The 144179-nt window shown below is 37.9% G+C and overlaps 1 protein-coding gene across 6 annotated transcripts; it reads right to left on the reverse strand.

Annotated features, from left to right (window-relative positions):
* Positions 1-12396: 12396 nt before the first annotated feature.
* Positions 12397-118761, reverse strand: LOC131675208 (uncharacterized). 6 transcript variants are annotated; one of them, XM_058954112.1, is made up of 8 exons: positions 118656-118761; positions 117750-117903; positions 117282-117540; positions 116934-117191; positions 116666-116858; positions 116340-116556; positions 15703-15830; positions 12397-15633 (listed from the first exon to the last, which is right to left on the reverse strand). In XM_058954112.1, the coding sequence occupies exons 2-8, from the start codon at positions 117763-117765 to the stop codon at positions 13069-13071; spliced, it is 3636 nt and encodes a 1211-aa protein (XP_058810095.1). In that variant the 5' UTR covers positions 117766-117903; positions 118656-118761; the 3' UTR covers positions 12397-13068. The 6 variants fall into 6 exon arrangements, with proteins under 6 accessions (XP_058810095.1, XP_058810093.1, XP_058810094.1 ...); XM_058954110.1 differs by lacking the exon at positions 118656-118761 and adding an exon at positions 118470-118637; XM_058954111.1 differs by lacking the exon at positions 118656-118761 and adding an exon at positions 118411-118461.
* Between the last annotated feature and the right edge of the window lie 25418 nt (positions 118762-144179).

Below are 144179 nucleotides of genomic sequence, written 5' to 3' on the forward strand. Positions count from 1 at the left end.
TTAACAAATAATAAAGAATTAGATTTGTCCGCTGTTTACAAATCTCACGATATGCATAAAACTGAAATAAAAAAGAAAATATGACAACATACAAATAACATTAAAATAAATTTCCAAAAATTAAGCAGCATAGCCATAACTATAAACTAGGGTGAAATAGTAATACAAACAGGTCCAAAAACAAGTTACCTCAACTCTTATAAACAACTGTCACGTTGATACTAAGAAAACGTACGTGACGAACCATGATAAGTGAATAAATGTCACACACGACGGGTTATGGTAACTAATCGGATATCGGTAATTTAACTCCCTATCATATCAACTCTCCCGGGAATATTTGTAAATCTATCTATCGAGATAGATTAATCTAAGCACGTTCTCCATAATATTTCCGCGAATATTACTCACCGCATATTAATTTGGCATAAACAAGGGAAGGGGCGCATCAGCCTATGGTATAAAAAGGCTGGATCAGGATCCGCGGTAACTCATATTCAAACTCATATTCAAACTCTTATTCAAGCTCATATTCAAGCTAGTACTCATACTTATACTGATTTAGTTATTTCTACGTTTCGCTGCCCGGTTACTCAGAACCGGAATTATACTATTGTGGGCAAAAAGTAAGGTGAATTTGTTTGTAAAATGAAAAATCTTTATTTATTCTTCTACATCAATGTCATCCCCTTCGAAGTAATCCCCTCCCGATAAAATACACTTATGCCAATGTTTTTTCCAATCCTCGAAACATGCCAAATAGTCCCTTTCCGGTATAGCCACCAGCGCCTTCTTCGATTCAGCTCTTATCTCCTCAATCGACTCGAAACGCGTTCCCCGGAGTGGTCTCTTGAGTTTTGGGAATAGCCAGAAGTCACACGGAGCCAAATCAGGCGAATACGGTGGTTGCGGAACGATATGCGTCGAATTTTTGGCGAAATGGTCACGAAGAACGAGTGCAGTGTGAGATGGTGCATTATCGTGATGCAAAAACCAAGAGTTGTTGGCCCATAATTCTGGTCTTTTTAGACGAATTGCTTCACGCAAACGACGCATAACGCTCAAATAATATTCCTTATTAACAGTTTGGCCGGGTGGAAGGAATTCATAGTGCACCACACCACGAAAATCGAAGAAAACTGTCATCATGACCTTGATTTTTGAACGACTTTGACGTGCTCTTTTCGGTCTGGCCTCGCCTTTAGCACGATATTCGCTTGATTGGTCGGTTGTTTCAGGGTCGTAAGCATAAATCCAAGTCTCATCTCCCATAATCATGCATTTGAGCTTGTCCTGATAGTCAGAAAGCATTGTTTCACACACATCAACGCGGCGACTTTTTTGCAAGAAATTGAGCGTTTTCGGTACCAAACGAGATTTGACTTTTCGTAGGCCCAAATGGTCTTTCAAAATTGTTTTCACAGATCCTTCTGATATTCCGATCATATCAGTAAGGTCTCTAACAGTCAACCGACGATTTTCGAGCACTAATTCCTTCACTTTATTGACGTGTTGGTCATCTGTTGACGTCGATGGTCGTCCGGAGCGCTCCAAGTCATCAACACGTTCTCGACCCTCTTTGAAGTCTTTGTACCACTTATAAACATTTTTCTGCGACATGGTAGAATCACCAAAGGCCTTCCGCAACATCCTCAACGTTTCCGAAACATGCACTCTTGGTCGTTTGGTAAACACAAGCGTAAATATATTACTGATGATGACATTGACATGAAATTCGTCCCAGATGTCATTCGCAGTCCTACCAACTCAAGAAAAAAAGAACTAGCCCGAAATGTTAAGCCCGCGAAGTTTAAATTGAAAATTCACCTTACTTTTTGCCCACAGTAGTACTCTGCTAAGCATTATAAACTTGTCTTTAAACAATAAATCTTAATCAAGTGCAAACACCTGAGACTGTTTAGTAAACTCTCTTTTGAAACCCAGTCCTAACAAGGTAAGAAACTAAGTTATCTACCTAAACACACTACATATAATAAAGACGCTATGCCTTTCACCAACCTCCGCTTAACTCCTGACTAAGATTCAACCTTTACCAACGCGAGAGTTATTTTAAACATTATTACGTCTAGCCATAATATCTCCTCGCCTAGACATAACATAACAAACAATGCATTTTGTTACAAGAAACAAACGTTAAATAATGCATACAAAAAGCTAAAATGGTTAACAACAAAAGTAAGAACAACATTAAAATGGAACCTAGAAAAACACGAATAGCTAAAGCAATACTAATATCATATAAAACAAAAGAAAAACTTTATAACATCTGGAAAACCAACAAAATTAATACAATGTAACGAAAGTTCGTTCGTTATCAGTTTTTAAGGTGGGCAAGTAAGGCGCATTCGCTCATAGCAATCGAGGCGGGAAGGGGGGAAAAGGCAAAGAAATGAAAGTGGTTAGGGAATTATACACACATTAAAAATTCGCATTTAAACAAATCTAATTCAAATCAAATCAAAGTCACATTACACTTGAACTTCAAAACTGTACATGAACAACCGCATAATAATAAACCGCATTATAATATGAACTCTTATAATCAGTTTTTACAAACTCTTAACCTAATAATCAGAACGATGTTGCGAACATGTCTTAACACTATAGAACAATAGAGAACAAAGAACAAGTTAACTAACTAATCGCGCTTACAAATCTAAACTATATATAGCTCGCGTCGCCCGGCAGATGATCGCCTTGACGACGAACCGTCTTAACCTACTTAACTGAAAGAGAAAGTCGCCCGGCGAGGGATCGCCTGGACGATTTTCTATTTGAATAATTTATGACGCGCACCGTAATTAAGGCAGGTAGCCGGCGTGTGCACGCTTTGCTACCTACCTGACGCTTACAATTGCGCGCTGTGCCATACTGCTGAAGAGAGAGAGAGAGAGAGAGAGAGAGAGAGAGAGAAAAATTAGTTTGCGAGACTTGACTTGAATACCGGAACGGGAGGCCTGACTGCACCCTGCGCACGATGTCGCTGGCCGTCGCTGGCAACTCCTGCCGGCTTCTCCGAGTAGCGTCCCGAGCAAATGCTGGAACAAGGCAGTCGTCCTCTTTCCTCTCGGTCATTCTCGGCTCCTCGGTGGCGTGGGTGTTTGGCTGACCCTTTATCCTCAGCTGCACTTCGACTTTGTACCGCTGGCCGTCTACCGTCTTAATGGAAACCTTCTGACTCTCTGACTGCTCGATTCACTACCGTCTGTTCTCCGATCGGCTGGAAAACCTTCTGACTGTGCTTTCGACTCACTATCGTCTGTGTCGTTCGTTTTTTCTTTCGCGATCGACAGCTTCTTCCTCGTTCTTTTTCTCTCCCCACTTGACCTACTTATTAGGCGGTGCGCGGCCAATGCGCTAATTGGTTCGCAACGCGCGCCTGCCTAATCTTGCGTAGGGCACACACGCCCCTAACTCTCTCTCTCTCTTTCTAGCACCTCTATACTCTGTCGCCAGCGTAACAGCTTCAGGCCGGCTCAGCCTCGCTCGACAATCTCCGTCGGCTGAAACAAAGACCATGCATTAGGCGCATTTAAGAATGCGCCTAACACTGATCACCGTGCTTTGTCGACAGAGAGGGGGAATTGGGGAAAATTCCGACGAGAACAAGCACATTACTTGCTCTTGTCACAACAATAAAAAAAGAAAATTACAAAAATTATATCAAATCACTTCACATAGTTATTAGCAAAGCACATTTTTTGTTGTTGATAAAAACCTTATCCAAGCCATAACTGACGATCCTAGAAGCCTATGGTCAATAATTAATAAGAAATTAAAAAGAAAAACAAAGATGAATAATTACATTGACTACATCATTGATAATAATGCCAAAATTACAGAACCAACAACAATAGCAGACAAAATGAATGAATTTTTTTGCAATGTTGGAATAGAACTTATTAGCAAAATAAACGCACCACTAAACCATAACGTAAAAATAACATAAATGAATTCAAAAAGCATATTTTTGAAACCTACATACACACATAAAATAAAGGAGATCATTGCGAATGAAAAATAAAAACGCTGAAGTCGATGGCATTAATACAAAAGTAATAAAATAACATAACTGAATTCATTACATATCCCATAGTAAACATAATAAACTTAGACATTGAAAAAAAATGTTGCCAGGTGCACTAAAAGAAGCAGAAATAATACCTATACACAAAACCAAAGAAAAATCTTTACTTAATAATTATAGGCCAATATCGCTCATCTCTAACTTAGCAAAAATTTTCGAAAAAATTATCCACAAAAGATTTTTAAGCTTTATATAAGATTGCAACTTAATATCAATTAAACAGTTTGGCTTCCAAAAGAACAAAATCACCAAAGATGCATTAAATTATGTAATAATATTATATAGAAACAACTCGATCAAAGTGATCCGATTGCTATAACTTTTCTCGACCTTGTCAAAGTTTTTGACACAGTAGACCATAAAATTTTACTTGACAAATCATTTAATTATGGTATTAGAAGCAAAGCTTATAATTTTATAAAAAATTATTCAACAGACAGAAAACAAAGAGTTAAAATAAACAATACACAGAATCAAATAAAAACAGTAAAAATGGGAGTACCACAAGGAACTATCCTTGGACCACTGCTTTTCATATTATATATAAATGATATTTTGCTAACAATGCTAGAAAACACAATTCTTTTTTTCGCAGATGATATAGCTATAATAAATACTGGTAAAACTTGGCAAGAAGTAGAAACAAATATGAAGAAATAGTTGAATCAAATTGGTGATTGGCTTACAATAAATAAACTATCACTAATATAGACAAAACAGCTTACATAGAATTCGGTAAAACCTGTAATAGCACTCTTGAAAACCTAAAAATATCAATTTATGGTAAGACAATAAACAGAGTATATAGTACAAAGTATCTTGGAGTAGCTTTCGATAGTAATATGAAATGGGACCTTCATTTGAAAAAATCTATACAAAAAACCCAAACACTTCACCTTCATATTTTATAAGTTATCAAGAATTATGAAAATAGATATCAATAGCATGCTCTATTTTGCACTATTCCACAGTGTAATTACCTATGGAATAGTTGCATGGAGCGGAGCATATTCTATTAAAATAAAAGGACTTCAAAACCTTGAGACTAGATTGATAAAAATAATCAACAAAAATCATATTATGTTAGACAAAAATCCTTTAAATATTGATCAAACATTTTTCTTTAAATCTCTAGTATATCACTATAAAAACCTATCACAAATATACAAATACAAAAGCAAGAAAACTAGGTATAACTGCTTCAACCTACCAAAAAGATCTAACCAAATAAGTATCAAAAATAGTTATATAGTGGCCATAAGACTATTTAACAAATTACCAAATGAGCTTAAAACAATTAACAACACGAATACAATAAAAAATAAAATAAAAAATGGATAAAAAAATCCATAACAATGTTGAACGCAAGCCAAAAATGAAGAAGACGAAAGATAAACTAAATTATAATCAATTGAAACAACTACTTACATGGTACAAAGGAAAAACGTATCCGGCATCGATAGTCCATAAGGATACAAATTTCCAAAAAACAAGACACTACTAAACGTTAGGACCTATACATGTTCACAACGCAAATGTAACTTATATTACAATAGATCCCACACTAGATTAATAAACTTTAATTATAATAAAGTACAATGTACATCCACTGAAAACTTCAAAAAAATCATTAAAAGGGCAAATGAATTTCAAAACTGCTATAAACAACATTCAGACTCACATAAACAAGAAAAAGACGACTTTATTACGGCCTTTCACAAGGATTTCATACCAATAAAATTTGTAAAAGCTCCTCACTCCAAATCTGATACTACAATAGCAAATGACAAAATAAAATACAAACCAATTGAAACTGTCTGCTGGATTGCAAATTTTTAAAAAATTTTTGTAATGTATATATACGATTATTCTTTGTAATTATGTATATGTACTCTGGTCAATAATAAGTGAAGAAACATTTCCTAGGGTCAACAAATAAAAAATATAATAGGGTAAACAAATAAAAGATAAGAGTTTAGAATCGACTGTTGATAACATGAAATTTCTGACATGCACTTTGAAATGTACTTAAAAATTGATTAAAATATTAAGTTATGAAAATTATTGTTTGTTATAATTAGAATTGATCCTTTATTTTTTATTTTTCTTTTAACTGAAAATGTGATTATATTGCAATTATAAATTTTTTTAAATGTATGATAGTATTCCCTCATGTAAGCGTGTATGTTATAGTATGAGAAGCATTCCTCACTAAGACGATATAAATAATATTCTACTAGCAGAGAAAGTAAATATACGAGGTCTTGTAAAGTATCGGGCCTACCTTTATATTTTCGTGCTAGCGTTATTCTTTATCATCTAGTGGGTGACATCCTTCAAAGTAATCATCACTTGATTGAGTAACACGGTCCCATCGATGTTTCCACTTTTCAAAACAGTCCTGGAACTCACTTTTAGGGATAGCCTTAAGTACACTCGTCGCATTGCTTTCAACCGTTGTTTTGTTATCGAATCGGTGTCCTTTGAGTGGTTTTTTTAGTTTTGGATAAAGCCAAATGTCACAAGGGGCTATGTCGGGACTGTATGGAGCTTGTCGAAGCAATGCGATATTGTGTTTGCTCAAAAACTGCTGCACAAGATTGGATGAATGCGCTGGCGCATTATCGTGATGGAGAAGCCAGTCACCACTTTCCCAAAAGTGCGGCCGTTTTCTTCTTACTGCATCACGCAAACGTTTCAAAATTTGAACGTAGTATTCTTTATTGATTGTCTGATCTGTTGGTGCATATTCGTGATGTACAACACCTTCGCACATTGATGTAACATTGCTCCGACTTTGACGTGCTTTTTTTGGTCTTGGCGATTCAGAATGCTTCCACAGCGAAGATTGTTGTTTTGTTTCAGGATCATAACCATAAACCCATGATTCATCACCAGTAGTAACTTTTCTAAGCACATTATCATCATTATTGACCATTTCCAGATTGTCCAGAGCGATTTCTAAGCGAATGTTCTTCTGCTCTGCTGTGAGCAATTTTGGGATGAATTTCGCACACACGCGTTTCATTCCTAAATTTTTGGTTAAAATTTCTGAAATGATAGTTTTTGGTATCCCAAGGTCTTCTTCTAGTTCTCGCACAGTCATACGACGATCTTGTTCGATTGCAAGTCGCACCCGCTCAATATTATCTGCGGTTTTTGTCGTCCAAGGTCGGCCGGAACGAGAATCACTGTCGACAGAAGTGCGACCATCCTTAAACCGTTTATACCATTCTTTTATTCGTGTTTTGCTCATACACTCGCTTCCGAAGGCCTTTTGCATCATTTCAATAGTTTCCGAACTCGTTTTCCGAGTTGAAAGCAAAATTTGTTGCAAATTCGTTGATCTTGTTTTTCAGTCATTTTTGACAATATCAAAATCCGACGAACGCGAAAAAGGCACTGTAAACAGAGACACGCTGCGCATGAACTATACGTCAGGCAGATGTTAGTAAGTAACCAATAGATTCGTGAGGCTTTACCGTTGACGTTTCTATCCGGCAGAGGTCACTCGAACACTATGGCGCGAAGATATAAACGTAGGACCGATACTTTCCAGACAGACCTCGTATGAGCGATTAAAAATAAAAGGGCATCGTGCGAATAAATTTTCACATAGACTATTTTATGTTTCTTTTAACGCTTTAGAAATAAGAGAAGATTGTTATCGAAGCGAAAATATCGCGTTAAATAAATTAGAATTAATAGTTAATCTTTTTAGTGATATTTTAATGATCTAATAATACTCTATCTATGACAAAATTTAGAGAAAAAGTATGGCTTTTTTGAAAAAATCAATTTTGAATTTTCTTTTAAAATGCATTTTTCCTGCTATTTATTAATATTTTTAGTTCTGTCGAATCATTTATAAGAGTGTTACAAATACTACAAAATAAGAAAATAGATCTTCTAAGGTTAACAAATAAAAAATATAGAGTAAAATAAAAAAAATTAAGAATCGACTTTCGATCAATAAAATTTCTGAAATGCACCTTCAAATGCACTTAAAAACTGCAATTTAAGTGTAATAAAGAAAAAAACAAAAAAATACAAGTTGGCTTGTTTGTAATACTTAATAATATATTACTATTCTGGCTTAATCTGAAGCAAGGCTGCCGTCGGTCTGCCTGATTTAAAATAAATTCGTTCACGTATAAACTTGAATTCAGCTACGATAGCAATATACATTCCTATCATAATACGTTTATATTTGAATTCGAGTTAACTCTTTTTATGTCATTTGAGTTTTACATTACATAAGCTGCTCGTGCGCAGTTCAATACTTTACAACTCTCCAACGAGCTTTGAGAACTAGGCGTGGTGCTGCCTTATCAAGTACATAAAACACAATAAATCTAAAAAGCCCTACTGTTTAGGTGAGGTGGAGTAAGAATTATACGCACAATGAGTAAAATGACAATTATCTTATGTATATTTATTTTTAAGTAAAAAACACATATATCGCACTTCTTAATCAACTAATTTGAAAACACAGACTCTATGGCTACAACTTATTCTTAATTTTACCGCATTATTATTACATTCACGAGTAATACAAATTCAAATGCTAATACAATGAAATTGAAAAAAATTGCTGCAACTAATTCACTATTGTTAACCGATGTAGTAAGTGGTCTGCAGAGAGACAAGGTCTTACCCACTGAACTCCCGCCAGACAAGTGCCCGTGCTCCCTCCCAGCATTCCTAATCGTTATCTTTATTCTTTGCAAATCTCAGCATCATCGTTCTTTCTTCTTTTTCATTCTTCCTTCTTTTTACTTCCCCTTATTGGCCCTGCAAGATCGTGGTCGCTACCCAATGCTGACTCAGCTTAAGGTGATAAAGTCCCACCAGTTTTATCTTAGAGAGATTCTTAGAGTCTTTTGGATCTGCCTCTTTTTGTAAGTACCACCCGAGCGTGTGAGGTAAACAATAGGGCAAGACAGAACTAATGTTTACTATGGGCCCGTGCTACATGTCTTACTTGCCTTCCTTACTTACCTCCATACATATCACTACGCTTGAACGTTCGGGATTGACGACGAGTACACGCACATATACACACACGTGCGCGCGACTCTCGATTAATTTTGATCATCGATAGATGGTGTATTTCTTCTCTCTTTCTATCTTCGTTTATATGACATTTCGCAATTGCGCACACGAATTCTTATACTATTTACAATACTTTCATACATCGGTACAATTCATTCTGAATAATTTTAATCATATTTAACATAGACAAATAACATTACTTCAAAGTTTATTTAAACTTAACATCGATGTCATTCACAACTATACATTTCTCTCAGTTTTTTCACTCACTTTTTAATCATGTATCCATGCTTTCTTCTTTTAGATTTCGTCTTCCATTCACATTTCACTCTCTTTCGCATTTAAAGTGTTTGATCGGGGCGCTTGCTACACAGTTCACGTGGAGCCGAAAAGACGACGTCGTCAATAATGGTGACTTGTCTAAATTACGCAAACGTGCTTAAACCTTTTTTTCCTTTTCTTGGAAATATTAAGTAACGGCACGTCTGTCACGATTTTATGGCCTTCCATTGAGTAAGACTATATTCAGATTTCGACAGTGTATGTACTTTATTCGAGGAATAATCTTGGTGTATCGACAACAACGAGTTTACGCGCGTGCAAACTATCACTTTTATTTTTACATATTGATTTGTATCGTGTCCCGAGAATATTTGAGATCGAACCACCGCCACGCCTACGACCATTCTATACCACAGGTACAAGGTTCAATAATTGCGCACAAACTTTTCAAGTTGCTCTTGCATATTCCAGACATTATGATCACCCATCTCGGTATACCCAATGTTACGTTACAAAACAACTAGCATTATTAGTGCGCATCGTACTTATTACGTTATTTTTGACCAACGGAATTTTTGTGAACATAAATCTTACCATTCTATTTCTCGTTACAGAATAATTATGGGAAGAGGCTTACAGTTAAAAACGCGACAGAGAGAACATTTTTCTTTCTTTTCCGCTACTAAAACCTGCGATAACCTCGCGGCTAGAATTTATATACTGGACCTTAGAATCGATCCACGTGAATGTGTTTGAGAACAAATTAAGAATTTTTTATTTAAATACATACCCACCATAATCCTATTAATATCCCCTGCATTTTACTCGCACAACAACAAACAAATCAACCAGGAAACTAACCATGCGACGAATTGATTCGCCCATGCAAGGATACAAACAACAGACAAGCAGATTGAGACAGTGGTGAACATTACATCGCATGATATATCAATATATTTGCTACCAGAAGGTATTATATATTTTCTATAGTATGTACGAGTAATGTTACCAAAGCGTGTATACTACTCGAAAATATATAAAATTGTGTATATTAGCGCTCATCTATATTGCTCGATGAGTAGACCAACTAGCTCGAGTTTGAAAGTCCAAACGTGTACATCGAAACTTTTATTTTTGGTAGATCAAAGTTCTACACCTATGACGGTATCGTTTACCATAGCGGTTCACCAATAGACTGCTGTAAAATCACGTTGAATTACGTGAACTGACTGCATATAAATTTAAATAGCATAAGAGGATTTATCGAACGTATCTTTGTTATCACAAAGACGATGTCGATGTCAATATTTTTAATGTGAACAATATTCTTTAATGAAACTTTTGGATCGTCATTCATCTATCATAGCACTCGGTTGCACCTGACTGTTGCTCTTAACCGCTTATATGATTTTACACTAGTATTCTATGCTACAAACTTGATCAACTGGTACAAGAGTGCAGGAGCCAAGGAAATTCACGACTCAATCGCCAAAAAGTCCTGCTTGAATGGACTTGGTGATTGTTGCAGTTTATCTCAATAATACTAGACAACAGTTATTATATCAATATTTTCTCTTATTGGGTTTAACAAATTAAGTTACGAAATGTTCAAATACCCTTTGCAACTGAAGCATCGTACAATCAGTTTTCAATTATTTACAACTACATTGTTAGGATGACATTATTTTGGTCTAATTAACCTACCTTTTTCTACTATATAAAGAGAACAAACCATCCAGTTTTCAAATAGCTTTATCAGTACAAAGAATTATCTTTTAAGCTTTTAGTCAAGTAATTATTTTGGAACTGAAATCAAATTATTTCCATGGTTTTAAAAATCATCGGTTGGTATTAGCAACTAATGAAAATGCAGAATTTATTTTTATTTTTGTACTTGTCAACTCACCAGTTAACGATTGTATGGCCATGAATATTTAAAATAATTATACACAATAAGAGAGTTTCTCATTGCATTTTCTTTTAGTTTTATCTCATATCATAAGAGGTTCTCGTAATCTATGTCTAACCCTAATAACAGTCCATGCAAAGGTCCATCAAACAGGGGACTATATTGCAGTACATAGAATATTGCTATACCGTAAGAATTTGATATTCTACACTTACGTCAAATAATTTGTATAGTTTCTAATACCATAAATCCTATACTTCTCGAGCTTAAACTAAAACCTTATAGTTTGCAAGTTTCAAGCTTAAAGTTTATTGTGCATCAATGCTATACCACAAACATGTTATACTTTTCGATCTTTATTATTCATGAATATTAAATTCATAAAATCTTTTATTCTGCACGCTTACATCTACAATAGTCTGACATCTAATTTCGAATCATCGAATCCTTATGTTTTGCGACCCTTAAACGTATCACACGTAATCTTTGAATGCTTTCAAGAGCACTATTCTTCGAGAATATGTGAGTAACAAAATAGCTTTGCATTTTAAAAAACAAAAATCCTGTTATCTGAGAGCTTATACTAATGGTAGTTTGCTGTCAAATTTTTAATACTAAAAACCTTGTGCAATGTGCGGGCTAATCCCAAAACTAATTAACTACGAATATTATATCTCAGGAAACCAATATTCTGTGAATTTAAAGTCTACAACATTTAAATTCTAAATGCTTAAATCCTAAACGCTTTATTCTCCAAGCTTACCACAACGACAATTTACAAATGAATATAAATATAAAAGTTCTGTAGCTGGCGAATTGCAAGCCTACGGTTTAATAACTACAAATACTGTACCTCAAATATTTTGTACTTTGTCAACTTCAAATTAAGATAGATCGGTCGTAGTTTTGTGCGATTTAAGCGACGGGTGTAGGTAAATAAGGTTTTATACTGTATATTATCTGTTTTATTATCGAGTTTTCATAACATTGACTCAAAAATAAGTCGTTTTCATTCATTGTTATTTATTAGGAAAATTTAACTTATAACGTTGAAGCATAGCAAGATTTCTTGTTAGATAACAAAATTTTATAAAAATAAATCGATTTAATTATAAAACGAATAAATAAAACTTTAAAGGTAAATATTATACAGTTCCAAATTATCATAATATTTGACACATAAAACATTCATAAGTTTTATTCATCTTATACATAAAAAACTATTTTCATTATTGGATCTTATACTTTCTCCGGTGTATCGTTTACATAAAAATGATAGGAAATAATACTTTGTGTTATATGTTTCCTATAACTCTTTATAAGAAAATAACAGAGGTTTTATATGCGTACAGCAGTAATTTTTTAATTTGTAAGAAAATATGACATCAGTATATTATAAAACAACATAAATTACAACCTATTCATATTGAGGCAATCATTATGTACAATGATTTTGATCTGATTATTGAAACTTTTTTAAAAAGAAGATAACACCGAATGATTATAACACAAAATTTATCAGTTTAAAAAATGATCAACACTTTAAATAACTAGATAATAAACAAAAGTCAAAAATATAAGTAATGAGATATTTATATATGGTTCATCCGTTTTTTTATAATCGTTGACAACCGTTAAAAATCAAAATTCTCACTGTACGAATTTGTGGAATGGTCTATATTTTTTGGTATAACGAAAGTGAATACCGAAAAAATCAATGATTTGATTCGACAACGTCACTGAACAACGGTGTCAATGTATCGACATCTTGTAATTGACCAAAGTTTGTTAGAGAGTCCAAGTCATCAGTCTCGTTATTAGGTAGATCTGGCTCTAAAAAATCGGTCACATTACACTCCTTATTGGTCGGGCAAGCACTACCTATGTGACAAGTAGTATTATCTTGAATAGATAATGGACCGAGAGTAGGGCTACAGAGCATAGGTTCATTTATTCCCAAATAAAAACATGATGAAGAGTTTAATGATTGCAAAGAATGCATAGGTGTACTTGGTTGAGACTTGGAAACATTATTATCGTCGAAACAGTTTTTATTTAAAGATGAATTCGTCAATGGTAACGGCGTGTTTGGATATGATCTAGAAGAGATACTTTTAACAGAATGATTTGAGACGCAAGTACCATCATCACCAAACCATCTTGGTGTTAAATCAGAACTAAGGACCGTCTCATTAAGAATCTCAACCGAGTCGATAATCGCATGTTTAGATTCTTCTTGTTCTGCGTATTCAATTGCATCGTGAGAATGTGATATATCAATCTTTTCATTACTTGTATTTAATAGTCCGAACATATTCAAATTGCTAGGAATAATATATTTGTCGTCAAGAGATAATTTGGTCTGCATGGTACTTGAATTAAAGTCGCTCGAATCACCAAGAACTGGAGTTATAACTTGGGGTATATTAAGTTTATGTGGTAGGCTAAGACATGGAATGGGAGTTGGCGTTGAAGTTGGGGTCGGAGTAGGCGTAGGAGTTAAAGTTGGCGTTGGGGTTGGAGTAGGAGTCGGAGTTAATTGATGAGTAAGTATAGGCGAAAGTAGAGCTGGATTGACCATTCGATGTAAGGGCACTGATTGAGAACGGTAAAATAATGACTGATCCTTAGAAAATGATAGTTGTTTTTCGTTCAACAAAAGATCACTGATTTCTTTGTCGGTTGGCTGGAACTGCTTATTTGAGACATTTTTTATTTCTTGAAGATTTTCTTGACTTGGATAGTTAATAAGCAACTGTGGTTCTTGAGAAGTAAGGTCTGAAAGAAATGGATGAGTTATACAAGAATTAGTGAACGTTAACGACTCATTATTAAGCACTCCTATCGCTGAGACTGCTGTCATTTCTGGTATTATTAATGGATTTTGTTCAATAAAATCATCTACGTTGCAGGACGAGTTCGACCGTGGAATATTCTGCTGTTGGGAAGAACGTGCTCGCCAGCTTGAACTTCTTTGAAGATTACTGCGTGAGCGAGGTATCGGCGTGTTTCGTGGTGATACAAAGGGACTGCCGTCAGCAGAATTACATTTTGAAACACTGAAATTTATGGGAGAATGACTTGGAGTTGGTGAGATGGGGGTAAAGTCGAATATTCGACGACGTGTGTTTGGGCTACAAGGTATAGTGATGCTGGCAAGAGTATCAGCAATTATATTGCTGCTGCTGATATTACCTGTAGTTTGAGTGCATTGCTCGGTTAATTTAACATCGAAACTGACGTGTCTCCGATTGGCATTTTGATGTACGAATGAAGCAGGAATCTCTTGAAGGCTTTTTATATTTTTTTTTTTTAACTGCTTGTTCGGGATTTCATCTTTATTAGATTTACATGACGTTGGTGTCAAGTCTTTCAGATTATTTTGTAAAATTATTCTTAACTGCGATACCTTATCTTGTCTTGAGCTCTTCGAACTAATATCAACGACTTCACTTACTTTGCTTAGTTCCGCGTCTGAGCTAGACGAACTGTTTTGCTGAAAATACTGTAGCAACTCTTCTTCTTGTTCCTGAGAATTGTGAATGTTTAGATAATCTTCAATAATATTATCACATTTTAAGCGAAGTTGCTTTTGCGAAAAGCAGAAATTTTCATTATTGAATAATTGGTTCGACTTATTTAGTAAATTGGATCCTTCGGATCGACTGGTCGATTTAAAGTAATTTTTAGAAGATAGTGATTGATTTTTATCACAGCTTGTCAAGGGCTGATCGTTACTACTTTTAGTGTTCTTGGACACTTTTGGATTTATAGCTAATATCATTGGGGTCTTCCTAGTTTGCATTTCGATAGGAGTTGAAGAATTAATAGATTTTAAAGAGACTGAGGATGCGAAGCTATGGATATTACTCTCCTTATCGATAAATTTTAACGCCTTTTCCGGTATTCGCTCACCAATCTCAGATAGATTAGGTGCACAACTGTTAGCACGTTTTCGAGTTTTGTTTGAAGATTCTTGTTTCATTAAAATCTTTTCACGCCATGGTACCATATCATCTGACAAATTAGGTTCTTTATATTTGACTGCTTGAACTTTTCGCATATCACAAATAGACAACGGAGAGCTACAATATCGTTTATTTATTTGACGAATTTTCCTTTTTTGATTATATGAAGGTATGTTTATCTTACTTATTTTCATTAACATATTTCTAAAATTTTTAGTCTCGAGTTGATTTGAATTAGAATCTTTATTTCTATTACTGTTCTTTGTTTCTTTTTCCATATTACTAACTTGACGGTTGTATCTATTTTCATACTGAAATTACATAGAGTGATGTGAAAATTAACTCATGTATTACTACATAATATCGTTCATAATATTTACCTCTGAACTACAAGATATTTGATATTTGTGATCACGTTGCTGAATTTTACGTTGTAACAGCAATTGAGTATCTCTGAATTGTGCAATTTTTCCAGAGGCAGTTGTTTCAGGCGATCCGAGATCAATATCTGTAATGATATAGGTTACATTATTTATTCATGACAAAAATAAAATAAAAATCAATAAATCATAACACACGCATACTCGGATACACGCACACGCACGCGCATACAGATATATCATAAAAAAGATTCCACTTTTCCTTTCTACAATGATATTCTTGTGTTTATATAGTTTCTAAATTAAACGATATAATTAGCATTGGAAACTATACTATTTATAGTAAATTTTATGTTTATAGTAAAATAAACAATTTATAAATTTTCAATGAATACTAATTAACTCATAAATGTTGCTACGTGAAAAATCTATAAACCAAAAGTCTTATAAAGTTATTATCAAAATTGTTCAGACAAAAGTTATTCAGGACAATGGAGGTTAGCCGTTCGTACAATTGGTTTTGACCTTAAAATTAAATTTCACGGTCATTTCAAGATCAAAGTGAGTTTTTAAATTAAAAGTTTTATTTTAGTATCCCAATTCAATAAGAGTGGGAAATTATACGTCCAAAATGATATTTACAAATTTCTTTTCATGACCATGTGAAAGTCATTTTAATTTGGGATTCTACGAGGGTGGTCCGATAAGTACTTAGCCTACAAAAGAAAAACGAAAATTTTGGAAAAGTGGCGTTTTATTTTTCAACATAGTCTCCTTTTAGTTCCATACACTTGGCCCAGCGATGCTCCAACTTCTTCAACCCGTCTGAAAAATACGTTTCCTCGAGGTTTGAAAAATAGGCTTCCGTGGCAGCGATTACCTCCTCATTCGACTCAAATTTCCGTCCGGCGCGTGACTTTTTCAAATTTGGAAAGAAAAAGAAGTCGCACCGGGCTGAATCTGGAGAATACGGTGGATGGGGCATCAGTTCGTAGCCTAATTCAACCAATTTGGCCATGGCGACGGCGGAGGTGTGAGTCGGTGCGTTGTCATGGTGGAAGAGTACTTTTTTCTTCACCAAATGGGGCCGTGTTTTCTGCAATTCGACGTCGAATCGGACAATAATTCGGCATAGTACAGCCCTGTGACCGTTTTGCCCCTCTCCAGGTAGTCGATGTAGATCACACCATGTGAATCCCAGAAAACGGTGGCCATCACCTTTCCGGCCGATGGAGCAGCCTTCGCACTTCTTCGGAGCACTTTCGCCGGGTAAAGTCCACTGTTTCGACTGTTCCTTGGTCTCTGGTGTATACCAGTGGATTCATGTTTCGACGACTGTCACGAAACGACGCAGAAACTCCTTCGGATTGCGCTTAAACAGCGTCAGACATTGCTCTGAAGTCGTCTCACGATTGCGCTTGTTGTCCGCAGTGAGCAAACGCGGTACCCATCGCGCCGACAGCTTATTCATGCCCAAAATTTCATGCAGGACATGACCCACGCGATCTTTTGAGATGCCTACGATCTTAGCTATCTCGCGCACCTTCAATCGTCGATCTGCCAATACGAGATTGTGAATTTTTGTCACGTTATCCTCCGTGGTAGCCGTTTTCGGCGCACCTGGACGTGGCTCTTCAAAAATCGACACGCGACCACGTTGAAACTCGTTAAACCAATTTTTGACGATCTCCATCGAAGGAGAAGTCACCGTATACAGCATCCAAGCGCTTTTTGATTTCGCTGCGCCATTTCCCTTCCATAAACAAGAATCGAATCACCGACCGATACTGCTCTTTTTCCGTTTTTCAAAAATCAACGGATACACTTGCTTTCACACGCTCTCAAAAATAAACTACAACTCCGATCCGGCTGAAATCTTGACAGTAACCATCGAGAAGGTTGTACTACGTGATAGAATATTTCTTTTGCGAGAGTGGCGCCATCGGGCGATGAGGCTAAGTACTTATCCGACCACCCTCGTAAATATACTATGTAAAAACTAGTTACTTTCTAATTTTCTGATGGAACAATTTTTTTGTTTCTTGATTTTCACAGCAATCTGTACGTTAAAGATGCATTTGTTACATACTAAGTAAGTTTTGACAACTTAAACTAACTTGACCTTTAAGGCAATTTTCAAAGGTAACAAAAATCTACGCTGTTTTTGTTGATAAAAAAGATGCAAGAAATAGAAACATATTCATCTTATTTCTAGCGTTAACGAGAAACAACCATGAGAACAACCAGAAGTGTTCGATCACTCTCAATTTTTGAGATATCCTAACTTAAAAACGCCAAAAACACGTTTTTCTACTACTTCTCAACTCCTGTAATTTTGTAAAGAATTTTTTTTTGCAAATTTGACAGAGATATGACACATTGAAGCGTGATAATTTCGCAGCTTCTGAACTGTCGTTCAAACAGGAAGGTTTGAAGAATAGAATGAAAGATAACACAGGTCGACAAAAATAAAAAAATTTCTGAACCAGAAACGAGACTTTACGTACCCGCAGGATTTTGATGCACTAAATCCCAATCTGGTATCCTTAGATGATCCAAGAGTTGAGGGAATACGATATACCTTCATGTATAAAGATATTTTCTTGTTCATCTTCTTTTCAGGATCAATAATAGGGCTATTTTGCATTTTGAGGTTAGGAACTTTGAGGTTCTGAAGTAATTTTAACATTCTACATAGATTCTACGTCTAATAGAACATAAATATACTATAACGGTTCATATATCAATTTGCCTAGTTTTCAAGGTCCTAGTGAAATTTCGAAAATACTTAAATTTTAATCTTTGATATCTCAGTGAAAAAAATGAAGTATACAATTTGGAGACAGAGTTTTGTACGATAATAGTTCTGTTTTACTAATACAGAGGGAGAAAAACAGGATTTCAATCACTACGAATGGTTGAAAAATCTTTAATGTTAAGGTAAGAAAGAACATAATAAGAATAAGAATAACTTATAATGTATAAGAAAGAATATATCCGTTCTCTTTGTCGAGAACAGGGAAATTAGATCAAATCAAACTTTCGGGAGCGAGTTTTCTTGATAATAGTAAAGCTCCTGTTAATAGTAATATTGGGTCTAATGTTTCCACTATACGTGCATATAGGGTTCGGGTTCTTCGAAATTATGAAACTTCTAAATTTCATGGCAGTGTTAATGGAAAATCTTGGATTTTTAAAATTGATTCAGATTCAGATTTATCGATTATCAATCCTCGATTTCTCGGTCCTCATGATTCTTGATTTGCTCTTTATAGTAAACCTTTGAAGTATCCTACTGTTGAAGATGTTCCTGTTAAATTTAAAACTTTTTTCAAGATTAATTTATGTCATTTTTTAAATGGAATACTCGTTTTTGTAGCAGATATCGCTATACTTATACTGTATTCTTGAATGTGACTATTTGAATAAATCTGGTATATTCAATTCGATAAATAAAATTTTAAATAAATTCGATAAATAAAATAAGAGAATAACTAAAAAAATTTAGATTCTTCACGAAAAGGTAAATTTGCTCAATTTCTAGTAGATTATTAAGATATTTTTTATCAGGATGTTGCAGGAAAATGTACTCTTATGGAACATAAGATTGAATTAAGCGATTCTCATCCCATTAAACAACAAGTTTGTTCCGTTCCATTTCATATTCGAACAGAAATTAATCAGATAATGAACGATGTGCAAAAACAGAGTATTACGTAGGAATTTTCTAGTTCTTGGTGCCCCCTCTCCCTGTTGTTTAAAAAAAGAAAAAGGTATGGAACTTGGAGATTTTGTACTAATTTTCGTAAATTAAATGATAGGACTATCAAAGACTCTTATTCATTACCTTGAATTAATCGTACTTTAAATAAGTTAGCTGATAGATCTTGGGTTTCTACGTTAGATTTAAAAATTGTATATTGACAGGTTAAAATCCGCCCGGAAGGTCGAGAAAAAACAGCATTTTCCATTGGTAATAGTTTATATCAATTTATTTTAATGGCTTTTGAACTTTGTAATGCTCCGGCTACTTTTGAACGATTGATGGTATTTCGAGATTTTCTGAATGATATTTATTTAATTTATATAGATGACGTTATGGTTATGGTAAAATATTTTGATGAAATATTTGTTAATTTGTGAAAGGACTAATAGCGATGTTCGCTAGCCCTGTGTGCGGCACTCTCCTCGCACGGATGTAGCGGCCGAGCGTGACTATGGTTGACATAGCATTCATGCGCTCGTGTTATTGCAGGGCCTGGAGAGGGGAGAGCGCGGCCAGCGGAGAAGACGGCGCGAGAAAGAGCGAGAGCGCGAAGAGCGTGAGAGAAAGCGAGAGGAGGAGGAATAAGTGAGAACGCGGAAAGCGCGGCTCTCGCCGCGAGAATTATGAGAGCGGAGAGAAGTATTGAGGGCAGTTGAGGAGGACCGTACGCTAACGAGGTCACGGCGCGAAGTGAGTTTGGACGGCGCGCCGACGGAGAGCGAGCCCAAGACGAGTGAGAGAGGCTTTGTGTGGCGAATCTCCGGCTGCTGTTTGAACAGCCCCACAGCGATCACGATTAGGCGATCGAGGAGCCGATCCCGACCGCCAACCAGCCACCGCCGGTGGTCCAGCGATCACCACTGCCAGCGGGACTGCGGTGTCATCGATGTCGCCTCTCCACCAGCGAGCCGCGGGAGGAGCTACCTGGTGGGTTTCTTTCTGCTATTGTTCCGCGACCTCACTCTCACGTGCCAGCTCTCGCCCGGCGTAACGCCGCGAATTGAATTATCGCGCTTGATAGTTGAGCGAATCCGCTTCTAAAATATTATAGACTCGTCGCGTATGATAGTTGAGCGACTACGCTCCTATTCGTAACCTACTGTCGCGTTTCGTGGATTGAGCCAGCGCGCTCAACATCGTGATTTTGTAAGAATCCGTAGATGTAATTTTCTATGGCGTAAAGAAAGGGATCGCCTTTCTGTATTTCTTTCGATTTCTTCCGTGCACCTTCCCTGTCATCACGGCAGATTAACACCCGTGAAAGTCAGCGCCGGCTACCTTCACTGGAATAGGACCCTTCAATATATCGCAAGGGGTACAGCAGTGGCGCACTTGGCTATGTCTTTGAGAACATTTCTTCCCCCCTTTGCAAATTTATAAATTATTTTCACTAGAATCCAAAAGGCTAATTTGAAATTAAATCGAAAAAAGTGTGTTTTCTTCCAACGTGGGGTTAAGTATTTAGGTCATTTTGTTTCAGTATAGGGTAAAAAAACAGATCACAAAATGATAGAAGCTATAATTACTTGGCCGATTCCTTCTACTCGGAAACAAGTAAAAATTTTCTTGAGTTTTTGTTCTTATTATAGGCAATTTATTAGAGGTTTTTCTTTTATTGCTAAACTTTACTGCTAAACTATCATGTGTCCCCACTTTCAGCAGCCAAGAGCAGGTAAGTGGAACAGAGAGCTTGAGCTAAGGAGCCCGCGAGGAAGAAAGGAAGAGAGAGAGAGAGTAACGCACCCCCACGTGTCATTGGCCAATCACGCATCGCGACATCCCGCGGCACGCGCGAGGGCGCGAGAGAGCGGCGGTCGTCCGAAAAGCCGGCAGAATAGAGCGCGACCTTCGGAATGCGTGCACGTGCCTGCTGCGACTAATAGAGGATCTCGCCGACGCGCTACCGATCGCCCCGCGACCACGCCGTTACGATCTCCCTGCGGGAGGAAACCGGGCTTGTGCCGATACGTGTGCGTGAGTGGACGGCGACCGTGATTGTTAGCGCGGGCCAGCTTTTGCTGCCCGCTTCCCGCCGGCGTCGCGCGCCTTAGAGCGAACGCCTCCTGAGGCTGCCAAGCCGCCGCATCTGCCGCCGATCGAGCCAAGGCCACCGAGCAACGCCTCTACCTGTAAGTGCTAGCTCGTACCTCTCTCTCTTGTGCTCGCTGAACGCTTCTCTCTCTCTCGCCTGCGCTGCGCTGTGTCTTTGTATTCCGCTGCTATTCGTTTATTCAAGCTCTTATTGTTCAACGCGACGACTTTCTTTCCAGCTAAAACCTAGCCCTCAGCCTTTCCCACGTATTCCCTCTGTACGCCATAGGGAGCTTTCGCGCTTTCAGCCCGGTCGTATCCACGACGCCACCGCGGGCCCATCGGCCTTGACGCCAAGTAAGCGGCAGAAACTGCGCTATCGGGCCGGGCTTCGCGCAGCCCTCAAGGAGCCTGCAACTTGCTCCTCGTTGCCGAGAAGTCATTCGCACGCCCTCTTCCTTGTTCAACGGGGAAATTGCGAAGGCGCATGCAAATCCCCGTTATAAACTTCTGTATCGTTTTGTTAAGAAAATATAAATTTCATTTAACAAAAAATTGTCAAGAATTTTTTATAATTTTCAAACAGGCTCTTTCTATATCGCCTATTTTAGATTTTCCACAAATAAATTCATCTTTTATATTGGATACAAATATATCCGATCATGGTTTTACTATGTATGGTATGAATACCATATACAGGGTGACCCATTTTAATCGCTATACCTGGATTTTTCGAATTCCAAGACAGATAGGAAAAAATGGTTCAGACAAAAGTTGTAGGGGACGAAAGGGGCCAAACAATGGTTCTATCAAATTTGACCTTGAACTTGACCTTCAAGGTTATTTCAAGGTCAAATGGTTTTTTTGAATAGGAACACCTATTTTTGACCCCGGATTCGGAAAGAGCGGAAAATTTCACGTTCAAAACCATATTGAGACATTTTATTCACGGTCATTTCAAGGTCAAATCAATGTCAAACTCCGAAAAATCCATTTTAAGTCGTTTTTCGACGAGTCACAGGCTTAAGTGGTTCAAATTGATCGTTGATTTAAAACGGAAACCCATACACCCAAAACTTTCACATCCTAGTAAACAAAAATCGAACTTGCACATCCGAACCCCATTCTCTTCATAGCCTCACATGCTAAACTGTTACACCAGACATCCCCCAGTCCCACACATCTCTATCCCATGTATGATGTTTGTTTAACGGAAACTTCATGATCATTGAAGCTTCTGTTGTAAATGTGTCAACCTTACGTTTAGCGCTACCCAGAAACAACGACGTGGACGTAGTAAGGACTGTTTCCTTTGGGGTGCTTGAGTGAGTCCCCGTGCCTCTCACTGTTCAGGGTGCTTAATTAAAGTGAGTCCCTTCGCCTCTCACTGTTCGGGGTGCTTGATTTAAGTGAGTCCCCGTGCCTCTCACTGTTCGGGGTGCTTGATTTAAGTGAGTCCCTTCGCCTCTCACTTATGTGTTTATCTAGCCTCGAAGCAAATGTTCGAAATTACGACCATTTGCTTCCAGGCACATAGTCAAACGCCTTTGTAAGTGTCGAACGGTGTTTAGCAAAGTTTGCCTTGGAATGGCATCGCAAGCTCGACGAATTCTGTCCATCATGTCTAATCTTGTGGTGGGCCTTTCCGCAAAAACGGCATTTTTTAAGTACCCCCATAAGTAAAAATCTGGTAATGTAAGCTCGGGTGAGCAAGCAAGCCATTCAACCGGACCACCTCGACCAATCCATCTGTTACCGTACTGATTATTCAAAAAAGTCCTGACAATTCGAGCGAAATGTGGTGATGCGCCGTCCTGCTGGAGCCACATTCTCCGTCGCGTTTCTAAGTCAACATCTTCCATCAATACAGGTATTGATCGAATATAATATCTTATATATAATAGTTAATATCTCTTATTAGCGTTAAATACGTGTGTTGATTAACATTTTCTTCGAATAAGTAAGGGCCAATCAAATATCCATTAATAATCCCACACCATACCATAATACTCCAACGTCTTTGATGGTTTACAGTTCTGACCCAATGAGGATTAACATCAGACCAGTAATAACAATTATGTCTATTCAATTCCCCATTACTTTGAAATTTTGCCTCATCAGAAAAAAGAACAAAATTAAAAAAGTCTGGATCATTTTCTATCATTTGTAAAGCCCATTGGCAAAACACAATACGCTGTTGAAAATGAGCAAACTGTAGCTCTTGGACCAGAGTAAAATGATATGCATGATATCTAAGCACCTTCATAATTCTTAAAAATGTACTTTTTGGAATACCGATTTCCCTTTCGACTCGACGAGCGCTTATCTGTGGGTCAAGATGAATTATTGCCAGAATAGTCACAACCCGATTATCATTTTCATCATATTGATGGCGCCCACGTTGACGAACCATGTGTCCACCACGAGCTCTTTGAGTTAAACGTCTGATAGCCATAGCTTCGGGGTGTCGTCTGTCTTGATAGCGTTCAGCATAAATTCTTGCCGCAGCACGATAATTATTTCGGCTTTCTCCTAAAGCCAACGTCATGTCAACGATCTCGTTGGGCGCGTAGTCAGCCATTTCAGAGGCAGCTATTAATTATTACTAAATTTGAATAGTGAAATGGTATAAAAAATAATAATTATTATAATATTCACCCGTATACGGTCGCGACCAAAAAAGAAAAATGTTCCTAGATTACGGTAACTTTATCTGACTAAGTGTATTTGCCACAAGTGTTCCGATTGTCACACTTTTGTAATTGTAAGTTTTATAATAAAGTAATAATCATTAAATTATTTCTAATTTGAATTGCACATAATACTAAAACTTGCTTTTATTTTAAATATTGTGAATTATTTCCGTTCAAACTTAAAAAATACTAATATTGATAATGTAATCATTAAAAGCATATTTACAAATAAATTCTGTTCAGTCAAAGATTCTTGTAATAATATCTGAACTGCTGACCGATTTTAATATTTTTCGCACATTTTTAATATTAAACTTTATTTTTGATAGTTTGATTCTAGAAAAAATAGCTTTGATGCTTTTTGTACAAAAAAGAAATGTTGCATATTTATTGTTTCGAAAGTTATGACTATTCTTTTTAAACAATCACATTATTTACAGCTCATATCTTCAACTTTCTCATAACTTTCGAAAAAATAAATAAAGATACAACATTTCTGTTTGTTACAAAAAGCATCAAATTAGTTTTTTATAAAATTTACAATTAATAAAGTGTGACAAACGTTTTTCTTTTTTAGTCGCAACCATATACAGGCGAATATTATAATTATTAATATTTTTGATACCATTTTACTATTTAAATTTAATAGTAATTAATGGCTGGCTCTTAAATGGTTAACTATCAGCCTAAAAAGATTATTGACACGACGTTACTTTTAGGAGAAAGCTGAAGTAATTATCGTGGTGCGACAATCGGAAATCAGTATTTCAAGGTAGGGGCGAAGGGACTCACTTAAATCAAGCACGCCATACAGTGTGAGACGAAGGGACTTACTTTAATTAAGTGATGTAACTAAATCTACGATCAGTTTGAACCACTTAAGCCTGTGACTCGTGGAAAAACGACTTAAAATGGATTTTTCGGAGTTTGACCTTGATTTGACCTTGAAATGACCGTGAAAAAAATGTCTCAATATGGTTTTGAACATGAAATTTTCCGCTCTTTCCGAATCCGGGGTCAAAAATAGGTGTTCCTATTCAAAAAAACCACTTGACCTTGAAATAACCTTGAATGTCAAGTTCAAGGTCAAATTTGTTAGGACCATTGTTTGGCTCCCTTCGTCCCCTACAACTTTTATCTGAACCATTTTTTCCTATCTGTCTTGGAATTCGAAAAATCCAGGTGTAGCGATTAAAATGGGTCACCCTGTATATTATGCAACGGTAGTCGATTCGACTAATCGATCCGTTCCCGATTCGGTACACTCGATGCTAGAGCGAACGACTAAGAGATAGAGAGAGAGAGAGCGCGTGAAAGTTTAAAAGTTTCAGTTAAGCCTCAGCTGTTACTTGGATAGCACCGCCAAATTGTTTTCCACTGTTTCGCCGTTTTACCAAAAATAGTTAATTGGGATTTTTTGATACGTGCGTGTGTGAGCATAGAGTCAATCACAGCAGCAGCAAATGGACAATAGCATTTTGTACAGCAACAACAATTTGGAAGCGAGTGTAGTAGCGCAGCTGATACCTGAGGAGCATCAACAGTCGATTTGCTTCAACAATTACGGCTGATTACCGTAATTGCACCGCAGAGTAGGTGCACCTCCCTTATTCTACGTAACAAAATATTCACGAGAATATTTTGTCTATCGCGACTGTTAAATTTATATTCGTGCCGAGCGTTAGTTTTCGCGGCAGAGTTTTGAATTCTTTCTCTCTCTCTCTCCCCTGTATTATTGTTAATAATTGTAAATCCTATTTGCGTGCGTTAGTCTTTCGGCCCGTTAAAGACTGTAGTTTATTAGAATTAAACTTTGTTAATTTTATTCGTCGCATTACGTTATTTTCGTTTCCTATTAGTTTAACGGGTCTATTACCGATTAAATTTTAAACCGATTTCATCTAGGGGATTAGGTGGAATAAGCATTAGATCACTCACACTTAAGATAGATCAAGTGTCACAAGTCAGGTGACTCAAGGTGAGTTCAATTCTGTTAGAAAGAAGCCACTGAAACGAAAGTATCAAACGTAAAGGCGAACATACGTATACTCATACGTGTTTAACGGAGTGGCGGTTAGCTCTGCATCGTGGAAGTTTGTGCTTTAATAAATTCCCTTTGTACTAGCTAACCCACCTCGTTACAATTAATACCATGGTATTATATAGTACATTTCGACATGTTGATTTTCAAGATGAGCATAAAGTTGGTTCTATAATCCTAAACCCATCAAAGGTAAACTTCGAAATTACAGAGCAATTGGGAAGAACTATATAAAGTTGTAAAAATTCAACGATGTAGTATTTTGCATCCAAATAACTCCCCAACATGAATAGAAGATTGTTTATATTGATCGACTAGTAATGTAGCATGTCGTCTCTCTTACTCCCAGTTATTTTGAGCCGTCGCTTATTCCGTAAGATGAAAGGCAAATGCCAGAGTAGAAATGTACGTGTGGTGCCATGGTACATCAACTACCTACTATTCTCTAATTATCAATATGATAAAATGTTTACGTTGCCTGAATGTTTAGCTGATAATTGAATGATTGAATGATTCAAGATTCAAGATTCAAGATTAAAAATTCAAGATCTATGATTCAAATTAAAAATGAGGCAAGTCAAGAGATAGGTTTTAAATTTGTGATAAAAGATTTACCTACTTGATGAAACTCTGGCTTCAATTTGAAGATATTTTTTTTTTCAAGAAACGGGTCTGCTGATTACAGACAAATGGTTTACCCGCTTGGAGAACATTATTGATTTTTAAATTGTCAGGACGACAATCTAACAGAAGAGGGGATAATATAGTATATTGATTTATTTTACTTCTTATTATTACGACATTCAGTTTATGACTTAATTTTGTTACATTGATGAGTAAAATGTTAACCTAATTAAAATAAACCAACATTTTTCATATTGTGCGTTCTTATTTATTAAAAATATAATAATATAATAATGGTTTCAGGGGTGAGTAATAATAATAGTATTGCTGCAGCAAGGCTGAATGTTTTTCAGATATAAGACATTTATCAATAGGAATTTTAACTGACAGAGCTTGGCAACGCGCAAACGCTCGAAACGCTGAGTAAGGGAAGAAAGTAAACAGCTAATTTAATAATTTGAGCTTCCTATCTCAAACTGTTACTTTGACTCCATCACTAAATCGATAATAAAAAATAGAGTAGCCTCTTGAGAAAAACCAAGTTTATATCCAAATGACCTTGAGCATGACCTTTGAGGTCAAATCCAAGATCATTATCGTGTTGCCCTTTTGAAAATTTATGAAATATACTTTGAAAGTTTATAAAATAATGCATTTCAAAAAAGTTATACAGCTATATCTTTTAAAATGGCCTACCCTGTATATGCTGTTGAGTGATAAGCATTTTTATGTAAAGAAGCATTTAAGTAGGTTTATAATGTGATGTTTATATCACCTGTTATTTATTATTTTGTTCGTACTCTCATGGTCTATCGCGTTAATGAGTGAGTATTCGTTTAACTTTGAAAAATATATATGAATATTGTATTTTAAGTAAAATTATAAATGAAATATCTATAATTGTTAGGATTGGACTTAAGAAAAGATAGACTTTACCCTAGTTTCTTCTGGTGCGAAGTGTCCCATAAGCAGAGATTACGTCTCTCTTGAAAAAAGGATGTAATTCAGCCCAAGTTTCTCATAGTGCGAAATGTTCTATAAGTAGAGCGTAAATCACAATAGGAAAGGAAAGAATTGCTTAGTTAATCACTAGAGAGAAATAACGTAGGTATAAGCCAAGTTTATTCAATCTCGAACGCTCACTTTGCAAGGTTAGGAGAGAATATCAGCCTGTGCAAAAATCAGCGTATTTATACAGATTTTCCCGGCTATTTTCGCAGGACAGCCCTCTTCATGCTGTTTACGCAAGTGTGCAAAATCATTTTCCCTGGTTTACAATAGAATAGACAACGCTAATGAAAATCTAAATCATGTAAAAAATACAGAAGTTGATATAGATAAATTAAGTATAATTTACACTTATCGCAAAAAGTGGAGTTAAAAGTTATTAATAAATCAAGTTAGTTAATACAAGAGGGCAATATTTACAATAAAACAATAAGAAAATTTTACATATAAAAATAGTTTATCGCTTGTAGAGGTAATTACAAAAAAGAACTACTTAAATTAGTTAATAACATTTAAATAATAATCAATTTTCGTATTTTTGCAAAATCTTAATGAATTATAACAATGTTTTCATTACGTACAGGATTAACGTTTTCGATTCATATACTATTATTTTTTTCAATAAATTATTAATTGTTTATTTATTGATAACAGTAATAACTAAGTTGTTATCAATGAAACGAATTCTTACTCATGTTTCTCAGATAGTCATCTTGAGTTCAGAGTATCCGCTTTATTATAATAATTAACATTTACAAAATTATAAACAAATTAAGTTTGTACATTAAAATTCAATACGATTTAACAGTTAAAAGTAATTAAAAATATTCTAATCTTAATCTATGCCCTAAAATCTATATAAAAACTACTTTGTTTCATTGAAATTACTCTTAATACCGCATTTTAATTGAACAATGTAAATTATCATATCTATATCTATTAGTAGAGTGACGTCAGACTCCTTATATAGTCTGTAACGGAAAATATGCGACCGTTCCCGTCTGGGTAGCTCGAGATTCAAAGTCGGGATGAGGAGTGATATAGCGGCGAATAAACATAACAGCGGATTAACACACTAATCCTTTAATCGTCAACAATCAACTACAAGACGGCGATCTTACGCCTATACACTACGAGTGGCACAATAACAAACGCGAAGGCGAAGGTGAATCGGTGGCTGGTCAGTCTGCCAATTCCCTTTTTAAAATTAAATATTAGAATCAATGCCCGACAAACACTTTCCTTCGTTATTTCATTAACGGAGTAGCGAGCAGATCAGCTGGCGCCCAAACATGCAAGAGAAAGAAACAAGAGAAAACACGACATCGATCTCGACCGTCAACCTCTCTGACGGCTAGAACGCTTTGCAGTGTGACGTCACTGGTGCGCTCCTTCTCGCTGACCACCTCGCTGGTGTTTATTGAAAACGTTGACGAGGTCGCGGGGCCAACTCCGGAAAACCGTTAGCTTCGGTTTAATCGGCGCGCGCGACTTTCTCTGCCCAAAGCCTAACAGATACTCCCTCGAATTTTCCGCGATGATACGCAACTCGAGCGCTCTCTCTCTCTCTCTCTCTCTTCTGCGTCATCTCGATCGCTCCAGCCGTCAGCTCAACCCGTAAACAGCACCTAAGAAAACAAAAATCCGAGCATGAGTGTGCGTGCCACATGCACACACTCTTAGCTTGGCGTGGCGCACGGATATTTGCGAGAGCCAAACGGACGAAATCGGCCTAGCCGAGATTCTCCGTTACAGGTCATTAAATTTGACTATAGTACTAATACAATCATATAATATGTGAGGTGGCACCGTTTATATACTAATTGATATATGTAGATTCATCAGTTTAGCGGGTTGCAGTAATCTAGTGATAATAAGAGAGGAGCTCATAGATAGGACCGTTACATTATCGAGTTCTCGTCTTCGTTTCTCGTATAATTTGCATTGCCGTAATATTTATTTAGTTATTATTTTTATTTACTTTGCAAGTTCTATTATACACCAATTTTAGAATTAAATTGATGTATGATTAGTAACAGATTGAGGTTAATGTTAGTATTGGTATCATCATGATTGGGGTTTGCGTTATAAGGTTGGAGGTTGGTGTTGGGGTTTATGTTGGTATTGGCATTTGTATTGGTACTGACATTGGTGTTGGAGTTGGTGTTAGTGTGGATTTGGTGTTAACGAACCGTGAAATGAGTTTTTGTATAACACTTACAGAAACATTTTTTACTTGATAAGTATAAAAACAATTCATATAATTAAATATTATACATTGTAATCGGATGAATTTTCCTGCGTTCAGGTACGGGTATATGCTCGTGACTACTACAGAATTATTCCCCGCTATTGCCTGTTAAGTACAAACGCCAATTTGCTCGCTTGGTTATCCACTGCCAAAGATTAAGTACAACGATCGCGAAAACCGTCGTCCGCAATAGCGATCTGTTGATTTCAAGAAGGTCATTTTCTTAACTAAATAAATGACACATTAATATGAACAGGCGATTGGGAATATCCATCGCTTATATCGGTTATTGCATGCTAATTAATGTTGCGCAAAGTTACAGAGATAGATAGATAGATAAGCTTTATTGTGCCATGGGGTGTAACCCTGTAGAATTTGAGCAAAATAAAAAGCAGATAAAATAAATTAGAACGCAGTAATAGGCAGTAGGATTACACAAATAATATTAATTTAAGGTGAACTTAGGTTAAGCGTAATATGTAAAGAAAATGAGAGTAAAGTTATGATGTATACATAAAAATAGAAATAATACAATACTCGCATGGGGTAGAAAGAATAGGGATAAATTAATTGAGAAAAGGTTAGGTGACGAGATGAGGTGAGGTAGCAAATCGTGGCGTACAAAAATGAAATAAGGTAAATTTAAGTAACTAGATGAGAACAGGCGGACTTAATACAATACAATATACTCAAGAGACCAGACCGAGCACAAAGTTAGATCACCGGCCAAAGAGGGTAAATGAAGCTGACCAACAAGTTATTATACGTGGTGGTCAGGTAAATTCGATTTAGGAATGAATTCGTTCAGTCTGGTGAGAGGCAAAGGTGACAGTGAATGTAGACTGTGGATCGAAGAGTGGATGTAAGGATGAGTATTACACCGAAAAGTTTAATGGAGGAAAATTACAGACCAGGTAACGACCAGGTGATAGGAGGTACTATGATGATGAGATGAAGGCGGAAACGTTAAAAGGAAGAGGGATAGATGGTAGTTTCAGGAGCAACGGAAGATTTGTGAGGTGTTCTGCGTCAGCCCTGTGGCGAAAAAGGAGCTGTTCCATCACCATGATGTAACCATACAACCAGCGCTTGAGCTCGACATAGCGAGTAATATCAAACTCGGTGATGGCTAACTGGTTGAGGAGGTACATACCATAAGTCGCTGCCGAAAATCTCCAAACCTCGGTTCTCGGAGCAGGATAGGAGAAAACCATAGGTGGATTATGGGAAAAGTGCTTCAGGTTGGGAGGATTTGGAGTTTTGACGTATGTTGTAAGTTACCTCGGGTATTGATAGCATACAGTTTTGTATGTGCGAAGGGTGAGAGAGATATTGCGCTGACTCTCAAAAGATAGCAAGCTCAGACGTAATCTATGAAAGGTGACATGGGAGTCAATGCTTGATGTGGGAATGGTTATAATTTCAAATTAATGAATGGTATGAAGCCTGTGGTGAATCTGACACAAACATTGAAAGTTGTTTGAAGGGCCAGGGTTCTGGACTTGTCAATTTTCATGAAGGCTATGGAGGCATATGTAAAATGGGGATAGATTGCTTTCTGTTTGCACCAGGTATTTTCAATGGTCTCAATGGTGAGTGACCTATAGAATTTCAGGAAATTTAGGCCAAGGTGAACTCTCTTAACAATGTCGGAGATGTGAGGTTTCCATTGAACAGTTCAGGTGATAGTAAGTCCTAGATTTTTGATTGATGATGAGAATGGTATCTCAACATCATCAACTTTAACCCTGGACAATGAGTTAAGGTCTATAGAGAGAACATGAAGTTCGCTTCCAACAATCATAACCTTTGTTTTGGTAACGTTGAGTTGGAGACCATTTGCTCACGTCCAATTCGCAACCGCCTGAACATCTAATTAGACCTTCGCAAGCCCCTCAACAATCTGAAAAGGGATGCAGTGATGGAAAACTGGGCGTCATCAGCATAAATTAGGTGCTTGCAGAAAAAAGCACTCGTGGGAGATCATTAATGAAAATAGCGAACAATAGCGGACCAAGAACATTTCCTGGCGGGACACCTGTCTGTGCACGTAACCACTGAGAAATGGAATCCTCAAGGTCAATAACAGCCTGCACCTTGTCGGTTAGGTAGCTAAAGAACCAACGAAGGACGAAATCACCAACATGACAAGCTCTGATCTTAGTAACAAGCAGGTCATGAGGTGTATTATTGAAGGCCTTTGAGAAATCAAAGAGAACAAGGATGGTAATTTGTCTCTTATCAATGGCAAACCTTATGTCATCGAGGATACCCACCAAGGCGATCTCAGCAGAATGTCCCTTCCAGAAACTAGCCTATTTAGGGTCTAGAAGATTGTTTGCTTCTAAATAGTTAGAGAGTTGTCGGTGTAATAGTCGTTCGAAGATTTAAGATGGTTCAGACAACTGCGCGATGAGCCTAGTACCAGAAGGGGACTGAGGTGATCTGTATTTGGAGATAGCACGAATGAGGGTGCGCTTCCACGTGGAGGGGAAAGTGGATATTCCAATAGACTTATTAAAACTTTCGGTAAGGTTGCAGGCTAAAGTGTCCAGTCCAAGAAGAAGCGTCCCTCCCGTGAGTTCATCACAGCCTTTGCCTCTAGAATGCATAGCCTTGATCTCGGTCTCGATGTTAGATTGTGTGATTTTTGAGAAAACAAAAGGAGGAAAAGAAAAGGTGATGTGCAGAGGAGAACTACAGATATTGTCAAATTAAGTAAGGCTCAGGGCTGAAGATATGTTGACAACTGTGGCAAAGTGTTTGTTGAGTTCGTCAGCTGAGAAAAAGAGCAGTGGTGATGGTAAATGCTTATTGGCTAAGCCGATATCATGAAGAGTCCTCCACTTAGATTTTGAACTATTAGCATGCTCAATGTTATTGCGGATGTGGGTATTTTTCTCTGTATCAAGCTCGTTTGAAATGGCAGTTCTTAGGGAACGATATTGTTGAAGGGCCAAGGATGAGCCGGAGGCTCGTAAGCGTTTGTAGGCTGCATCGCGGATTCGCATTTGGACGCGTAGCTTATTAGTTACCCAGGGCTGTTCGCGGAGATGGTGACCAGACGAGAAGGAATAAGCTCGTCAAAAACACCACAAACCGCCAGGGTGAAAAATTGCTCACCCGAGTAGCTTGAGGAGATAGAGAGCTTGCTGGTGATAAAGGAATTCAAGACCGCTTTATTAACACGATGGAGAGAGCGAGAGGTAAAGGTTTTTGGTTGTTCTTGAGGCGAGGAAAAGAGTATGGAAAGCTCGATTAGGTTGTGATAAGGTACCGATGGCGAAAGAGATTGGGTAAAACTAAGAATACGAGTTGAAGGATTTATTATAAAAAGGTCAAGCGCTGTATGTGTAGTGACACCACTTTCAGTAATAGGATGGTGTGTAGGCTCAGTGGAAAAGACCCTAAGTGCGCGTGTATCAATCACGTCACGCAATGCCAGGACGTGAGGAAGATCTGAAGTAAGATCAGAGTCGAAGTCATCAGTGATTGTAACGTCATTGCCGAGAGAAAGAAAGGATGAGATAGTGTTAAAGAAGAAGGGTGGAATTTTAGTGGATGGACGGCGGTAACCAACTGCAAATAAAAGTTTTAAGTGGCTTTTATTGTGGATTTCGGCTATCATAAATTCTGGTGAGTTGTCATATGTTGGATCGGAAATAGCAAGTAATTTTACTGTGAGACTATTGCGAGAATAGAAGCCAACTCCACTATTCTCCTTGCCCTCGTGATCCAGTCGATAAAAATTATAATCGTCTAAAGCGAGGTGATCATCAGAGATGATGTTACAGAGTTTAGTTTCGGATATAACAATAATATCATATGCACTTGTATGTGCTTGTGCTTCAAGGAGAGAGAAGAGCCACAGCACGTTCAGGCCGTTTATACTGATGTGCACCACGGTTAGGGATGATCGACAGGGGGTGGAGGTGGTAACAGGACTATTCACCGGGACAACTTTGAACTGGGTTAAGGGTTGGCGATTGAGAGGAGGATTAATATTAATATTAATTAATTCATCAGATGAAGCTAGAGTGAGGCTCGGTGGATTTGCGAGAGGTCGGGAATGAAGATCAGAGTGAGGAGGTCGAGATCGTGGTGGGTACCACCAAGAGATGCGAATGGTGCGGCCGTAGGGTAAAGGGGATCATAAACTCCCGTCAAGCGTGAGACAGATTGGCAAGGTGCCAGCCTCGGCAGATCACGCAGATCAGCTTCAGAGACGATGGGAATGAGCTCCGAATGCGGCGTGGCACAACAGAAGACCCGCAAGTTTCGATCCATAGGCCATGCATATCCGAGATTCTCATACACTCTTCTGGCCTTGGACATGAGCTTAAAAACAGGCTTAGGGTAAATTGGTCACAGTAAGACTCGGGAGCTACCTCCACAGCCAAAGATCGGCTGCGCAGTATGCTCCTTGAGCCTGGGCAAATACTTAATGATTCTGTCTTGAGAGGATGGTGAATCCAGCAGGAAAGTAAACGACTTCCGTCGAGCACCTTGACTCAAGTGAGAGGATGGTTGCGGCAGATTTGTGGGTGCAGCAGAGCGAGCGTGATTGAGGGATTCTACTCCCTCGTCGCAATAATCGCAGGCAGGTTGTGCTCTCCACCGAAACCCAGTGCAATGAGGACAGAAGTTGCGGCCTGGACGAGAGAACCTCGAAATTTAGCAGGCAATTTAGTCTTAAATTAAAGATGACCGATTACAAATTCGCAACAGTAATGACATACAATAAATAAAATGAACTATACAGAGTGGTGACAAGATGAAAACAAGGCAAAATCTGCCTCACTTAATGAAGGGGAAAAAATAGATACTCTAGCGATGACGTTCGTCGTTGGTAAAGCGAAGACGTCCAGATTGGTGATAAGGTGTCCTGGTGCAGTTGTGGTACGGCAATTGATCCAGTTAAGAGATTGACGGATAAGGTATTGATTATGCTTCAAGTAGAAGAGGTTATGTGATACTGGTTGCAAAAGTAAAGCAAATTCCAGGGCAAGATGCAAATAATTATGTATAAAACAGCGTACACTTGTTAGCCCCATGGAAGATGCATTACCTGGAATAGTTTGCTGGAAAGTGTGATGCAGAATGGCTAAAAAACAGTAATTATTGAAGAGCCGTTGAAAAGATGCTGTGATGCCTACCAGAGAGAGAGAGCTAACTTAGCAGACTCGAGACATATTATTGTACCATCGGACATTGTTCAATGAAATGATTGTTACGGAGAAAACTGCTTAGTAGCGATTTCCCGAGAGAGAGAGAGAGAGAGAGAGAGAGAGAGAGAGAGAGGGAGAGAGATGAATTGATTGATAGTAATCTTTATTTTAACACTGGTTTTTTCATATTTTTCGTAATATTCGCTTTCTTTCTTTAATACGAGGGGGGGTCAATAAGTCTTTACAAAATCAAAGAGATGGCGCTGGTTGCGCTTAAATTATAATGTTTTTGGCAAGCAATACTACTAACTAGATATCGTACAAAGTTTCAGCTCGATTCATTAGTCGTTTTTTCTGAGTTTTGGTTGAACAAAAAGTTATTGGTTTATTTGAAAAATGGAAAAAACAGAGTTTCGAACAGTGATAAAACATTTTCATCTGAAAAGCCTTACACCAAAAGAAATCACAGTTGAGTTGAACGCCGTTCATGGCAAGTCTACCTCTGTGTTTAAGACTGTTTATAATTGGGTAAATGAATTTAAACGCGGCCGTACAACAACAAAAGATGAACCTCGTTAAGGACGCCCCGTAGAAGTGAGTACGCCCGAAATGGTCAACAAAATTCATGATATGGTGTTGAGTGATAGAAGATTAAGACTGCGAGGATTAGTTGAGGCCACAGGGGTATCAGAGGGTACAATCATTTCAATTTTGCATGAAAAATTGGGGATGAAAAAAATATTAGCAAGATGGGTGCCGCGTTTGCTCACTGTTGAAAACAAACGAACCCGCGTGGTTTTGGTTTTCTGAGGATCTTTTGGCACGTATACGTCGTAATCCGGAAGACTTTTGCAGTCGACTCGTAAATGTAGACGAAACATGAGTACACCACTACACTCCTGAAACCAAAGAACAGTCCAAACAATGGATTACCGCAGGAGAACCAGCCCCAAAGAAGGCAAAGACAGTAAAGTCAACTGGCAAGATTATGGCCACTGTTCTCTGGGATGCGTATGGAATCATCTACATCGACTACTTGGAAAAGGGCCAGATGATCACTGGACAATATTATGGGTCATTATTAGGTTAGCTGAAAGAAAAAATCAGAGAAAAAGATTCCACTTGAATAAAAAAAATGCCTTTTTCTTTAAGACAATGCTCGAGTTTACACTATGCAGTTTCGATGGCAAAAATTAACGATTTTAAAGTTCGAATTAATTGATCATATTCGCCTGATTTGGCTCCCAGTGAGTTTTTCTTATTTCCTAACCTCAAAAAATGGCTTACCGAACAATGATTCACGTCGAATGAAGAAGTCATCGTCGAAACAAATGCCTATTTTGAGGGTTTTCAGAAATCATATTTTTCTGATGGCTTACAAAACTGGAAGGCTATTTAATAAAATATATCGACCTTCAAGGAGATTATGTTGAAAAATAAAAAAAAATTACATACGCAAAACTTTTTTTCCTTCATTTTGTAAAGACTTATTGACCCCCTCTTGAACCTCATTCCTTTCATTGTTGCTCACGATCTCTATCCAATATTTACCATTTTTTACGATTTTCACTTGTCTTACCTGGCTCTCTATTTATTTCTCAATTTACTCTTTTAGTGCCAGTCTTTCCTTCCGTTTCACGCCCCTGTTCAAAACTAGCACTGTGTCCTTTCATCCTCTAACTTCTTAATTTATTTCACCTTTTTCCTCCGACTCTTCTCTTTTCCTTTTCTTCTACACTACATTAATTTTCTCCCTCACATCTTAATCTTTTTCCTTCTTCTTTCTCCATTCCTCGACTTCTATTTTGCTTTTCTCTAATTCTTAACCTTACTTCTCTCGTTTTCAATTCTTTTTCTTCCTGCTCCTCGATTGTTTTTGTTTTATTTATCTTTTTTTCTCGTACTTCTAACTTTCTTTCTAATACCCTCCTTTTTTTTTATTCTTCATTTTGCCATTCTTCCATCACTGCTCTATCTTCTCCTCTTTCTCTCTTCATCCTTTTTATTTTTCTGTACGAACCTTTTATCTCTATTTTTTCATTTATTTTTCCATTTCCTTTTCTCATTTTTTACGCTTCTTTCTTCCGTTCTTCTTCGTTCTCCCCCTTTCTTTCTGTTTCCTCTTCCTCTTCTTCCCTTAATTGTTTTTTAAAGTATTCTGTCCATTTTCCTATAACTATACTATCGTCGATTCCTTTTATTTACTTATTTCCAAAATTTTTGTCTCATCTTATTCTCTTTCTATGTCTTTTATAATTTTCTCCTCTTCTTTTTCTTTCGCTTTTTCAATTATCTTCCTGTATTACGTCTTTGATTTCAAGTACTTTCTTCTTTCCTCTCTAACTTCTCTCACTTCTTTTATCAACTGTATTACTCTTCTTTTTTCTCTGCATTCGTCATCTCACCATCCATTCCTCATCCCTTTTTTCTTTCTTACTTTTTTCTTACTAGCGCGTTTGCGATCCTAATTTTTATTCCTTTCCGCTCATCTGTACCTTCCATTTCTCTCACCTATTGTATATATATTCTTTCTCTTTTTCTTCTTTCCGAGTCTAAAACTATGCGGTTTTGTTGTTTTTTAAGTAAGAAATTGTTTCCATTTTGTTTCATAAAAAAAGATTCATTACAACCAAAGTTACGGCTGTTTAACTATTTTTAGGGGTGACTTTTAAGGGTGGTTGTCACCCCTATACAGTTTTTTCCGCCGATAATAAAAATACGTGTCTCTTATTTTTTTATAAAGTATAACATATCTCAATTGCAACAAAATTGAAGGCGGACAGTTCGGAATGTTCTCTTGTTAGTAAATAAATCATGTAATTGATGATCAGTTGAGTCAAGAATTGAGTGATGATTGTTCACAATTGTTGATTGCCTAGTTACTGGATGTTCATTTGACTGATCCAATTGCAAGCCATCCAAATATGAAAAGCTATGCAATGACAGATGATGAAGAGTGTTCAATGATGTTTGGCCTTATTAAACTGCCATAGAGGTCAGCTCCGAGAAGAAAATCAACTGGTCTGGATACAAAGAATTGCGAATCAGCTAAGTTGAGTTGAGAGAGATGATCCCAAGATTGATCTTGAGCTAGGGTGAAGAATGGCAAAGACATGGTGCGTTTTGTGAGAATATGTGCAGATACTTGGAGTGACAAAGGTCTGAACTTTAAGTATAAAGTTATTGTTACAATTCCTTTGGTTTGAGATATTATTGAACTACCAACACCATGAATATAAATAACTAAATGATGCCGCTTGAATTTAAGCTGATTAATAAGTCGATCTAAAATAAATGAGATTTCTGATCTAAGATCCAAGATCCACGAGTGCTGTTACTTCATAAGTTGAGATTTATGAGTGATCTATCGCAATTGCTGCTGCCAATAATGTAGATTGATTTCTTGGAGTTAAATTTTGAGTATTCTGAATGTGCTATAGGCATGATGAGTTTTCTTTTCTATGAGTGGAACTAGGTTGAGTGGACTTGATAATTGCATCAACACTTCAATTTTAAGATGAAGTTTGAGTTATTTCTTGAGTGGGTTTCGTTCATGTTGTGGTAGGAGTACGAGGGTGGTGTCCGATAAGTACTTAGCCTCACCGCCCGATGGCACCACTCTCACAAAGGAAATATTCTATCACATAGTACAACCTTCTCGATGGTTACTGTTAAGATTTCAGCCGGATCGGAGTTGTAGTTTATTTTTGAGAGCGTGTGAAAACAAATGTGTCCGTTGATTTTTGAAAAATGGAAAAAGTGCAGTATCGGTTGGTGATTCGATTCTTGTTTTTGGAAGGGAAATAGCACAGCGAAATCAAAAAGCGCTTGGATGCTGTGTATGGTGACTCTTCTCCTTCGATGGCGACCGTTAAAAATTGGTTTAACGACTTTTAACGTGGTCGCACATCGATTTTTGAAGAGCCACATCCAGATGCTCCGAATACGGCTACCACGGAGGATAACGTGACAAAAATTCAAGATCTCGTATTGGCAGATCGACGATTGAAGGTGCGCGAGATAGCTATGATCGTAGGCATCTCAAAAGACCGCGTGGGTCATGTCCTGCATGAAATTTTCGGCATGAGAAAGCTGTCGGCGCGATGGGTGCCGCGTATGCTCACTCCGGACAACAAGCGCAACCGTGAGACAACTTCAGAGCAATGTCTGACGCTGTTTAAGAGCAATCCGAAGGAGTTTCTGCGTCGTTTCGTGACAGTCGACGAAACATGGATCCACTGGTATACACCAGAGACCAAGCAACAGTCGAAACAGTGGACTTTACCCGGCGAAAGTGCTCCGACGAAGGCGAAGATTGCACCATCGGCCGGAAAGGTGATGGCCACCGATTTCTGGGATTCACAAGGTATGTTCTACATAGACTACTTGGAGAGGGACAAAACGGTCACAGGGCTGTACTATGCCGAATTATTGGGCCGATTCGACGTCGAATTGCAGAAAAAACGGCCCCATTTGATGAAGAAAAAAGTACTCTTCCACCATGACAACGCACTGACTCACACCTCCGCCGTCGCCATGGCCAAATTGGTCGAATTAGGCTACGAACTGCTGCCCCATCCACCGTATTCTCCAGATTCAGCCCGGTGCGACTTCTTTTTCTTTCCAAACTTTAAAAAGTCACTCGCCGGGCAGAAATTTGAATCGAATGAGGAGGTAATCGCTGCCACGGAAGCCTACTTTTCAGACCTCGAGGAAACGTATTTTTCAGACGGGTTAAAGAAGTTGGAGCATCGCTGGGCCAAGTGTATGGAACTAAAAGGAGACTATGTTGAAAAATAAAACGCCACTTTTTCAAAATTTTCGTTTTTCTTTTATAGGCTAAGTACTTATCGGACCATCCTCGTAGGCTGACTAAAAATCAATGACAGATCACTGCCATGGAGTAGGGTGTGATGGTTGTCATTGTATTGCTTGTATGCTTAAGAAAATAAAATCTAATTCCACAAAATTTCATAAGTAAATGCTAGACTGAAATTCTCAGACGCATAGTGAACTTAAAAAATTAATAACTTTTGTTTCAAAAGATAAAACAAATTACGAGCAATTTTAAAATTTATGTAGCGATACAAATAAAAATTAAAATAACTCACTTTTATCGTGTTGTAACAAAATTCATCAGCGTTGCCGCGTTTTGTTACCGATTTTTAACAACGGGGAATAAGAGAGGTACTTTCGCTCTCAGTGATCGAAGGGAAAAAAGGGAAGATTAATAAAAACAAGGTTATACAAATTATTCTATAATTATATTTTATAAATCAAACAAACAGACTCGTAAAGAACAAGAAAGGACAAACTCATAAAGAACAAACTCGCAACGGACGCACAAATTACGAAGAAATGCGCTTTGCCCGGCGATGCGATCGCCTTGGCAACCTTTCTTTTACGCGAGCCGCTGCTCGAACAATAACGCAGGTAGCCAGCGGATGAAAGCCTTGCTACCCGAACTACCTAACATAACCAGTACGACCTTGTAGTTGTCGCAAAGAGAGAATTGATAGGGAGAGAGAGAGTACTTGCACGAGAGAGATCTAACAAAACCTTGACCTCGTTTGTTGGGTGACCGCTCGGCGACCAGGTGGAGATGCGCAGCCGCTGGCGATATTGATTCCATTGATGCGTTACCATTGGTGATATAGATCATGGCGATGCGTTGTCATTGGCGATGTAGACCTTGGACGATGTCACCTCCTCCCAGTAACCCTCTCGGCCTTCTCCCCTCTTCCGGCAACTTTCTTGTCTAACTGGCTATATCCGAACGACTTTATGCGTCGATTCATAACTGTAGACGAAACATGGATACACCACTACACTTCAGAGATGAAGAAACAGTCAAAGCAGTGGATTGTGAAAGGTCAACTAGCTCCAAAGAAGGCGAAGACAGTGAAATCGGCCGGTAAAGTTATGGTCACTGTTTTTTGGGGATGCACGTGGAATTATCTTCGTCGACTATTTAGAAAAAGGACAAACAATCACCGAAGAGTGTTATGTGTCCTTTTTGGATCAGTTAAGCTAGAAAATAAAGGAAAACGTCATTTGAACAAAAAAAAATTCGGTTTCATCAAGACAATGAACGAGTGCACACTTGCTTAGTTTCTATCATTAAAATTAAGAAATTGAAGTTCGAATTAGTAGGTCATCCATCGTATATACCATATTTGGCCCCTATTGATTTTTTTATTCTCACACCTAAAAAGTGGCTTGCTGGACAACGATTTATCTCGAACGAGGAGGTCATAACACAAACAAATGGCTGTTTTGAGGAACTTCCAAAATTACTTTTTTCTGATGGCTTAAAAAAACTTGAAGGATGGCTGCAAAAGTGTATCGAGCTAAAAGGAGATTACGAGGGTCGTTTGAAAAGTCCGTGCAAAAATAAAAACTGCTTGATTTTTTTAATAAATCTTTTTTATTTTTCAACATAGTCTTCTTTTAGGCTTATACACTTCATCCAACGCTGCTCTAGTTTGTTAATCCCTTCCAAATAATAGGATTTGTCCAAGTCTGTAAAATAGGCATTCGTTTCTGCAATCACCTCCTCGTTTGAATAAAATCTTTTCCCCGCCAGCCATTTTTTCATATTAGGGAACAAATAGTAGTTTGACGGAGCCAAGTCTGGAGAATAGGGGGGATGTGAAACGAGTTAGAACCCTATCTCCATCAGTTTTGCGGCGAAAACTGCAGACGCGTGAACTGGCGCATTGTCGTGGTGGAAAAGGACTTTTTTGTGGGCCAATCGTGGACTTTTCTCTAGCAACTCGGTTTTCAAACGATCCAATAACGATGAATAATATTCGCCTGTAATGGTTTTACCCTTTTCCAGATAGTCGATGAAGATTATTCCTTGCGAATCCCAAAAGACAGTCGCCATAACCTTCCCGACCGAAGGAATTGTCTTCGCCTTTTTCGAAGCAGATCCCCCCTTGGTAACCCATTGTTTAGACTATTATTTCGTCTCAGGAGTGTAGTGATGTATCCATGTTTCATCTACAGTGATGAAACGATGCTTAAAGTTTTGCGGATTTTGCTGGAACAGCTGCAAACCATTCTTGCAACACTTCACACGATCTCGTTTTTGGTCAATCGTGAGTAATCGCGGCACCCATCTAGCGGATAGCTTTTTCATGTCCAAATGTTGGTGAAAAATATTATGTACCCGTTCGCTCGAGATGCCTACAGTACTAGCAATCTCACGCACCTTCACTCTTCTGTCAGTCATCACCATATCATGGATTTTATCAATGATTTCTGAAGTGGTAACCTCAACAGGGCGTCCAGAACATTCAGCATCTTTTGTGCTCATATGGCCAATCCGAAAATTTTGAAACCACTTATAAACCATTCTAATCGAAGGTGCACAATCACCATAATGTTTATCAAGCTTCTGTTTAATCTCCTGAGGCGTTTTGCCTTTGAAAAAGTAATGTTTAATCAATACACGAAATTCTTTTTCTTCCATTTTTTTACAACCACTCGATTTCTTTGATTGAAACGAATGTAAAACGCAAAGCAATTGTCGGATCTGGCTGAAACTTGGTGTATGCTCTTCCAAGATATGCCACTAGCGCCATCTCTCTGACTTTGCACGGACTTTTCAAACGACCCTCGTATGTTGAAAAATAAAAAAATCGACCAAAAAAAATTGTTTTTCTATCTTTTTCTAAGGACTTATTGACCTACTCTCGTACAATAAATAAATAATTTTTTTCTTATTAACATTTTCGCGTCCGGGATTTTTCCTTTAAATTAATCTTACATTTTAGCTGAATGTCATGACTTAAGTGAATGAACTTCTTCTGATAAGTCACCAGACAGAGTGCTGGTCCTTATACGGATCACTCCCGAAGAGAAAGTTAAGGCTAATGTGAAAAATTATAAGTCAAGGTTTGAGAGCACTTTTCAATGTTTTATGATATGCTGATTACAATAAATTTAGTGTAAAAAATGTCAGATTCATATTTGACGTTGAATTTTGAAGGTCAAAGCATGAAATTGAGTATTAGCGTTTAAAAAATGGCACTTCATAGTCTTTCTGTTAGTAAGAAGGCATTTTAGATAGTCCGTAGTGCAGAAATACTGAGTTCTACCCTCGGATTGAACGCGTTCTACCGTCCAATGGGACTTTACAGTCCTTTAGTTAGTGAGAGTGGATATAAGTTCCTTCACTAGTTCCATACACCTTGGAATCTTATAATTCTACAAAAGGCTTTCGCTGTTAGCGTTATCTAGAATCAATGATGTGGACGTTGCGAAAATATGATTCCTTTGGGGTGTTTGTTTATTGTGAGTCTCTTTATCGCTCACTTGAGGAGGTTGTATATTGTGAGTCCCCTTGCCTCTCACGTTTCACTATTAGACATTATGTTAGTGTCTGTTATGTGTGGTACTCTTCAAAGAGGAGTATCATATGTGGAACAAATGTACGAGGTTCTTCGCGTTATCTTTCCCAAATTGCATAAGTGGCATCTTCGTCACGTACTGTCCTTTGGAAAATGATGTCCAATCAATTGATTAGGATGACTAACGTTTCGAGGGATGCTCTCAGAAACACTTCAACAAAGCCCTGACAACCTCTAATCGAAACTTTGAAAATGGAGCAGGTCCTGTATTTCTCATTTTATAAATGGCGTGAGTGTTTGATAGGTACAAATCCACTAGGTGAAAAAATAGTTTGCGGTAACATTTCATTGTTTTTCGTTCAGTTTCAGTGATGGATAGTTGTCTGTCTACGTTGTCTACACCTCCTATATTTTACTTATAGTCGTGGATACACGTTGGTTTCATGATATCCTCATCTGTACTACGACATTTCTTGCCAGTTGATAAAAGTCAACCTCGTGCACAGTTGACAACATATGCACACTTTTGTCCTCCCATTTCATTGCCATCCAGATGTCTGAGTGAGCAACTTGTATATGTCCTCGTGATAACTTATTTGACACTTTTGGCATTCTCTTTCTATTTTCTTTTACTGCCCCACACAGACTAGTATCTCGGTCATGCAAAAATTCTGTCAAGGCAGGAGATGTGTACCAATTGTCAACATACACAATGCGACCCTGACGATGGTACGATTCTAACAAGGAAGGTACCCCAACCCGAACTCACTGATTTTAATAATTCTTGTATATGTTGTAGTTCATTAAAAAAAGCAAGAGATTGGTTTTTTTTATCGTCGGAAAAATATATTTAAGGGGTGAAATCCACCCTCAAAGTTTACCCTCATAAAAATTTTTTTCAAATAAAATTTCTTCCAGTCAATATTTTTTAGTAAAACAAAGTTTTCATATTCTTAAATCCTTATAAAGAGTAAAGCAAACTCTGGTGTGTTTGACTTTTGGGGTTGCAACCTCTATTTTTGATAGTTGAAAAATTGAAGAATTGACATGAATTTTCGTAGTGGAAAAATAGTCTAGTTGTGAGCAGATGTTTATGTTTCGATAGAAACCAGAGGTAAACAGTTTCTTTGTTTTTAATTAAATTATAGGCATTGCAACTCCCGTTTCTAATGAAAACAAACTGGAAAAATTTATATGAATTCCTATTATAACCCTTTATGTTAAAAAAACTTATTTTTATATAGAATCGATAAAAAGAGAAAATTATATTTAATCTGTATTATCTTACATGACTCTACTTTTAATTCATTTGTCTTTGTATCAATTTTTTGATAGAGTGCTGCACACTTACTAATATGAACTTTTATAAATTTTAATAAAATTTAAAAAGAACGGTTTTTAACATTTTTTATTTCATAAATTCTGAACAGTAATGATAATCATCAAAAAAAGGTTTGAAACATAGGGACATTTTACACCAGCCACAACGTATGATTGCAGCCTTTTAGCTGCCTTCGATTTCGCATTTTGAACTACAAGAATTCCCAAAACTAAAATCAACTGGATTATCAAATTTTTCCGGTTTTTCTTCGAGATATCCACTTTTAAACCAAGAATATTGAAAAAAATTTCAATATTTTGGTGACGAAAATTGGTTATGAACCAATGACTGAAGCCTAAAAATATTATTTCTTGTATGTAAATTCATATCGTAATCCATTAAAATAACGTTATCTGAAAAACGTCGAACAAAGTTTTTCCACACTCGAAATCCGTATACACCTAATGCTTGGATTTTTTCTATAGTTCCAATTAGTATTTTCATAACATTAACTATCTTATTTTCTGGTCTAGTGTTTTCAATTATTTTTAGCAGTGACTACTCCAAGAATCTAGCAGCAATATACTGGTAGGACCAACATTTGGATGAAAAATGTTCTTCAACCAAATTTTAAAAGAATCTGCAATAAAAGAATTTCTTCAACACTTTTCTACCAGCATTCTATTATTTTTAAATTATATTTAATTATTACTTACCTCACGTTAATTTTCCAGATTTAGATGCTTCTACGTATACATTTTGAGGTTTGAACAATTTTGATTCTACAATTGGTCTAAACTGGTCAGATTGTTCCTTTAAAACTCAGAAGAAAGATGACAAAAGTTTTCCTTCACCTGATATTAGGGGTTGTATTAGCTGTATGTCGTTAATGATACCGATTGTACTAGACAATGAATCTGACTTTCGTCTTCCACCGCAAGTGTCCTTCCGGACTGGATTTCCAATTGGAATCTACTTTGATCTGTATTATATGTATTATAAATTCGTATTTCTTGAATAGCTTTCTTCACATTGGTAACAAATGTAAGAGCTTGTTTCTCTAGTTCTGCACTACTTTCGAAAGTTTTTCGGGTAACGAATTGGTTAATTTTTCTTGATACAATTCCGTGAGCAATTTTAAATCTTGATAATCAGTGTTTTGAAGCTTTGAACCTAAAATCTTCAAACTCTAGATACTTTTTTGCGTGTAATGCCCGACGACGCAAATCTTGATCATGCACAATAAAACCAGCGTCAACAGCAGATTTAAAATTTTTTAATACATAATCACAAATTCGGGAAATTTTTTCTCTGTATGTACTACCTTGGTTGACTGTGTGAGTCCAACGTCGAAGCTGACTGATAGAAGATACCTTTTTGAATTTATTTTCACATTCTCAAGACTCGTATTTTTTCTTTTACCATTTCGCCAATAATTCACTGCTGTTTCTTTATAAAAAGATAAATCTTCTCTATCTTCTTTATACTGATTCGTTGGGAATTTTACGGGAGAAGGAAAATTATGTAATATATTATTTCTACATCGTGAAATTCGTCCATTGAATCTATTAGAATATTTTTTGTTTTCCGCTAACTGATTTGCTTCATAAATAGTTGGGCTATTAATCGGTAATTCCAATGTTATTAAGTATACCAGCAAGAAATTGATTATGTTTAATGGATTGACACTCATCGTGAATACTGCAATTGCATTAATTACTTTTGTGAATAGACTGTTAATGGAATGAAAAATAAACATTCGAAATTTCTTATCTTTTCGATAAAACAGAAATTATGAATAAATTATTTTACGAATTTCAATTTGAAAAATTTGAAGAAAATATATAACTCCCCGAATCACGTCCGTCCAGTAAAGACATGGAATTCAAACTGATATCTTATGCTTACAAAAACTTGTACGATATACAGGGTGTCCCATTTTAAAGGTACCACCCCGAAATTTTCGACGGTTGGCGTTGTACAAAAAAATTGTTCAGACAACAGTTGTTTGGGACAATGGGGGCAACCTTTCTGTGAAATCCGATTTGACCTTGAGATTTATTTTCAAGGTCATTTGAAGGTCAAAGTCATTTTTTGAATAGGAACCTATATTTTTGGTCCCGGATTCGGAAAGAGCGGAAAATTCTACGTTCAGATAATGTATTATGTGTGGGGTACGGTTAACCCCCCCCCCCTCACGCTTACGGTCATGTAGGGGTCAAATTTATGATTTTCTTCATCTATGCACAGGGATGATCGGGCAAGGGTAAGGTCACCCAATAACTCGATAACCTCAATAACCCCAATAACCTAATAACCAACAGATATTTTGAATAAGGACCTCCATTATTTATCCCGGATTCGAAAGGAGCGGGAAATTCTACGTTTAGATATAGTATTATGAGTGGGGGAGCGGTTCATCCCCCCCCATCCCACCGGGGCAAGGGTGAGGTTAATAAGGTATTGATTACCCAGCCAGTGAAGGCAAGATATTGATTACCCAGCCAATGAAGGTAAAGTATCGATTACCCCGCCAATGAAGGCAAGGTATTGATTACCCAGCCGGGTGCTGCGGATAATACCTTGCCGCAGCACGATATCGGCCTTGACATGCCCCGAGAGACAACAGAATATCAACAATTTCGTTTCTCGAATAATCCGGCATATTCCCTCCTTTTGAATCGACTAAGAAAATTACACTTGAACTATCGTGAGAAGGACTGTTCGCAAATCACTATTGTCATAAACAATACTAAAAAAGTGTTATTAAACAATTTAGTTGAAACTTTGTAGGCTTGTCCGGAATCACACCAGAAAAAAGAATGGAAATAACATGTTATCCCACAAAATCAAAAATGACACTTCTCATGAAGGCTTTGAATACATGAAGTCGACTTTGAAAACCAACCTGAAGTTTAAGCTCAATGTCACTGTTGTTTGACCCTACAATTCTTTTGGGATATTGGGGTTATTGAATTATATATATATATATATTGGGGTTATCGGGTTATTGGATTATTGGGTTATATTTGGGTTATCGAGTTATTGGGTTATTACAATTAACCTTACTCTTGCCCGATCATCCTTGTGCATAGATGAAGAAAATCATAAATTTGACCCCTACATGACCTTAGGCGAGGGGGGGGGGGGGGGGGTTAACCACACCACACACATAATACGTTATCTAAACGTAGAATTTTCCGCTCTTTCGGAATCCGGGATCAAAAATATGGGTTCCTATTCAAAAAATGACTTTGACCATCAAATAACCTTGAAAATGAATCTCAAGGTCAAATCGGATTTCACAGAAAGGTTGCCCCCATTGTCCGAAACAACTGTTGTCCGAACAATTTTTTTGTACAACGCCAACCGTTGAAAATTTCGGGGTGGTTCCTTTAAAATGGGACACCCTGTATATAGGATAGATAACACATTTTATTTGATAGTATTTGTATCTTGTTTTCTTAATTGTAAGTATTCTCAACTCTCACTTTCAACGTATGAATAAAATTAAAGAATTTAACAACATCATTTCATTTCGTTCAGTTTTGATATTTATTTTCTATATGTTAAATTAAATTTGATAATTGAAAGACCTTACTCTTTTGTACACAAACCTTTTATCACACTATAATATTCTACATTACTAATAAACAAACGAATGTTATTTCCTTCATTATTATTCCATTATTATTATAATTATTCAAAATTCAATATTTGATCACTCATGTTTGAAAAACTTAAAATAATATTATAATAATAATTAAATTATTCGCTTCTTTCTATCATTTTTAGTATGGCGACTGCCATCGAATACTGAAAATTAGAAAATTTATTTATAACTTTCGCATTATCTACTCATTAGATACGAAATTTTATTAATAAGAGTAATTTTACCCTTTCCAATTATTTGTTATTGATAATTCAGAAATTGAAGTATTCTACTTTCATATTTTCTTTCAAAACATAAACTTCTGCTCAAAACTAAACCATTTTTCCACTACGAAAACTCATGTCAATTTTTCAATTTTTCACCGATTAAAAATAGGGGTTGCAACCCCCAAAAGTTAATGTCACAAGAATTTATTATACTTTCGATAAGGAATATTAACCACTTTGTTTTACTAAAAAATATTGACTAGAAGAAAAGTTATTTGAAAAAAAAAGTTTATGAGGTGAACTTTGAGGGTGGATTTCACCCCTTAAATATGTTTTTCTGCCGATAAAAAAATATCAATCTCTTGTTTTTTTAAATGTAAAACAACATATACAAGAATTATCAAAATCGGTGAGTTGGGTTGGGGTACTTTCCTTGTAAGAACTGGGCGACAATATCCCCAGTAACACCTAATCCGACCTTTCTATAGTCAGTATCTGCTCCTGCATACACAATAAAGTTCAGAATGAATCCCGTTTCACAGTCAACTAGCTCAAACAGCTTGATGACAAACCGATTTTGCTTCAAAGGTATAACTGTTTGAATTGAAGCCGCCCTTTCCAAAGTAATAGACTTTCACCAATACAAACTTTTGTCCCTTGAGTGATGACTGTCGAAAATTTAGATTAAAGAAAATCTATTACTGGCTTGATTTTCGCTAAAGTATGGCCTGCAATATCCGCTGTTGTATTTTCATTGCCGTGGAAATAAATGTAACACAAAATCTGCAAGTATTTGTCGCGAGACATCATCTGACAAAAAATCAGAGTTCGTACTAATTGATCAGTCGACCAATAACTATGCAATTCGCCTTTCCGAACATGTTCCGTGAGAATTGAAAGGCCAAGAAAAATTTCGAAGTATGCTTTTGTAAGGGGAGTCCAAGGCTTTATATAGTTACTTTGAATTCTAGGATTTTGAAAATGATAACGATTAGTTTCTTTAATAATCATTTCAATTAGTGAGGAGTCAAAAAAATAATTGAAGATGTCTATAGGTGTATTATCTGCTACATTGATGTTTTCATTAACTTCAGAGGTATCGTTGAAATCATTTATTGATGAAAAAAATCATGAGTCTTCATAAATTTGACCTTCGACATACTCCGCATCTTCTAAATCTTCTAAATCAAGACTATATGTTTCTTCATCTCCAGGGACTCTTTCCTCTGGCTCAGATTTGCCGCTTGTCCAAATTCGTCATCAGCCATTATCTCAAAGATAAGTAATGGAACACTTTTCGAATAGCAAAATATAATAACAATAACGAACAACTACTATGCTAATTAGAATATATACGCGGAAGTGTGAAAAAATTAAATAATTAAATCTCGTTATCAGGTACTATTAAAATTAATTTTTTCAACAAGTGCACAGAGAAACGTTTTCATAGAATTACCAATGTAAAAAAATTGACCTTGACATAGCTATTAACTTCTAGATACTACACAATGAAAAACATACAAATACATATATTATCATTCAGTACTCTGAACTTACTAAACAAAGATAACAAGACGATCTTGATAGAGCTAGTGTTACCTCAGCGTACCAAAAACGTTTGTTTATTGATTTTCAGATAAAATAATTTTTTGCAAACATTGATCTTCAATCTTCAAAGTCGGTGAGGTAGTTAGACTTATTTAATAATATTCTTATATACTATAGCAGATAAAATCTAGGTACACCAATTTTCAAGTTTTTAAGCGCAAATACGCATTTTAATACTTTGACCTTCAAAGTTCAAAATCAAAGAAGTCACTAGAATTATTTTACTAAATTTATCGTAGTCAGCGACTCATAAAACGTAGGTATACCAATTTTCACGTGCAAATACGCATTTTTATTGTTTAACCTTCAAAGTTAATTTTAAAGGTCAAAGAAGTAACCAGGATTTTTTTTCTATATTTTTCATAATTTAATGCATTAAATTGACCTTATAAATATCTATTACGTTCGCTTTTCTTTGTTGGTCCATCTATGGACTAGTCCCGGAGCGAAAAGGTTAAGCAAGCATAAAAGCTACTTCAGTCAAAATTTATCTTATCAGTATACACAATGAATAAAATTACTTTTGTCACTAAAAATTATGTAAAAACGTGATTCAATAAAAATAACTGAATTTTATTTTACAAAAGTCACTTTATAAAAACTAACTTTTTTTAATCGAGAAACAGTTATAACAAAAAATGTTATTATTGTTATTGGTATTGGAATGCTGCAGGGGTACACTGGTACGCATTAGTCTTGGATCTCTATAATCATGAGTATGTAGACCCACCTTCCCCACCAATTTTTAAAGTAGTACAGAAGGAGAAAGTTTTACACGCATGATGAACAAGCCTACAATTTAATGTGGAATCCGAACCACCAGAATCACGGTAATAAACATATGAAAATTTTATTTCTGAAAATCCTTACATGCCTAAAGCTCGAGCTACGACCTTTTGCACTAAAGCCTGAGTTCTTACCTAACAAGCCACTGTGACGCTTTTATTACTGTTACCTTGTTTCTCTCTCGCTAGCTAGTTATTCTCTCTCTCTTTATTGCCGCGCTGCTTTCTATGTAAACTTACATGCTATATAAATATCGTTTATTTTATGTAGCCCTTCTTCTTATTTACACCTGACTCTACAACTTTCCACGCTTTCCCCGTCGGTGAATTAACTCGAAGACTAGCTGCTGAATCCACGACGCTCCCGCGGGCTTTAAGGCGTAACTAAGCATCCGGGCATAGTCTCGCGCGGTTATTGTACGCCCGCATCGAGCTGTATAATATACTTATTGATCTCTCGCAAAATAACGCGGGCAAGTAACTACCCCGTTATAATATCAACTATTACACTTTGATTCTCCGTTGAAAAATCAACTAATTCTACCTTCTTTATTTGAAAAATTATTTATTTCGTCAGCTTGTCGTCTACAGAACTGATTCTCTGATTAAAGAACTTACACATTTTCTACTTTATTCATGGGTCTTCGTCTGTTCATAGTTGTACAAGTTGTAAGTTAATTAAGTAAAATTTGTCCTATATTTATTACAAAATTGCTGTACATGATAAATTAGATTGTTAAGCAGATCTTAGCAATAATTTCAGATAAATAATATAATTTAATGTAAGTTTATGTTGAGTATAAAATGTTTATAGAAAATTATTTAGTGATTTTCATCTCTGTAAAAAAACATGGAATATAAATTTTGGATTTTTTTTAGCTTCTAATTTTGAAAGAAAATCTAAAATAAAAAAGGCACTATACAAATACTGTATACTCTTTTCGTTTATGATTTTGATTTGTATATCTCATTTTTTAGCTTTCATTTAGTCTTATTTTGATTTTGGCTTTGTTTTCGTTATACTTAAGTTAAGCTTAATTTGGTTTCATTAAAAAATAGTATCAATTTACAAATAAGTATACTTTGAATATTTTGCATTATCTAGTTTGAATTTTCTTACAATTTTCTTGGCATATGCTTCCTCATTAATGAAAATAGCTTTATTCTTTCTATCGTGGCAGATTTCTGCAAAGCCAAACTTATTTTAGACTTATTCAAGAAGATAATCTTCAATAATTAGCGTTGTTAGTTTTAGAAATTTTGTATACAGAGTGCCCTAAAACTATGGGATCAAACTTCTAGGGTATATTCAGTGCACTAATAGAAGACATTTGAGTGTGAGAACCCATATCAGAAAATATCTCCTTAAGGCGCTGCGGCCCTTTAACGCTTTAAGACAGTAATGTGTTTTTTCGAATTTTATTTTCGGTCTTTGTACATAATAGCTACAGTAATTGGTCCAAATGTCGAAACATTTGAGGAATTTTTTTATGCCTTTTCTTAGGTACTTTTTGCCATTGTTTACCTCAGTCAAGAAAGAACGAAGAAATTCTTTGTTGTTAGTTTAGTACATTTAGTAGTTAATTCTGCAAATATTGTAAAATTCGCATAGTTATGGAAAATTACACTAATCAAGAACTTGCAGATATGCATCAGATATATGGAGCAACAAATTGTAACGCAAAAGCTGCTGCACGGTTGTATCAAGAGTGCTATCCTGCAAGGCAACATCCTGGGTACAGAAAGTTTATTGCTATTCATCGACGACTTAGTGAGACTGGCACTTTAAATCTTTTTGTACGATTGTTGTGTAACACCTTTGTACGATACTGATGCAGAGACAACAGTGAGTACGGTTCATTTGGAGGAAGAAGTCCTTCAACGAGTTGATGATGAACCTTCAACTAGCACTCGTCAATTTGCGCGTGGAATGGGTACGACTCGAAATTCTGTTTGGCGAGTGTTACATGAGCAACAGCTTTATCCATACCATTTACAAAAATTTCAAGGTTTAACTCCAATTGATTATCAGCCAAGAGTTCACTTTTCCCAGTGGCTACTTCATCAAATTGTTGAGCAACCCAATTTTTTACGTTTTGTTTTATGGACGTATGAAGCCAGTTTCACACGAGATGGCATATTCAATAGTAGAAATGGCCATGTTTGGGACGAATAAAATCCACCTGCGATAATTGCCAGAAGTCATCAGCAGCGTTGGTTTGTTAACGTGTGGGCGGGTATAGTTGATGACCATTTGGTTGGACCATACTTGTTGCTTAATCGTTTAACAGGATTTATATACGAGCGTTTTCTACAAGACGTCTTGCCAGAATTTCTTGAAAATATCCCATTGAACGTTCGACAGCAAATGTGACTGCAACATGATGGTGCGCCTGCCCACTTTTCTGTTGGAATCCGTCAGTATTTTAACCGTCAATTCGGAGAACATTGGATTGCCAGAGGTGGTCCAGTTGCGTGGCCCTCCCGGTCACCCGATCTAACACCTTTAGATTTCTTTTTGTGGGGGCATGTAAAATCTCTAGTTTACGAAACGCCTGTGGAAACAGAGCAGGACCTGCTTGCAAGAATTACTGCGGCATTTGAAGTGATTCAAAATGATTATCAAATTTTCAGTCGGGTCCGCAGAAATCATGTACGCCGTTTAAAGAGTTGTATTCAACTTCAAGGACGACATTTTGTACAATTACTGTAGCTATTATGTACAAAAACTGAAAATAAAATTCGGAAAAACACATCACTGTCTTGAAGCGTTAATGGGCCGCAGCGCCTTAAGGAGACATTTCCGGACATGGGATCTTATACTCAAATGTCTTCTATTAGTGCACTGAATATCTCCTAGAAGTTTGATCCCATAGTATGGGACACCCTGTATATTCTAAAGCCATAAGAAAAAATAACGTTTTTAAAATATTTTACTCGTAATCAGTAATGAGAACTGTAATTTTCACGAAGTCGTATCACATCTATATCGTTTATACAACTATGACCAAGATGCTCGGGAATGCCAACTGTGAATCTTGACCATAGTTATATAAACAATATAGATACGATACAACTTCATGAAAATAAAATTGTTTGTAGCGTCATCGTATTCTCATCTCTGCCTGTAATGGCTCTTATGGGAACTTGTTCATTTCTTCTGTATTTCCGGTATTAATCTCAAACGAGTCCTGCTTTGTTTTTGTACTCAAACTGTTATACGGCCAGGATCTGTATAATGTTTTTACCTTTATATTCCTTTTACCTAAATTATTTAGGGAAAGAAATATCCTTAGATTATCTCTTTCTATCACCATTACAGGATCTTTTAGAGCTTTTAAGGGAATCTATCTATCGTTCTTTAGATTTGTTTGATAAAATGGACTTAGTCTCATGTCTTGACTATAAAAAGATCTACGAGGGGGGTCAATAAGTCTTTACAAAAAGAAGGAAAAAAAAGTTTTGCCTATGTAATTTGTATTTTATTATTCAATATAATCTCCTTGAAGATCGATATATTTTATTAAACGGTCTTCCAGTTTTTTTAAGCCATCAGAAAAATATGATTTCTGAAAACCCTCAAAATAAGCATTTGTTTCGGCGATGACTTCTTCATTCGATGTGAATCGTTGTTTGGCAAACCATTTTTTAAGGTTAGGAAATAAGAAAAACTCGCTGAGAGCCAAATCAGGCGAATATAGTGGATGGTCAATTAATTCGAACTTTAAAATCGTTAATTTTTGCCATCGAAACTGCACACGTGCAAACTCGAGCATTGTCTTAAAGAAAGAGGCATTTTTTTTTGTTCAACTGAGGACGTTTTTCTCTGATTTATTCTTTCAGCTAACCTAATAATGATCCATAATATTGTCCAGTGATCATCTAGCCCTTTTCCAAGTAGTCGATGTAAATGATTCCATACGCATTCCAGAAAACCGTGGCCATAATCTTGCCAGTTGACTTTACTGTCTTTGCCTTCTTTGGGGCTGGTTATCCTGCGGTAATCCATTGTTTGGACTGTTCTTTGGTTTCAGGAGTGTAGTGGTGTACTCATGTTTCGTCTACATTTACGAGTCGACGCCAAAAGTCTTCCGGATTACGACGTATGAGTGCCAAAAGAACCTCAGAGATGACCATACGGGTTCGTTTGTTTTCAACAGTGAGCAAACGCGGCACCCGTCTTGCTAATATTTTTTTCATCCTCAATTTTTCATGCAAAATTCAAATGATTGTACCCTTTGACACCCCTGTGGCCTCAACTAATTCTCGCAATTTTAATCTTCTATCACTCAACACCATATCGTGGATTTTGTTGACCATTTCGGGCGTACTCACTTCTACGGGGCGTCCTGAACGAGGTTCTTCTTTTGTTGTTGTACGGCCGCGTTTAAATTCATTTACCCAGTTATAAATAGTCTTAAACACAGGGGCAGACTTGCCATGAACGGCCTTCAACTCAACTGTAATTTCTTTTGGTGTAAGGCCTTTCAAATGAAAGTGTTTTATCACCGCTCGAAACTCTGTTTCTTTTATTTTTAAAATAATCCAATAACTTCTTGTTCAACCAACACTCACAAAAAAACAACCTAATGAATCGAGCTGAAACTTTGTACGATATCTAGTTAGTAGTATTGCTTGCCAAAAATATCATAAATTATGCGTGATGAGCACCATTTCTTGGATTTTGTAAAGACTTATTAACCCCTCTCGAACTTATTCATTGTATCGTTCCGCTTTTCACATCCATTCTTTATCAGTACTTAAAAAATGTTGTAATTTTTACTTTCCTATACCATAATGTTGTACCAACATTTTTAACCTTTAGAGGACCTATTTATTTTGAGTGCGCGTTTGCGAGTGCTCAAGTAGCACAAACCTGTGCGACGCCTGTGCATCGCTCGATTTGCGCCGAGTTCTGTACTCTATACTTTTCTTATATTAATTTTTTTTTTCAATACAGAACATTTTTTTCCCGAATGTTATGTCGAGTTCTTAATCGTACCTCTCCCGCGATATTTGATCGCATTATTGATTAGAACTTCGTTTTTCTTGGTTATTATCCGATTAATTTTCGCGTAGCTCACGGCATTGTCCGCGAGCCGATTCCTCTCTCAACGAAGAAGGCAACCTGAGCCAGCTGAATCCTGGATGCACTTAAGCTGGACCATTGTGCTGCGCAAGATAGCGTCAACGCCCGCTATACTAAGCTTTTGTCTGCGAATAAACTACAATATGATGTTTCCGCTTATATTCATGATACCTTGAGCAGAAGTCTCGTTGCAAGGTTAAATGGCGAGATAATATTATCACTGGATAGTTATAATATAAACGGTCAATTGTTTATATACTGATTTTTCAGCGCATTTTTTGTACCTTCTTGCTTTCCAAAAAGCTTAACTGCTCAATCGAAAATTCGCACAATAACTTTACTGTTACTTTAGTTAATAATTTTTAAAATTTTATTTATTCTATGTATTAATTTTCAGGTACGAATATCAATTAAACGATTGTATATAACATTTATTATTGATAATGAAATACTAATCGAATAATGGAATAATTCCATATGTTTTGTATTTTCGGTGGTAAGTTTATGTTAGTAGCAATTTTCAATTTTTGTACTAGATCATTTGTTAACAACTGTAATATTTATTAATAAAGTTATTTTTGTTGTGAATAAGAAATTTCGTGAATTTATTTTCACAACAAAAACAACTTTATTGAATTATAAGTAAGCAGTTTGCGAGAATAAGAAACAACGTGATGTCTATCATATTATCGATGATGATAATATGAATAATTATTGACAAGTTACCAGTTGTTTATAAAACTTGACATTAATATTAATTATAAATATATAAGTAAGATTATTATAAGTAAGATAAGATTATGTAAAAATGCCTTATGTTTTTTATTTTAATCCTTTGATTCCTAAACCCATTGTGTATTTCTCTGTTTATGTTAATTATTTTCATTTCTTTTCTTGAGATATAAAGATCTTAGCGTTATAACGAGTGAAAATATTCGTTATATGTTTCTCTCTTTTTATTTAAATAATGTAACGGGGTAACACCGTTTAATGATTTTTATTCGCGCGATTTTCTTGAAAGGGCGAATGTAATCATTTATGCTTAAAACACAATCCGGAGAGCATGGGGAGACAGGCGTCAGTCAACCAGTAAATCTATTAAGCTATAAGAAAGTAAGTGGAAGCAATAAGAAGTAAGCCAGTTGAAAACACTTGTTAGTAACACGAACAGAACCTTTTATTATCACTCAAATACTACATAAGGTCGGCCCGCGGGTTTGTTTACATCGACGCTCGCTCATCGACAACATGTATTATCGGGACGCTCGCTGCTCTTTGTTATTGGAGCCGTTACATGCACGCTTCGAATGTCGGAAATTAATCACTAAACATGCAACCGCGATCGCGAGATTAAGCTGGCCAGCTTACCTTAATATCGCAGGCGTACGAAGGTGACACTGACGAGTCGCACAGCGAGAAAACTGTCTTATTGTTTATGTCGCGGATCGCGAGTTCGCGCACACGTGGTTTCGCCCTCGATGGCGAAACCTCACACACACTCTCTCGATCTCTTCGCGGGCGACGTTTCTCCGTCAGCTCGGGTCTCTCCCCTCGGTGGTTGAATGGCACCTTGGTGACAGCGATCACTGCTAGCTGGTACTGATCTGGGCGTTCTTCTCTCAATAATTGGCTTTAACAGCACACGGATCGACAATAGCGAAAAGAAAAGTGGGCGAACGTGATGATGGCCAGTGCTTCACTAGTTCAATTCCAATCGCGCGCGTTCCGTCTGCTCGCGCGCCGAATTCCTTCGATACGTTTTTCGTCTCCCCGGTAGGTGCTGCCCCCGCAGGCAGCAATTATGTTATATTATTAGCGCTAATTTGACGTTTACCGTCATAATAAATGAATTACATGTGTATATATTCTGCATGTATTCCTAATGTTGCTTGTAGTGCAAGAAACTATTTCCTCTCCGTGGAGCAACGAGTAAGGTAAGTGAGAGAGAAGAAGACAGTTACGCTACGATAGACATAGACTCGCGAATCAGAGAGAGACAGTAATAGCTCTAATACGTAACCGACAGATTAGCAGTAGGCTAGTGAAAAGAAAGAGAGAGGACATAAGCCCTTCCACACGTGCTTCATTCAAAAGTTTTCGACTATACTGAGCAGAGGTGTTAGAATAGAAAAATAAGTCACTATCGTAATTTTTACCAAGGTACAAAAGAGTTTTTGTTAAACGAGCAGAAAGCGAATATCGCAATTTGTATTTGTGGCTAATACTACTTCATTAAATATGGGAGAATAGATTTCGTGGCGATCTTCGCTTCCAGCAGAATAAGCGTTAAAATAATATGTGTCTGTATATTGACTTGAACGCTTTCTTTTCTATGTATAACCTATGCGCGTTAACGAGTCGAATTTTATGTAAGTATTATTTCGTTAGCTGTTTCTTTCTCTGCTTTCTTGATCATACACTTTCTCACTGATCGCTTTTTACGTTGAATTTTCTTTGTTTCATATTTTCATTTTTGATTGTTTTCGCATTAAAGTGTATATTGATTTGTAAGTTACATACGTTCACGCCTAACTCCTAAACCGACTCGAACTGATTTCCTAGTCCGTCTCCTTGTGACTGATTTGACCTTAAGCTGCTTAGCTTTGTGGAGCTATTGGGCTGGGTTTGACAATAAGCCCCAGAGTGGATCGCATCGTGTGATCGTTATCTTTATCTCTCTTCAATTAATTTATGTGACGAATAGTCCGCGGGATTGATTTTTCCGAAAAAAAATCCTGTTATAGAGTAATAAATTTTTTGCCTATTTATAACATTTACTTTTTTTGTTTTTGTAACGTGACTCTATATTTACAAATACAAATCTTTAATGAATATTACTTTAATAATTTTGGGCCAAACATTTAAATGAGAAATATAATTTCCTGATGTAAGTTTAGATAAGTTCTTGCAAAACAAAATTATTGAATCCCTTGTGCATTACAAATGAAATAGTTAGTCAACATTTTTCAAGTACAAATAGCTTATCATTTGAAAGTAGATTTTTAAGAACAGACATACAAATTACTTAGTATACGTAAATAAATCTGCTAAAAATAAATAATTTCTATAAGATTAAAAAAAAATCGACCAGTTATTTTGTTAATTTTGCTTCACTAAGGATTAATTTTCAATAGCGTATGTGTATATTATTAATTCAATCGCTTAAACAGCGCTTAAACAGCGTCAGACATTGCTCTGAAGTTGTCTCACGGTTGCGCTTATTGTCCGGAGTGAGCAAACGCGGCACCCATCGCGCCGACAGCTTTCTCATGCCCAAAATTTCATGCAGGACATGACCCACGCGATCTTTTGAGATGCCAGATCTTAGCTATCACACGCACCTTCAATCGTCGATCTGCCAATACGAGAATTTTTGTCACGTTATCCTCCGTGGTAGCCGTTTTCGGAGCACCTTGACGTGGCTCTTCAAAAATCGACGTGCGACCACGTTGAAACTCGTTAAACCAATTTTGTACGATCTCCATCGAAGGAGAAGTCACCGTATATAGCATCCAAGCGCTTTTTGATTTCGCTGCGCGATTTCCCTTCCATAAACAAGAATCGAATCACTGACCGATACTGCTCTTTTTCCGTTTTTCAAAAATCAACGGATACACTTGCTTTCACACGCTCTCAAAAATAAACTACAACTCCGATCCGGCTGAAATCTTGACAGTAACCATCGAGAAGGTTGTATTACGTGATAGAATATTTCTTTTGTGAGAGTGGCGCCATCGGGCGGTGAGGCTAAGTACTTATCGGACCATCCTCGTATCTCCTTCAAAGTAATCCCCCTCGGATATAATGCACTTGTGCCAACGTTTTTTCCAATCCTCGAAGCACTTCCCCCTCGGATATAATGCACTTGTGCCAACGTTTTTTCCAATCCTCGAAGCACTTAAAAAAATCATTTTTTTCGACACTCCGTGCGGGAAGTGCGTTTTTCCCGCACACTCAGCAAAAAACGTGCGTTGAAAATCGCACTTTCCACACGTCGTATCCAAAAATACGGTACAGCACATGTTCGGGAAAGAGTTTCTCGTCTCGTGTACCTTTCCACCCTCGCTTCGCTCGGGTGTAAACGCCACACGAGACAAGAATCTATTTTCCCGCACTTGTATCATATCACACTCGATCCGACCATACCCCGTGTATAACCGGAGATCTACAAAATGGGGATCAGAAATTAATCCCCCTAATGGCTGCTTCATGGAAGGAAGAAGCGATATCATCTTCTCCAGAATGGCTTTTATTATCTGGAAAAGAAAGAAAAGTTAAAACTTTTATCTGAACTGTTTTTCACTATCATACTTCTGTAACGAAATAATTGGTCACCTCGATTAAAATGGTTCACCCTGTATTTTTATATTATTCATGTATTAAATATGTACTCATTTTAACGGAAATTAGAAATGACAACAGTAGCATTAATACAAGTATCAGCAACCCCAGCAGCAGTAGCAGACACAGCGGCAGCAATCATAGCACAGCACATGGGAGCATTAGTACAGCAGAAGCGAGGAGCAGCAGAAGACACAACAGCAGCAGTGCCAGCAAAGAAAGTTAACAAAGGAAAAATTTTAATATATATATATGTATATAAAATATTGAAAATAATAATAAATAAAAAATATGATTTATCCCCATCACAGCAATTTGCAGGAACAATAAAAAACAACAGCAACAGCAGTAATTGCAGCAACAAAAACAATAGCAGCAAAAAAACAGCAACCACAACGAAACTGAAAAGAAAAGAAAAAAGTCAGCCTAACAAAGAACGTCTGAGAACGATTTTGCTCTAACTTACCTGTATTATAAAAACTTTTGTAACGGAGGAGATTATCTGAAAAATGGAAAATTTATTTAAGAACAAACTCCCACGATACAGAGCAAACCGCCGCTCCGATAAACACGTATGATAGTACGTGTATTCGCCTTAACGTCAGATGATTTATCTTAGTTGTCTTCTATCAAACGGAGTTGAACTCACCTTAAGTCACGTGTCTTGTGATACTCGTTGAGTTTTAAGTGTGAGCGACTTTACTCCTAATCTTCTTAATCCCCTAGATGTAATTGGATTAAAACCTAAGCCTTTTTCAATTACTTAAGCTACTAGGAAAATTAAATTACGAAAACGGCGAATGAATTTCATAGACTTTAATTAATAAAAATTACTACAGTCTTTGTAGGGCCGAAATACTAATGCACGCGAATAGGATTTTACAATTAGTTATATTCGGTGAAAAAGAGAGAGAGAGAAGATTCGAATTATACCGCGAACTAACGCTCAACGCGAATACAAAAAATAACGCTATCACGAATAGACAAAATACCGAATGTATTTTGTATCGCTTATAATGACGGAAGGTGCACCTACCATACGGTGCAATTACGGTGATCAGCCGTAATTGTTGTTGCAAAAATATCAACTGCCGCTTCCCCTCGATTATCAGCTGCTCTGCCTTGTACTGCCTCTATCAGCTGTAATCTGCTGCTTCTGTACCGCTGCTTGCTGCTGCAATATCGTCGTTGCACACCCGCACGTATTTATCCCAGAGAAACTTTATTTTTGGCGAAACAAAGTGCAAAACACTATTCGGCGGTAAACTCGCGTGAACAGCTGAGGCGTAACTGCCAATTACTTTATTTATTCCAATAACCTGCTTCCTCTGTCTACCCAACCTTGGATATTATTCAAATCCCACAGAGAACAAAGGGAGCTAGTAAATATTTTTAGCTGGACCTTCTCCGACTGTTTGCTATCAAGGTAAACCACGACCCATAATCAAATTAAGCTTAACGACGGATATATATCTCGAATAAATAAATCTATATACCTATTGATTCGCGAATAATATTTTGTCAGCTTCGTACGAGTACATTTCAAGTTACGTAATATTCTACATCATCTATCTACAGAATTTCAAAAACAAATGAAAGATTTCACGGTTTTTGATTCCACTGATCGTATCGGATATCAGAACTTCAAATTTTCAAAACTTATTTTATTCAAGCAATTTGTTTAAACAAATTTTTGCACAATTGAATATTTTTGCAAGTTACACCTCATTTCCATGGTTTTAGGGGTCACTGATTACGAGTTTGATGTTAGATTTGTGAATTTAGATTTATTTAAACAATTTATTTAAACAAATGTTGCAAGACTCAATGTTTTTGCAAGTTGCACATACTTTTGCTGAATTTTGAGGTCGCTAGTTATGAATCTGATATCAGATTTGCAAAATGTATTTTATTTAAAAAATTTCTTTAAACAAATTCCTGTATAATAGAATATTTTTGTAAGCTGCACCACATTTCCATGGTTTTGGGGGTTACTAATCACGAGTTTCATGTCAGATTTGTACATTTAAATTTATTTAAACAAATTATTTAAATTTTAAATTCTAATATTTGTCTGTCTGTCACAGACCGACAAACTTCAGAACCAAAAACTAGACATAACGCACCCGAAGAATTTCTATGCACTAAATCCAAATCCCAGCTTAGAATTGCGCCAGCACGTCAGTATTCCGAGAAATTCTAGAAGGCTATAATCTGCGTGACCATAACCCTAAATCCGTTAACCCAAAAACCTCCGACCCCTTAACCTTTAACTGCCCCCTTAACCTTAAATCCGTTAACCCTGTAGCCCTGAAACCTGTGATGTTATAACCATCGATGCCGTTACGCAAATCCCAGTAATTTGCGCCACAAGGAATCTAAGGCTATTGTATTGCAGGTTACAGGATTCCGAGGTGAAGAAATTCGGGGTTAAGTTGGCAGGTTTTATTGCCGCGCTTGTTATAACCTTCTTGGGTTAAAATATTTGGGGTTAAGGGGACGGGGATTATTGCATCGAATGGTCACAGGGCTCGGGGGTTAAGGGATTTAGGGCATGGTTTATTGTCCCGCAGGTTACAATGCTCCAAGATCAGGGATTTGAGTTATAATAGTCGAAATTCATTGCGTTGCCGTATAAACCAATTGATAAGTAGTACATTTCAATTGACGATAAAAGAAGACATAAACTGAAGATTGTTAGTGCTTTTGTACGATAAGAATTGATTTTTAGATGCCGTTGTCAATTTTGCATGAAAAAAATTATTCGCAATGTTATATTTACCGTATATAGCCAAAAAAACTTGATTTTCGCACTTTTAGGTTAGGATATCTCAAAATCCTGACGTGCTAGTGCAATTCTGAGCTCGGATTTGGATTCAGCGCATCAAAATCCTTCGAATATATTATGTATGATCTCTGGTTCTGAACGTTTGTCAAATTTTGTTGGCTTGTGTTATTAAAACAGGGCAAATCTGACAAACTTCATAAATGGGCAATTCTTGGCTATTTCAAACAGTTTAAAACTTCAAATCACCAATTTTGTTCAAAGTTGGTAGACTTGTTACCTATACAGAGGTCAAAATCTGTGCAGAGTTTTAGATCAAAATATTGATAAGGGGCCGACTTATCAACTGTTGAAAAAATATTGGACTTTTTTTTATTAATTCGATTTCTCGGAGACTAAAGATATGGACATGATTCTTTTTTTAAAAGACGCGGAAAGTGTTTCACTTTTAAAATGTAAATAATAAAATACCAAATCATTTATTTATGCCATTGTTATAAACAATTTTTTCAAAAAATCGACAATGTAAATGAACTATTTTTTTATACAATCTGATATAATATTGAAATTAAACATTTGCTCTCTGCGTTTGAGCGGGCTTGAGACCGACGCATATTTAGGATGCGGCCGCATTAAAAATGTTTTTTTATTGGACCTACATTATGATACTCTTAATAAGTTATTTACAAGTAATTTTACAAAAAAAATCCCTTTCTTATTTCAAATTCAGAAGAGTATGAAGTTTCTTTTACTTTAATTTCCGTTGTATTGCCATCACTGACTGGAATGAATGCATGCAGTGATTGTGTTCCTTGTATAGTAAGAGCATCTTTTAATTGACTATACATGCTACTTTCAAAAATTTCATATTCTTCTTGACTACAGTAAATAAACGTTATTTTAGACATAGCTTGCTTCGGCCATTTATAAAATTCTGCAGAATTACTTATAATTTTACCGAGCAAGCTTTCTCATCGAGCTAATCTTTTTATACCTCTAGCAATTCCATCACACGGACTTTTACCATGACAACTTAAAAAAAAATGCCACTCTGCTCTAATAGAATAAATGCTGTAATGTCGAACTAAGTTTAGAAAATTCATTCTATTTTTATATTGGCTTCCGGCACCATCACTAACATAAATAATTTTTTTTACAGTATTTTGAAATGTATTTTTGACGAATTCAATTAATTTTTTTTTATATTGGGTGTACAAGTAAGTTTCCAGCGTTTGTCAAAAGAAGGCGACACCAGTGGATCTCGGGCAGAAATGTCAGACACCATGTGTTATGTTTGTAGGTTGTGCATCTGTAAACAACTATGCAGCATGACATTTGAGCATTTCTATCAGTATCGTATATTCTATCGAGCAAAACAATGGCAAGTTTCCAGCCAAATAAACGTCATTTGCGGGAAGCGCTGCTTCTATTCTTTAATATGGGGAAAAGTGCTGCTGAGGCCTTTCGTTTGCTTTCGGAAACTTATGGTACGGAATGTATTGGTGAATCAACGTGCCGCGAGTGGTTCAAACGGTTCAAAACTGGTGATTTTGAAGTTGAAGACAAGGATCGCTCCGGAAAGCCGAAAACTTTCGAAGACGAGGAATTGGACGCTTTGCTGAGTGAGGATTCGTGTCAGACTCAAAAAGAACTTTCTGCAGCATTGGGCGTCACACAACAAGCCATTTCCCTGCGCCTAAAAACATTGGGATTCATCCAAAAGGTTGGAAACTAAGTGCCCTACGAATTGAAGCCAAGGGACGTCGAACGGCGATTTTGCATGTCCGAAATGTTGCTGCAGAGGTACAAAAATAAATCATTTTTGCATCGTATTGTCACTGGCGATGAAAAATAGATTTATTACGACAATCCTAAACGGAGACATTCGTATACAAAGCCCGGTGAGCCCGCCCAACCGACGCCGAAACGAAATATTCACGTGAATAAGGTCATGCTCTGCATATGGTGGGATCAAAAGGGTGTCATATACTACGAACTGCTTCCGAGTGGTCAAACCATCAAAGGACCATTGTATCGAACCCAATTAATTCGTCTGAAGCGGGCGTTACAGGAGAAACGGCTAGAATATGAGACTAGGCATGAGTCCGTCATTTTGCAGCACGACAACGCTAGGCCACATGTTGCGACTTCGGTGAAGAACTATTTGGAGAATAGTGGATGGGAAATTCTGCCTCACCCGCCTTACAGCCCAGACCTGGCACCATCGGACTTTCACTTGTTTCGGTCGATGCAGAACGCTCTTACGGGAATACGCTTCACTTCAGCAGAGGAAATCAAAAATTGGATTGATACATTCTTGGGCTCGAAAGATGAAAAATTTTTTTGGTCCGGAATTCACAAATTGCCTGAAAGATGGGAAAAAGTTGTAACTTCTGATGGACAATATTTTGAATGAAGGATATGTAACCATATTTTCATAATAAAGCCTCAAACTTAGAAAAAAAACGCTGGAAACTTACTTGTACACCCAATATTTAGCATAAATTCTTTTTCGTAAGAAATTCAAAGACTTTTAAAGACTTCTAGAAGCTATTACAAATTGATGTTTATATTTTCTACCATATATTTTTGCATATACGTCATTCTCACGTCCGATCTAACGCACAGAGCAAATGTTTCATTCAATGTTGTTTCAGATTGTACAAAATAGTTCATTTATATTACTTATATTACTTTACTTATATAACTTTATATTACGTTATATTAAGTAAATAAGTCATTAAATTTAATTTAAATTTAATTACTTGGCTGAGTCCACCTCAAATCATGCAGGGCACCGGGTGACCGGTAACGAAACAACATCAAAATACTTGGATAATGTTCTCGGCCCAAAATAAGACGACTCCTATTTTTTCTTTTCCCCCCAAGATGCATAGATGCATCAATAACGTACTTGAAAGATGCACTTTCAGAAAACAGAATAACAAAAAAAAAATATCGTATTCAATTTCAATCGATTTGCGCATGCTTATTTATCATCGGAATCGAATAAATCTTTTTTTATACGATAGAGAAATACAGAGCCTTAAAATCTATGCATTAAAATAAATGCACTAATGCATTTCCGAGAAGATTATGCACTTTTTCCAAAAAAATGCATCTCATAAAAAACTCGATTTATTTAAAAAACCCCACTTTTTTTGCGCTCATAATTTTTATGGAGATTCTCTGATACGCTACCTTCAATCCAGTATAGGTCCCATTTTCGATTTCTACTTCGTTACTGAGAAAAAAAAATTTTTCAACTAGAAAATTTTTTATGTTGACTATCTTGCATTCACACTCACGAGCATTTAAATAACATGATAATCGGCGAGTATTGACTCGTTATGATGTCAGCTGTTGTCATAGACCTTTATGTGTGTAGTCCTGTTTGTGTATACAAATTCCATGATACTTATAAATAGTCTTATCATTTATTCAGTAAGTAGCGACAGTGCGTGTTTGAATTTCTGCTTGACAACATGTCAGCTATGTTAACGTATTCTACGCAAAGATTAAAATGCCCCAATTATTTCAAAGTACATACTAAAGTGGTGTATAATAGCAACAAAGTGAATTTTCAAAAAATTGGTGACTATGCTGTATTTTAACAAGGAAAATTTACAAATCCTGATATAAAAGCTAGTGACAGTGTGTGTAGTAACTGCTATAAACGTATCGTTAAAGCTTGCGATGCAATACAAGCAGAAAAAGAAGAAGAAACAATGTCAGATGACAATATTTCAATGGAAGGGAATGACGAAGAAGACAAGTTTATAGACACCTCAATTTAGAAAATCCAGTATCTCCTTTGCGTAAGAAAGGAAACATAAAAAATACAAGTGTTGAATAATGTGTTATGAAAAATAAGAGAGAGCTTGTATCATCATTCTCTGAAGCTACAAATTGTAAATTACAAAAGATTTATGATGTACCTATTGAGGAGCCTGTAAAAAAGTTAAATGATTATTTCCCTCAAGAATTGAGAGAAAATTTCTCTAAGGCCTTCAGTAATTGCTCATGTTTTTCAGAGGTGATCAAACTCTTAACAATTATCGTTCCTTTGTTAACAAAGTTCGAAATTTTGACGTTATTTCCTGAAGTTACTATTTACATGATTGATAAGGCAAGAAAAATTGTTTCAAATCAAGGTAAAAATATAAATTTTTTGTTATGTAATAACAATCAATGCACAATTTTTTTGCGTGTTTTATTTTTATAGCTATTGTTATATTATCTCTAATCCAGGTATTTATACTAAACCAGAGCAGTACAATGGTCATCCACTGGATAAAAAAACAGGCGATATTGTCATGCAATATTATTTGAATGATGACTTCAATTGTTCGAGACAAAGTCCTAATAAAGCAGATGTTATAACAGTAAGAGAAAATGGCACGAAAGTTAAAAAAGTCAAGCGTTTTTTAACCCGAAGTTTAAAGGAAGTATATCACACTTTGAAAGAAGAGAATCCGGGTATAAAAATTAGCAAATCTAAGTTCTATTCCATGCGTCCAAAGCATGTTCTAATCGAACCAATGAATGACGTATGCTTATGTATTTATTGTGCCAACTTTGAGCTGTACTTAATTGCATTGAAAAACTTTATTGGTAAAAGTAGTGTTGACGTTTGCCGTTTACGTTCGACAGTTTTATCTTCTGTAGTATGTCCAGCACCTCAAGAAACGTGTTACTATCAAGAATGCGAGTTGTGTCCAGGTGCTGCGGGTGTCACATTTGACGTTTTGCATATAGATGAAACAGAGAATGATAATAATATAACGTTTGCGCTGTGGAATAAAGGAAACTTAGAAACTAGAACAGTATCCGTCGCTACGTTCAAAGAAGAATTTACTAATCATGTAATTACAGTAACATCACATTTACGAATCAAAGAAGTACAGCGGTTAGCAATTAAAAATGAAAAAGAAAGAGTAAAATTATATCCCCAACATTTGCTAATACATATAGATTTTGCTGAGAACTGGTCAGTGATTTCAAAAAATCCAGTTCAAGGCAATCACTAGGTAAATAAACAAGTCTCTCTCTTCACTTCTGTCTGCTATGTAGGCAATGTCACAAAAAGTTTTGTGGTAGTAAGCGATGACTTAAAGCACGATTATTCCCACGCTTTACTAGCGATGCAAAAAATTATCGAAATTATTAGCGAAATGGAGGAAATTAATGGTGGTTCAATCAATTCTATTAGTATAGTATCTGATGGAGCTGCGAGTCATTTTAAAAACCGCTTTCAAATGCACGAATTCAAAAATTCAAAAATATTTAAGAAATGGTTATTTTCTGCGACTGGACATGGTAAAGGTGCTGTTGATGGTATAGGAGGTTTGGTGAAGCACTATGCCACAGTGCATAATTTACGTAGTTCTGAACTTGAAGCCATTCAAGATGCGAAGTGCTTCGTTGAACATGTTCAAAAGTACACTACGTCGATTAAATTGATTTATATGGAAGCATTTGAGGTTCAAAACTTTCGTAATCAGAAAATGGCAGAACGAATGGTGTCAAACAAATTCGAAGGCATTCAACGATGTCATATGTGGAAGTCAGTGATATCTGAAGGTAAATCGACATCGTTCATAGCTCGCACTGCTGTTCACTCTTGGGTAAAAATAGAAGAAAATAAAAAGAAAAAAATCAAAGGAAACGTAAAACAAAGAAAGTTTCGGTTAAAGCTGGAAAAATGTCTAAGAAACCTAAGAATGTCAAGAAGGCTAAAAAGAAAAAGAATGTAAAAAGAAACAAGACAAACAATAAAAAAATGTGATATAATCAATAAAAAGCTGTTGTACTTCTTTATTCATAAGCTTGCGAGTATGAGTGCATGATTGTCAACACAAAAATTTTTCTAGTTGAAAAATTTTTTTTTTCTCAGTAACGAAGTAGAAACCGAAAATGGGACCTATACTAGATTGAAGGTAGCGTATCAGAGAATCTCCATAAAAATTATGAGCGCAAAAAAAGTGGGGTTTTTTAAATAAATCGAGTTTTTTATGAGATGCATTTTTTTGGAAAAAGTGCATAATCTTCTCGGAAATGCATTAGTGCATTTATTTTAATGCATAGATTTTAAGGCTCTGTATTTCTCTATCGTATAAAAAAAGATTTATTCGATTCCGATGATAAATAAGCATGCGCAAATCGATTGAAATTGAATACGATATTTATTTTTTTTGTTAGTCTGTTTTCTGAAAGTGCATCTTTCAAGTACGTTATTGATGCACCTATGCATCTTGGGGGGAAAAGAAAAAATAGGGGTCGTCTTATTTTGGGCCTAGAACATTATCCAAGTATTTTGATGTTGTTTCGTTACCGGTCACCCGGTGCCCTGCATGATTTGAGGTGGAATCAGCCTATAAGAAATTCGAATAATTTTTCTAAATCTTCAGCGCCGCGTTCAATTCTGCTGGGTCAAGTATCTATATGCTGTTCTGACGAGACAAAAGTAACGTTATAAAAAGAATGAATAACGTCAGTAAAAGCAGCTAACGATGGCATATTTAAAATAAATTTTGCTAGTACAGCCTCATTTACACCCCTCTCACGTGTTAAACCACCTCTTGTTTTGATGCAACGCATCAATATTTGCTCGTCGACCATATCCGACTAGATCCCATAGTAATGTTTTTCTGACCTTCTAACCGTGAAATATCCTTTTACAAACTTTTCATACTCCGTTTTGTCCATTTTTTTCGAATTGATATAAATCCTGTAGGTATATGTGGGCAGATTCTGCATACTTGAAATGTCGGGTCGCATGAAAAAAAGGTAGCATCTTACGCAGTGTGCAAATGTAACTTTCAATTACTTGACCGCTCGGCTTCTACAAATTGTTTTCCTAACGTAACTAAATCATAATAAACGCCCCAAAGTATTGCAATTGGTTCTCTTTTTTTCAAATTTTCAAAGTGATCGATAACATTTTCACATACTTTACTAACTTTTCATCGTCAATTTTATTTAATATGTTATTGAGATCGCTTAAAATTTCAGTCAATAACTTATCCTCGTCTGCCGCCCAGTTTATATTAGAATGAATTAATCGATTTAAAGCTAAATGTGACAATGTATGTCTCCTTATGGATTGACTATAAAAACGTCCGTCTAAAATTTCATCTATTGATTTTTCGGCGTAAATTTTGCTAAATAGATCTCGGAGGCCGCTGCCATCCATAACGAAATCGATTGACTTTAAGAAAGAAAAGAGCAAATGTAGGACACCTAATCTTGTATGCACATAAGCTACGTCTCCCTAATTCCAACATACTTGTAAAACTTGTCTAGCTTTACGAAATTGTGGTTCGTCAAAAGTGACAAATATATCTTTCTGACCAAGTAGTTTACGTTTGTCTGTGGCCATCCATAAAACAGTATACAAAGTAACATAATGGCTAGGATTATTAATGAACGGGAAGAATCTAATTTTACTTTTAGCATAATGTTGATCTGGCATCACATGTTCCATAAACACGTTCTAGTCTTTAAAATTTTTTGGATATTTAATTTTCCCAAATAACCATAGTAAATCTGTGATGCGTATTTTAACTACATGATCGACTTTCGAGAACATATTTAAATCGATTAGATCAACATTTTTACATTCATCTTTTTTAATATATTTTAAATTAATTTTATGAAATTTATCTAAATCGGATGATTTTGATAGGTTTTTCAACCGTAGCATCCATTCACTCGCAAAAACTACATTTGCAGGTGGTGTAAGTATTTCTATGCCGCCTTCCACGTGAAAAGTATTTCGTCCATCAATAGTTCGTAGGTCATGGTCAGCGTTGTTAAAAACTATCTGGATGTAAGCGTCTTTATATATAGGTTTCTTTTTTTCTTCACGCACATAGCGCGAAATCCGACGTTTGGATAAGGTATTGTGTTGAGTTTCGCGCTATGTGCGAATCCGGGGTCAAAAAGAGGGGTTTCCATTACAAAAAACACTTCGACCTTGAAATGACCTTCAAAATGAGGTTAAAGGTCAAAGGTTTTTGGTGCATTGGGTGGCCCACTCTGTTCTTAATAAATTTTGTAGAGGTCATTTTTCGATATCTTAAAAATTAAAAAAACGCTTTTAGGCAGTTTTTCAAGCATTTGACCTTAAATCGACCTTCTCAAGGCCATTAAAAAAAATTTAAAAATACCGTTTTGGACGTAAAATTTCCCGCTCTTTCCGAATCCGGTGTCAAAAATAGGGGTTCCCATTTAAAAAAACAATTCGACCTGCAAATGACCTTGAAAACGATGTTCAAGGTCAAAACTAATTATACAGATAGATGGCCCCTTTGTCGTAAACAACTTACATCTGAAACATTTTTCACAAAAACACGAATTTTCGATTTTAAAATGGCTGTACGGATGGTCTGGAACACCCGGTCACGGTGGGAGGGAATGAAAAAGAAGTTTCGCTGCCATGCCGACGAAAACTGAATTAGTAATTTCTTTCAAAATATAATTACATGTTAAAAAAACCTGGAATCAGAATCCTAGCTGATTGTCTACAAGTTATTACGGTAATGTACTAAGAACATTTTTTTTCCAATTAAATAGCAATGGGCTCATGTTTTTATTTCCAATTATATTTTTTTCTTTTTCTATATTACTTTTAACACTGAATCTCAAATAAGCAACAAATAAAGTATGTAGTGGTAATGAAAAATTTTTTTTTTTTATTTCAAAGTAATTATTTTATTAATAAAGGCATTTATATAACAAACGAGTATAAATATATTAATAGAAACATATATTTTTCATGAATATGATATCACAACAAAAAATTAACATATTAAAAATAAATTGCAAATTTTTGTACAACAAAAACGTCTCATGAATCAGCAGGTCTCTAATTATTTACAAATATCTAGAAGAAAATTCATCTACTGCTTTTTTCAATCTATTAATATATAAAGTACTATGCACATTATTAATTTTATACCTGTTCCAATACTTGAGAAATTCCCTATGGATCGATTCACCTGCTTGCTCTGACCACAATCCTAGGCCGCTATTAGAATCTAAGAACGCGAAACACTGTTCAAGATGTGCTGCGAGCACGTGAATTTTCAATGTTTCTGATATTTCCGTCGCTAAAAAAGATTTTTGCAGTTCTCTAATCTGTAATCGTAAATTTTCTTGAAACTTGACATTACTCCTCTTGACTGAAAAGCAACTTTCAACTATTTTATTCATAGCCTTTAATGATGTAACAAACGGCACAAGTTTCAGTTTACCAACATCACCGCAAATTTCACGATCAAAAAGTTCATCCGATCGTTTTAACATTTTACGGTAAGCATTACCCTCAAAGATATCTCCATGGTAATTTTTTGAGATGAGATTTAATTTCATTGGCCAGATCAAAGCTTTTTCTTTTCCTAGAAGAGGCACCAATTCATTCCAAAATATGTGGTTAACAAAACCTTGTAAAAGGTGTAACTCTGGAAGAATACATTTTTCTAACACATAAATTTCATCACTCTCTTCAAACAAAGGATTATTCACAGTACTATTACATTTTTTGGCCAGTTTTTTATTATTTCCTAAACAGTTTTTAAATAGTTCATAATCTTGTTTTAAATCACCGTAAGTTTTCAATTTAAAATTTTCAGATTCATCATCCATTAATTCTTTGCGACATTTTAGATCATTTAGTTGTATAAAGCAAAACGGACAGGGGCTAGTTGCAGTAGCAGTCTGCATTCCATTTACAATTAGTGTCAATTTAAAGTCAGCAACAAACTTAAAAGAAATGTCGTTGATTTTAATCAGATCAAACAATATTTTCACGTTCTCGTAAGTTTCTTTTATATCGGGAACGATGCACAATATAATCAATTTTTTTACACTTGTCAACTTGAACTTGCAACTTGAATGCTCTTTAGTGTCAAGTTTTACTTTTTTACTGGGTGGTGCACCGTCATCATCATTTTGAGGAAAAATTGACAAACAAATTTTAAAGAATTTTTGACCTCCATCTGCCATAACTTTAAAACAAGGATAACCAATAATTTCTCGTTTCTTCATAACTTTCTTAACCATTTTTTCTGCGTTTGTCCAGATAACAGGCCTTCTTTCTTTGTTACTATTATCAGAAACATCAAAATTAAAAAATGTAATGTCGTAAAGGTAATCTAATTGATTTGCATTTTCCGATGCATGTTTGATGTAATGACTTGGGACAGATTGCCTCTTAGATTTCGACCTTAACATACTAGTTAATTTTTTCATGATTTAAAGATACATTTGTTTTAGTTTGAAACTCGTCTAAACTTTCTTGAGAAAAAGAAACACCATTTTTAATTTGATTTGCGTCTTTAATATAAACTTTCTTTTTGCGACCACCTGTACTCATTTCAATGAAATTTACATTAGAATTTGGTTTGTTTACTTTAGCGAGAATGGTAGTTGCAATTTGCTCTTGCTGCTGTGAAGGTAAACTGTCGACTATGCTACTAATGTTTTTATGTCTTATGTCTCCATGAATATTACAGCGATGTTCCTTACCCTTACCTATTTTCGTAAAACAATTTTTGCATAGTTGGATAAACTCTTTTTTTTTTCATCACTGATTGCTTGCTCAATATTTGTAGTACACTTCACTCCATACAGCCCATTTAATTTGTCTATTTTTTTCGTTATAGAACGTTTTTCACCAATTTTAAGTTTTACATGCCCTCTGTATGTTGCTGTCTGGCAAATATAACACTCACATTTTATGTCTTGTATCGAATCACCTTTTGTTCTTATTAATTTAGGTAGCAGTTGTAACGGGGTAAAACCGTTTAATTATTTTTATCGCGCAATTATATAAAAAGGACGCGCGTAATTATTTATGCTCAATAGGTAAATCGGAGACCATGCAAAGACAGGCGCCAGTCAACCAGTAAATTCTCTTATCGAAGGAAAGTGAGTGGAAGCTATGAGATATAAGAGAATCAAAAGAAAACACTTGTTAGTAATATGAACTAGATCTTTTATTATTCCTTATAATCTACAGAAGGTCGGCCCGCGCGTTTGTTTACGTTGACGCTCGCTCGTCGGCAACACGTATTGCCGGGACGCTCGCTGCTCTTTGTTGTTAGAGCCGTTACATGCACGCATCGAATATTAGAAATTGATTATTAATCACGCCACCGCGATCGCGAAATTAAGCTGGCCAGCTTACCTTATATTTGCAGGCGATCGGAGAAGACAAGGACGAACCACACAGCGCGGAACAGTTTTTTTTATTGTTTTTGCTCGCGGGTCGCGAATGCGCGCACACACTGGTTTCGCCCTCGATGGCGAAACCTCACACACTCTCTCCCGTCCTGGTCTCGAGCTGGCGGATGTCTGGCACCTCGGTGGCAGCTGTCACGGCTATCTGGCACTGGTCGAATATCGCTGATCTGGCGTGTAGTCGTCAAGGGCACGTGAATCGGCAGTGGCGGTAGCGAAAGCGGGCGGACACGACAATGGTCAATGCTTCACTGGTTCGAATTCTATAGCGCGCATTTCGTCTGCTCGCGTGCCGAATTCCTTCGTTACATATTTCGTCCCCCCCGGCAGGTGCTGCCCTCACAGGCAGCAATTAAATTAGATTATCAGCGCTAATTTGACGTTTACCGTCACAGACCCCTTCTAGTCTGGGCCTACAGGGTCCTCGACGATAATTCCATTAGCGCTGCCCCTTCCGAGGAGGAGAATGGAGAGGATAATAAAGGGTTATAGTCCAAGTGATGTTAAATTTGTACTTTATTGTACAGCAGGGCGATATATCGGTGGCCCTGCCCACGGGGGCAGGGAATCATCACCTAGCTGGTCTCGGTGGCAGTTCCTGACCTTGGCCGTCCAACGGGGGTCGGCCGCGCGCCTCCCACCCCAACCTCTCTTGGATCAGGTCGGCGTGTTGTCGCACGCGTGGGCAGCGGTCCGTGCGGGTCAGCCCGGGGTAGTGGCACACATTGCACCCTTCCCACTGAGCGCGGGAAAGGGTGCCCAGTGGGAGACCTCGCTCTCTGGGGGTCAGAGGCAACCCGTTTCTACGGTTCGGGGCGGACCACAACGGTCTTTCAACCGTGGGGTCCTCACCCGCGGGACCTAAAACCACGTTGATGTGGATGGGCCCCGTTGCTTGACCGCCCTGGCTCCCGTATTAGTTCGCTGTATTAGTAGGAGAGGTATTTAGTGAGACTCGGCTGGGGGGATTACGGCGAGTACGGCGAGGTGATTTCGGAGTTGTCGCGTCGTCATTTCGGAGTGTATTATCTGTAGTGTCGGCGCTCCCGTTTCCGTGTATCGATGTACCGCTCGCGTTGGGCGGGACGCTTATCGCCTTGGTTCCCTCGGTGGTAGAGGTCTTGTCGTCATATCGTGTTCGGGTCCCATCTTCCGGTGTATCGTCCTCTCGTCCATAATAGGGTTTGAGGTCCTTACCGTGTATTAGCTCCGTCACCTCCTCCTGTTGGTTGGCGAGGCGATATGAGTTGGCGCCGAGTACCTTCGTGACGATAAAGGGGCCTATGAATTTGGGTGCTAGTTTCGCGGAAATGCCCTGCGCCGCGCAGGACAGTACGCGATTCTTTTTCCACACCCAATCACCTTCTTTAAACCTGTGGTCCCTGTGCTTGGCGTTGTAGTACTTGGACTGCCTCAGGGACTCATCCGAGGCGCTCTCGTGAGCTTGCTGAATGGCGGAACGGCGATTCTGCATGTGCTCTTTCCATTGCCCGATTCAAAGCAAGCTCTCCTCTTGTGCGGCGAGCTCGTCCATCCGTTTCCGGAGAGTATTCGGGGCTCCCGGTTGTCTGCCGTAATTGAGCATGGCCGGACTAACCGCGGTGGAACTATGGACGGCCGTATTCAACGCGAACATGAGTTCGGGTAGCGCTCGGTCCCATTCCCTATGATTCCCCTGCAGATACGACGTTATCATCGTCTTCAAGGTGCGGTTAACTCTTTCCGTAGGGTTAACCGCATAGCCTGCGGGGTATAGGTTGGGGTGAAGGTCCGTTTTATCCCCTGATCTCTCAGGTACCCGTCCACCAACTGATTACGGAACTCGGTGCCGTTGTCGGACAAGAAGATCTTTGGCGTGCCGAAACGTAGGATTATTCGTTCCCGAAGTTCCTTCACTATCGTCTTGCCGTTAGCACTACGTATGGGTATACATTCGACCCATCGTGTGAATACGTCGATGAATACCAGGACGTATTCCTGCCCTCGTGGGCTCTTCGGAAAGGGTCCGGCGATGTCGCCCGCGACAACTTGCCAAGGCATAGACCATGTTCGGTCCTGCATGAGCCCGCGCGGCGGTCGCTGCTCGACCTTGCACTGTTGGCAGACCTGGCACTTTTAGACGTATCCCTTCACATCCGTGTACATTCCCGGCTAGTAATAGGACTGGGCGACGCGGGCGAAGGTTTTCTCGCGTCCCAAGTATCCTGCCGTCTCTAGGTCATGATTTTCGAACAACACTGCTTTGCGTTCTTCCGGGGGCACGACGAGTTTCCATTCGTCGTTCCATTCGTTGATACATCACCCGGCCGACGACCTTCCAATTCGGGTATCTCTCTGGTTGGCTCTCGACGCGTCGGGATTGATCCGTGTACCAGGCGCTGTCCCTTGACTTCGGTTGGTCCATTGCGCCAACCTCTGCCTTCGTGGGCTCAAAAGCGCGTGATAAGGCGTCGGGCAACACATTATCTGCCCCCTTTTGGTATTCGATATCGAAAGTATGGCCTTGAAGTTGCAAGGCCCATCGGGCAAGACGTCCAATCGGGTTCTTCAGGTTGTATAACCATTTCAGGCTATTGTGGTCAGTTACCACCCTGAACGGGTACGCTTCTATGTATGAGCAAAATTTTTGGATGGCCCACACGACCGCCAAGCATTCGCGCTCCGTAGCTGAGTAGTTTTGCTCAGCCGGATTAAGGACTCTACTAGCGTACTCTATGATTCGGTCGCCGTCTCCTGCTTTTTGTATCAGGACGGCCCCGATTCCGGTAGCGCTAGCATCTGTCTCCAGCACGTACTGCCCATCGGGTTCCGGTAATCCCAGGCATGGTGCGGACATCATGAGTGCCTTAATTTTGGCGAAGGCTTGTTCCTGTTCCTCTCCCCACACATATTCGCTCTTTTTTCCTGTTAACCTCGTTAACGGTTGAGCGTGTGTGGCGAAGTCGGTCAAGAATCTGCGGTACCACGAAGCAACCCCCAGGAAGGTGCGCAGCTGTCGCACGTTTCCTGGTCGTGGGTACTCCATGATAGAGCGCACCTTTTCAGGGTCTGGCCTGATCCCCTCGCGGTTGATCAACAGGCCCAGGTATTTGGCTTCAGACTTGCAGAAGACGCTTTTCTCTCGATTAATCGAGAGGCCAGCTTCGCACACCCTGTCCAATACGGTTTTTAGATGTCGTAGGTGATCCTCGAAACTGGACGATACCACTATGATATCGTCCAAATAGGCGAAGGCGAATTCGCCTAGTTCGGGGCCGATCACACTATCGATCAACCGCTGGAAGGTGGCGCCGGCGTACGAGAGACCGAACGGCATCCGTACGAACTGGTAATGTCCCAGTCCCAGTACGGTAAAGGCCGTAATCGGCCGAGATTCGGTCTTGAGTGGGATCTGGTGATACGCGCTACTGAGGTCGAGCGTCGATATATAGCGTGCGTTTCGCAAACGCCTTAATATATCTTGCATAAACGGTAAGGGATACGCATTCGGCTCGGTGACTTTGTTGACCTTTCTGAAGTCAATACAAAATCTGTACGAACCGTCCTTCTTGCGTATCATAACCACTGGGCTTGACCAGCCACTGTCTGCTGGTTCGATTACCCCTTGGGTTAACATTTCCCTTACCAGTCTATGCATTTCCTGCTCGACCTTGTGCGATACCGGGTAGTAATGCTGTTTAATTGGCTTCGTATCACCGACCCGAATCTCGTGCTCGATGCCTGCCGCACATCCCAAGCCCGTCGGGGCTCGAGATAGGGCCTCGTCGATGGTCTTCTGCAGCATGGCCTGTTGTGTAGCCGTAACCTCGGCTAGTCCGATTGTGACTAATCTCGGACCAGCCTCCAAGCTAGCTACTTCTAGCTCCATTTTGGCCTGTGATCCCTTGAACAGCAACGTGTTATCGTCGGGGTCAAGCACCGCTCTGAACAACCTGATGAAGTTCACTCCTAAAATACATTCCTCGACGAGGGTAGGGAGGATGGCTACTCTCGTCGGCATCGTCAACCCTCCCACGGTGAATGGTAGCATGGCGTGACCAACGATCGTTAACTTACGACCGTCTGGTAATCCTGCTGTACCCGCGTGGGTGGTATCCAATCTGACGCCCAGCACAGACGCTATTTGCAGAGCATTGCTACCCATGGCTGTGGTGGAAGCTCCCGGATCATAGAGAGCCCGTATTTGGAAGTCCCCTATTTTCACCGGTAGCCACCAACGCGTCTCCTGTTCCGGGGAATATCGGGAAACAGTTTCGACGGCTCCACAGCTTTGCTCCTTATTTATCGTAGCGCTAGCCATTGTACTGTCGCGTGGTCGAGTGACGTTACTTGTCGTCCGCGTCCCTTTGGTTCGAACGAGCGGAGTTTCCTTGGGGTTATTCTTCTACGATTTATCCGCCTTTGCCCGTGCCTCCGAGGGCGGGTGCGATCCATACGTCACCGCCTCGGCTGGTCTAGGGTCTCTGGCTTTACTAGCGTCGTAACCCTTCTTCTCCAAGTGCACTCTACCGCCACGCTTATCTTTGGCGTCACCAAGGGAGTTCTCGTTCTCGACGCCCAACACGCTCGCTACTAACGGCGTGGGCTGCGTTGGCGGAGGCTGCGAGATCTCTTTGACGGGGTTTGGGTTACTGGATGAAGGAGTGGGGTCAACCCCACCTATCCACTCCTTTGCTCGTTTCCCTTATTGCACTGGGGACAGAACTTCCTATAGTAACCCAGTAGGCCGCACTCGGCACATTTGATCGGCCCTGAGAACTCTCTTCCTCGTTTGCGGGGAGTCTCCGGCCTTTTAGTTCGGTCCTTGGAAGTCGAGCTTTTGTCGGCGCGGTTATTCTTCATTTCCGCCGATATTTCCTTAAGGGACAACAGCATTTGGTTGAATACGTCGGTGGGTAGAACCTTCTTCTCGCCATCGACCGATTCCAGGCTCGGATTAGGTGTCGCCCCCGAGGGCGTCGGTGTGTAGACGACCTGGTGCGTCACCTTCTCGAGTACCTTTTCCATGCGGTCCAATCTATCACTGACTTCCGGTTTGTCACCGGACATAGATGCCACCTTCCCCTTACGACCCTTGCTCGCGTCGGTGCGGGGGTGATACGCCAGTTCAGGATACAGAGTCGACTGAGGGTCCGGTATCGTCCGCTCCATCCTTCGCTGATGCAAGTTATTCTGGGGCGTCGTGGCCAGGTCGTTTAGGGTCCGTACGGAGTCCACTTCTGATCTCCGTATTTGGCTCTGGATTTCCGGTAAGAGGTTGGCGTGTAGCAGGTCCAGCTGGCTCTCGTGCGTCATTCTGGGGTTTAGCCGACTCATTAGGCCCATCATGTTCGCGATGTATACGTTCGCGGGTTCGTCTGGGCCCTGGTATCGGCCTTGGACCTCTTTGGTTAGACGCTGCTGTTGTTGCCTACTGGTCCCAAACCATGCTCTGGCGTCTGCCTCGAAATCCGCGTAGGAAAACCACTCGTTTCGCATTGCTTCGAACCAGACGAGAGCAGGACCGGCGAGTAGCTCGGAGACAGCTGTGAGCATCTCGTCTTCGGTGAGTCCGGCACTGCTCCTCGAATTGTCCAACCTTGATAAGAAGGTGTCGATGCTCGCGTTGCCTTCTCCGGAGAACCTGAGTTTCCATCCCCGGACGATGCGGTTGACGTCCCTTGTTGTCGACCACGGGTTTGACGTCTGTTGAGATGACCACATGCTCGGCGGGTGGTTGTCCACTTCAGCATTAACTCCACCGAGTTGATGCTGTCCACCCTCTCCGAAAGGGAGCGTCCGGCGGGGGGTCCTGCCGGCGGCCCCCGTGGGCCTCAGTTCGGGTCCGGCTGGAGTGCTCTGGGGTAGCCTGGCGTCGTAGTGGCATGTAAATGTATCCTGGAATGCGACGCTCCGACGCATGTTTTCTCGTTGTGGTTCCTCATTGGAACTGTTTGACTCGTCTTGCCGCATATCTCTGTGTACGGTATTTTCCAGTTCCTTCATCCTGGTTGACAGGTTGTCGATTTGTTCCTGCACCTTGATGTTGGTCCTGATAATTTGTTCTACAATTTGGGTTAGGTTAGACGCGTTCGAATTTCGTGAGTCTTGTACCTCCCATTTCCTCTCATGTTCTCTGGACCGGAAAATGAGGTCTTGAATCATCACCGCGAATGCCGGCGGGAGTTTGAACTGGCTGCCATCGTCAGCCGTTATAGTAATTTCCTTCTTACTATTTGTGTTTTCTCCGCTGTCCAGGGCATTCGCGATGTTTATCGCGGTTTTTTGAACTCGCGATATTACGTCCGCACTCTGCATTAACTGGGCTAGCGGATGTTCTCCCTCCTGCTCGGATGCTGTGTGTTCCTGGCATACGGATACTATTAGCTCCGAGCGTAGGGCGGCTCTTTTGGCTGGACTGCTGTGCTGGTTGTTGACTTCTGTGAAATCTGCTGCCGAGTAGTCACCAAGCAACCAGTTATGTAGTCGTGTAGCTCACGAGAGCCTGGTCCCGCTTGTTTTGAGCTCCAGTTGCTCGAGGTATTCTTCGATTTCCTCCTCCTGGAGCGTCAATACACAATTTTCTATCTCTGTCTGAGTGCGGTCCATAATTGTCTGTTTGATTACTAGCGTTGGATTTCTTTGTAAAATTTACAGTTATGTTACGCGGGTGCCAGTGTTGTACTAAAATTCGTACGCCAAATGAAAATAAAAAAATATTTTATTAGCCAACACTGGGCTTGATCAACGGCATTTTACGAATTATTTGCCGAAAGATTCTTCGCTCGTTAACACGCAATATAATGATCCTGCCTATCAGACGCACTAACTGTTTGTTAGTACGGCTGGGTGAGTTAGTATCTAAAATATTGTAACGAGCGTTGCGCGTAATCACCAATAACCGCAGTTAATAATATTAAAAAAAAACACATTTACGTTACGACAATACGATGTCAAAGAAAATTATTTAATTGAATTAATTTTGTTTGAAAATTGCCGGAGTTAGTTTTCCCCGGGCCAACGGGTATAATAATATTATTTGCGGCAACTTTCAAAATTCGTTGGTGTTTACGCTTGAAAATCTTTCGGTCGCACTCGCACGCGTTCACAGCTATTATTTACAATTTTTCGCCGCGGCGGGCCTTCGCAAGCTAGCTAACAGGCTTTCTTTACTAACGTGGCCTTTGGTATCAAGTGCGCACAACAACACTTGATTGCCACCTGAGTCGTTGGTTGACTGGGCGCGAGTTTACTATTGAGAACCGGTGTTTTGCACTATCAAAAACACCGTAGGTTCTTTTACGTTGGGCGCCATGTAACGGGGTAAAACCGTTTAATTATTTTTATCGCGCAATTATATAAAAAGGACGCGCGTAATTATTTATGCTCAATAGGTAAATCGGAGAGCATGCAAAGACAGGCGCCAGTCAACCAGTAAATTCTCTTATCGAAGGAAAGTGAGTGGAAGCTATGAGATATAAGAGAATCAAAAGAAAACACTTGTTAGTAATATGAACTAGATCTTTTATTATTCCTTATAATCTACAGAAGGTCGGCCCGCGCGTTTGTTTACGTTGACGCTCGCTCGTCGGCAACACGTATTGCCGGGACGCTCGCTGCTCTTTGTTGTTAGAGCCGTTACATGCACGCATCGAATATTAGAAATTGATTATTAATCACGCCACCGCGATCGCGAAATTAAGCTGGCCAGCTTACCTTATATTTGCAGGCGATCGGAGAAGACAAGGACGAACCACACAGCGCGGAACAGTTTTTTTTATTGTTTTTGCTCGCGGGTCGCGAATGCGCGCACACACTGGTTTCGCCCTCGATGGCGAAACCTCACACACTCTCTCCCGTCCTGGTCTCGAGCTGGCGGATGTCTGGCACCTCGGTGGCAGCTGTCACGGCTATCTGGCACTGGTCGAATATCGCTGATCTGGCGTGTAGTCGTCAAGGGCACGTGAATCGGCAGTAGCGGTAGCGAAAGCGGGCGGACACGACAATGGTCAATGCTTCACTGGTTCGAATTCTATCGCGCGCATTCCGTCTGCTCGCGTGCCGAATTCCTTCGTTACATATTTCGTCCCCCCGACAGGTGCTGCCCTCACAGGCAGCAATTAAATTAGATTATCAGCGCTAATTTGACGTTTACAGTCACACAGTATATCTTTGTAATTGAAAATCACCGGTAGCGGTCGTGAAGAGTCGCCATTATCATGTTCTGCTAGTATTTTACGGCACGTTACGCAAACACTTGATGGGAATTTCTGATCTGATAAATCGAAATTTGCGTAAACATAGTTTTTGATTAGTTTTTCACTCCCGATAGAAATACTATAATGTTCTAATTTCTTTTTGCCTACTACTATTTTTCTACCGCAGCACGCACACACTTTCTTTCGGTTTTCATCGTGAGTACAAGTAGCATTTGGCATGGTGATACATAATTGGTATTGTAACTGACAATGCTTTTACATGAAAAACGAAAGACAAACTGCCAAGAAGAAAACATAACGTATACTGATTCACAGACTGGCTTTGCGAGAAATTTTCACATATCAACACTCAAATTATTCCAGTACGTTTGTTTTGATTATGTATATTGTGCAAACGCTCTAAATTCTATGTATTTACTTTTTGTTTTGATTTAGAAAAGTAGCCGCTTAATTTTTGATTGATTTTATAGAGAGAATTTTGCATTTAATAAACGGAGCCACCAATGAATGCATTCATTGTGTAAATATATTTTTTGTTATGTAATAATATAAATATTTTAAACTTGAACATGTTTTTACCATTATACTCCCATAAATATGTATTACTAATACATTATCGTTGCTCATTAATGATTCAGTGTTAAAAGTAATATAGAAAAAGAAAAAAATATAATTGGAAATAAAAACATGAGCCCATTGCTATTTAATTGGAAAAAAAATTTTTCTTAGTACATTACCGAAATAACTTGTAGACAATCAGCTAGGATTCTGATTCCAGGTTTTTTTAACATGTAATTATATTTTGAAAGAAACTACTAATTCAGTTTTCGTCGGCATGGCAGCAAAACTTTTTTTTCATTCCCTCCCACCGTGCGGTATAATAACTGGAGTACTCAAAATAATTAAAAATGTCAAGCTCTGTATTTGTGGTCGCAAAAAGTTGAAAAATGAAAAAGCTTGGAAGAGGAATCTATCGAAAATGTGTAGAAATCAGGTAAATAAATATCTCTGGTTATTTCATGTATAAACGACAAACGATTATATAAAAAGCAAACAATAGTGTTTTATAAATTTGGAGTGAGTTATTCAGTCAAGAATAAAAGAGTTTAAAAACAAAACGATTGTAGGTAAAGTCGCGTACGATCGCGCAGATTTAACAAAGTGCATTTTTATTTTTATTTTTGCATATCATTATCGTTTAATGTCTTTGTATTATTAGTGACGATTGAATTAAAACTATAAACGCGTCTATTTCATTTTAATTTCTTCTCTGTGCATTTTTTTGCAAAACTATCTAAAATAAAATATAAATATTCATAAAATTCATTAATGAATATATTTAATAGGGATTACAGTATGAATCAACAGTCAGTTAGAAGATAGTTTCTGAAAAACAGTTTTCAGATTTCCAGACTTGTTCGAGATAGTGTTTTTTTAAAAATAGGCTTGGAGGACAGAAAGAAAATGTATACCGATTTTTGGCAAACTGGAGACTACCAAGCTCAAAATATTATTTTGAATAATATGATGTGTAAAACCGATGCTAAGGAAAATGCAAAATTAGAAAAATGGAAATACTTCTGCCTTTTCAATGGTACTCACACAGACGTATCTAAAAATTTTATTTGCAAAACATTTAGTATAGGATAAAAAACAGTTGAAACAGTGAAAAAAAAAATTATAAAAGGAAGCAACATGAAAGATGGACGTGGACGTCACAAAAATCAAATTGTGAAATTGACAGATGAAGTTAAGACTTTGATTTATGAACATTGTATGTCAATTACGCATTCCTCATCTCATTATGGAGCAAACAATAGCTCTTTAAATTACTTTAATGACAAATCTCTCACACTTCAAGGGCTTTATACATTGTTTTTAGATTACTATGCTTCTGTAACCGGCGACAAAACTATACCAATTAGTGAAAATACTTATTTTGATTATTTCAATCATCACGTCAAGTTTTCTTTTGATTTGCCTAGGACCGATGTCTGTGATCTTTGCTACACTTTTGAAAGCAACAAATCAAGGCAGTCAGATTATGATAAACATACTAAGGAAGTTAAAGAGTATAAGATACTAAGAGAATCAATGTTGTCTACTAAAAATGTACTCCATGTTGAATTTGATTTTGGTCAAAATTTACCCCTGCCTAAGCTACCTGTTAATGCACAGTTTTTTGTCGATTGTTGTGGTTGTATATTTTTAATGTACATATTTATGGCAATGAGCAAAGTTATATGTTTTATTTTATGGAAGGTAGTTTGAAGAAGGGAGTTAATACCGTGTGCAATTTGGTCGATTTAGCAATACGAAAAGAATTAGCCCTAAATTATTATGATAAAATATTTTTATATTCAGACGCAGCAAGAGGTCAGAATCGTAATTATACGGTATTACAATATTTTTCATTACTATCAATCAAACTTGAATTAGAAATCCAGCATATTTACCCGGTCAGAGGTCACTCTTATTGTCAATGCGACCGAAATTTTGGATTGTATAGACATAAAAAGAAATTGCGAGAAAGAATTGAAAGTTTCAATGAATATGTAGAACTAATCGAAACTTCCGGTAATCCTCCTTTTGAAATGATTAATGCATCTGCCTGTGAAATCAAAGATTATGAAAGTTTATTTGGAACTGATAAAGACATAACAAAATTAAAAATAAGTACAGTAGTAAAAGTTGTGTATTTTCCCAATAGAAATATTAATTTATATTATAGTTACAAAGAAAATCCGCTGACAATAAAAATGAGTAAAAGTTTTGACGTAGATGATTCCAAAGCACCGTTAGCTAAACAAGTAGGTATATCAAAAGAAAAACGTAAAGATTACGAGCATTTGTTGCTCGGTTGTACCAAAGGTCATTTTTGGCACTTTTTTCACTAAAACATTTATTGTGAAAAACGCACCAGGAAATTCGAGGTGCAAACTATAGGGTGTTCATTTCCATGATATTCTTGAGCGATTTCATCAATAAAATTCCTTCCTAGGCCAAAAAGAAGACCGGTCGAGGCCAAACTAACAAAGAGAAACCTAAATGATCATGACACTATCGCAAAAAGGACAAGGAGTAAGAAACCAGCGCCCATGACGGATGAAACCTTAAAACTACTGAATGAACCTAAACCAGGGACTTCTGGACTTAGACCGAGAGTCGCTGTTAAGGGGATAGTGAATGAGAATTGGAGGCGGTTGGAGGCGCTAAAAAGGGTTTATTACCACCTAGCAATACTATTGACACTTCACTCATCATTAACCTAAAAGGAATAAGTAGAAATATGCAACTGTCTCTGGGAATAACAGAAATTAAACTCTTCGGTACAGATACAATTTTCCATGTAGTTGAAGATGATTTTGAAATGGTTCATGCTGGAATATTAGGTGCAGTGTTTTTCGAAGATAGTAAAGCGAGAATAAATTTCAAAGATAATACTTTTGAAGTCAAGAATTTTTTAGTACCACTGATCATAGAAAAATCTGACAAAAAACTCACGCCGGCAGAATACACTAATACAGGACAGACTAATATAGGAATTGATCCCTACAGAACTACCAAGTTTCGCAATACGCCATCTGTTTACCATATCTCAGACCGAAACCTTTCAAGATCTTAACATTGAAGAATTTGACGATGTAGATTTCAACACAGCCGAGTTATACGTCGAAGAAGAAACAAACAATGTTGAAAAAAATAGAAGATCATCTAGATTTAAGTCATGTAGATAATACAGAAAAAGAATATGCAGTGGACTTTTGTAATAGTATATTGGCCTAAACTACGCATTCATTATTTCATATCCTTTCATAAACTACATATACATTCACGAACAATCCTTTCAGACTGAAAAATTTAATGCTAACATTGTATGTATTAAGAGATATGTTCATTAGCCTAAAGCTAACGGAAATTTGTATTGCTAAAAGTAAAGAGATAAGAAATCTAGAATGGGGAGAAGTAGTAAATTTATTGGACACTGTCTTCAGAAATACAGGGATAACGATCTTAATATGTATAAAGTCCCTTGAATATGTGCCTTTAGTGATATAGTATTTTACGAATGCCATCAATCTTCAATTGGAGGACATCGTGGTGTTTCTAAGACGTTTTACCAGATACAACAGAATTTTTATTGGGAGAACTTGAAGGAAGATATTCAAAGATGAATACAACAATGTCTTGAGAGTTAGTTGAAAAAATTAACTCGCCTACAGACCAAACAACCTATGGTAATAACTGATACCTGTGCCGCTACTTTTGATAAAATAGCAATGGATATTGTAGGACCCGTGAAGAAATCCCCGAAGAACAATGAATACATTCTAACTATGCAAGACCAATTAAGCAATTAATTTAAGCAATTAAGTAATTAATTTGCCTAGCTGTACCTCTAGCCGATACTTCATCCACAACAATCGCCGATACTTTCATAAAGAAATTTATTTGTATATTTGGTTGTCCAAAATCTGTTTTAACTGATCAAGGAAGAAATTTCTTGAGTAACCTGATGAGCCGAATAGCTAAACGTTTTAAAATTAAGAAACTAAAAACCACAATCTAATGGTTTCCACACGCCTTTCATCCACAATCTAACGGTTCGTTTGAACGCTCCCATCATGTTTTGGCAGAATTCTTGAAACAGTATACCAACAACGATAACAATTGGGACGAATGGTTGGACTTAGCCACACTGAATTATAATACTTGTGTTCAAGAAAGTACCAAACACACTCCTTACGAAGTTGTCTTTGGTAAATTAGCTAGATTACCCTCAAGTTATCTACTACAAGAAGGAGATTTATTACCTACTTATAACGGATATATTACCGAGTTAGTCACCCGCATAACAGGAAATCAAAAGTTGGCATATGACAATCTAATAGCATCAAAAGAAAAATCAAAAAAATATTATGATAGACACCTTAACCCGAAAAATTTTAAACTTGAGGATTATGTATTATTGAAAAGTGGTCCGAAACCAGGAAAACTAGATGATCATTACTCAGGCCCTTTTAAGGTAATAGGAATTTTACCGTAAAATAATGTCAAAATACAAATGAAAAAATGAACCAAAGTAGTTCATGCGAATAGGCTTAGGATATCGTATATTAATAATAATAATAATTCATAGAAATAATATAATAAAGACAGAAAACTAGCGAATATAAAAAAATAAATCATATAGATTTAATGAATAACATCTTTTCCAGTAAATAATAATAAATAGAGGAATAAATATGTGAAGTTGAGAATATAAGAGTAATAATAAAAGGAAAAAAAATGTATATATATAAATATAACTTAGAACTAGAAACAAACATATCAAATTAATCGTTGGTTTTCCCTTTCAGCAATTAATAGTTAACACAAGAATTAACATTATTTATTTTTTAGAAAATGGATATAAATAAACTTGGACTTTACATACTAATTTTATCTACCATTCCATATCAAGGTCAAGCCATTATAAGGTACGAATGCGGAGCACGATCATTAAACATTACTACTGTTTCTCTGCTTGATGTAGAAGAATGCGATATACCTCCCGGAAAAATTAATAGCACTCAGATCCATGTACAGTTATTGCAGCTAAACCAATTCGAGGAAGTACACGTAATACAATGCAAAATACAACTACAACGTCATATTTATCATTGCGGTATACATTCCCACAGTTCGGCTGTTAAAGATGGAATGCATGAATATATGCTCGAGGTCAGCCAAAAACGCTGTTTAGACCTACATAATAGCAGTACAATATATTTCGATGAAATGCGTGTATTACGCGATATTAAAGTTAACCAGACCGCAATGCGACCGTTAACATTAGCTGGTAGTTTAAAAATCGATGGTAGTTGCAATGGTGGTGTATATTCTGATGCATATGGTACCTGGGAGAATGTTGTAGTTAAAGGTTTAGTAAAAATAAACCTGCAAGATTATATTGCACCAGTTGACTTAAATAACGATCAAGTAAGACTACGCTCAGGTATCAAATGTACATTAACTGAAGAAACTTGCATAGACCCGGAAGGAAGTAATACATTCTGGAAAACGATACCGAGAGACATACGAGGTGTGTTCAAAAAGTAAGGTGACTTTGTATTTTTAAGAAAAAATATTTATTTATTTATCAATATTTATGTTGTCCCCTTCAAAGTAATCCCCCTCAGATACAATACACTTATGCCAACGGTTTTTCCAATTCTCAAAGCACTTCTCCTAAGCACTTTTCGGTATAGCCTTGAGCTCTTCCAGCGATGCAGTCTTTATCTCTTCAATCGTTGCAAATCTCCGTCCTTTCATAGGTCTCTTTAGTTTTGGGAACAAGAAAAAGTCACATGAGGCCAAATCCGGTGAATATGGTGGCTGAGGCATGATTGTGGTGTTGTTTTTGGCCAAAAAATCTCTCACAAGCAAATATGAGTAAGCAGGGGCATTATCGTGATGCAAAAGCCATGAATTGTTTTTCCACAATTTTGGGCGTTTTCTTCGTATTGCTTCTCGCAAACGGCGCATAACTTCAAGATAATACTGTTTATTGACCGTACGTCCATATGGTAAGAACTCCTGATGCACCACGCCATGGTAATCGAAGAAAACCGTGAGCAAAACTTTGACATTTGATCGAACTTGGCGTGCTTTTCTCGGTCTTGGCTCATCTGGGCTCTTCCATTGGGACGATTGGACTTTGGTTTCGATATCATAACCATATACCCATGATTCGTCACCAGTTATGACCCTTTTGAGTAAATCTGGGTCGTCGTTGACGTCATTCAACAGTTCTTGAGCGATGCTCATGCGACGGTTCTTTTAGTCAAAATTTAGCAATTTCGGAACAAACTTCGCTGACACACGTCTCATGCCCAAAATGTTAGAAAAAATTTCATGGCACGAGCCAAGCGATATACCAACATCCTCAGCAACTTCTCTGATAGTGATTCGACGATTTTCCAGAACAATTTTCTTCACTGCTTGAACGTTTTCATCAGTTGTTGACGTGCTTGGGCGTCCAGAGCGAGGCTCGTCATTGGCATCTTCCCGGCTATCATGGAAGAGTTTGTACCACTTGTAAACATTTTTTTTACTCAGAACAGTTTCACCGTATGCCACCGTCAACATTTCAAGTGTTTCGGAGCACTTTATTTTATTTTTTACACAAAATTTTATGCAAATCCTTTGATCCATATTTTTCGATAGCAAGAAATCGCCGAGCACGCAAAACACTTATAACCTTTACGCCTCTCACAACCAAACAAAAAATGCTATACACTTGAAACTTGGTACAGATGTTCGGGAAGAGTCTACCAACATAACAAAACAAAAAAATCGATAATCGAAAGTACGTTGCCCGTGAAATTTGAAAAGTCACCTTACTTTTTGAACACACCTCGTATGTAAATTCAACCATTACGGGATTTTGTATGAAAGCATAGCCAATAAAATTGTAGACGAACACCAAAATCTCATATATTCATTGATAACAGAAGATATTACCTTCGCGTTAATGGCCAAAGGGAGAAGACAAATCTGTGGATTTGAAATAGTTAAAACAGAACATCAAAAATTTTTCATTTCTGAAACCACTAGAGGAGTCCCAACCTTTGGTGTAGTAAAAAAATTATCATTAAGTAATTTAGATATATTCGCATATGTTAATTCTAAGTTTGTATTCGTCGAGCGTTACTTTAAAAATTAGATAAACAATTTCTACAAAGACGTAGTTGTACAGTGTTGTAGACAAGAACGTGCAATTTTAAAATTGCTTGATCAATTCGCGTACAATTTGATGAAAGGACCTGGATATATGGCGGTAACAGCTGGCGAAGTAGTCCACGTCGTCAAATGCATTCCAGTAGATGTAAAGATTGCACCTGGGACCGAATGTTATGAAGAATTAAAGGTGGTTCATATCAATGTTACCAAATTCATGACACCCAAAACACATATACTCAAGACTCAAGGATCGGTAGTAGACTGTAACGTTTTACTGTCCACTCACTTTTATGTCAATGAGAATTGGTATAAGTTTATGCCACGTCCCGTAGACGCCAGAACACCAGAAATCCTGAAGTCTTTTACCCAAATGACATGGAAATATCAAGATATCCCGACTATCGCTACAAGTGGTATTTATTCTGAACAAGATCTGCAAGATCTTCTAAATCGAATTATGTACCCTCTCGAACAACCAGCTGTCATTAATGATGTTGCTCGAGAAATCAAAGAACATACGATGAGAGATCAAGAAGGAGTAATTGATAAATTACTTAATGAAAACACATTAGAACGCTTAGTTCATACATCTTAGAATCGAATATGGGGAAAATTTATGACATTTGCGACATTCAGTGCAGGAGTGATAGCTATCTTTTTTATTATACAAATAATTAAAAAGGTGATAGAAATTTTCATCAATGATATGGCTCTGCATAGTATTTATGGGTGATCCTACCAACTTTTTGGAGCCATATGGAATAGTCTCACAACTTTCCTTATCCACCTAGGCCATTCAATGCAGAAAGAAGATGAAAAATCCCAGGAAGGAATAAGTATGCCAATGCATATACCCCACTATACAAGTCAAGACAGAAGAAACAGATGCCAACGTACCAAAAGAAAGTCTAGTGACCTCAATTCAAACTAATAATAGTTTCTTTTCTTGACAATGAATGAAAATAAATCTTGGTTACCATGCTCTGCAATTACGTCTTAATTTCAGTTAACGATTAACCGTTTAAGTGGGGGGGGGGGGGGGGGGGTGTAACGTCGGCCCGTTTAATATTAGCGAAAATGTTTTTTTGTGTGTGCGTTTGATATGTGACTTAGATTTTAATTCTGGGAATGAGAATAAGGAGAGCATTCTGCTGAAGCGAAAGAAAATGTGAAAACATGTGTCCCTCTGTCGCGCGCTTTCCGAATTTTACTTCGAAAAATCGTAAAGTTTTTTTTGAGTAGTTTTAGATATCGAGTAAAGGAGCCGTGGAAATTTAACTACATCCTGTTGCACGATTTCTCGCAAAAGTTTCAATTTTTAGAAGCTATAAATGTTATCATAGGAAAGAAAATTAAATAAAAATTTTTACATAAATGAATTAAGAAAATAACAGAATGATCGGAAAAATTCGCAGCTCCCTGAAACCTCCCGGACATTTTTTGATTAAAGATCTGATTTCCGCAGAATTACCGAAAATATCCAAAAGTTTTGAAACTATTTTTACTAAATAAGTTAGAAAGTTTAATAAATATACAAAAAACAATTACATAAATAAATGATAGTATATTAGTTCATTATGCAACACAAATTGAAATCGTATTTGTAGAAAACAAAATTGATTTCAATAAACAAAATAATAAGAATAACTTTTTAACAATTTTCCTTTTGTATTCAAGTCTTAAAAAATTTTAATTGTACAGAAATTAAATAAATCAAAGGGCCAACAAAACTCGAAAAAAACAATTTCCGAAATTATAAATTAATTAGATAATTCACTCTCAATAATATATTAAGTTCCATGTAAACGACTTTATTACAACCCATAAATAATGCGCAATTTCTCTCTTCTCATCCCAGATTATTTAAACAACAAATTATTTAAGTTACAATTGTAACGGGGTTGCACCGTTTAATTATATTTTTATTCGCGCGGCTTTGTTGAAAGGACGAATGTAATTATCTATGCTCAAAACGCAATCCGGAGAGCATGGGGAGACAGACGTCAGTCAACCAGTAATTCTAATTAACCTATAAGAAAGTGAGTGAAAGCAATAAGAAGTAAGCGAGTCGAAAACACTTGTTAGTAACACGAACAGAACCTTTTATTATCACTCAAATGCTACATAAGGTCGGCCCGCGCGTTTGTTTACATCGGCGCTCGCTCATCGACAACACGTATTGTCGGGACGCTCGCTGCTCTTTGTTATTGGAGCCGTTACATGCACGCTTCGGATATGATAAATCGATCATTAATCATGCAACCACGATCGCGAAATTAAGCTGGCCAGCTTACCTTGATATTGTAGACGTTCGAAGGAAACGATAGAATCACACACTGCGAGAGGACAGTTATTGTTAGCGTCGCGGGTCGCGAATGCGCGCACACGCGGCTTCGCCCTTGATGGCGCAGCCTCACACACTCTGCCGGTCTCGTGGAGGGCGGCGTTTCTCCGCCGGCTCAGGTCTCTCCTTTCGTAGGCACACAGCACCTTGTCAACTGCGATCACTCTCCCGGATCAATGGCACGGATGATCTTCGTCTGTTTTCGGTGTTGGCGGCACGTAGATCGGTAGTAGCAAAACAACAAAAGCGGTCGAGCGGGACGGTGGTCAAACTTCACTCTATGACTCGATCTCTAGCTCACGTATCAGTAATCGGCGTCGTAGTTGCGGGTGAGCGTGACGATGACCAATGCTTCACTAGTTCAATTCCAATCGCGCGTGTTCCGTCTGCTCGCGCGCCGAATTCCTTTGTTACGTTTTTCGTCTCCCCGGTAGGTGCTGCCCCCGCAGGCAGCAATTAGGTTATATTATTAGCGCTAATTTGACGTTTACCGTCACACAATTTATAAACACCTAGAATTAAAGATTTTCGAATAAAATATGTTTCAGATAGTACGTAAGTCGCGGTATTGGTAAGAATGATTCATGAAATTTTTGTAATAAATTAATTAATAATTGTAAGTTAAAATTGTAACGAAAATGGTACTTGGAGAGCTATCTAACGAAATAGGGCCCATACCCTTGAGTGCACGCCCCCGAATCAATTAGGGCCCGAAAGCCGAAAGGGAAAAGTAGGAAAATCTCAGTCAGCCAATTAAAAATTGCTGCCATTTCCACTCTTCCCAAATTTTGAGGGGTTGAAAGAGGGAGGAAAATCCCTCTTTCACCCCCCCCCCCCAGGCTATAAAAGGGCGAGCACAAGCGAAGAAAGGCTAATCTAGTTCAATCTAGTGCCAGCTCCGGTTCCAAAAAGAGTGCAGGTCGCCAAGTGTCCGTAAGCAACTACAAAATAAAAAAAAAAGTAAGTTCAAATCAAAATTTATATTCACTTTCCTATCTTTCCTCTTCCAGTCTTTGAACTAGTTAGCTAATCGAAATCCGAAAAAAATTTAGTCTTCGAGAAATATTTTAGTAAAGATTGGGGATATTTCTCTATAAGACAACCGCGCCGTTTTAAAGTTAATTAACCCATTAAGGACGGGACGGACACTTTTTCGTGTCCAACTTCAAGCTACCACCAAGTCAATAATTTAATTGCAAAAAAATTCGCGAACCACCGTTTCCTATGTTTTTAATTATGCTCTTTCCAATTATGATATTTAATTTTTTCTAAAATGAGTTTTTTCATGTAAAATTTGAAGATTAAAAAAAAAAGCACTGATTTTTTGGAAAAAAAAATTTTTGTGATCGAAATTTGTTTGCCTTTCGATTTTTTTATGGGCTTAAAATTCATAAAAAAGGTGTCCATGATACCTTAACTAAAAAATATCGGCCCTACGAAAACCCAAATATATATATTTTTTAATAAATTTGCGTAAATAAACAAAAATTTCATTCACTAACTTCACCGATTTTTATCTCGAAAACTATTGACTTTCATGAAAAGTTCATGAAAAATGGCCATTTTCGAAAAAACCAAAAATGTTCCCCAAAAATCTAAAAAAATTCAGACGTGTTCCTTGACTGATTCTAAGAATTTTTAGTTCTTATAAACTTTTCATGAAAGTCGATAGTTTTCGAGATAAAATCGGTGAAGTTAGTGAATGAAATTTTTGTTTATTTACGCAAATTTATTAAAAAATATATATATTTGGGTTTTCGTAGGGCCGATATTTTTTAGTTAAGGTATCTTGGACACCTTTTTTATGAATTTTAAGCCCATAAAAAAATCGAAAGGCAAACAAATTTCGATCACAAAAATTTTTTTTCCAAAAAATCAGTGCTTTTTTTTTTAATTTTCAAATTGTACATGAAAAAACTCATTTTAGAAAAAATTAAGTGTCATAATCGGAAAGAACATACTCCAAAACATAGGAAACGGTGGTTCGCGAATTTTTTTGCAATTAAATTATTGGCTTGGTGGTAGCTTGAAGTTGGACACGAAAAAGTGTCCGTCCCGTCCTTAATGGGTTAAAACTTTTGTGACCATTCCAGCAAGGTCTGGGATATTCACATACAAGTCCCAATTCCATTGAATCATGGTGTTCGATGGAAGACTTATAGTCAAAAACTTTTCCTTTTTAACGCGAAACGCGAAGTAGAAAGCTCTGATTCTCCAATTACTCATCCCGGTTTAGGCGTACGCACGCAAATCAAAAAGAGCATCTGAGATAACGTCCGCCTCAGACGTTCCTGAGATAGTGACCCGGACGTCACAACTTCATAAATATTTCGTATTACCTTATCAATGTTTTTTTAGCTTATCGCTATCTACTTGGATATCATTGAGCACAAACAATTTTTTGTGTTGCGATATCATTGAACATGTAATAATTATGTTCTATAATGTATTCTAATTTTTTAACAGGAAAATAACTAATTTTTACATGAATGAATATATTTAAAAACAATATATTTGAGGGTGGTTCTTACTCCCTGGACATATTTGGGTCCGTAAACTATTCCTGAATACTTACTATTTTATAATATGTAACGGAGAATTCCGGCCGTACTCGACTGGGTTGCTCGCGACCGTCCGCACAAATTATTTATTCGGGGATTCGGGAAGCAAAAGACGTTAGCACGACTTAATAACGTGTCGAGCATGACCACGTTAAACGCACAGATTCGAGACCGGGATGAGGAGTGATACAGCGGCGAATAAACACAACAGCGGATTAACACACTAGTCTTTTAATTGTCAACAATCGATTACAATACGGCGACCTCGGACTTATACACTACGAGCGGCACAATAACAAACGCGAACGCGAAGGTGAATCGGTGGCTGGTCAGCCTACCGATTCCCTTGTGAAAACTAAATATTATAATAAATGCCCGACAAACACTTTCCGCCGATAGACTACCAACGGGTAGCCAACAGGTCTGCCGTGCTACCAGCGATAAGCTGGCGCCCAAACATGCAAGAGAGAGAAACGAGAGAAAAACACGGCACTGACCTCGACTTTCAGCCTCTCCCACGGCTACAGCGCTCTGCACCGTGACGTCACTGGTGTGCTCCCCGCTGACCGTCTCGCTGATGTTTGTTGTCATCGCTATTTTCCTCCCTCTCGTTTCCTCGTTCGCTCCACAATACTGCTGCCTCAACCCGTAACTCGCTCGTTGATTGTTGTTGCTGTTGTCTCCGCCGCCTCTTTATTGCTCGGTACTGCAGCACGTCCAGACTGCTCGCGTGCGCACTCGCGCACCTCGCCGGTTACCCACACGCACCGGTGCCGGGTATACTTCGGGACACGGCTGGGCGCGACCCAGCCTTACGCTCCAATACTCGTCCGCGCACCGGGCGTGTCTCCGAAACGAACGGTCGTCGACAAGGTCGCGGGGCCAACTTGGAAAACCGTGACCTTTCGGTTTTATCCGCGCGCGCGACTTCCTCTGCTCATCGCTTAGCAGAGACTCTCTCAATTTTTCCGCGGCGATCCGCAATTCGAGCTCTCTCTCTCTCTCTCTTTCTCTCTCTCTCTTCTTCTGCGCCATCTGCATCGCTCCAGTCGTCAGCTCGGCCCGTGTTCAGCACCTCGTAAACAAAAGATCCAAGTATGAGTGTGTGTACCAAACGCACACACTCTCAGCTTGGCGCGGTGCACGGATATTTGCGAGAGCCAAACGGACGAGATCGGCCTAGCCGAGATTCTCCGTTACAAAGAAATAAACAAGCGTTGATTTTATCAAGAAATTGTGATCCAATCTCGAAATATTAAAAAAATTGGTTTTTAGAGGTGTTAAGGGTGGTTCTTACCCCCTGAACATATTTGGATCACTGATTTCTGTTTGAATACTCATTTTTTTATAAGAAAAAAGCAGGCATGGATTTTATCTTAAAGAATCCGATCAAATCTCGAGATATTAAAAAAATCTGTTCGGGGGTGAGTTTTAAGGGTGATTTTCCCCCTTAGACATACTTGCACATGAGCATTCGGGCTCCTAAACTTTACTTAAATACTTGTCTTTTTAGAAGAAAGAAGTAGGCGTTGGATTTCGTAAAAAATGTTGCTTTAACCTTGAGACATTGAATAAAAACGGATTTAGGGAGTGGATTTTAGGGTAGTTTTCACTCTTTAAATATGAATTCCCGCAGATAAAAAAAATACGTGTCAAATATTTTTCAAAACTCTACCTCTTTGCCAAGTTTCAGAAAAATCGGAAGTGGAGGGCAAGTATCTCTCCCTTGTTAGTGTAAATACGCCGTGGCTACCTACTACGAGAAGTGCGTTAAACCGCAACCTTCTCAAAGAGAATTTTTATAGAGACTGACAAGAGGTGCGTAAGATCCGCACCGGAATAAGTGTGGGAAGTGTCTCTTGTATTGTATTTATCTGTGGCGTATTCGAAGGTTGTGTTGCGTTGGCTTGGTGTAGGTCACGGATCTTGCCTGTGGCGCGCGCCGGGTTCGGGTCATTAGCATCGAGAGATCACGTGAAAGGTGTACGCGGAATTTACGTCCGGAATGGTAACCCGCGATGCCACCTCTTTAACTGGTTAATCCCGCGATGCGGGAGATCTTGAAGAACCGCGGCGTCCAAGCGCTGAAACGGCGCATCCACGCGACCCCAGCGGTTGAACTTTCGGCTGTCCTGGGACAGAGTCACCTAAGCGTTTCCGGCTTGTGTAAGGAGCTGCAGGATCGAATGGTTCGGTATATTATCATACGCGAGCGGCCGTAGCTCAATCCGCCACTTACTCCGAGTGACTTCGCGTCGGGCTTTATCCCGGGACTGCTCGAGAGTATCCTGCAGGAGGAGTCGAGCAAAATTGCCATGTCCGGAGCGCCTAGCGGAGACGAAAGCGAGAGGAGAGCCAGGCCGATTCCGCGTCAAACCGCAGAGGCCGAGCTCGGTGCGATGAATAAGCATGACGAGCGCGACAGCTTGCCGCCCTTGAGTAATGCGTGGGCGACGGGTCCGTGGAGATGTCGGCTAAATATCTGAATGTCCAGTATTACGGACAAGAGGACGAGGCCGACGTCCTGGGACAGGTATGGGGCGTTTTTGCGCAGCTACCATGTTTAATCATGCAGAGGGAGGTGCAAGAGGTCCTATCCTGTAGCGCGAATAATTTCTATCGTGTAGAGCAGTCCCTTATAGGAGTTCGCACCGACGGATGCTTGAGCATCTGAACCACCTGCTCCGAAGGATGCGTCGTACGCCTCTACTCCCGGAGAAAGGAAATTCGAGGGAGAAGAAGAGCAGGAATTCTTTTTGGATGAGGAATCGGAAGAGCCACCGATTAGCGCTAGGCAAGAAACAAGTACGCCGGTCGTAACGGGGAAGTCGGTTGAGGCAAAGGGAAGCTTAGAAGTGGTATTTCGCAGAGTAGTGCGCAGACTGGGCGAAGAAGGATGATCCGCCGGAATTAAAGATGAGGGGATCAGGTGCGAAACCGTTGGCCATCAAGAAGGGCACGCCCGGCGGCGCACAGTGTACGGTTTGTAGATTTTTTCTCTCACAATAGTAGATCTTTGGAATGAAGAGAGATAGCGGAATGATTCCGGTCGCAGTCGAAAGCTGAATTGATGTTAATTTAAAAAAAATAATAGCGAAATTGACTATCCAACATTTGAGTTATAAAATCAAGGTCAAAGTTGTAAATTTTTGGAAAATTTTTCTTTTCCTCAATTTTCCTCCCCCATCAAGATCTGTTTTTCAATAACTTAATATAATTTGTTGTAGCTTTTGGAACAACAAATCTAAATCCGTTGTCAAAAATTTATTTAAAGTTATTTGTCAATGAGAAAAATGCGTTCAAAGTCGAGGCAATATCAATTATCGCTGGCCTTCATACTATATGGAACTTCCTGTAGTGGATATCACCTTTTTCGATATAAAAAAAGTACATAATTTTGTAGCATTCGGAATGTCAAATCCAATTCCGTTATCAGAAATACGATAAAGTACATTATTCAGTGAGAAAAACGCGCCCAAAATCAAGGAATATAAAATATCGTAATTTTTCGTTATTATTCAAACTGGATACTGTGGATATCACCTTTTCCTATAAAGAAAATCTATATTCTTGTTGCTTTTGGAATGACAAACCCGAGTCCGTCATCAGAAATTCAAGAAAGTACATTATTCAGTGAAAAAACACGCCCAAAGTCGAGGAATACAAAATATCGTAATTTTTTGTTATTATTCAAATTGGATATTATGGATACAGCGTTTTCCTATGAACTAGATACATTTTATTCAAATACATATTACAAATTATTATATTATATTATACATATTGTGACGGTAATCGTCAAGTTAGCGCTAATCATTTAACCTTATTGTTGTCCGTGAGGGCAGCACCTCCCAGGGGGGACAAAAACATGTAACGAAGGAATTCGGCACGCGAGCAGACGGAACGCGCGCGACAAGATTCGAACGAGTGAAGCATCAACCTTTGTTGTGTCCGCCCGTTTCGCTATCGTATCGCCGCTGATCCACGTGCCTTCGCTGACCGTACATCAGATCGACGAGAGGACCACAGCAGATACAGCCGTGATAACCGCCATCCAGGAGCCAGACGTCCGATCACCTGAGGCCAGGACGAGTGAACGAGTGTGTGTATGAGGTTTCGCCATCGAGGGCGAAACCATAACGTGCGCGCGTTCGCGACCGGCAACAAAAACAATACAATTAACTGTTCCGTGCTGTGCAACCCGTCATAGTGTTCTCCGGTCGCAGATAAGTAAGGTAAGCTGGCCAGCTTAATTACGCGTTCGGAATTACATGAATGAATAATAACTCGATGCTAACATTCGATGCGTGTATATAACGGCTCTAGCGACAAAGAGCAGCGAGCGTACCGGCAAAGCGTGTTGCCGATGAGCGAGCGTGTATGTAAACAAACGCGCGGGCCGACCTTTTGTGAGTTTTGAGGAAACAATAAAAGATCTGATTTAGCTTACTAACAAGTGTTTTCGTTAATTCTCTCATTTCTCATAGCTTCTACTCAATTCCGAATAGGTTATTAATGATTACAGGTTGACTGAGGCATACTTTCTCGTGCTCCCCGAATTCGTATTGAGCATTGATAGATACGCGTGTCCTTTCGAATATAATTACGCGATTTAATTAATTAAACGGTTATACCCCGTTACATGGCGCCCAACGTTAAAGAACCTACGGTGTTTTTGATAGTGCAAAACACCGGTTCTTAACAATAAACTCGCGCCCAGTCAACCAACGACTTAGGTGGCAGTCAAGTGTTGTTATGCACACTTGACACCGAAGGCCACAATAATAAACAAACACGTTAGCTAGCTTGCGAAGGCCCGCCGCGGCGAAAATTTGTAAACAAAACCTGTGAACGCGTGCGAGTGCAACCGAAAGATTCTAGTACGTAAACACCAGCGAATTTTGAAAGTTGCCGCAAATAATATTATACCCGTTGGCCCGGGGAAAAACTAACACCGGCAATTTTCAAACGGAATTATTTCAATTGAATAATTTTGTTCGACATTGTATTGTGTTAGCATATTTTTTTTAATATTATGTACTGCGGTTATTGGTGTTTACGTATAACGCTCGTAACAATATTTTAGATACTAACTCACACAGCCGTGCTAACAAACAGTTAGTACGCCTGATAGGTAGGATCATTATATTGCGTATTGACGAGCAAAGAATCTCTCGGCAACCAATCCAATAAGCGCCCTTGATCAAGCCCTGTGTTGGCAAATAAAATTTTTTTTATTTCTCAATTCGGCGCACCAATTATAAAATAACACTCGCACGCGCATAACATACTTGTAATTTTGCAAAAATCAACCGCAAGCAACCTAACAGAAAATAATGGACCGCACTCAGACCGAAGTAGAAAATTGGGTATGGACGCTCCAAGACGAGGAAATCGAAGAATACCTCGACCAGCTGGAGCTCAAGACAAGCGGGAGTAAGCTCTCGAGAGCTGCGCGACTGCACAACTGGCTACTCGGCGACTATTCCGCAGCGGATTTCGCGGAAGCCGACAACCAACACAGCAGTCCAGCCAAAAGAGCCGCCCTACGCTCGGAGCTGATAGTATCCATATGCCAGGAACACACAGCATCCGAGCAGGAGGGAGAACATCCGCTGGCCCAACTACTACAGAGTGCGGACGTAATATCGCGAGTCCAGCAAACCGCAATAAACATCACGAATGCCCTGGACGGCGGAGAAAATATAAACAGTAATAAAGAAATTACTATCACGGCTGATGATGGCAGCCAATTCAGACTCCCGCCGGCATTCGCGGTAATGGTACAAGACCTCATTTTCCGGTCCAGGGAACATGAGAGAAAATGGGAGGTACAAGACGCAAAGAACTTAAATGCGTCTAACCTAACCCATATAGTAGAACAGATTGTCAGTACCAACATTAAGGCTCAGGAACAAATAGACAACCTGTCAACCAGAATTAAGGCTCTGGAAAAGACCGTACACAGAGATGCACGGCAAGACGAGTCGAACAGTTCCAACGAGGAGCCACGTCCGGAAAACACGCGTAGGAGCGTAGCATTTCAAGATACGTTCACATGCCATTACGACGCCAGGCTGCCCCAGAGCACTCCAGCCGGACCCGGACTGAGGCCCACGGGGGCCGCCGGTAGGACCCCCCGCCGGACGCCCCATTTCGGAGAGGGTGGACAGCATCAACTCGGTGGAGTTAATGCTGAAGTGGATAACCACCCGCCGAGCATGTGGTCATCCCAACAGACGACAAACCCGTGGTCGACTACAAGAGACGTCGGCCGCATCGTCAGGGGATGGAAGCTCAGATTCTCCGGAGAAGGCAATGCAAGCATTGATACCTTCTTATCAAGGCTGGACAGCTCGAGGAGCAGCGCGGGACTTACAGAGGACGAGATGCTCCTGGCAGTATCCGAGCTACTCGCCGGTCCCGCCCTCGTTTGGTACGAGGCCATGCGTAGTGAATGGTTCTCGTACGCGGATTTCGAGACGGACGCCAGAGCATGGTTTGGGACCAGCAGGCAACAACAGCAGCGTCTGACGAAAGAGGTCCAAGGCCGATACCAGGGCCCAGACGAACCCGCGAACGTCTACATCGCGAACATGATGGGCCTAATGAATCGGCTGAACCCCAAAATGTCACACGAGAACCAGCTGGACCTATTACACGACAATCTGCTCCCGGAAATCCAGAGTCAAATACGGAGATCAGAAGTGGACTCCGTACGAACCCTAAATGACCTAGCCACGACGGCCCAGAATAACTTACATCGGCGAAGGATGGAGCGGACGATACCGGACCCTCAGTCGACGTTGTATCCTGAGATGGCGTATCATCCCCGCACTGACGTGAGCAAGGGCCGTAAAGGAAAGGTTGCATCTATGTCCGGCGACAAACCGGAAGTCAGCGACAGATTGGACCGCATGGAGAAGGTACTCGAGAAGGTGACGCACCAGGTCGTCTATACACCGACGCCCTCGGGGGCGGCGCCTAATCCGAGTTTAGAAGCCGTCGATGGTGAGAAAAAGGTTCCTCCCACCGACGTACTTAACCAATTGCTGTCGTCCATCAAGGAAATGTCGGCGGAAATAAAGAATATTCGCGACGACAAAAACCTGGCTTCCGAAGATAGATCCAAGAGACCAGAGACCCCCCGCAAACGAGGGAGAGAATTCTCAGGGCCAATCAAATGTCACGAGTGTGGCCTACTGGGCTATTATAGGAAGTTCTGTCCCCAGTGCAACAAGGGAAACGAGCAAAGGAGTGGATAGGTGGGGTTGATCCCACTCCTCAATCCAGTAGCCCAAACCCCGTCAAAGAGATCTCGCAGCCTCCGCCAACACCGCCCACACTGTTAGCAGCGAGAGTGTTGGGCGATGAGAGCGGGAACTCCATTAGTGACGCCAAAGATAAGCGTGGCAGAAGAGTGCGCATGGAGAATGAGGGCATCGACGTTAGTAAAGCCAGCAACCCTGGACCAACCGAGGCGGCGACGAAAGAATCGCACCCGCCCTCGAGGACACGGGTAAAGGCGCGCAAGTCGTCGAAAGGAAGCCCCAAGAAGACTCCGACCGTCCGAACCAAGGAAGCTTGGACGACGAGTGCCGTCGCTCGACCACGCGTCAGCACAGTGGTTAACGCTATCAGGAATAAAGAGCTAAGCTGTGGAGCCGTCGAAACTGTTTCCCGATATTCCCCGGAACAGGAGACGCGTTGGTGGTTACCGGTGAAGATAGGGGACTTCCAAATACGGGCCCTCTATGATCCGGGAGCTTCCACCACAGCCATGGGAAGTAACGCTCTACAAATAGCGTCTGTGCTGGGCGTCGGATTGAACACCACCCACGCGGGTACAGCGGGACTACCAGACGGTCGTAAGGTAACGATCGTTGGTCACGCCCTGTTGCCATTCACCGTGGGAGGGTTAACAATGCCGACGAGAGTAGCCATCCTCCCTACTCTCGCCGAGGAATGTATTTTAGGAGTGAACTTCATCAGGTTGTTCCGAGCGGTACTTGATCCAGACGATAACACGTTGTTGTTCAAGGGATCGCAGGCCAAAATGGAGCTAGAAGTAGCTAGCTTGGAGGCTGGTCCGAGATTAGCCACAATCGGACTAGCCGAGGTTACGGCTACACAACAGACTATGCTACAGAAGACCATCGACGAGGCTCTGTCCCGAGCCCCGTTGGGCTTGGGATGTGCGGCAGGCATCGAGCACGAGATTCGGGTCGGTGATACGAAGCCGATTAAACAGCGTTACTACCCAGTATCGCACAAGGTCGAGCAGGAAATGCATAGACTGGTAAGGGAAATGTTAACCCAAGGGGTAATCGAACCAGCAGACAGTGGTTGGTCGAGCCCAGTGGTTATGATTCGCAAGAAAGACGGTTCTTATAGATTTTGCATTGACTTCAGAAAGGTCAACAAAGTCACTGAGCCGAATGCGTATCCCTTGCCGTTTATGCAGGATATATTAAGGCGTTTGCGAAACGCGCGCTATATATCCACGCTCGACCTCAGTAGCGCGTATCACCAGATCCCGCTTAAGATGGAATCTCGGCCGATCACGGCCTTTACCGTACCCGGACTGGGACATTACCAGTTCGTACGAATGCCGTTCGGTCTCTCGTATGCCGGTGCCACCTTCCAGCGGTTGATCGATAGTGTGATCGGTCCCGAGTTGGGCGAATTCGCTTTCGCCTATTTGGACGATATCATAGTGGTATCGTCCAGTTTCGAGGATCACCTACGACATTTAAAAACCGTGTTGGATAGGGTGTGCAAAGCCGGCCTCTCGATCAACAGAGAGAAAAGCGTCTTCTGCAAGTCTGAAGCCAAATACCTCGGCCTGTTAATCAACCGCGAGGGGATCAGGCCAGACCCTGAAAAGGTGCGCTCTATCATGGAGTACCCACGACCAGGTAACGTGCGACAACTGCGCACCTTCCTGGGGGTTGCTTCATGGTACCGCAGATTCTTGACCGACTTCGCCACACATGCTCAACCGTTAACGAGGTTAACAGGAAAAAGGAGCGAATATGTGTGGGGAGAGGAACAGGAACAAGCCTTCGCCAAAATTAAGGCACTCATGATGTCCGCTCCATGTCTGGGATTGCCAGAACCAGATGGGCAATATGTGCTGGAGACAGACGCTAGCGCTACCGGAATCGGAGCCGTCCTGTTACAAAAGGCAGGAGACGGCGACCGAATCATAGAGTACGCTAGCAGAGTCCTTAATCCGGCTGAGCAAAACTACTCAGCAACGGAGCGCGAATGCTTGGCGGTCGTATGGGCCATCCAAAAGTTCCGCCCATACATTGAAGCGTACCCGTTCAGGGTGGTAACTGACCATAATAGCCTGAAATGGCTATACAACCTAAAGAATCCAATTGGACGTCTCGCCCGATGGGCCTTACAACTTCAAGGCCATACTTTCGAGATCGAATATCGAAAGGGGGCAGACAACGTATTGCCCGACGCCTTATCGCGCGCTTTCGAGCCCACGAGGGCAGAGGTTGGCGCAATAGACCAGCCGAAGCCAAGGGACAGCGCCTGGTACACGGATCAATTCCGACGCGTCGAGAGCCAACCCGAGCAATACCCAAATTGGAAGGTCGTTGGCCGGGTGATGTATCACCGGAAACCGAATCACGACCATCAAGGAGGAGACCGATATGCCGACGAATGGAAACTCGTCGTGCCCCAGGAAGAACGCAAGGTGGTGCTGTTTGAAAATCACGACCTAGAGACGGCAGGGCACTTGGGACGCGAGAAGACCTTCGCCCGCGTCGCCCAGTCCTATTACTGGCCGGGAATGTACGCAGATGTGAAAGGATACGTCCGAAAGTGCCAGGTCTGCCAACAATGCAAGGTCGAGCAACGACCGCCGCGCGGGCTCATGCAGGACCGAACATGGTCTATGCCTTGGCAAGTGGTCGCGGGCGACATCGCCGGACCCTTTCCAAAGAGCCCACGAGGGCACGAATACGTCCTGGTATTCATTGACGTATTCACGCGATGGGTCGAATGTATACCCATACGTAGTGCTAACGGCAAGACGATAGTGAAGGAACTTCGGGAACGAGTAATCCTGCGTTTCGGCACGCCAAAGATCTTCTTGTCCGACAACGGCACCGAGTTCCGCAATCAGTTGGTGGACAGGTACCTGAGAGACCAGGGGGTAAAACGGACCTTCACCCCAACCTATACCCCACAGGCTAACCCTACGGAAAGGGTTAACCGTACCCTGAAGACGATGATAACGTCGTATCTGCAGGGGAATCATAGGGAATGGGACCGAGCGCTACCCGAACTCATGTTCGCGTTGAATACGGCCGTCCATAGTTCCACCGGGGTCAGTCCGGCCATGCTAAATTATGGCAGGCAACCGGAAGCCCCGAATACGCTCCGGAAACGAATGGACGAGCTCGCCGCACAAGAGGAGAGTTTGCTCCGAATCGGACAATGGAACGAACACATGAAAAAGAGCCGTTCCACCATTCAACAAGCTCACGAGAGCGCCTCGGGTGAGTCCCTGAGGCAGGCTAAGTACTACAACGCCAAACACAGGGACCACAGGTTCAAAGAAGGTGATTGGGTGTGGAAAAAGAACCGCGTACTGTCCTGCGCGGCACAGGGCATTTCCGCGAAGTTAGCACCCAAGTTCATCGGCCCCTTTATCGTCACAAAGGTACTCGGCGCCAACTCATATCGCCTCGCCAACCAACAGGAAGAGGTCACAGAGCTAGTACATGCTAAGGACCTCAAACCCTATTATGGACGAGACGACAACATACCGGCAAATGGGCCTCGAACGCGAGATGACGACGAGACCTCAACCACCGAGGGAGCCGAGGCGATGAACGTCCCGCCTAATGCGAGCGATACATCGGTACACGGAAACGGGAGCGCCAACACTTCAGATAACACACTCCGAAATGACGACGCGACAACTCCGAAATCACCTCGCCGTACTCGCCGTAATTGCCCCAGCCGAGTCCCACTAGATACCCCTCCTACTAACCCGACGAAGCGCCCACGAGGAAGACCTCGTAAGTCCGCGCGAACTACACACACCACACAACATCGACAAACAACTCGAGCCCCTCCTCCCATCATCGCGAAGAGGAAGAGGGGCAGACCACCGAAAGCGACAACCGTGGATGCATGATACACGGCGAACGAAGGACCTGGGAGACCGACGCTAAGGACCCCACCTTCGATTCCGGCGACGAAGGCCCTGGGCAGCCGAACAGGCGCCCACCTTCGATATTTAAAGTTGTTTGTAGGATACTAACTCGCCGGACATTTACAGGATGCAGATCACCCTCGATCAATTCGAGCAGGCGGCAGCCGCCCTCATCGGCCTGGACCTAGGTCCCGCCGTCGAGGGGGTGGTACATGCCGCGCTCCACCTACTCGCCCAGAAAAAGGAGGAAGAGGAGCGAGCACGGGTGCGAGCTCACGAGAGCTCGTTATCCGTGCTCATAGAAGAGCTCCTGGATGAGGAAAACCCCACGACGCCGGCAACGACACCCGGCATCACGCGCAGCGACGCCGCACCACCATCCGGACCACCAAAGGGGCCCATCCCTATGAGGGTTCCCACCGTATCGGTGGGCACCCAAACGGAAGAGGACGCCCCCGACGCGAGCTGGTCCCCCAGGTTCCCGAGCCAGGCACCACCTTCTGGCAAAAGGACCTGGGAGGACATTGTTGAGGGCTTGAGGGAGGTCGAGCGAGGATGGACGACCCTCAACGCCCTCCAGCGGGCTGTGTACGCGGAATATGATGCGTACACAGCCGCGGGACACCACCCAGTAGATCTTGACCACTGGGAGAGAGTGGTGTCCCGCCGTCGCCAGTTCGCGTCGGCCCTAAGAGAGGTGCAACAACGCCTCCGCCAGGCCCACGAGGGCCCGGCGAGTGGCGACACTAACAGCCTCCCCCAGTCTCCGGCTGCCGGGATCAGAACAACGGCTCCGGAAACCAGGTCGGAGATGACGCCGCACCAGGGTTCACAAGAAGGCGGGGTAACCCTGGTGGTCAACGTGGACGGGAGCCAAAGCGGTCAGGCAACGGGGCCCATCCACATTAATGTGGTCCTGGGCTCCTCGGGTGCGGATTCCACGGTCGAAAGGCCATTGTGGTCCGCCCCGAACCGTAGGAACGGGTTGCCTCTGACCCCCCGTGAGCGAGGGCTCCCACGGGGCACCCTCTCCCGCGCTCAATGGGAGGGGTGCAACGTGTGCCACTACCCCGGGGTGACCCGTACGGACCGCTGCCCGCGCGTGCGGCAACACGCCGACCTGGTCCAGGAGAGACTGGGGTGGGAGGCACGCGGCAGACCTCCATTGGACGACCAGGGCCAGGAGATACAACCAAGGCCAGCTAGGTGATGATGTCCTGCCCCCGTGGGCAGGACCACCGATACATCGCCCTGTCGTCCAATAAAGATAGATTTGACATTACTCGAACTATGATCCTTTATTATCCTTCCCCACCTCCTCCTCGGAAAGTACGGCGCTAACGGGATCATCGTCAAGGACCCTATAGGTCCAGACTGGAAGGGGGCTGTGACGGTAATCGTCAAGTTAGCGCTAATCATTTAACCTTATTGTTGTCCGTGAGGGCAGCACCTCCCAGGGGGGACAAAAACATGTAACGAAGGAATTCGGCACGCGAGCAGACGGAACGCGCGCGACAAGATTCGAACGAGTGAAGCATCAACCTTTGTTGTGTCCGCCCGTTTCGCTATCGTATCGCCGCTGATCCACGTGCCTTCGCTGACCGTACATCAGATCGACGAGAGGACCACAGCAGATACGGCCGTGATAACCGCCATCCAGGAGCCAGACGTCCGATCACCTGAGGCCAGGACGAGTGAACGAGTGTGTGTATGAGGTTTCGCCATCGAGGGCGAAACCATAACGTGCGCGCGTTCGCGACCGGCAACAAAAACAATACAATTAACTGTTCCGTGCTGTGCAACCCGTCATAGTGTTCTCCGGTCGCAGATAAGTAAGGTAAGCTGGCCAGCTTAATTACGCGTTCGGAATTACATGAATGAATAATAACTCGATGCTAACATTCGATGCGTGTATATAACGGCTCTAGCGACAAAGAGCAGCGAGCGTACCGGCAAAGCGTGTTGCCGATGAGCGAGCGTGTATGTAAACAAACGCGCGGGCCGACCTTTTGTGAGTTTTGAGGAAACAATAAAAGATCTGATTTAGCTTACTAACAAGTGTTTTCGTTAATTCTCTCATTTCTCATAGCTTCTACTCAATTCCGAATAGGTTATTAATGATTACAGGTTGACTGAGGCATACTTTCTCGTGCTCCCCGAATTCGTATTGAGCATTGATAGATACGCGTGTCCTTTCGAATATAATTACGCGATTTAATTAATTAAACGGTTATACCCCGTTACAATATTATTCTTCAAAAGACAAGTCATTTACAATAAAAGCACTTACGAATATTGCGATATATCTGACATAATGTTTGCTTTTAAAACGTGAATTATATTTGACATTATTATAATTATTTCCTGAGTTTTTTTATTATAGACAAAAATATTCTAACAATTATTTATTTATCTACTATTTATTTAAATATACTTTACGTCATAAACTATAATGTAGTGATAACGAAAATTACTATGGAGATAATCATTTAGAAAGTTCAACAAGTTTTCATCTAATATCTAAATATTCATCATTTAATATCTGACAGTTATAACTATATAAATATTGTTGACCTATCAACTCAGTAAGACCAGTAATTGGTCAAAGTAATTGCGCATCATCTGCAGCTATTTCTCCCTGAATAAAAACGTTACTGAAATATTTGAAATACGAAATATCAAAAATCGCTATTTTAATTTGTAACTTATTTCAAAAAATTTAAATATCTATTTACTCATCAGCAATGAATTCTGTTATATCCGATGAGATAGGCTTTTTGAGAAATTTCATTCCTGACTCAATATGGATTAAAGAAATCAGAGGATCTGTCATATATGTCGCTCTATAAAAGACGATTTTATACCTTATATCGATCTTTCATTCGATCTTCACGACTCGTCTGTCGTATATGATCAGTCATGTATTTTCTGTATAGTTTGTGCCATGATTCATTAGCATCTTCAGCAATAGAAGCTACTGGAAGAGGTAATTGCCTCGATATTTCGTAACTATAATTGAATAGTTTCTGAACTGTTGGACTTATTCTTCCCCAAGGATACAATTCGTAGTATAAACAGTACGTTTTCTAACAAAAATGTTCTAAATTTTTAGTATTAAGTTTTATTTTGGTATTGAATGCTGATATGATTCTAGAAATATTTTCAATCAATTTCATATCCACACCTTAAAGCTTCAGAAACAATTTTTGGGCTGGCGAAACATTTCCTGGCAAAGTTACCAGTATTAGTTGTTCCATGTTCTTGTAATATTTGATCCACTTTTACTCCAATTCTATCGTAAATTTCTTTTTGTATAATAGCTTTTCAAGTTTCATACGTATCTAACAAGAAAATGAATCATATAGCAAACAAACAAACAAAAAATAGAAATTGCATAATAGCTTTAATTTAGCAATAATATTATGTTAATAAAAATATACAAGAAATTTTGAATCATACCTCTATTAGCTGCACGAACATTTGACGGTTAATCTATATGAAAGATTAAGAAAATGCTTGAATACTTTGATTTCACAATATAGCAGACCCAGGCCGTATTTCAAACAGGATGGTATTACAGTGAAGTTTCCTTGTAAATTACCGAAACTAAGGGAAGTTTTTCCACATATCGGACACCTAGCGCTAGATTGATTCTCAACTATTATATTCAAACATTTACCGTCGAACAAAGTTTCGTAAACATTAAACTTTATTTAACAGCTTCGTTATTACTTATTTTGAAATTATGCGAAGTTAAGTTGATTATTTCTTTGGTTAGACATCTATGTTCTTTGATTGTAGCATTTTTATCTTCTTTTTCGAAAGCCAAACGAAGTGGCACGCAAAATCTTACACTTTGTGGAGTTGGGTTCAACAATTCAAAACCAATAGTATTATTAACCAGACTTTTTAAGTTTATTATAATCATGCTATTTATAAAAAGCGACTGTAACGAATTTGTATTTTCATTTGTTGGATCTTCGCAATATTGATGTGGATTTTTATGTCTAAACGAACTGTCAAACTTAAAGTTGTTGTCATTTCAAGCTTCCGTAAGTAAAATTGATCCCAATCCAGATAAATACTTTTGCACAGCCTTTCAGCTGTTTGATTCAATTTTTCTTGAAGAGAAACAATAGCTTCAACTTCAATAACTTCATATTTTTTTGTTAAACATTCTTTCATTGCTGGCAACAAACAATTATGGGCAGGATAAATTGGACATCCCATTTGTATACTGTCATGCAATAATGCTTTGTAGGTTTGACCGCTAAAATTTTGGCCTTCCAGCACATTCACTTATTTTCGATTTTTTTGTTGGTCGACTAGATAGATTTCGACTAATGAAACTTCGTATCATAGTCTATCAGAAAAAAGATTTGCAATTACATCACGTAATTAAGAAATTCCTTTTTTTTAATTTTGATCTAAACGAATATCAATTAGTGAGAAAATTATAAAAAAGTCAACAAAAATTGCGATATATTGATAATAACTTTGTTACTTCATTTTTTGAAGAATAAGATTTCTTATACATTAGTACAACCTTTTTTATCAATTTTGTCAGTTATACATTTAATTATTCATATAAGATAAATAAATAAATACGTTCCTAAAAAATAAAGAAATTACTAATAAGTAAGTTACTAGTAAGCAAACAATGAATAATAAGTAAAGAAATAATGACTAGCACATGTCTTGTTTATAACAAAAATATGAAAAAAATGTAACATTAAATACCAACATAACTCACGTTTTCAAAGAACACATTATTTTAGATATATCGGCGTTTTTACAAGTTTTTTACAAAAATATTTTAATGACGTACTCAGGTATATTCTTTCTTGTTTTCTTAAGTCACTTGAAAAATCACTTCTACAATAGTATGTATTTAAATTTAATTCACAATCAGCAATGTTATAATCGAAGAAAACTCAAGCACTCTCGGGAGAACGTCTTGAGTCTTTGTATGTTCTAATGATTTTTCATTTTCTGTGGGTTTGATATTTTTATTGCTCAAGCTGATAGCTAAATTGAATGTGCCCGAACTATATTTTGTAAAAATCTTATGAGCATGTCTGTATTGCGTGCTTGTTGATACTTCTTCAATTGGACTTATTTTTGGCCTTCCAGCACTTTCACTTATTTACGATTTTTTTTTGGTCGACCAGATGGATTTCGACTAGTGAAAATTCTTCGTATCAAACTCAATCCGAAAAAAAATTTGCAATTACGTCACGTAATTGAGAAATTCCTTTTTTTCTTTAATTTTTATCTAAATGAGTATCAATTAGTGAGAAAATTACAAAAAAAATGAATAAACTTTACAATATATCGATAATAACTTTGTTACTTGATTTATTGAATAAAGAAGCTTTCATAAAGATTAATACAACATTGATTTACAATTTTTTCAAACCTTCGTTTACTTTTAAATAATTATTAACATATTTTCGCCTGTAGTAAAAAAAACTAAGGAAATAATTATAATAATGTACAAATATAATTCACGTTTTAAAAGAAAACATTATGTCAGATATATCGCAATATTCGTAAGTGCTTTTATTGTAAATGTTTCTTATTGATGAATATATATTCAGGTGTATCTTCTTTCTGGTGCTCTTTAAAAATTATCTCTATAATATACATTTGGACTTAATTTGCACTTAGCAAACGTATAATGGGATAAGTTTATATTGTAAAATATCATACGTATTTTTGAAAAATCAATACTTATAATGTAATAATATAAACTTTAATTTGAATCATTTTTTCTCTCCAATCACGGATCAAGTCTATATTTTTAAGAACAAGTTGGACTTTATGTTTCAAATCCTACAAGATGCATATTTATTTTATATGCATCTTGAATTATTATGAATCATCCTATTTTCTCGACTTTGGACGTATCTTTTAGATTGATAAAGGGGACTTCACCTAAATTTTAATGAAGAATACGGACTTGTCTTTTGAAGAATAATATGTATAATATAATATAATAATATGTAATATGTATTTGAATAAAATGTATCTAGTTCATAGGAAAACGCTGTATCCATAATATCCAGTTTGAATAATAACAAAAAATTACGATATTTTGTATTCCTCGACTTTGGGCGTGTCTTTTCACTGAATAATGTACTTTCTCGAATTTCTGATGACGGACTCGGGTTTGTCATTCCAAAAGCAACAAGAATATGGATTTTCTTTATCGGAAAAGGTGATATCCACAGTATCCAGTTTGAATAACAACGACAAATCACGATATTTTATATTCCTCGATTTTGGGCGCGTTTTTCTGACTGAATAATGTACTTTATCGTATTTTTGTTAACGGAATTGCATTTGTCGTTTCGAATACTACACAATTATGTACTTGTTTATATCGAAAAAGATGATATCCACTACAGAAATTTCCATAAAATATGAAGGCCAGCGATAATTGATATTGTCTCGATTTTGGACACATTTTTCTCATTGACAAATAATTTTAAATAAATTTTTAACAACGGATTTGGATTTGTCGTTCCGAAAGCTACAAAAAATTATATTGAGATATTCAAAAACTGATCTTAATTGAAGAGAAAAATTGAAGAAAAGAAAATATTTCGAAAAAGTCACAACTCTGACCTTAATTTTACAACTCAAATGTTGAATAGTCAATTCCGCTATAATTTTCCTATAAGTAACAACAATTTAGCTTTATAATGCGACCAGAATCATCTCACTATCTCATTCCGTTCCAAAGATCTATGATTTTGAGAAAAAAAATCTACAAACCGTACATTGTGCGGGGCGCGCGAGTTAATCTCAGGAAAGAAGTGTTCTGATGAAAATATTTTTAGGAATCTTGTGACTGAATTGAATATTTTACGATAATCGGAAATTGAAATAATTATTGATAATATTAAAACGACCTACAAATTTCAAATAGTTGTAATTCTTACAGACAATCTAGAGTTCAATTATGCATGTGCTATGATTCAATCTTTCAAATTATTACTGTCAGATTTGTAGAAACGATTCTTTCGAGTGTTCGCACTTGTTAACAGAAAAACAAAACCAAGATAATTTTACGAACTCAAGATAATTATAATTTAGATTTGAAGAAAGCAAAAACAAGTGAAACTGGCTTGAAGGAAAATATTACATTCAATCGCGTACAAAATTTTCGCATAACAAATAAGAGTATCGACTTTATGCACGATATGCTCGAGGGAGTTTGTATATAAGTAATACGTGCTATCTTGTATGAGTTTCTTTTTAAGTTAAAATTATTTACGTTGAGTATTTGAATCTAAGAATTAAGCAATTTTCCGTCTATGTAACGTACCAGGTTGCTACCATGAGTCATCTGTGAACTGCAATAAGCCACTTTTCCTTAAATCGAACAATGGACCCGGAATCGCAATTGAGGTCCTCCACTAACCTATAAGTTCAATGGCATTTGGTACTCACCATTATACGCACTGTCGTTAATTTTTACTACATAAATTATACGACCAATTAAAAAATTCACTTGACACTACCACAATCTCCACGGGTTTATTAACGATGAAATGTACACTCCAGAAGACCTTGAACGACTTCATCATAACTCCAATTTTCCAATAAAATAACTAATTGTTCGAAAATGTCAATGTCACCAGAAGACTTTCGGATCTACCAGTTCCTGATGACTCAGTAAAACTCAAAAATTTATTAGAACTTGAAGCAATAATATTGATGGTCACCTCGACCTACACAAAATTTTGGAACAAATTTATGAAATTTAGTATCATAGCGACGGTCTTCATTGGAATATTCATGATTGTTCAATCCGTCAAAACAATGATAGATGCAATCATACACGAATATACTCTACATATATCTTATCTACGGTTAGAGCACCCACCTTCTTATAGCTGTCTGGTTATTTCTAGTCCTGCTAAAACAAAGATAATGTCCATATTTTAGCATAGAGCCCACTTCCTGATCTACCTATTCAAATCCAAACCCCCAGCCTCAAACAAAAATTGATTTGCATGATCAGTTTTTTTAATTTATTTAAATAATTCCGCATATAAAATTAGAATCGTAAAAAGAAAAAAACACGGACAACATTCTTTTACCGTTTTAACAGTGATCCAATGGTTAATTTGGTGCTATCTGGCTTAGATTTTGCTTAAGTAATAATGGATTAATCAAACCCTAATTCCATCATAGATTCCGACATGTTCCATCAACAAATGCCGCAACTTCTGTAGACAGACATTTGGTTATATAGCTATATATTTAATTGATTCAAAATTTATCTTGGTTCCTGTTGTCAACCGAATGACTTCATCATTTCTGGTCTAGCTTTATTTTTGAATAAATATTATAATATTTATTCAAAGAATATGATAACAGTTTGACAATAATTTAACTTGTATAGTTGAAAAGAATTAGCAGTTTTTGATTTGATAAATCATGAATTTTGATACATAGAACTGTGTTACTAATCTTTGCGCTATGTTTTGTCAAAAAATTTGGAAATTCCACTTTTAAAAAAAATATTTGTGTCAAATATGTTAATCAATATAACAAAAAATGAAATACAAGAGTACGCCAAGCACGTATTGCACTAGTGTCATAAATATTAAAAATCAAGAAATAATACTTAAATAGTTTGAAGAAATATTAATAGTTATAGTTTATATTTTTCAATATTAAAAAGATATATAAAGATTTTAAATAGTGTGAAAATTCTAAAATAGTCTATAATAACCAATAACTATAATTTAATTATTTAATTTTTCTTAATTTTTGGAATATTCTTTTTCTAGATGCTAGATGAAAATTATGAATATCGTAGCATTCTATTCAATTATTTTCTTATAAAAAAATTTTAAAAATAAGTTTATTTTCTAACTGTACCACCAACGATTAAAATAAATTTCAATAACTATAAATAAAAATTACAAGCGAAAAAATTACTTAACATTTATATTCTTTTCTGAATATAATAATTGCAGAAATTCTTAATTTAGACACAATGTTTAAGGTATAAACATATATTGATGGTATTTTTTTCAACTTACATGTATTTTCATTTATTTTTATTACCATGATTATGCATATAAGTGAAGTAATGTACTAAAAAAAATCTTGAGCTAGCACAGGTAGTAAACTAAATTTTACAATAATTCTTATTGTAATAAAGAATTATTTACTTATTACTAAGAATAAATTCTTAGTAATAAATAACTTAAAGAACTGAAGAAATCTTAGTGAGTTCAAAGAAAAATATGAAAAATGTACAAAGTTTAGAATCTTAACGTAGAATTGATAGAATGTACATGAAATTCTGTTGTTTATCAATCACATAGTCGATAACAAAAATTATGTCCTTAGTTAAGCCTTGGAATGATTGATTAATAATATAATTACAAATCAAATATTTTATTCCAATATATTATTAAACTATTCGAAATTTTAATTCAAAGAGACAAAAGTTTGCTAACTTAGAAAATATAATACAGCAAAAGTTACAATATGAATCATGTGATTCTTGCAATTAATAAAGAATAGTTAGGAAATAATAATTTAGTAAATTATGGTATAGATATAAGCTAGAGTCGATGAAATCAAACAATGAGAAATCTGACAAACCTGTATTTCTCGTTGATGACTGAAAATTCTCGGAAGAACTCATAATACATATAGCAGCTAAAGATTGATTATCTACAAAAAGGTTATCAACCAGATATTTTCCAAGAGTACAAAGTGTTGGAAATTTGACATTAAAATAAGTTTCGGCCCATTCTCTAATTAATATTGAAGCAGCTCCAAGCATATCCTCTTTTGTATTATATTCTCCATCTCCTCCCTTAGACATAATCAAAAATATATTTTACATTAACATTTATCATTTCTTCAATGAAAAAAATGTATTGTTTCTTAAATAAATAACATAAATCTATACAAAAATATATTACCAGATCTTTATCATACGTAGATGGCAATGTTGGAGGTTTTAGAATAAGTTTCTTCCTTAGTCCAGCATAACAATAACGAGAATTACCACGTGTACCAAGTCTACGAGGTCGAACTCTAGGATATACTTGTTTCATAACTTTTCCAAAATCAGCTGTCGATAAAGGTTTCATGTTGTTTTTAGAGCAAAATATGCTGCAACAATAGATTTATATGGTGGTTGACATATCAAAATTTAACTTCATTTTATAATATGGTAGAATTAATTACTTGTATTCATCATAAACATCTTGTTTTGGTAAAGAAACTTCTGGATCTTCTTCTAAATGAGTCTTAATCCACATAATAGTTTGATGAATTTCATAGCGATTACCTAAAGGATTTAATGGCTGCTTCAGTGGATCACACATTACATTAGAATTAATTAACGAAGTTGGAAGTTTCAGGTAAAGTAATAATTTCTCTTCAAATTTTAATTCATCCATTTGAGAAAGAATGAGCTGCATTCGAGAGATAGAATCATGACTGCTATATAATAATCAGTAAAGAAAAAAATAAAGTAATAAAAGTAGATTGTACATACACTTATATATAAATTTTATATATTATAGAACCTACCTAATAGTATCTTGAATCATAGTACAAATCTTCTCATTAGTTTCTGGGCTGAAGTCCTTATGTGAAATAATATTCGTTATTTTATTAATATTTAAAATACACTGTAGCAAATCAGTGGAATGAAAAACATTGAGAGATGAATTTGAGGGTGCTAAAGCCAATTTATTGTCAGTAAAGCTTTCCTGTAGATGCAATTCTGATTCTGCTTCAAATTTTTTCTTTACTTTAACCAAGCTTAGTTGAATAGGGGTGGCTGTATCTGCAACAGATGTAATATTCATTATGAAACTGAGGGCAATATATACATATACTGAAAAGAAGGTAATCAATATCAGAACTGAATTAAAAATGATCTGTCTTTTTAAGACAAATGTTTGTTTATATTTTAACTACATTGACATAAAAAGAAAAAACTAAAACTTTGAATAAGTAAATTTGGTATTGAAATAAGATACAGCTGATACTTACCATACAAATTCTCCATTTATCAAGACAATTCTAATTCATAACTTCACCTGATTATTACAAAACCATTTTTTCACAGTCACATACCTATTGTCCTTGTTTATTGTCTATCATATTTATTTATTCAATTCAGAAAAATTGCGAACGCTGCTCTGATCTTCAACATAAAACACAGATCTATATAATTATCATGGATAAAATTTAGCTTTCAGTTATAATTCAGTACAGACACTAAGTGATCACTGTTTATATCCCGTTCGCTTAAATAATAAATGCTTAAAAAATGCAAATAGTAACTCTTTATGAAAATCTAACTTCCGCACAGAACATATGTATGGTTAAAAAACTTAACCCTTAATTTTTAATTTTTTTGGACTTGTTTGTAGAACCATCATCGCTAAAAGTGCTTTTTGTAGAATCATTGTACATGTAAGAATCTGACGAGATTTGAATATGTACATCAGTAGTGAATAACTAAACACATTATTATTATTTTTTTTTTATTATCCTATAAAAATTAGATTCCAGGCAATCATACTGCAGACAAAAATGAAAAGATAACTCTAGAAAACATGGATGATGAACTCAGCAAGAAATCGGCGAAAATCAAACCAGACAAATTATAGAGAAACTAGGCAAGATTAGCAAAGATAGCAAAACTCACTAATAACTTCCTATGGTTGAGTTTTCGACAATAAAAAAATTCCAAAAATTGAACTCTACCAGATTAGTAGAAATTGGTTCTGCATATCATTTTAATTCCACTTTTACAAAGATGAATCTGTAAAACTTTTAGCAAATAAAAGGCATAATTTGTTTATATTATCCAAATATCATTAAATATCCGTTAAATAAATAAACTATATCCCTCGCTGTAACAATACAAGCACTTCAAATATCAGTCAATACCATAGATCTACACTTCTGCGGGACAACCCCCTTGCCACAACAAACAAAATATTTTTATAGTAAAAAAATATCAATCCAAAATCTCTAATTGTAACTTAATAATTTCTTAATAACTGAATCTGTACTCTTCGTGTTTTTCCCAAAAAAATGAAAAATTAATGCTCGGTTTCACGATCGTTAACTTCATTAATAATCAATATTTTTATAAAGTAAATATACAAAGACAATATACCTCGACTGATCACAATTGTATTCTTATTACTTTTTATAAATGATAATAAAAAGAACAATAATCAATAAAAACAATTATGCCATTATTTATGCTGTAATAATATTCACTACGCATGTGCATAAGACACTAGGTATACTATAGTACGAGGGTCGTTTGAAAAGTTCGTGCAAAGACAGAGAGATGGCGTTACTAGTGCATATCAAGGTTATTTTCAGTTAGTGGCATGTCTTGGAAGAGCACACACCAAGTTTCAGCCAGATCGGCCAATTACTTTGCGTTTTACATTCGTTTCAATCAAAGAAATCGAGTGGTTGTAAAAAAATGGACAAAAAAGAATTTCGTGTATTAATTAAACATTACTTTTTCAAAGTCAAAACGCCTCAGGAGATTAAACAGAAGCTTGACAAACATTATGGTGATTGTACACCTTCGATTAGAATGGTTTATAAGTGGTTTCAAAATTTTCGGAGTGGCCATATGAGCACAAAAGACGCTGAACGTTCTGGACGCCCTGTTGAGGTTACCACTTCAGAAATCATTGATAAAATCCATGATATGGTGATGGCTGACAGAAGAGTGAAGGTGCGTCAGATTGCTAGTATGATAGGCATCTCGAGCGAACGGGTACATAATATATTGCACCAACATTTGGACATGAAAATGCTATCCGGTAGATGGGTGGCGCGATTGCTCACAATTGACCAAAAACGAGATCGTGTAAAGTGTTGCAAGAATGGTTTGCAGCTGTTCCAGCAAAATCTGCAAGACTTTAAGCTTCGTTTCATCATTGTAGATGAAACATAAATACATCACTACACTCCTGAGACCAAAGAACAGTCTAAACAATGGGTTGGGTTACCAAGGGGGAATCTGCTCCGAAAAAAGCGAAGACAATTCCTTCGGCCGGGAAGGTTATGGCGACTGTCTTTTGGGATTCGCAAGGAATAATCTTCATCGACTATCTGGAAATGGGTAAAACCATTACAGGCGAATATTATTCATCGTTATTGAATCGTTTGAAAACCGAGTTGCTAGAGAAACGTCCACGATTGGCCCACAAAAAAGCCCTCTTCCACCACGACAATGCGCCAGCTCACGCCTCAGCAGTTGTGGCCGCAAAACTGATGGAGATAGGGTTCCAACTCGTTTCACATCCCCCCTATTCTCCAGACTTGGCTCCGTCGGACTACTGTTTGTTCCCTAATATGAAAAAATGGCTAGCGGGGAAAAGATTTTATTCAAACGAGAAGGTATTTGCAGAAACGAATGCCTATTTTACAGATTTGGACAAATCCTATTAGTTGGAAGGGATTAACAAACTAGAGCAGTGTTGGATGAAGTGCATAAGCCTAAAAGGAGACTATGTTGAAAAATAAAAAAGATTTATTAAAAAAAATCAAGCAGTTTTTATTTTTGCACGGACTTTTCAAACGACCCTCGTATGTGATGATTGTGGAAGCTCAACCACCAGTGATGAGAATCCAATGACTTAAAAAAGTCTTTTTCATACCACCCTAGATCAGACCCGGAAAATAGTTCAAAGAAAAAAAAATTTTCAATAGAGTCAAATTTGCTCGGTTCAGCTATGTTGGTCAATGCTCACTATTATAACAAATTTGCTTCATTATAATATATTTGAAAAATACATTATTTTATATACAAAAATTTGAATAATATAATTGGTACCCTAAGCAATTCAAACAGTCGTCTTACGCATGCGTCAACTTGCGGAGTTGGCTGCGACTGCTGATTAATGCATGTATAATATTCATAAATTGGTTTGCTCAATGAAGCATTTCCTTCAAATAAAAGACATGTTTTCTTAGTCATTTTAAAAAAATCTCAACATTTGGTTATTATGTTTTATAAGCGGATTTGATTAAATCAGTGATTGTTATTTATGAAATTCGGTAAGAGGCTGATCGATGACTCATGTAATTAATCCGGTTCAAGATTGCAAAAAAAACAAACAAACATAAAATATATTTTAATACTTACATTATATGGCAGAATCAAGAACAATGTTAAAATAAATGATTGGAGAAAAAAAATCAAAACTCAACGAGTTTTGAACCAACATCCTTGCTTATTCGAAGCATTAATGTTACTATTTCGGCTATCGTATCAACATCATCATATAATGTATAAAAGGAATATTTAAGCTGTTGGACTCTGGGCAGTTTTTATTTCGATTACGTTTATGTGCTTGGACTTATTACAATGCTTAGCAACTGTAATGAGATCATCATATATCGCTTTCGATACGTAATTATCAAAATATAAGTACAACTTGGATCCGAAAAAAAGTAAATACACCGAGCAATCAGTAGATAAAATCGGCTGCCTGCAGAGTTAGTGAGTCGTCGAGTTAGTTAGTTAACAAACGAACCAGTGATGAAAATCAGATGAACCATTCAAAACTGTTATTTTCCAAAGTCGTGATGAATCTAGGTCTATTTTATAACCTTAACCGTTACTTGTAAGCCACTGCAGCGTGCAAGTAACAGTACTAACTATTGACATGTTTTTCAGTCGCCAATGATTGACGATAAGAGCGGCAAAGTGGCCGAAGAGTTCCAACAGCGAGAAAAGAAAGAGAGAGTAGGAGAAAAGAGAAAGAGAGAGAGAGAGAGAGAAAGAGAGAGAGAATGAGAGAGAGAGAGCACACGGTATAGGCAGATATAAGCAGGTGTGCGACCTGCGGCTGATAAGAGCTGCGTCGTATACCTCTGAAAAGTAGGAAGTGGGGATTAAGACAGCAAGGATAGGCGATTGTAAATGAAGCAAGGGGTATTCGACGTCTTACGCCTATAAATAAAGCTAGTGGCATATATCGTAGTTATAAATTTTTATAAATAAATAAGTTTGATAAACAAAAATTGGATAAGACCATAAGAAACTATGAATCTACAGGAAACCATAAGACCGTAAGAAACACAATAAAAAGGGTATCTTCAAATTATTTGACTTCAATATATCAATAAATTTTATAATAACATTGAAATGAATTTAAAAAGTGCTTTTTCCCTTGTACGAAGTCACCATTAAGAACCACTGAACAAAAGAATATCCTTAAATCTTTATATAGAAAAAATAGATGATTAATAAGCCAAAAATATTCTACTCTATATAATCGTACACTTGATCATTTTTTTAATAATTGGCTAAATCTTTATCATATGTTTCTTTCCAATATTTTCTTATTCCTACAGAAATATTTTATGTAGAATATTTACCATCAAATTTCCAATCGAATATTTTGAAGAATAATTATTTGTTAAATAATGTTTTTTTTTTAATAAATATTATTTTATGTTTTATGTTCAATTAAAAAACACTATGTTTAATAAATAAAATTCTAAAATTCATATGGAATCAAATCGTGTAGAAACGGCATTTATGCGAAACAAATTTGGCGATTAATGCTGTGTAAAATAAATTATTATTTACATTATTATTTTTTTATAAGCAAAATAGAATAATATAAGACAGCTGGTAAATTATGTAAACGGATCTGGAATACCAATGATCCCAATCAGAATAAGCTTGATATTATCATTCAAAATGTTAAAGAAATATTAGTTCTGTTTTCTACTCAAGAAAAGGAGTTGAAAGCAAATATTTCTCGAATATTTCTCGAAGCGTTTTATAAAGATATAATATGTACATGGAGAGTATTAAGACAATAGCCCTTTTTAAGAAAAGATATAAAACTTTTATGAATAAAAGAAGCAATAGTAGAAAATTAGTAATTAACAAAATAAAAATAGTTATTTTTAAGAAAAAATACAAAAAATCGTACCGATAAGTATATATACTCCCCGTATGATAAAGTTTTAGAAGCTAACAAAAATTGCTACCGCATAAATGTAAATACCACGAAAAATTGAGTCCAAATTAATATTACAGCATACTATTAGAGCATACTATGAAAAAGATTTTCATGGCAGTGGACAAACAAAAACTGAAATTGATTGGAAACAATAGATTACATTTTATTGAAAAGCGGAATATGGATGCTGTTTTTAGACAGAATGACTAGACATAATCTTCAACCGCTGATGATAATAGCGATTTCTCAGATCAATGAGTATTTTATGTATCATTTTACCCATTATTATTAAAAACTAATACTATCGACGTTCAGAAAAATTTAATGACGAATTCAATTGATTTTTGAAGATCCGTATTATTTTGAAACTAAATAACAAAATGTGTAACGGTTTTTTTTAATTATTTAATTCGTGGACTAAAAATGATTGTGGTTGGTAGTGATCTCCAGTGTTGCCTGAATCCAGCTCCCTCGGGTTGCTTTCTTCCTTGATAGGGGAAATCGGCTTGCGGAGAGTGTCGTGATCTAAACGTTAATAAAACGAACGATAACCAAGAGAAACGCAGCGTAAACAATAACGTTGCCGAGTAGTGAGAGAAAAGCAGGAACGGTAATGAAATAAAACGTATAAATTTCAAAATAAATAAGCTGAGGTTTTTGTATTCGTGGTCGACGTCTCTCTTCGTTCAATGATTCGGATTCTCACGTTGTTTGGGTACCGAAGCCTCCCTGGGTAATTTTGGCGATCAAGACCGATATCGTGCTGCAGCAAGATATTACCGTCTAGTTATTGGGTTGGAGGGGGGCAAGATATTACCAGCCAGTTATTGGGTTATTACAATTAATCTTATCCTTGCCCGATCATCCCAGTGCATAGATGAAGAAAATGATAAATTTAACCCCTACATGACTTTACACGGGAAGGGGGGTTAACCGCATCCCACACATAATACCTTATTTAAACGTAGAATTTCTCGCTCTTTCCGAATCCGGGATCAAAATTATAGGTTCCTATTTAAAAAATTACATTGACTTTCAAATACCTTGGAAATAAATCTCAAGGTCAAATCCGATTTCCGGGAAAGATGTCCCTTATTGTCTCAAACAACTTTTGTCTAAACAATTTTTTTGTAGAACGCCAACCGTAGAAGATTTCGGGGTGGTTCCTTTAATATAGGACACCCTGTATAGGCTATAAGGGTTCTAAGCTACTTTTACCATACGAGCATTTATTCCTTCCTTACCAGCAGTCGGTAACATTATCAATCCTGCCTTATCGTCCAATGGGATGTTTTACCGGCTGATTTTTTATCGACGGTTTGAATTGTAGCCGACCGTTGTGTGTGTGTGTGTGCCGATATGCAGGCGCACGACCGATAGTTATCGACGTGGATGGATTGATGATGTCCCCCGCAGGCCCCCGGCCCCATGCCCGATGGTCGATCGATGATGAGTCAGATTGATGAAATAAAATATATATGATTAATGGGTCGGAGTATTATCAACGGCGGCGTACAGGCATAATGCTCAGTCGGTATATCTCGTGTGCATCACCCCCCCACCCAGTGGGATAAGGTTTATTATTATTCTTGGAAAATCAACATAAAAAATTATTAAAAATATTGAATACGTTTAAAATTTGTAAAACACATTTATTTGATAAAAAAAGTATACATGTTTATTATATTATAATACTTATACAAATTTTGTAATGTTACCGCTTATTGGATTATACTTAACTATATGATCGTGTAAAATTAAAAAATATGCCAACAGCTGTTTCCACAGGTATATCATTTTTTGTTTCAAACTCTAGACGTAGGTCTACAACAGCTTGTTTCAACGATTCATTTTGCTTAGAACAATCTATTACTATTAGAGGTGCATACGTAATAAATTGTTTTCAATTCAAAAGGGGATTGTATATACAGTCTTTGTTGTAATAGTTCACTTGAAAATTAGCATACATGTCATATAACATAGAATATTGATTATTACTTATATCAAGATTTTTATTTCCATAAGGATATTGCTGAGAATTGAAAAAAAGTTTAACATTGATTACACTGCAATGATAAAATCTCCTGGGATTTTTAGTTTGATCCGACTTGCGTTTCGCTTGAAACCCTAATATAATATATCTTGGTTTTTCTAATTGATTGAATGTTTTTACTGTTCAAAGATGTTATTGACGTTTGTGGTAATGCTGGATACTCACAAAGTTCCCACGAACGAAAACTCATAGAAATAGGAATATCTTTTTGAATGAAATTGAATAACTGTATTTTACACTTATCTGACATAATTACATAAGGCATCAACCATTCGATTCGTATGAGTCCTATTTTAAAAGGTTCATACTAAGTATCATCAATTCTCACCAAGTTTTATATGACTGCATTTAAATTATCTCTTGATCGGGTAAGAATAAGTTCATGCTTTACATTCACAACAATTTTGTGATAGTCTTCAGCGAATCCTAAAATCATGGAAAGTGCTATCAACACATCAAAGTAACCATTGCTGTCAATTATTGTCTTAGTTTCTTCAATATCAAGCCATCCGGAATTTTAGAGAAATACACTTTGATTTTTATTCAATGAAATCAAACCTTTCATAGTACTTGTCAATCCAACATTTTTACATCTGTCTATCTCAATGGCATTAATTTCATAGCGAATATCTTCGAAAAGGTGGCATATAGTATTATTTACGAACTTTGTCCCAGTAACAGCATTACCATCACATTTTATTATTTTTCCTACAATGTGCAGAGAACTTTTCGATGGTAAGAGACATAAATCTTGATGTTGTATTAATATACGAATTTCATCGCTATTGTTAAATGTTTGTGAATTGTAAGGTTGATGTGCATGAACTTTATAGTGAGCTATAGATTCAAAAAAGATGATAGGTGCTTGCACACTAACAAGTATTTCTTCCATCTTTGAAATGACAACAGCATACAAATATACACGTTAATTTTGTAAACTGTTGACGTTTCTTTTTCTTCTTTTTGTTCAGGAACTGAATGTTTCAACGTGTTAGACCTCTGATTATCCGTCGATGACTGACTTTTTGAGCGCATAACGGTGTTGTTATATAGCCACTCCCTACTTTAGAATTATAAACTATTCCCATTATACTCTCTTTATATGTAAACGAATCGTGATTACTTCTCCATGAAAGTTTATTAAATTATCGTCTTCGTCAATTAGTCGTAGCTGTAAATGATCACGAACTTTGACAGGTAGAGAAAAATATATAATCTGTTTAGGAACTTCAATGATCTTATATCCTGGTGGTACAGCTGGAAAGAATTCATGAATGACATGACCTCTATTTTGATTAATATAAGCTCCAGATGTTATATTACATTCAATGCGTAGAGCGTGTGATGATGCGTCATCACGCGAAAAACACACTACCTGTGCTAGCCCCGCTCCGCTTAGGGTAGCTAGACTAATAGGATGAAACCGACGCTATCTCTGTAGCCAGTAGGCAAATTAGGCGCCAACGCACGACCAATAAACAAATTACGCGGGCTAGAAATACCAGTATAGACGGCGCTGTCACTCGGCTTAGCAACAAGCCAACCAATCAGCTAATGACTAAGGGGAGGTAAGTGAAGAGAAGCGGCGCATCGTCGAAAAACGGCGCGCCAGTACCCACTGAACTCTGGAGCCGACCAGTGCGCCGCTGAGCCCTGGAGCCGACCAGGGGATTTCCGCGCGAGTGCCATAAAGTGAGCAGCAGAAGCAGAGCAACAGAAGCAGAGCAGCAGAAGCAGAGCAACAGAAGCAGAGCAGCAGAAGCAGAGCAGCAGAAGCAGGGCAGCAGAAGCAGAGCAGTAGGAGCAGCAACAGCAGCGCAGCAACAGGCCCGCCGACCACGAACAACAGCCTCAGCAGCTCGCAATCGCGACCGTCCCAAGGAAGCGCCCGAGTGAGTACGCTTTTCTCTTAAATAGATCGCGTGATTGCCCGTCCGCGTTCTCGGGAGTGCCGCGTGATTTCCGCGCGATTATTCAAACGCTAGATTCTCGCGAGTGCCGTATGACTTTCGCGCGTCAGACCGATCCTTGTACGAATCTTCGTCATCGACCTTCCGAGCAATTTCCTTGACGCGCTGTTACGTTGTCCATCGCCCGACAGACAAGTTTTTGCGTGCGCGCGCCTATGTGCCGCAAAATCCCCGCTTAACCTTAACGAGTCGTTGATTCGAGACGAGCTTTTCCGTTTATGAGTCGCGTGATTGTGGAACGTCCGCGTCCTCGGGAGTGTCGCATGACATTCGCGAGTCCGATACGATTTTCTCGAGCGTGCATCTTTGCCATGGGTCTCTCGGACGCCCTTTTTTGTTCCGTTACGTTGAGCATCATTTGAACGACCAATTCTTCACGCGCGCGCACACACTTGTGAATTCTTCGCGCGTACGTAGGTTGACCGCCGATTTTCTCTTACACAGATTCTCCCGACTAAGTTGTTAGACTTAGCGAGTTTCTGGCTTTCGCGTGGACACGAACTCCCCGTACGCGCATCAGTTTCATTGATTCCCTTTGTGCGATATTCTGATGGACAAAATTGTCGAGTGCCGCATGACCTTCGCGCGAGCGACAAGTCTTACGCGCGTTGACAAATTCCTTTGCCAAATCCGAGCGTATACTGTACGAGTCGCGCCTAACCTTCGTTCGATCGACGAGTTCTGTGTGCGCATTACTAGCTTGTTTTTCTTGTAGGATTATCGTTCCGAAATGTTAGCATTGCTGATAGAGTAGCCCGACCTTCGCGCGACCGACCGATTCCGCGTGTGTGTGTTTCTTCGGGCAAATTTCTGAGCCAGTACGTGAAATAAGTGCCTTGCATACGGCATAACTACGCACTCGTGATCCATCGAGACCGTTCGTATCAACGATCGCCCACCCAGGTCGACGTCGCGTCGAGGTACGCCACTCGCGTCCTTGTTAACCTAGATCAGGCTGACCATCGCGAGGGGTTGACTACTGGGCTGACCAGGGGAATAACTGATTTAATAAAGACGAGTCCTTATTAACCACGGTTTACTTATTGACTATACCCTTTTGATCACCTCATCCCCCGTAGTCCCCGCGATCGGTCCGAGATTACGAACGCGTATGTAAACGAATGATTTAATCGCCATTCCATTAGATAACCTTTGTCGCGGGAACCACGCTACCAGTCGACGAAGGATCGTAGGGAACCTCTTTCCAGACTACTGATCCGTTAGTCGGGGCGCCCCTGTGACGCCACCCCCCCCCCCCCCCCCTCGATATACCCGCTTCTGAGCCAAGAGTCACCGTGCCCCGGACCACACCTGACTAGCCGAACGAGCTGCAGCCGTGGGTGGCCTGTAAAAACCACCCATTGGCCCTTCTCCCTTTCGATTCGTATAACTAACTACCTGTAGGTAGTTCAATTTCAATGTCACCAACTTTGAATTTATTGTATCCAACATCAATATTTGGTGTCGAATTAAATGTAAGTAATTCTAGTAAACGAAGAGTATAAGTTTTATACTTATCCAGTTCAATAGATGGAAAATAGTATATTTCTAATACAGATGATGTACCAGACAAACTGAGGGTCAATGATTTAACCATGTCGAGTGGATTGTACATAACTGAATTCTTTATTCGCAATTCTTACTATTTATACAAATGATAATTGTCATGATGTTCTAACAAATTACATAAAAATAAATTTTAAACTTAAATGGGCACAGGTGTAAGTATTATAATTTTAATATTTGTTATAATTGTACTTGATTTAATCAACTTTAAAATATTTCCAGAGGTCTAGAGGTGGACGTAAATCACCAAAAATATCAAAGTAGAAGACATTTATACCATTTTTTCGGTATGCCATCCAATATGTACTTGATCCATAATTATCAAGGTTCACAACTGCACACTCGTTGACGCGTGGTCGCGCGGGTAGAGAGTTTCTCATAAAAACACCACGAAAGTTTAGAATTCGTAATTCATGAGCATACTTTTTTATATCGTAATCTGTTAAAGTACGACGTGGCAGTTTTAAATCAAAGTTTTTTTTAATGTCTTTGTAATTTTTTTTTCTTAATAACTTTATTTTTAGGCTTCTTGACTTTACTATTTGTACTGAAGGCTCAACTAAAACCTTTTTGATATGGTCTCAAATATGAACCTTTACCAAGAGCTAAAACTTCAATACGTTTGTTATGCCTCGACTATTCTTCTAATTGTTTTTTAGCAGCGTTCGCTCGGTTTACAGCTTGTGCTATTCCTGCTGCACCACCTGCCAAAGATCAAAGTGCGCTAAGTCCCGCGAAAATAGGAACAAGTGCTGGTAGGAAACCTCCAACTTTAGGGATTGGAAGTATTCTTGGTAAATTAAAATTTTTCTTTCCACCAACATTTTTTATGGTTTTTTGTGCTGCGGTTAAAGCACTCTTGATAACAATTTTCGAATCATTGCTAGGATTTATACATTTTTTTGTCATTCTGATTAATCTTTTCATACTTAAAGTCTTTCTCTTCTTGGAACGTTTTTTCGAAATCTTCTTCCTTTTCTTGAGATGCTTCTTGCCGAGCCCCATTCCAAAGGTTGATTTTGCTTTCATGATGTTTGTAACGGCATATGATGCAGCTCTTTCACTTAAGTTAGCGTCAGAACTATGTACACGTTGCCAAGCTTTTTCAGCCAATAATTTGTCTGCAATGTTTCGTACTTGAATATCCTTATTTTTAAAGTAAGCAATGTCGTGATCTTTAGATGCAGCATCCAGAGGATTAATGCCAGGGTCTCCTCGAGTTAATCGCTTATATAGTTTTGTACCAGGTCCGTAATATTGATAATCTGGTATGTGAGACTCAAAGGGTAGATTATTTATCCAGTTATTTACTAAACCTCTACCAGTCTTCCTTTTCTTTTTTCTCTCGTGGGCGATCATGGTCGAGTGTTTAGTAGTGTTATGTCTAGGCGAGGAGATGTTACTGCTAGACGTAATAATGTATTCAAACACTGTCGCGTTGGTAAAAGTTGGATCTCAGTCAGGAGTTAAGCAGAGGTTGGTTAAAGGAATAGCGACTTTATTATAGGTAGCGCGTTTTAAGTAGATAACTTAGTTTATTACCTTATTAGGATTGGATTTCAGAAGAGGTTTTTCTGAAATCCACTCATCCCCCCCCCCACGCCCCCGTAGCATCGATTATCAGTTGTGATTCGGAGTTTAGAGTGAAATGGATGTAGAGGAACAGTCTTTCAAGCTTCCTGTAATACATTTTGATGCGTTGACAGACAAAAGTGAAAAGAAAAGTAAAAGACATGGGGATCTATTGCCAGACAGCATACGTGCAGTATGCTGTGGTACATCTAATTGTGGTAAGACGAATGCGCTCTTAGCTCTTTTAACCCATCCTAATGGTTTAAAGTTTGAAAATATTTACATATATTCTAAGTCACTTAATCAACCAAAATACAGATTTCTTGAGCAATTTCTTGAACCCATCAAAGGTGTTGACTACTTACCTTTTAGTGAGCACGATCTCGTTCTATCACCAGACAAAGCAGGTTCAAATTCTATCATGATTTTTGATGACATTACTTTCGAAGCAAGATAATGTAAAAGCTTTTTATTGTATGGGAAGATATAGAAATGTTGATTGCTTTTACTTATGTCAATCATATGTTCAAGTACCCAAACACTTAGTGAGAGACAACGTGAATTTTTTAATAGTTTTTCGACAAGATGATATGAATTTAAAACATATCTATAATGATCATGTGAATACTGATATATCATACCAAAGTTTTAAAGAAATTTGTTCTTCGTGTTGGAAAGAAGATTACAGCTTTCTCGTAATTGACAAGGATCGAAAAATAGATGCTGGCAGATTCAGAAAAGGTTTCGATAAGTTCATTATAAATGCGAATCATTCAACATAAAACCGACAGTAGGCAACAAGATTGCAGATAGACAACATGAGAAATGGATGAAATAAGTTCAATAATCAGTTGATATACACTAATAACAAGCAAAAATTGTTAATTACGAGGGCGGGGGGGGGGGGGGTCAATAAGTCTTTACAAAAAGAAGGAACAAAAAGTTTTGCGTATGTCATTTTTTTTTATTTTTCAACATACGAGGTGTGATCAAAAATTAAGGTGAATTTTGAAATTTAGCGGGTTACGTCCGTTCGATCTTCGACTTTTTTATTTGCTTATGTCGGTACACTCGTCTACAACATACGTTCCAAATTTCAGCTTCGTAGTATGTTTGGTTTGTTTGTGAGAGGCATCAAGGTTAGAAGTGTTTTGCGTGCTCCACGATTTGCTGCTGTCTAAAAACATGGATCAAAGAGTTTGCATTAAATTTTATGTGAAAAATGGAATCAAATGTTCCAAAACACTTGAAATGCTGAAAGTGGCATACGGTGAGTCTACTTTAAGCCAAAAAAATGTTTACAAGTGGTATAAACTCTTCCAAGAAGGCCGAGAAGACACCGACAACGAACCTCGATCTGGACGCCCCAGCACATCAACAACTGATGAGAATGTTGAAGAAGTGAAGAAAATAGTGTTGGGAAATCATCGAATTACCATTAGAGAAATTGCTGATGATATTGGCATCTCATTTGGTTCGTGCCAATCAATTTTGACGAGTGTTTTAGACATGAGACGTGTGTCAGCGAAGTTTGTTCCGAAATTGCTCAATTTCGACCAAAAGAAACGTCGCATGAGCATCGCCCAAGAGCTACTGAATGACGTCAACGATGATCCAGATTTAGTCAACAGGGTTATAACAGGTGACGAAACATGGGTATACGGTTATGACGTCGAGACTAAGACTTAATCGTCCCAGTGGAGGCATTCTGGATCACCAAGACCAAAAAAAGCACGCCAAGTTCGATCAAATGTAAAGGTTTTGCTTACAGTTTTCTTTGACTGCAGGGGCGTGGTGCATCATGAGTTCTTGCAACAGGGTAGAACAGTAAATAAGGAATATTACCTGCAAGTTATGCGCAATTTGCGCGAAGCAATCCGCCAGAAACGTCCGAATTTGTGGAAAAATAAAAATTGGCTTTTGCACCATGATAACGCCCCTGCTCACACATCGTTGCTTGTGCGCGAATTTTTGGCTAAAACCAACACAGTAACGATGCCACAGGCACCGTATTCCCCAGATCTGGCCCCCTGTGACTTCTTCTTGTTCCCAAAACTGAAGAGGCCCATGAAAGGACGGCGTTTTGCCACGATTGAGGAGATAAAGACGGCATCGAAGGATGAACTAAACAAGATCACAAAAAATGATTTTTTGAAATGCTTTGAGGATTGGAAAAAGCGTTGGCACAAGTGCATTATATCCGAGGGGGATTACTTTGAAGGAGATAAAATAAAAATTGATGAATAAATAAATATTTTTTGAGAAAAATAAAAATTCACCTTACTTTTTGATCACACCTCGTAACCTCCTTGAAGGTCAATGCATTTTATTAAACCGCCTTCCAGTTTTTTTAAGCCATCAGAAAAATATGATTTCTGAAAATCCTCAAAATAAGAATTTGTTTCGGCAATGACTTCTTCTTTCGACATGAATCATTGTCCGGCAAGCCATTTTTTGAGGTTAGAAAATAAGAAAAAGTCACTCGGAGCCAAATCAGGCGAATATGGTGGATTGTCAATTAATTCGAACTTATATCGTTAATTTTTGCCATCGAAACTGCACACGTGTGAACTCGAGGATTGTCTTGAAGAAAGAGGCATTTTTTTGTTCAAGTGAGGACGTTTTTCTTTGATTTTTTCTTTCAGCTAACCCAATAATGACGCATAATATTGTCCAGTGATCGTTTGGCCCTTTTCCAAGTAGTCGATGTATAGGTGATTCCATACGCATCCCAGAAAATCGTGGCTATAATCTTGCCAGCTGACTTTACTGCCTTTGCCTTCTTTGGGGCTGGTTCTCCTGAGATAATCCATTGTTTGGACTGTTCTTTGGTTTGAAGAGTGTAGTGGTGTACCCATGTTTCGTCTACAGTTACGAGTCGACCCCAAAAGTCTTCCGGATTACGACTTATGCGAGCCAAAGAACCTCAGAGGTGACCACGCGGGTTCGTTTGTTTTCAACAGTGAGCAAACGCAGCACCCATCTTGGTTATATTTTTTTCATCCCCAATTTTTCATGCAAAATTGAAATGATTGTACCCTTTGATACCCCTGTGGCCTCAACTAATTCTCACAATTTTAATCTTCTATCATTCAACAACATATTATGGATTTTGTTGACCATTTCGGGCGTACTCACTTCTACGGGGCGTCCTGAACGACGTTGTTGTACGGCCGCGTTTAAATTCATTTACTCAGTTATAAACAGTCTTAGACACAGGGGCAGACTTGCCATGAATGGCTCAACTGTGATTTCTTTTGGTGTAAGGCCTTTCAAATGAAAATGTTTTATCACCGCCCGAAACTCTGTTTTTTCCATTTTTCAAATAAACCAATAACTTTTTGTTCAACCAACGCTCACGAAAAAACGATTTAATGATTCGAGCTAAAACTTTGTACGATATCTAGTTAGTAGTATTGCTTGCCAAAAAAATCATAATTTAAGCGTGACGAGCGCCATCTCTTAGACTTTGTAAAGACTTATTGCCCCCCCCTTCATAGAGTATCAATACTGTTAGGTAATAGATATATCTTGTCATCATAAGGATTCAATCCAATTTTTCTTTGTTGAATAGTTTCAACATTGTGCAATTTAGATCTTATCGTGCATTGCTGTCTTTTATGAATATGTAAATTTGGTAAACAGTTCAAATAATGATCAAATTCAATAGTTTTCTCGACAACGGAAGCCTTCACATCTTTAATTTTCTTCATGGCATCAATACCATTTACAGGAGTACAGTACATTTTACTCCTCAAACCAATAAATTTTGTTAGTATATTTCTATTGCACTCGTTCTTCATTAAACAAACTACCTTCTTATTTACCCATGGCATATCGAATACGTTGTCAGCAGGATAGCCAGAAGTGTCAAAATAATTTATGTTAGCTTTCAAATCAGTATAAATGTCTTGACACTTTATAGAGTATATGAAATTATCAGTATCCGTATAGAGAAGCTTACAGTTTTTTCATACATTCTTTTCATGTAATTATAATGAAAGCTGTATATTAATGTTTTGGATACGTCTAATACTGTAAGACCGACATAAATAGGTATATTCAAATATACCTGAGTTTTATGCCACTGAACAGCGACCAAGTTTTCATCAAAAATAGCTCTACTATAAAAGTTAGATTTTGAAACGAAAGCTTCCATACCATATCGTCCATCCTACTTTGTTAAAAGTTTTACATCAACATATTTGCGAACGTTTTCCATAGTTTTACCATATACGAGGTCTGTCTGGAAAGTATCAAACCTACATTTATATCTTCGCGCCATAGTGTTCGAGCGACCCCTACCGGACAGAAACGTCAACAGTAAAGCCTCACGAATCTATTGGTTACTTACTAACACCTGCCGGACGTATAGTTCATGCGCAGTGTGTCTTTGTTTACAGTGCCTTTTTTGCGTTCGTCGGATTTTAATATTGTCAAAAATGACTGAAAAACAAGATCAACGAATTTGCATCAAATTTTGCTTTCAACTCGGAAAAACGAGTTCGGAAACTATTGAAATGATGCAAAAGGCCTTCAGAAGCGAGTGTATGAGCAAAACACGAATAAGAAAGTGGTATAAATAGTTCAAGGATGGTCGCACTTCTGTCAATAGTGAATCTCGTTCCGGCCGACCTTCGACAACAAAAACCGCAGATAATATTGAGCGGGTGCGACTTGCAATCGAACAAGATCGTCGTATGACTATGCGAGAACTAGAAGAAGACCTTGGGATCCCAAAAACTATCATTTCAGAAATTTTAACCGAAAATTTAGGAATGAAACGCGTGTGTGCGAAATTCATCCCAAAATTGCTCACAGCAGAGCAGAAGAACATTCACTTAGAAATCGCTCTGGACAATCTGGAAATGGTCAATAATGATGATAATGTGCTTAGAAAAGTTATTACAGGTGATGAATCATGGGTTTATGGTTATGATCCTGAAACAAAACAACAATCTTCGCTGTGGAAGCATTCTGAATCGCCAAGACCAAAAAAAGCACGTCAAAGTCGGAGCAATGTTAAGTCAATGTTGATTGTTTTTTTCGATTGTGAAGGTGTTGTACATCACGAATATGCACCAACAGGTCAGACAATCAATAAAGAATACTACGTTCAAATTTTGAAACGTTTGCGTGATGTAGTACGAAGAAAACGGCCGTACTTTTGGGAAAGTGGTGACTGGGTTCTCTATCACGATAATGCGCCAGCGCATTCATCCAATCTTGTGGAGCAGTTTTTGAGCAAACACAATATCGCATTGCTTCGACTACCTCCATACAGTCCCGACATAGCCCCTTGTGACTTTTGGCTGTTTCCGAAACTAAAAAAACCACTCAAACGACACTGATTCGATGACAAAACAACGGTTGAAAACAATGCGACGAGTGTACTTAAGGCTATCCCTAAAAGTGAGTTCCAGGACTGTTTTGAAAAGTGGAAACATCGATAGAACCGTGTTATTCAACGAAGTGGGGATTACGTTAAAGGATGCCAGCCACCAGATGATAAAGAATGACGCTAGCACGAAAATATAAAGGTAGGCCCGATACTTTCCGGACAGACCTCGTATACTATTATTCATGAGTTTGAAAAGATTTTTTTGAAACTCATTTTTAGCTCTCGCTCTCATCGAACTATTCAGGTCAATGTATGGTTTTAGCCATGCAGATTGCTCGAATTTCAATACTCTATGAATTTTTACAAGCTTGAGTCCATGTTCAACAGCTTGTTTAAGAGCTCGATAATGTATCACATAATTTCTCTTATTCATGAGAGTAGCACATAATTTTTCATGCTTAGATTCATGAAGCTTGATGTGCTCTGGGCAAAATGGAAAATCATTATGCTCATCGTGAATCGATTGCGGATAATTCAATATGACTTCTAAAATATAACTCATTGGAGCATTATCTGAAACTTGTAGAAAGTTAATTTCATCAAAATTTTCTTCCCACTCAATTTTGTCTCGTGGCAAATATTGTGTCATTGCATATCCATACAAGTTATTAGCATCTAGATAAACAAGGTACTCCTCTTCTACGCTACTATCAAATTTTTCTTTCATATATCTGTTCTTAGCTGCACCGTATCGACCTGAGCATTGACTCAAACCACCACGAATACCTGATTCTATAAATAAATGCATATCTATATCCGTCAAAAGTCTTAATAATATCTTTGTAAACTTGAGCACTGCATCCCATGAAAAACCTGGAGTTGTGTAATAGTGGGCTGGATCTAGACCATACGCTGTTAAACATTGCTCGCGAAATTGTTCAAAAACTTCTGCGAGTAATAGAATATCGATTTTCATGTATCAATCGCAATATTCACCTAAATTGTTTATGTTGAATGCTTCCCAAACTTGGAGAGCATGTTCGTAATCAGCATCGGATACTTCTGAATCAGTGAGACAACTGTAAAAGTATTTATTTTCAGGCAAGCTGATTTCTTCAAGTTTTTCTCAGCAATCGATGTATTCATATGGAAGCACTCCTTTCCGCGTCAACAAATTAATTTTTTCTTCTTCAGTATCTTGAAATTCTGAATTCACAATTTCATAACTGTCCAAATAAGAAGCCAATTTGTCAAGTGACGAAGCCATAAATTTGAATGAATCAATGAATCGTAATTTGATTCCAGTGTCTGCAACAGTCTTTGTGAATGCAATATACTTTTCTTTCGTCAAAGGTAAAATTTCAATATTTTCACAAAAGTGATTGGAAATATCACGAATAATAAAATGGGCATCATAACCACTAAGATTGTGAAAAACTACAGGTACTATACGAAAATCTTGATAGTTCGGATTGCAACTTTGATAGGCTGCACCTCGATATATTTTTGTCAAGTGACATTGGTCATGAACTTTCATTGATTCGTTAATTAATTTTTCACAAATATAACATACATTTGTTGCCTCAAATTGACCAATTTCCTTTGGCGTAAGATCATTCATAGGTTTTGGATCATCATGAATATTTGTTATGTAATAAGAAATATTTTTTAACTCTTCTGCAAACCATTTCGATGGCTCAGGCCCGTGATAAGAATTATATCTCGATAAACTGTCATCATAACTACAATTTCAAGTAGTAGCCTATGCCAAACATTTCGTGGTGTTGAATAGTAATCGTATTTTTATGAACATCTTCCTCATCAACTTTTGGTTTTTTCAATAAGCATTCACAGTCTCCATAGATAATGAATGGGAATTTTAATTTGAGTCCATAGTTCTTGAATTCAATCACATCTTGACCTTTTCTTGGCATCTGTTGCAACGGTAGTCGATTTAATTAATCGACTCGTTCGCGATTCTGCTTCTCGCGCGTTAGTTCGAACTATTGAGAGAGAGAGAGGGGGCGCGCGATCTTTTGAATAAGCAGTTACGCCTCAGCTGTTTACGCGAGTTTACCGCCGATTTGCGTTTTGCATTTTGATTCGCAAAAATAATTAGTTTTCTGGATAAATACGTGCGGGTGTGCAACGACGATATTGCAGCAGCAAGAAGCGGTACAGAAGCAGCAGATAACAGCTGATAGAGGAATTGAGGCAGTACAACTGATTAATCGAGGTGCAGCGGCTGTTGATAATTTTGCAACAACAATTACGGCTGATCACCGTAATTGCACCGCATGGTAGGTGCACCTCCCGTCATATTAAGCGATACAAAATACTTTCGATATTTTGTATATTCGTGATATAGTTATTTTTTGTATTCACGTCGTGCGTTAGTTCGCGGTAGAATTCAAATCTACTCTCTCTCTCTCTCTTTCTCACCGAACATAATTAAATTGTAAAATCCTATTTTCGTGCGTCAGTCTTTCGGCCCAACAAAGACTGTAGTGCTTTTTATTAATTAAAGTCTGTTAAATTTATTCGTCATTTGATTTTCCTGGTAGCTTAAGTATTTGAAACAGGGTTAGGTTTTAATCCAATTACATCTAGGGGATTAAGAAGATTAGGAGTAAAGTCGCTCACACTTTAAAACTTATCAAGTGTAACAAGACACGTGACTTAAGGTGAGTTCAACTTCGATCGATAGAAGACAACTAGGATAAATCATCTGACGTTAAGGCGAATACACGTATTATCATACGTGTTTAACGGAGCGGCGGTTTGCTCTGCATCGTGGGAATTTGTTCTTAAATAAATTTCCCATTTTCAGATTTATCTCCCCCGTTACACTGTACATTACACTTATTTATTTGTTTATAGTTTCATGTGCAATAAGTTTCTCTGAGGTGTTAAAATAATGCAAACTTTGATCACAAATAAATTTTTTAGTTTTGTAGCGCGATAAACTGCTTCCTACTAATCTTGCAAGGTTTTTTATATAAATATAATGAAAATTATTTAATATTTCATCGTTTATCAATAAAAGATTGACATGATTTAATGTTTTATCATCTGTATGATACAGAGGAACGAGTTTTTTACCCTCTAAACCAAACACATTAATTGATATGCTGTTTTGTTTTTGAAATTTTGAAATTTGATTCAAAGAAAATTGATATGATATGCCATTCAAATGGAGTTTATTTTCGTGTGATATGTAATGACTTACTCTTTGAGGATGATTTGTATATTTAATTTTACATAAAGCTGCTGAGATTGCCTATATAAAGCATTTCTTATCATTATTTTCTACATTGATACAAGCATGCTTGTTTTTTTAAAATGTTGGTAGAAGTATATAAGAACTTCCACTTCGCATTGAATTCAATTTATTGATATTAATTTGAAGATTAATAATAGAATTCAAAGACCAACCTGACTCGTTACTTTCAAATTCCTCCACCTCCCTTAACAATGGACTTTTAATATTATCATCAAACCATTTCTTGAGAGGGCTTGAAGGATATACTTCAATATTTCATGTAGTAAAATGCTTTGTGTCAAAAGACATTTTTAATTTATCTTGATTACTTGAATATTTCCAAAATTTGCATGATAGTACAGCATTAATTTTACAAGCATTATTCACTCTTAAAATACTTTTGGCATGTCTTGCAAATAAATCGCAAGCATCTTTTAAGAAAGATTTAATATCAATGTGTTGAATATTGGCTATAATACTAGTTTTCAAACGGTTTTCGAATGCGTTTTCCAAGTCCACCCATTGTATACGATTTTTTATACTATCATCCAATCCTCTTCCATGAACTCTACAATTTTCTAGTCTTCAATAAATACATTCAAGTTTATCAATGGTACTGAGCAATGCTTGTTTTTGTGGCACACTAAGCGATGATGACTGTCTCAAAACTTTTTTCAAAGTTCGCAAAGATAAGACACATTGTTTTTTCCATCGTTCTATAATTATTTCATCACGTAGGTTTTTAGGAATAATAAGATTTACAGTTTCTTCAATCAGATGGAAGTGTTCCAAACAGTTTTGTAAAATTTCCATTTTTGTTTTTTAGCATAGATGTTGACTGTTGCAGGTATCAATCACGAATGAATTGAGATCAACTTCTACTATTTTTTGTATAATCTTCTTCACCATATGTACTACAGATATCTGAAGTTCCTATCTCAGACTCTTCATTTTGAATATAATCATCATCATCATTATCATCGCTAAGTATTTCTATGTCGGATATATATAGCTTCTTCTTCTTCCATCTCCATAAGCAATTCTGCTAACGTTCTTTCAGTTAGAAAGCAGAATTTATTGATGTCTTGAGCGTGTTTTGGATAACATATTTTGAGCTTCTATATTTCTTGATAGATGACAAGAAAATGATCACATTCGCAAAGGAAATCTCATTTATATGCATATTTAAAAAAAGGGAAGGGGTATAACTTTAAATTTGTGTGCAAGTGCTTTTTTAATTTAGATGCAGTAATACTCACATTGAAGTATCATGTTAGACTATAGGTAATTATTTGAAAGTATTCTTAGTAATTTTTTACTTACAAATTCATTTTTTCCAGATCTGAATAAGTTAGGCTGCAAAACTTTGACAACTGGCTATGCTCATATGTGCAGCCTAAGGATTTAGCAGCTGCCGGATTTTACTTTGTGAATGTAATTGACAAAGTCCGATGCTTCGAGTGTAACATAGAGATTTGTCGTTGGGAAGAGGGTGACGATCTTAAGATGGAACATCAGCGATGGGATGGCCGCTGTCGATTCATTCGCACTTGTGCCTCCTGGTAATATTCCGATCGGAGTTGATCCAAGTACAATGCCTCTACCAAGTCCACCAAGTTTTGATGTATGTGGTATACGAGGTGTGTTCAAAAAGTAAGGTGACTTTTCAAATTTCACGGGCAACGTACTTTCGATTATCGATTTTTTTGTTTTGTTATGTTGGTAGACTCTTCCCGAACATCTGTACCAAGTTTCAAGTGTATAGCATTTTTTGTTTGGTTGTGAGAGGCGTAAAGGTTATAAGTGTTTTGCGTGCTCGGCGATTTCTTGCTATCGAAAAATATGGATCAAAGGATTTGCATAAAATTTTGTGTAAAAAATAAAATAAAGTGCTCCGAAACACTTGAAATGTTGACGGTTGCATACGGTGAAACTGTTCTGAGTAAAAAAAATGTTTACAAGTGGTACAAACTCTTCCATGATAGCCGGGAAGATGCCAATGACGAGTCTCGCTCTGGACGCCTAAGCACGTCAACAACTGATGAAAACGTTCAAGCAGTGAAGGAAATTGTTCTGGAAAATCGTCGAATCACTATCAGAGAAGTTGCTGAGGATGTTGGTATATCGCTTGGCTTGTGCCATGAAATTTTTTCTAACGTTTTGGGCATGAGACGTGTGTCAGCGAAGTTTGTTCCGAAAGTGCTAAATTTTGACCAAAAGAACCGTCGCATGAGCAGCGCTCAAGAACTGTTGAATGACGTCAACGACGACCCAGATTTACTCAAAAGGGTCATAACTGGTGACGAATCATGGGTATATGGTTATGATATCGAAACCAAAGTCCAATCGTCCCAATGGAAGAGCCCAGATGAGCCAAGACCGAAAAAAGCACGCCAAGTTCGATCAAATGTCAAAGTTTTGCTCACTGTTTTCTTCGATTACCATGGCGTGGTGCATCAGGAGTTCTTACCATATGGACGTACGGTCAATAAACAGTATTATCTTGAAGTTATGCGCCGTTTGCGAGAAGCAATATGAAAAAAACGCCCAGAATTGTGGAAAAACAATTCATGGCTTTTGCATCACGATAATGCCCCTGCTCACTCATCTTTGCTTGTGAGAGATTTTTCGGCCAAAAACAACACCACAATCATGCCTCAGCCACCATATTCACCGGATTTGGCCCCATGTGTCTTTTTCTTGTCCCCAAAACTAAAGAGATCTATGAAAGGACGGAGATTTGCAACGATTGAAGAGATAAAGAATGCATCGCTGGAAGAGCTCAAGGCTATACCGAAAAGTGCTTATGAGAAGTGCTTTGAGGATTGGAAAAACCGTTGGCACAAGTGTATTGTATCTGAGGGGGATTACTTTGAAGGGAACAATATAAATATTCATAAATAAATAAATATTTTTTCTTAAAAATACAAAGTCACCTTACTTTTTGAACACACCTCGTATACGAGCTTGAGTACCAACCGATTGCAATAAATACAGATTCAAACACAACATCATCGCCACAAGTAAATATTGATAAAGTTAGCGATGAACGAATTTGCAAAATATGCTTTGCTAAGGAACTTAGAAAAATTTTTTTGCCTTGTGAACATATCGCAATATACTCCACAAAATCAATCAGATTAAGTTCTTGTCCTATTTGCCGCATGAAAATAAAGCAAATTTATGATGCATATTTTGTTTAATTTAATAGTAAATTAATACTTTCTAATAAAAAACTATTAACACAAGATTTCATTACAAGAATATAAAAGTACAAAAGTATGAAAATTACAATCGTACATAAAAAATATTTACATTTTAAAATTTAAAAAATCATTCAGTCGCTTATTTATCGAGGAACACGAACTCGATCGTTTTCGAGAATATTGAACTGGTTTTGGTCGAGAGGTGTTAGTATCTGGAGGAGTACGTTTGTCATTTAAGTCTTGTCTTTGTGAGGATTTTTCAGAAGAAAAACTGCTGGACGAACTAGAGGAACTTGAACTCGAGGAACTCGAGGAACTTGAGCAACTCGAGGAGCTTATTACAATTTTTTTTTTGGAGATGTTTTCGTGGGGATTTCTTTTTTTTCGGAGGAGGTGATTTATCAGAACTCGTGGTACTGATAATTGGTTTTGAACAAGGAGCGTGTTTTCGCTGTCTGAATTTCGGTCTCGATTTACGAGTAGTCGTCGCGTCCGTATTTTTGTCTGTTTGTTTTACATTTTTTTTAAAAAGATTGTGTTGTGGAATGAGGAAGGAGTTTCTGTTCTTTGGTTTTCGCGCTCGATTTATCGTTTTTGTCTGCTTTTTCGCTTCAGTCTTATTTTTATATTTGTTTAGTATAACGCGCGTCTTAACGTCACTTATTATTTTTGGTAATTCTTTTTTTGTAATTTGTTTGTCATCAGTCTTCTGTTTTTGTCCATTTGTTTTCGGTATCGTCACGTGTATATATTTTTTTACAGAGTTTTTACATGCTACATACTTATATAAGTTATCTTTTATTTTCTCATCCATCTTTTTAGGTACGCGTGGCAAGGACTCGATTTTGTTGTTTGGACGGTAAATATCCAAATGGTCTACCACGTCCGGCTGCTGTTTCTGAAAAATAGTATTTTTTCATTATAGATTCATTTAAATTACGTTAATAAAAGAGAATATACGTTGATAAAAGTAAGTACCTCTGCACTTTGATCTGCAAGTTTATTAGATTTTTTTCCAGATTTTTTTCCATTTTGCCTTTTCCATTCTAAGTATTGTTTCCTCTGATTATACTATAAAAAATAAATAAGTAAAAATGATTAACGTAAAAAAAATATATTAACGTTAAAAATTAAAAAAAATATTTTACCTCTGAAGAGGGAACATATTCCTCGTATACATGCGTATTATCTTGATTTTACGTTGAACTGTGGCTGTTTGATGGATTCTGAAAAATTTATGATAATAAATGAGTGTGCAAAAAAATTTTTTATAAAATATGATTTTGAAAATAAAAACTTAAGATTGGTACTGGATAATATTCAGTTACAACCACATTACTTTTTATTTCGATATACATTTTTTCAAAATCCTCCTGCAATCAGAATAATAAGTCGTTATGTAAATAATTTTTTTATAAAAAAAAAGTGTTTCAATATACCTTTTCATAATCTGTGATATTGCCAATATCCAAAAGTGTCTAAAATTAGAAAAAAATTAATTTAACTTAAAAAAATTCAGTTTCTATTCCGACGTTAAAATTTTTTTTTTAAATTTACCATTGAAACGAGATAATATTGAGTTGCCGACTGTTCATTTTTTTCGTCAATGCACGATTTCTGTAAATTCTGCAATCAGAATAATAAATCATTAGAAAGAAATTAATTTGAAAATTTCCATTTCCATTGCGACGTTAAAATTTTTTTATACTTACAGCATCATAAACGATGACTTCTATAGTGACGTTTTCTTTCGAAGTCACAGATTTTGGACAATCTTGTATATCGGTTTGCGTTCCAATTTCTCTGCTTTCTCGTTTATAAAAATTAAGTGGCTAAAATAATAAAACAATCACTACGCTGTTAAAACTACTTTTGAAAAACACATGTATCAATGTATGAAAACTAACAAACTTACAACACACATATGTAACGGTGATATCTCTAACTGCTCAAGTCGTGGATCCATTAAATGTTCATGTGCACGATCACAATTTTCACTTTTACATATTTCATGGATGAAATAACGCCTAGAATAACGCGACATTTTTTAACTTTCAAAATTCAGACGTTTGAACACCACCACCGCTTTATACTGACTAAGATTTGTTCTTTCTTTCAAATCGAACTATGCATTAAAAATGAGATAAAGTAGATGTATTTTTGTTTTGGGAATTTGTATTATAACATGACCTACGACGCGACGTTTCAGATTTTTACGACTATGAATCAGCTAACGTAATCGAGAGCATTGGTTACTATACACATGTATAGCAATGAACTAACTGTATTAGACGTATGAATTCTAAGAAAAATGAATGAAAAAATTTTTATTTTCAAAAATTGTCAAAGTCAAATGAGGGTATTGACACTTGTAATATATCATAAGTCTTGAATATGCTTGCATGTAACTAAGTCCTAATATGTTCGCACGCGACTAAGTCCCTACATATCAATCAATGCATAGGAAGTCAAAGGCTACTTCAGGATGGG

The sequence above is a fragment of the Phymastichus coffea genome, unplaced genomic scaffold (assembly GCF_024137745.1).
Source record: "Phymastichus coffea isolate CEN01 unplaced genomic scaffold, Cenicafe_Pcof_1.1 PCOF00017, whole genome shotgun sequence".
In the NCBI taxonomy this organism is placed as follows: domain Eukaryota; kingdom Metazoa; phylum Arthropoda; class Insecta; order Hymenoptera; family Eulophidae; genus Phymastichus; species Phymastichus coffea.

What these genes read in the sequence shown, in the direction of transcription:
- LOC131675208 (XM_058954112.1), bottom strand. An exon ending in GATGTTTATGATGAATACAA is followed by an intron (nt 116,859 to 116,933) that starts GTAATTAATTCT and finishes CTATTGTTGCAG; the next exon opens with CATATTTTGCTCTAAAAACA. An exon ending in GTCATCAACGAGAAATACAG is followed by an intron (nt 15,831 to 116,339) that starts GTTTGTCAGATT and finishes ATATCATTACAG; the next exon opens with ATATTGATCTCGGATCGCCT.